At 43.3% G+C, this 144,179-nt stretch overlaps 2 protein-coding genes across 2 annotated transcripts; both read right to left on the minus strand.

Moving 5' to 3' along the window:
• Positions 1–23,423: 23,423 nt before the first annotated feature.
• On the minus strand, positions 23,424–68,694 carry NOD1 (nucleotide binding oligomerization domain containing 1). Its single transcript, XM_063100433.1, has 12 exons — positions 68,674–68,694; positions 46,268–46,589; positions 45,028–45,202; positions 40,783–42,607; positions 37,915–37,998; positions 36,600–36,683; positions 35,555–35,638; positions 33,037–33,120; positions 32,127–32,210; positions 29,647–29,730; positions 27,371–27,454; positions 23,424–24,510 (listed from the first exon to the last, which is right to left on the minus strand). Exons 2-12 carry the CDS (start codon positions 46,466–46,468, stop codon positions 24,438–24,440), a joined length of 2,862 nt encoding a protein of 953 aa, XP_062956503.1. The 5' UTR covers positions 46,469–46,589; positions 68,674–68,694; the 3' UTR covers positions 23,424–24,437.
• Positions 68,695–81,781: 13,087 nt separating this feature from the next.
• GGCT (gamma-glutamylcyclotransferase) lies at positions 81,782–88,531 on the minus strand. The gene is made up of 4 exons (XM_063100292.1): positions 88,284–88,531; positions 84,754–84,899; positions 83,597–83,732; positions 81,782–82,606 (listed from the first exon to the last, which is right to left on the minus strand). The coding sequence occupies exons 1-4, from the start codon at positions 88,422–88,424 to the stop codon at positions 82,463–82,465; spliced, it is 567 nt and encodes a 188-aa protein (XP_062956362.1). The 5' UTR covers positions 88,425–88,531; the 3' UTR covers positions 81,782–82,462.
• Between the last annotated feature and the right edge of the window lie 55,648 nt (positions 88,532–144,179).

Raw genomic sequence — 144,179 nt, forward strand, 5'->3', positions numbered from 1 at the left:
TATCTATTTCATCTTGGGTGAGTTTTGATAGTTTGTAGCTTTTGAGGAGTTGGTCCATTTCATCCAAACTGTTGAATTTATTTGCATAGAGTTGTTTGTAGTATTCCCCTATCCTATTAATGACTGCTGGGTCTGTAGTAATATCTCTTCTTTCATTCCTTATATTGATATTTTGTGTCTTTCCTTTTCTTCCTCTTCCCCCTTCTCCCCTCTCTTCCCCTCTGCTCCCCTTCTTCTCCTCTCTCCTTCCTTTGTCAGCCTTGCTGTAAAGGTTTATCAATTTTATTCATCTTTTCAAAGAACAAGCTTTTGTTTCGATTGGTTTTCTCTATTGTTTTTCTGCTTTCAATTTCAGTTTCTGTTTCAATTTCTACTCTTTATTATTTCCTTCTTCCTGCTTGCTTTGGGTTTATTTTGACCTTCTTTTCCCAGTTCCTTCAGGTGGAAGCTTTGTTATAGATTTGAGACCTTCTTTCTCATATAAGCATTTTTTAAAAATATAAGCATTTTCTTTTGTTAGCATATTCTAATTATAAGCATTTAGTGCTATAAATTTCCCTGTAAGCATTGCTTTAGTTGCATCCCAAAGATTTTTGTATGTTGTATTTTCATTTTCATTTACTTCAGTATATTTTTAAGTTTTCTTTGAGACTTTCTATTTTACTCATGGATTATTTAGAAGTGTATTACATAATTTCCAGTTGTTTTGAGATTTTCCTAGCATTTTTCTGTTATTTATGGATTTCTAGTTGGATTCCACTAGATAGATAATGTATTTTTTATGATTTCAATTCTTTTTAAATTTGTGAAGTTTTGTTTTATGACCCATGAAAGGATGTGGTCTGTCTTAGTACCTATCTATTATTAATTGCCAAGGCTGTTTTTCCATTGCTAAGAGCCCTGACCTGGAGGTAACATATATCACTTCTGCCTACATTCCATTGGTTAGAACTACATCATATGGACACACCTGACTGCACAGGAGGCTAAGAAATAGATTTTAGCTGTTTGCCCAGAAAGAAATGTGAATCAAGTGTAGTAATTACATAACACTAATTGTTTTTGTCTTTCTGTTCTTTTAAATTATTTTCTCCCTTTATTTCTATTCCCAGTCCCATAGGCACATACCCTATTGTATTTGATATATGTCCTTCTGATCTGCCTTCTGTATATTTACACTTTTATGAATCTTTGAAAAAAATACATAGGATTTCATGAAAGTTTTTAAAATGTGTACAAGTATTTATTTTCTTTTATCATTCTCTCATTGTTTTTTTCACTATATATTACGTTTTTAACAATATCTGTTTATGTTGCTGCATGTAAATCTAGTTCCCTTCTGACTGCTCCAAAATATTACTTTATTCGTATTCATTCAACATTTTACTTATCTATTCCCCCACATACAAAAAGTCAAAAGGTCTGCTTATCTAATAATGTCATTTATTTTTTCAATTATTTTTGCTGCATAACAAAGCACCCCTAACTTTTTGTAGCTTAAGAATGACAACAGTCTTTTACTTTACTCACAGGTCTGCACTTTGGGTGGGACAGTTCATCTTTGCTCCATGCAGTATCAGCTGGAGCTGGCAGTGACTCAGTGGGTTGGAGCTGGAGTCAGCTGAAGGCTCACTCATGGCTGGTGGTTGGTGTTGGCTGTCAGTTAGGACCTCTGGTGGGGCTATTTACCAGAACACCTACTCATGGAATGTCCATGTAGCTGCTTGACTTTCTCACAAGAATAGTTGTCCCAAGAGAGCAAGGAGAAGTGCATGACTTTTACAGTCTCATCTCACAAGTCATAGAATCACTTCCACTGTACTCTGTTGGTCGAGGAGGGCATGAAGGCCTTCCCAGGTTCACAGGGATAAGACAGACCCCTCCACCTGATGGAAGGAATGTTAATGTTACATGGTAAGAAAAGCATACAGAGTGGGATATATTGTGGTGCCCATCTTTAGAAAAGACAATTTAGCACATCTGTGAAAATTAAAAATCTGATTTAAATATAACAACATGACCTAAATTACAAAGATGTGTAATTGTAAAAGTTAAATTCTGAATACACTTTTTTTTTTTTTAAACCAAAGTACTAGGTTGTGGCCAAGAAACTCTTGCTCCCTACATCCCTAGACTTTTTTCTAAAGCTGTGTTGGGAAAATAGAATAGTTTGGTCAGGGCCCTCGCCTCAGGTCCAATTGGGTGTGGTTTTAGCACATCTTTGTAAGCAAATTGTGTGTGTGTGTGTGTGTGGAGTTTGCACATGTGTGTGCCAATGTATCTTTTTCGTTTTCTTGCTATCCTTGTGTTTTTGAGAGAGAGAGAGAAAGGAGTTTTAGTGAAGCAGGCAGGCAGGCAGGCAGGCAGCCTCAGGCATCTGCACGGCACAGCCATGCTTTCCAGCCTATGGCTCCAAGGACCTTTTGGCCAGTTACCTAGCTCATAGACCTGTGCGAAGGGGTCTGGTGACCAAGCCTGGTGTGTGTGGGGTCTGGTGACCCCGCCTGGCGTATGAAGGGTTTGTGACCCAGTCTGTGAATGGGCTTGAGGGGTCTGTGAGCTCCAGACCCAGCCCTAGCTCGGCAATTGGCCCAGTTGGTACAGGATTACTGGCAGGTAAAAAAGCCTGACAGCTAGTGTGGTCGTGCAGCTAGACAATTGGCATCATAAACAGGATTAACAGTGCTACAACTGGTGATGTCGACAGGATTCCAGACATTACCAGTGGCTCCACAATTGGCATAGTCAGGGCAGGATTAAGAGCGCTACATTGGCATAGTCTGCGACAGGATTCTGAGCAAGTACAGGAGCTGAAACTCCTTGGAAGGAGGAGGAAATGTGGCTATCCTTGAGCATGTGGTGCCCGGTGGAAACTTTTCTGCTGACCAGAGCCTGGCTGCCGCTCACTATGCTGCAAACTGAGATTTTCGGTAGAAAGCAGAGTCATTGGAATTAAGGATGATTATTCTGGAGGATAACATGCAGAAATTGGCCATCCCTGCTTCTCACACCAGGGAAGACAGTCAACCCAGTGGTCAGTTGGGGGAAACCATGCATCTCCAGGCATGACCTGTTGTGCATGAGAAATTGAGACAGTAAAGCAGCAGAAACAGGGAGAGCCCCTGGCGGCTCCAGCTGTGAGACCTAGGGGTGGATGGTGTAACATGTTGTAGAGACTATGTAGTAAACGCATGTTGCATTTCTCTGAAGGCAAGGCTCGGAGAGTGCCACTTAAACCTGATGGCCGGCCGGGTGCTGTAAAACCCGAGAAAAGAGTGCCACATGCAGATGGGCAGATGACCCAAGGAAGGCTGCCCCTGCAGAATTTCAAGTATGTTTTCACCTGGTGAAAAGGTAGAAAAGTTAGTCTCCATTACTGCACACCTGTCTCTGTGGCAGCGGTTACAGGATAGCTGCAGATATGCACAGGGGCAGGGTAGCCACTCCTTGATGGACTGGGAAAATGCAGCTGTTTGAACTGTGTGTGCAAATGCTGTAAAATTGCTTAAGATTGAGTGAGTAGCCGGTGTAAGCCAAGCTGATTGAAGTAATTCAAAAGCCAACATGTAAAGGGAAGCCGAGCATAAAGATTTGGAAAATTTGCAGCCTGGCCATGCAGTAGAGTAGCAGACAGCAGTAGAAAAATGCAAGGGTGAAGCAGATAAACTGTTTGCTAAAGACATTATCTTGGCAGTGAGGCAACCGGATGCTAAAAACCAGGACAATGGGGAAAATGCCCTAAAGGCATTTGAGAAGTCTGGATGGGACTTGTGGTCGTGTAGCTAGACAATTGGCGTCACGAACAGGATTAAGAGCTAAAAAACTGGCGCTGTCGACAGGATTCCAGACATTAGCCATGGCTCCACAAGCTGTCAACACCTTTCCCCTTGGTACTTATTTTTTATGTCATCAATGTAACACACAAGATCAACCAGTTCATATAATGCGACTAAAAAACCTATGCACACCTTGCGTGTAATAAAGAAAAATAGAGGATTTTTTCCTGTTTGGATAATACATCTAATGAGAAAGAAGTAGTAACTAGTTCTCAACCTCTATCTCCTTGTAGTTTGTGCTGCTGGCCAGACCTCTTATGTAGCAGACATGATGATTAGGTACCCTCAATATACATGTGACTATTCGGAAAGCTTATTGTTTACATTACTAGAAAGTAGTTCTATAATTTTTGTAGTCCTCATATTTTTTTCACTGATCTGTTTTTGCTTGAGGAAAACTGCCATATAGCTCCTCATTTCTTAGGTGAATGATGTGAGAAGAGTGGAGCAATCAACAGGTCAAGAAAAGGTTGTGGAGAGTTCAGCCAACCCTGTCAATTCCTAGCTTCTGTATATCATTTTTGCCATTTCTCCCAAAATCTAGAAAGACTGTCCAAATGGATGATAATGCTGATCACTATACCTTCAGTTACATAATGTTTTCACCAAGGCAGAAAATCACAGCTAAAATATTGACATAGGATGGGCCAATCAAATCCATTTCTCTTCTTGAATTATGAAGGCAAGATGAGACCAGTCTTGGGCTTTTGTTTTCCTTTTGTTTGTTTTTATATTTTAGTGAAGATTTTCAAGTGTACACAAAAGTAGAACAATATAGTGAAATCGCATGTAGCTGTTCCCTAGCTTGAGCAATTATCAACTCATGGCCAGTCTTGTCATCTATACTCTCCACTTTCCTTCCCCAAATGTCTTTAAAATGTATCACTTTAAAGCAAAACTCTGGATATCATTCCATCTATAAATACAAGGGTACTTCAAAAACCTCATGGAAAAAGAATTAAAAGATAATATGAATCTTTATGAACTTTTTATTATCTTTTAATTCTCTTTTTCCATGAACTTTTTGAAGTACCCTCATGCTTAAATATGTATCTCTAAAAGAAAGGGACTCTTTGGGGCTGGCCATTTAGCTCAGTTGTCAGAGCTCCAGCTTGTAACACCAAGGTCAAGGGTACTGGCCAGCCACCAAAAAATAAAAAAGAGACTCTTTAAAAACATAGCCACAATACCATTATCACACTTTAAAAATAGCAATTTTGGAAGCTGTCAGAACATGCAGAAAGTGTGTCTGTAACTGGAGGGATTGTTGTAAAGATATATAGTGAGCATGTAACATAAAAAAGAGTTTTAATATTTAGAATCCTGGAAGAGGTTCCGGTTTGCAGGTCTCCTTCGATGTTGAGCACTACCCCATATCTGTGTATCCTTCTAAGAAGTCCCTCTTTTTTTTATTACACTGCTTTGAGTTGGATTTTGGTGATTTAAAATTGGAAGTGTCATGACTAATACTACTACTATCTGGATAGCTTAGTGTTACTGTTGGTATTTCTTTCCATATTCGATATGTTTCTCATACCCTTCAATTTAGTAATAGCTGCTAATAGCTGCCATTTTTTGAACACCTATCATGTATGAAACACTCTTAGTGTAGAGATTAAATTGCACTTAATGCTCACAGCAACCCAGTGAAAATGGTAATTTCCCTATCTTCTAGATGAAGAAATGAAGATCTATCTGGATTAGGTAATTTTCCCAGGTTATACAGCTAATAAGTATGGAACCAAAAATCCCACCCAGATCTTTCTAGCCCTCAGTCTCTGTTCCCACTGTGCCATGCTGCATCTGACAGACATGATTATTTCCTAAAAAAGCTGACATGATTTTGTAGCATCGATCTGTAATTCATCAAACTTTCCTCATCTTCCTAGGCACACAACTACTTCATTGCAGTTAGGGTTGGTCATGTGATTGGGTTCTATCTTGTGGAATGTGAGTGGAAGAGATATGTCCTATTTCTTGACTAGGCCCAATAAAACTTTCCATTTGCTGTCCTTTATGCTCTTTCTGCTTCTGCTCTCTGGTTAACGATGCCTAAGGTGACTGTGGAAACCACACATTGAAGATGGCAAAGACTGACATCCTGAGTCCCTGAGTGACAGTATGGAACAGAGACCTCCTACCACCAATCTGAAACCTCTTTGGACTATTTATATGAGCCAGGAGATTAACTTCTATTGTGTTTAAGCCATTATATATTTAGGGGTCTATTTATAGTAGCAGTTAGCCTTCCACACTTTTATGTACTGTTTGAATTATCCTTTGCAGGGTAACAAACTGCAAAGCCCAAAATTTGGTGGCTTAACACCAAGTCTTAATTATGATTCAGTGGGTTGTAAATTTGGGCTCTTGCCTGTGCTTGTTCATGCAGCTACAACCAGCAGGTGAGTTAGTTGGAGGCTGGTTGGTCTAGTATGGCCTAATTTACACGTACGGAGATAGGTGCTGGCTGCCAGCTTGACAACGTGTCTCCAGCAGGCTTGCCTGAGATTATTCATATGGTGGTAGAAGAGTTCCCAGCAGCAAGAGGGCAAGCCCCGATCTGCAAGTACTTTTCAAGCTGCTGCTTGCATCATGTTTGCCAATGTACCCTTATCCAGTGCAAGTCACCTTAGAAGCTGGAAACGTGATTTATTGGGACTGGACCATTTACTATAAGTCTACCATACATGTTACAATACTAATGCACAAATTAGGTGAATCATTCACATATGTACAACATCTTAGTCATATTTTGATAATAGAGTTCAGCTATGAGGCTATTTTCTTAACCCCTGCGTCAGGTTCTAATGTCAATATTGGGTATAATAAAAATTAGAGTGACTTTATGTTTTAATTACTTCTCAGGTCTATATATGAGAATAAAATATTCACGAATATACCATAAATTTAGGTTAGTAGAATTGGCATTTAAGGAAATGAACCTTATTCATATTTTTAAACCACTGAATCTGTTGTTTGAGTTATCTGATATGTAGTGATGATGTTTCAGCTTATGGTCCAAACTGAGATGCTCACTCTGCCTGAGGCTTAATGGAACCGATTTCTCAAGGCCTTGTGGATTTGTAACCAAATCCATACTATAACTAAAGCAACTCTTTAAAGGGTTAAACTTATATTCTCCCTTAAATAGAGTAACTTGTAAATAAATAAGTGATGAAGGTATAAATTGAGTGCTTTCTTTTCTTTAGCTTTTGCTTTATCATGCCATACCACCATTGTACTGCTTTTCCTTCAACCTTTCTGGCCTCTTCTTGGTTTCCTTTGAAGGCTCATCCTCCTTTACTTTGTCTTTAAATGACAAAGTTCCTCAAGACTCAGTCCTCAGCCTTTGCTCACTCGACTCTCTCCCTCGGTTGCCTTATCCATGATGGCTTCAGTACCATCTATATCCTGTTGAATCCCAAATTTATATCTCCATCCCAAGCCCCTCTTTCAAGCTTCAGCCATATATATCTCCACTTGGAGAGCTCAGAACACCTCAGACTCAGTATGTCCAAAACTGAGTCTGTGTTTCTTTGCCACCAGGCAAAATCCAGTTCTTTTCTATGCTCTCAGAGAATGGCACCATGATCCCAAAGCCAGTGAGTTTTCCTTGACCCCCTGGGCCGCTTACGCACCTTGCCATTCCTTCACCCATTCCTGTTGATTTTGTTCTTCAGATTATCTCTCCAGTTTATTTATGTCTCTCAAACTCTAACAACACCCTGATACAAGTAAAAGGAGGTATGGCTTTGTTCCATCACACTGGATGCAAGGAATAGCACATCTATCTTTTTAAAGCAAATCAGTGCCCTCTTGCCTGCGTGTTGAGAAGCTCGTTCCCAGTCTTGTTTTAGAAAGCTCTTTGTGCTCCCTGAGATTAGGAGGAGCTGAAGTAGTGCTGAGAAGATAGGGAATGGGACTGGTCCTCAGTTCTTGCCCTTTCCATCTCTCTTTCTGCTTCAAAATGCTGCTCTTAAGTCAAGTCTTCCATTTTCTATCAAGAATTATACTTGGCAAGTGTTATACTGTGATGGTTCAGAATCCAGTGCCCTTTTCTATCTGGGAAAATCTCCCATTGTGAGTGGTCTTGGAAAGTGACAGTGCCCTGATTCCCAGTACAGAAGACAACAGGGCTACTTCCTCCCTTCTCTGTCTCTTGGGAGCTGAGGCATTGCCTGTGACCTGAACTCAGTGCATTGGATGTATCCACTCAGAACTTTGAATATCGATAGACTGAAACCAAGGGGGTACTATTAGAAGTCATTCATGACTCCATCAGAGGAGTCCTGGCTGTGTTGATCCGGCTTCCTGTTTCTTAGCCCATCCAGAACTGTCTTGGTTCCTGCCCATTTTCCATACTGGTCTTCCAGCCTCCAGCAGATTCGTTCTATAAATTCTTCCTTTTGTTTAAGAGACTCAGATGAGGATTCTGTTATTTGCAGCTGGAAAAGTTGTAACCAGTACAGGCACTGGATTCAGATGCCATCACAAAATTCTCTCCAGTGATTGAAGGCCCAGCCACAGAAGGCACAAAACAGCTCTCAAGACCTCTGCATTCACTGTCAGTGTCCATGGGCCCCCTGAGGCCATTTGCCAGTCCTGACCATGAGCCACCATCATCTCTGCCACCTGCATGAGCACCCCACCTGGTTGCCACAGGGCCTCCTCAACCACTCACGCTGCAGCCAAAGCAGTCTCCAAATGTAGAAATGACGGTGCCACACTCCTCTGCTGAAATCTCAGTGGCTACACAATACTCTCAAAGACCGAAACCTGAACTTTTTTGACCTTTACTCCATGTAAGAAATAGTTCATATTGATACTCAGTACTTTACAAATATTGTATATAAAAAGGTGTCACAAAACAATACTTATCCTTTATTTTATTAACAGATACTTTTATGGCAGTTACTGTTTGCTAGACACTATTCTTAGTGTGCTACAAATAGTAACTCATCTACTCCTGGCAAAAATCCAGGAGGTTTATGTTCTTATGACCATTTTAAAGCTGAGGAAACTGGACCATAAAGAGGTTAAGTAACTCACCTGAGGTCATGCAGTTAGTAAGTGGCAGTCTGGGTCTAGACCCATACTCTTAACTGCTTCTCAGTGCTACTCTCTGGTGGACTCTGATATTCTAGCCTGTTTCACTTTTTAAAAACACATTGGAAATGCACCAGATCATTTTCACAACCTCCTAGCAGGTCGCAACATACAGTTTAAGAAACACTGGCCTGTCTTGGAGTGGGCCCCTGCCTTGCGCTTCCCAGCCCCACCTATATGCTACACTCCTTGTGTTCTATGCTCCAGTTTACAGTGGCCAGGCTCCTTGCAGCCACAGGGCTTTTGTCCATGCTGTTTCATCTACTGAACCTCTCACCTTCCTCCCCTCAGATCATGTCCCTGATTCCAAGGGCGATCAGTGTGCCTCATGATAGGCCCTCAGACCCTCCTACCTCTTTGACATTTTTTCCACCTGATGATTTGAATGAACATATCCATCTTCCCCACTAGACTGTAAGTGCTGCCAGTGGAGGGTCCCTGTGTGTTTTTAGCTCACTGTTGGCACAGACAATCTGCCATGAGTCCTGAGTGTCCCTGCACATTCTTGCTGGGTATGGGCGTATTGCTAGGCCTTGACTACTCTTTACCCAGGCTATTTCTCAGCAGGCATTAATGTTTGCAGCAGACTACCTTAAGGTGTGAAGTACTGTCTCCCTCCTATACAGACATGCTTACTGCTTGCTATAAAATGGCAGTCTCCCCAAGCTCAGGGTTCTTCAGCTGCGATGCAAAGCTATTGCATGTGTTGTGTGCACCCAGGCCGCACCAAACTGTCTCTGTGAGGCTAAGGGGCGTGGGAACTACTATAGACATGCTGGTGCTCATGCTGTCTGCTGTTCTGTGAATATGAAAGTCTGTGCCTCTGACCCAGGAGGCTCGTGTCTTGTGCTAGCATACATGAAACTAACAGTCGAACTTACTAACTGCTAAGCAGGGTAGAAAGTCCGAGACATGACACTAACCATTGTATTTCTAGCAGCAGCACAGTGCCTGGCATAAAGTAGCTATTTAATATATTGTGAATGGATGGATGGATGGACTTTCTCAGCTCTGCTTAAGACATTGCAGGGAACATACCTTTTCAGAAATGCCAACTATGTTCTAGAATTGTTCTAGGATTGTGGGGAAGAGGAATGATTGAGGGGACATGAAGATGAATTTGACCTGAAGTTTCTCTGCATTTCTGTGTCTAATTAGAATTTTTTGACCAACCAGCTCCTCTTCTGATATGTAAACCATCTGACAGAGTTAACCCTGTTAGACAGGTGCATTTTATTCTGAATTACTTGAATCAGTGAAATGTTCTAATATTTTGCTGAACTCAGCAGTGACGCGTGGCGAGATTTGATGGGGGAGGTAGGCAGCCTGGGTGGGCAGAGGCCTGGATTCTATTCAAAAAGGAAATTCTGGACACCCTTGGGTCTCTTGAAGGGGGTGTGAGGGTGGGGGAACCAGGAAGTGAGAAAGGGAAGTGGGACAACCGAGAAGGCAAACTTACCCTCAAGTTCTGCCCAAATGCCTGGCAGCAGTAGTTGGGGACATCATGGAAATTCATCTCTGAAGCTGCTGGGGCCAGAGCGCTTCCAACAGCAGCTGTCCTTCTTAGAAGGGATTGTTCCCCTTTCACAAATAGCATTTTTTAAAAAAAACATAACATTTTTGCAGATAGATTGAAACTGTCCTCAGGACAGATGAAAGAGTGAAAATAAAGAAGAGAATGTGAAATTTATAACTGTTTTAAGATTTATTGAATTAAAAGTTGAATAAAATATAGAAAGACAGATGGCTCAGGGTGACAGAGGGGTTCTTGGAAATGGCAAAGGTGGGAATTATCATTGAGGGTTTGACTTGATCAAGCATTCTCAACAGGGGCGACATCACCCCTGTGGAGGCAAAAATTAGTTTTTGGAAGACAAAAAAGAACTTAGACATTTCACTGTTTTGTGGCCTTCTAGAGGGCCATAGTACATAAACAGAAATACAGTATACCTGTGGTATTAAAGTTTCATGATGAGAAGGGATTAGGAAAAAATGTCTAGAAATTCTCTTTGAGGGGGGGAGAAAATGAAAAAATTGAGAAACACGACTAGATACAAGTGGAAGAGTTTTGTTAGCCACCAATGGGTTCCTCCTGCCACAATGAGTTGGAAACAAGTGCATTGTTTCAGCAGAAGGAAAAAGATCCCACTCATTGCCTAGTGAACGTCTAACTGGAAGTCCAAGAGCAGCAGTGGGCAGCTGGAACATGCCCCACAGTGGCTCAGCAGGCGATGAGCTTGCTGGCTCCACAAACCTTCAGTGTACCCAGGATGCCAGGCCTGTGGCCTCAGACATACTGGGCCAGTCCCTGGATACGGCAATAGGCGGGTACAATGTAGGGGGGAAGCCGGGATTCCCAGGGTTAACCCACCCACTTCTTGTCCTCGTGTTTTGTTCTGTTCTGTTCTCATTTACCTCCCTTCCTACTTTCCTCTCTGGCTCTCTCATTCATTTTTGCTACTGGCAGGGGAATCAGTAACAAAGTTAATGAGTGAATGAAAAGAATGCTGGAAACAGAGAACCACATACGGATATAAAAGAACCTTCAGCCATGTAATTTTAGTATAGAAAGCCAGATAATATATTCTAACATCTATGAAATGAAATCAAAATGCAAATAGGCCTTTGGCTCTCCTAATTCATGCCTCTGGATATAACATGTTCACCTGGACATGCAGTTCCTTAAAAGTGAAGGCAATTTCAAGTATAGGCAATGGTTAGTTCTAATCCCACAGGTATTCAGCCTTGGAAATGGCTTCTGGTCTCTGAGCGTCAGTTTGAAAATGGCATTGAAGAAAGACAAAAAGACCACAATAACATGTTGAAGTTTCAGAAGGAGAGAACAGACCTATGTTACTAGAGGTGAGAAAGGGGATGGGGAGGGGGATTAGGGAGTAATAGGATACCCTTACAAAGAATAACAACAATTTGTAATGATGAACAGGCTAATAATATTGATTTGCTCATTACATACTGGACACAAATACTGATAATCAACTCTGTACCCCATAAATATGTATAATCAAAAATAAATAGATCAAATTTTTAGGGGGAAAAATGCCATTGTTGTTTTGGAGGGGCTCTTAAGGTTAAGAAGGATGGCTCAGCAGGGTCTCCCCTTTTCTCTTGTCTTATCCCTGATGCTCATTAATGAACACAGAGCTGGAGGAAAAAGGCCTGATTAGGTAACGAGTTGCTTCTTCTGGAGCCCTTATTCCATACCAGGTATTATTTTAAGTGCTTTATATATGTTAATTTATTTATTCATAACCAAACAACCCTGCAAAGGGAGCACTATTTTATCAACCCTGTATTACAATGGGAAACTCAGGTACAGAAAAGCCAAGTCACTTGTCCACGGTCACAAAGCTACTGGTAGTGCTGGGATTTGAACTCAGACCCTCAGTCCCCAGAGAACCTGCCACAATACTGTTCTTCTAGTGTGCCCTTGACCAACTCTGCACTTATGGATGTCTTTGAACTCATGGATGAATGGGCTTAAGATAAAATTGCTTTGAACACAATGTACTTTGGTTTGAGTCTTATTTAAGTAGAACAATGTGCCAGTCACCAGGCCCCATGCACTGTGAATCTTTCCAGGCCACTTACATAATGGATTAATTACTGGACACATGCTGCCCTCTTGTGATGAAAATCACTCAAATGCCACCTTCTCCAGCAATCTAGAATGCACCTACTTACTTCCTTTGGTCCAGTCCCAAGGTTGGGAGATGGAAGATGTGTGGCCAGTGAAAAAGCTGTTGGCTCCATAGCATCGAGACTCTTATGTTAGCTGCCGTTCTCCATGGAGCTCCAGGTCTGTTGTTCTCAGTCAATGAGGCTCATAAACGTGACTCCAGAGGCCTGTACCATTTCGCACCATGGGTATAGGAGAAAAAATCAGGCTTCCCAAAGAAATCCCAGGAACACTAAAGAGTCCCTATCTGTGTCCTTGGGGGAAGAGTTCCATTTGGCTTAACTTGTCCTTGTGGATTGGAACCAGGTTTAATGGGCTTGGCAGAAAAAGGGTCAGTTGCAGAGTGAACTGAAGGAGGCAAACTCTATCAGAACAGAGGGAAGCTAAATCCAGCCAGAAAGCCCGTGTTCCAGTTCTTGCTCTGCCAATAATACAGTGAGTGACATCGTGCAAGCCACTTGTGCTGACACCAGTTTCCTCACTGAAGAGTGAGGGGACTGAACCAATGAGCTTGAAATCATAGATACTGACAAGTGCAACGTTTTACATTTTCCAAGATCCTTTCCCTGAAGGGCTTTTCTTTTTTCTTTTTTCTTTTTTAAATTGTATACATATCCTGAATAGTAAGGCAAAATACCTATTCATATTACTAGTCCTCAGTTTCCTCATTCATGAAATAATTCCTACTTCACAGTGTTGCTGGGAGGAGGAAGTGGTTTCCATTTGAGCCGGTATTAGTGGGTACAGTCGGGCTGGGTTTGTTTAAGCAAAGCAAAGACATACATATATGAAGTTTTTAAATCAACGAAAAACTGACTTTGAAGATCTTGACACTTGCACACTAATAAGTGATTATCTTGTACAGTACTACTTTAAAACAGGTGCCGAATTATGGATTTATTAATTCTTCCCTCAGCCATGGTTACTACCAGCGCCAGTCTTTGGACATAACACGTGTGTGTGTGGGCAGTGCCTGTGCACTGTCCAGGGTGAGGGGTGGGGGCCGGGAGCTTTATCCTATCTAAAGGAGAGGCTGCTGGCTCCACATTACATTGTTCTCTAACTTCTACTTGCTTCTAAACCAGTTATTACACCACTATCATAGGCTAAAGTAGAAATAAAATTTCATGGTAAGAATCTTTGCCTTGATAATCCCACTCAAAAGAAATAACCATAAATTTTTTGATTCCATAGAAACATTGTCTATAGTAATCACCACCACCAAAGCTAATCTGGAAACCTGAATGTCGAACAGTTGGAACATATTTAAGCAAATTCTCAAGCTACATAGAATACAAATGAAAATTATAAAAACTAAGGGGTTTTCAAGATGGCGGTGGCTGCGGCGGTTGGCGCGGAGTAGCTGAGGTGGAAAAGGCGGCCACTGGGCCTCAGGCAGCCGGGAAAATTGTGGACCTTCCTCCTGCCATCTCTTAAGGGAGGACTGCTGCTGGTGGCCGGTCGTGGGGGCTGACCACCACTTTGCCCTCGGCAGGAGAGGCTGCCTCATTTACAGGCAACAGCTTTGAACTATGGAGCAGGAAAAGAACTGTTTCTTAGCTGCAAAAGCAAGTCTCTAAACAGGGAACACGGAGCCAGGGCTGCTGTGGATGCAGACAGGATCCCGGAGGCCTGGGCCGCGCTGAAGGCGGCCAGCTGCCCTATTCAGGATTCGAGGTTTCAGGCCGGCATAAAAGAAGATTCCTGGGAGCACCTGAGCCACGCCACAGGACCGACTGAACAGCCCGAGGCGGCAGCGGCCGAGAACGGGGAAGGCGACAAACCAGAGGCAGAGAGTGAGCTCCCGACCTGGCACAGCCCTGTGAGTGACCCCTGGCCCAGCCCTGCTCAGGGGGCTAACGCCCACCCGGCTTCTGCCTGCATCACTGGGTCACTCACCGCCCTGGGGCTGCCTCCATTTTCCCAGGTGCTGGCAGCTCTGGCCCGGCTCAACTCGGCTCCTCACTGAGCCTTTCCACTTGCTTGCCCCGGCGCGGGGCTTCCCGGGGCCTGTGGGCCGGCCTCTCCTCCTACTCCCTCCATGGTTCTCTGGTGGGGCTGGTGGCGTGGGGCGCCCCCGGCCAGTGTTGGGAGGGTAAGGAAGTACGGGCGGGGCCGACTGTCAGTCCACCACACCCTGGACTCTGGCCCCTGGTAAACTTCCTGTTACTGGGAGGCAGATACCATCTCTGCGGCCACCAGTTCGGATAAACGCCTAACCAATTTCTGGTTGGGAATAGTGTGGTAGGAGAGTTCCCAGTCCGCTTGCACCTGCTGGACAGCTGTCTTCAGGCAGGCGCTAGACTCGGTCCATGCCGGGGGGATACAAAGGTGAACAAGTCCCGAGAAAGATCTACACAGTGCTACAAAGGCACCCAGAGCGACCGGTCATCTGTGCCTACCAGAAACCTGGTAGACTTCCTGGGCAAGGCGGTGCCGAGCAGGGTCTTGAAGGCCCAGCTGATAGACCAGGGTTGCAGAAGACACGTCCCAGCCCAGCACAGTGCGCACAGAGTGGGGAGATGTGCGGTCAGGGAGGCGGAGACTCGACAGAAACCACACACCCTGTGGGGACGCCACTGCACGATCCAACAGCCTGGGCCAGAGCACACAGAACAGGGAGAAGTCCTGCACGGGAAGTGAAAGCTCAACAGAGATCACACACCCTGTGGTATGTGATCCACCAGCCCAGCAGAGTCCAAGCTGACCAGAAAGGTGGCTCCCTGGAGAGGCCCAAGACCCGAGGCAACCATACACACAAGGCACTAGAGGCCAACTGAGAAGTCACGGAGGTAGCCATACGAAATTGGCAACCACAGCAACATCTTACTTAGTCAATAGTCTCAAACCGGTGGACTGTGAAAACCCCTGCCACAATGAATAAACATCAAAAAAAAGATACCAGAAATACAAAAAATCAAGAAAGTACACCACCAAAAGTTAATAAATCTCAAACTCTAGATCCTATAGAACAAGAAGCCCTTGAAATGACTGACAAGGAATTTCGAGTGATAATTCTAAGGAAACTGAATGAGATACAAGAAAACTCAGCTAGACATCATGATGAAATGAGGAAAAGTATACAGGATCTGAAAGAGGAAATGTACAAGGAAATCAATGTCCTGAAAAAAAATGTAGCAGAACTTGCTGAACTGAAGAAGTTATTCAGCGAAATAAAAAACACAACGGAGAGTTTAATAAGCAGGCTTGTCGAAGTTGAAGAGAGAACCTCTGAACTTGAAGATGGGCTGTTTGAAATAACACAAGCAGACAAAAAGAAAGAAAAACGAATCAAAGGCATTGAAGAAAATCTGAGAGAGATATCAGACAACCTTAAGCGCTCAAATATCCGAGTCATGGGTATTCCAGAAGGGGAGGAAAATGGAGATTCCATTGAAAACATATTCAACAAAATAGTGGCAGAAAAGTTGCCACGTATAGGAAAATCACAGATCTTCAGATCCAGGAAGCTCAACGATCTCCAAACGTATTCAACCCAAAAAGGCCTTCTCCAAGACATGTCATAGTCAAATTGGCAAAACTCAGAGACAAAGAGAGAATCTTAAAAGCTGCAAGAGAGAAGCGTCAAATCACCTATAAGGGAGTCCCAATCAGGCTAACATCAGACTTTTCATCACAAACCCTAAAAGCTAGAAAGGAATGGGATGATATTTTCAAAATACTAAAAGACAAAGATTGCCAGCCGAGAATACTCTACCCTGCAAGGCTATCCTTCCGAAATGAAGGGCAAATAGTATATTTCTCTGACAAACAAAAACTGCGGGAGTTCACTACCACACGACCACCCTTACAAGAAATTCTCAAGGGAGTACTGGGTTTGGTTCCTGAAAAATAACTACCACTGCCATAAAAACCCAGGAAAAATCAAAACCCACTAGTATAATAAAAATGGCATTCATGAAGAGAAAACAAGCAAACAAAAACGCTATCTACAACCTAAGGAACGAACAAACACAGAAACCAAACAGTAAATCAGAAAGCAAGGAACAAAAGACACCTAAGACAACCAAACAACCAATAAAATGCTAGGAATAAATCAACACCTTTCAATAACAACTCTTAATGTAAAAGGCTTAAATTCCCCAATCAAAAGACACAGACTGGCTGACTGGATCAAAAAGGAGGACCCAACTGTATGCTGCCTACAAGAGACCCACCTCACCCATAAAGATTCACACAGACTAAGAGTGAAAGGATGGAAAAAGATTTACCATGCAAACAGAAAAGAAAAACGAGCTGGAATAGCTATTCTTATATCTGACAAAATAGACTTTAAACTAAAAACCATAAAAAGAGACAATGACGGACACTACTTAATGATAAAAGGACTGATCCATCAAGAAGACATACCAATCATAAATACGTATGCACCCAATGTTGGAGCAGCCAGATTTATAAAACAAACTCTATTAGACCTAAAGAAGGAAATAGACACTAATACCATAATAGCAGGGGACCTGAACACCCCACTGTCAATATTAGACAGGTCATCTAGGCAAAGATTCAGTAGAGAAACACAAGATCTAAACAAGACTCTAGACCAATTGGACTTGGCAGATATCTACAGAACATTCCATCCAACAACCTCAGAATATTCATTCTTCTGATCAGCACATGGATAATTCTCCAGGATAGATCACACATTAGGTCGCAAATCAAGTCTCAATAAATTCAAAAAAATTGGAATTATCCCATGTATTTTCTCAGACCACAATGGATTAAAACTAGAAATTAATAACAAACGAAACTCTGGAAATTAAACAAACACATGTAAATTAAACAGCATTCTACTTAATGACATATGGGTCCAAGAAGAAATCAAGCAGGAAATCAAAAAATTTATTGAAACTAATGAAAACAATGATACATCATACCAAAACCTGTGGGATACTGCAAAAGCAGTATTAAGGGGGAAATTTATTGCATTAAATGCTCACTTCAGAAGAATGGAAAGATGGCAAGTGAACAACCTAACACTTCACCTTAAAGAACTAGAAAAACAAGAACAATCTAAACCTAAAGTTAGCAGACGGAAAGAAATCATTAAAATCAGAGCAGAACTGAATGAAATTGAAACCCAAAAAACAATTCAAAAGATCAATGAATCAAAAAGTTGGTTTTTTGAAAAGATAAATAAAATTGACAAACCATTAGCATGGCTAACAAAAAAAAGAAGAGAGAAGACTCAAATAACAAAAATTAGAAATGAAAAAGGCGATATTACAACTGATTCATCTGAAATACAAGGAATCATTCGAGACTACTATAAACAACTATACGCCAACAAATTTGAAAATCTGGAGGAAATGGATAAATTTCTGGACACACACAAGCTCCCAAAACTGAACCGTGAAGATATAGAAAATTTGAACAGACCAATAACAATAAAGGAGATTGAAGCTGTTATCAGAAGGCTCCCAACAAAGAAAAGCCCAGGACCAGATGGATTCACAGCAGAATTTTATCAAACATTCAAACAGGAATTGACACTGATTCTTTACAAACTATTCCAAAAGATCGAAACGGACGCAAATCTCCCAAACTCATTCTATGAAGCAAACATCATCCTGATACCAAAACCAGGTAAAGATATAACCAAAAAAGAAAACTACAGGCCGATATCCTTGATGAATATAGATGCAAAAATCCTCACTAAAATACTAGCAAACAGAATACAGCAACACATACGTAAAATTATTCACCACGATCAAGTGGGATTCATCCCAGGGATGCAAGGTTGGTTCAACATACACAAATCAATAAATGTGATACACCATATCAATAAACTCAAACACAAGGACCATATGATCATCTCTATAGATGCTGAAAAAGCATTTGATAAAGGTCAGCACTCATAAATGACAAAGACCCTCTATAAGTTAGGTATAGAGGGAAAGTATCTCACCATAATTAAAGCCATATATGATAAACCCACTGCCAATATCATCCTGAATGGGGAAAAGCTGAAAGCTTTTCCTTTATGAACAGGAACTAGACAAGGATGCCCACTCTCACCACTTCTATTCAACATAGTGTTGGAAGTACTAGCCAGAGCAATCAGAGAAGAGAAGGAAATAAAGGGCATCCAGATTGGAAAAGATGAAGTCAAACTGTCCCTGTTTGCAGATGACATGATCCTATATATCGAACAACCTAAAACCTCTACAAAAAAACTGTTGGAATTGATAAATGATTTCAGCACAATATCAGGATACAAAATCAACACACAAAAATTAGTAGCATTTCTTTTCTCCAATAGTGAACATGCAGAACGAGAAATCAAGAAAGCCTGCCCATTTACAATAGCCACCAAAAAAATAAAATACTTAGGAATTGAGTTAACCAAGGAGGTGAAAAATCTCTATAATGAGAACTACAAACCATTGCTGAGAGAAATTAGAGAGGATACAAGAAGATGGAAAGATATCCCATGCTCTTGGATTGGAAGAATCAACATAGTGAAAATATCCATACTACCCAAAGTGATATACAAATTCAATGCAATCCCCATCAAAATTCCAAAGACATTTTTCTCAGAAATGGAAAAAACTCTCCAGACATTTATATGGAACAATAAAAGACCACGCATAGCCAAAGCAATGCTGAGCACAAAAAAATAAAGCTGGAGGCATAACACTACCTGACTTTAAGCTATACTACAAAGCTATAATAACCAAAACAGTATGGTACTGGCATAAAAACAGACACACTGACCAATGGAATAGAATAGAGAATCCAGAAATCAACCCACACACTTACTGCCATCTGATCTTTGACAAAGGCACCAAGCCTATTCACTGGGGAAGGGACTGCCTCTTCAGCAAATGGTGCTGGGATAACTGGATATCCATATGCAGGAGAATGAAACTAGATCCATACCTCTCACCGTATACTAAAATCAACTCAAAATGGATTAAGGATTTAAATATACACCCTGAAACAATAAAACTTCTTAAAGAAAACATAGGAGAAACACTTCAGGAAATAGGTCTGGACACAGACTTCATGAATACCACCCCCAAAGCATGGGCAACCAAAGGAAAAATAAACAATTGGGATTATATCAAACTAAAAAGCTTCTGCATAGCAAAAGAAACAATTAACAGAGTTAAAAGACAACCAACAGAATGGGAGAAAATATTTGCAAAATATACATCTGACAAAGGATTAATATCCAGAATATATAAGGAACTCAAACAACTTTACAAGAAGAAAACAAGCAACCCAATTAAAAAATGGGCAAAAGAGCTAAGTAGGCATTTCTCTAAGGAAGATATACAAATGGCCAACAGACATATGAAAAAATGCTCAACATCACTCAGCATCCGGGAAATGCAAATCAAAACCACACTGAGATACCATCTAACCCTAGTTAGGATGGCTAAAATCCAAAGGACCCTGAACGATAAATGCTGGCGAGGTTGCGGAGAAAAAGGAACTCTCATACATTGTTGGTGGGACTGCAAAATGGTGCAGCCTCTATGGAAAATGGTATGGAGTTTCCTCAAACAATTGCAGATAGATCTACCATACGACCCAGCTATCCCACTGTTGGGAATATACCCAGAGGAATGGAAATCATCAAGTCGAAGGTATACCTGTTCCCCAATGTTCATCGCAGCACTCTTTACAATAGCCAAGAGTTGGAACCAGCCCAAATGTCCATCATCAGATGAGTGGATACGGAAAATGTGGTACATCTACACAATGGAATACTACTCAGCTATAAAAACGAATGAAATACTGCCATTTGCAACAACATGGATGGACCTTGAGAGAATTATATTAAGTGAAACAAGTCAGGCACACAAAGAGAAATACCACATGTTCTCACTTATTGGTGGGAGCTAAAAATTAATATATAAATTCACACACACACACACACACACACACACAAAAAAAAAAAAAAAAAAAAAAAAAAAACCGGGGTGTGGGAAGAAGATATAACAACCACAATTACTTGAAGTTGATACGACAAGCAAACAGAAAGGACATTGTTGGGGGGGAGGGGGGGAGGGAGAACGGAGGGAGGTTTTGGTGATGGGGAGCAATAATCAGCCACAATGTATATTGACAAAATAAAATTAAAAAAAAAAAAAGAAAAAAAAATTATAAAAACTATGTGGCAACATAGGAAAATAATTAAAAGAACCGCCACTGTACACTGTGACTATAACTGTGTAAAAAGATGTTTCAAAGAAGGCAAAGCATGAAAGATGATATGCAAAAATTAAAATAGCTGTGTTAGAATTGTTACAAACATTATTTTAAAATTTCTGTTTAACATTGTTGATACTGCTTTCACAACAAAAATAAATTCACTAGGTGACAAAGAGAAAAAAATCAAGGAAAAAAATTTGAGATACTTTGAAATTTGTCATTCGCCCCAAAAAGAACCCAAGTAATCATGAGAAAAATCAGAAACTTGTCTGGCATCTGTCCAGATTTTTTTATATTATTGTTTTAAATGATTTTGATTATGGATCATGGGTGTCCCATAACCTTTTCAGTGTTTAACGCCTCTAAAAGTTTTAGACTGGCCCTGGGTGCAGCTCACTGCATCTTAAGGCTGAGAGGACAGCACTAGGACGGCCCCGGGGCCTGCGGCTCTGCACAAGCCCACGCTTTCACCAATCTGTGCGGTAACATGAGTCTTGGCTCCTCACAAGCCAGCTCCACTTACATTAAAATTCCTTTTCAGAGACCTGGGATAATGGTCATGGTTTTGTCTTTTAGCCCCAGAGCGAGCAAGGCTTTTCTGTAAGTGAGCAAATTAGTCACTGCGAACAGACGTGTGCCACACCTGGAAGTGGGCCAAAATATCGACGGGCCAAAGGTGCCTTCCTGGTCAGGAGCCGAAGGGAAGTCAGGAGCCTGGCAGAGGCCCGTGGGCCTGGCCCCACATGGGGCATTGGCCCTGCTCTGTCCCTCACTGTGCGGTGGGGACGTGAGGGCCCCACCTGTGTGCAGCAAATTGATACTTACATGGTCATGCTCTTTGGAAATGATGATGAAAACTAACAGTTGTGTTTTTCACTCACCAAGCTAGGACACTGCAGGAAGCTTGATGCTGAATATTTTGGGGCTCTATTCTGAGAATTTCCAGTCCCATATTTGACTTTTTTGGAAAGTTCTCTAAGCATAAGAGTGAGAAGGGAACAAACTGGGAGTTCCATTGTGAGCAAAAATGAGAAACATTGGTTTTATAACTAGCGTGTATTGAGCAGGGACCCCGTGCCAGGCACTGTGCTAACTACTTTCCATGACATCTCACTTAATCCTCTAACAACCTTGTGAGTCAGTCCTCTTGAATTCCCATTTTTCAAGGAGGAAATCAAGATTCCGACAGTCTTAGGACTGGCCCAAAGCCACACAGCCAGGAAATGGCAGAGCAGGAGCTCCATGGAGCTAATACACTTGACCACACAGTGACTTCACATGGTCTTATATATATATATATATATATATAAGTTCCAAATCAGCATGGACATCACATAAATGCAGGTATGAAATATGGGAGCTGTGGTTCCTTTCCCCTAATCAACTGACATCTTGTGGAAAGAGTCATATCCAAGTCTATAGAATTCATTTTCTTTTTCAATTTTTCACTTTCTTGATTAGAAAAAGTCTTCACATCTCTGCTCAGAATGGAGAACATTTCCAGCAAATTAGGAGCCTGGTTTAGTTTTATAAGAGAGACAGAAATCCTACCATTCTCCATCTAAGTCAGTACCACACAAATTCTAATTCCCTTAGAGGCAGCAGTTTTAAACTTAGAGCAATAATGTTTGGTAGGTTCTGAGTAAATTTTAGTCTCAAGAGTTTAGTTTTAGCTGTTTAATAAAATATGACTGCATCCACTGACATAGTCCTTGGCAAGACTAGGAAAGCCTTGCCTGTTCTAAGCACCCTTGGCCTTGGCAGACCACGCTCATTCCTGGGTGCTTTGGGGGCGGATCCACTGCCCAGGTTCTGTGGTAAGAGAGAGCTGCTGCCTGGGGGGGTGGGGGGCTGGGGGGGTGATATCAGGTGAATGCCCAGGTCTGGCATTGGGGAGGGGGTTGGTAGGAGCCACTGAAGCAATGCCTTTAAGGGAACTGCCACCTTGTGGCTGTCTGCACAGGATTTCCCCCATGACTTCCAGGGCCAACTTCCTGAATTACACTCTCCCCAACAGGCTGCTAGGCACAGCTAGGCTTGAACTCTGAGAGCTCAAAGTCACTGTGGGAGTGCCCCTCACCCCTTCCCCTGTCACATGCTGCCCCTATCAGCTCAGTGCCTCTTGCCAGGGGCCCACCCAGCTCCTCCACTCGGCGGCAAATAGCACAGGAAGGTAGTGGGTGTGGAGCCCGGCCTGCAGACCCACCGTGGCAGTCTGAGAGTGTGAAACCTGCCCACTCAGCGTCTCCTGGCTTCAGCCACCCGTGGCCCCTAGTTGTTTCCTCTGAGAAGCCACCTGCATGAATTCTGAGGCCAGATGGAGAGGCCTCAGGTGCTGCCTCTGGCCTTCCTTCCTCAGGCCTCTCCTCACAGCACAGCACCTAGAACCCCCCCATGCAGTGAGTCAGGATGGGGCTTGGGGGTCACAGCTGCTTACCAGGCTGAGTCCCTTCAAAAAATACCAGTCTCAGGCCATTAGAAATAGCAAGTGTTTTCAGTATTTTATTAACAAATGAGTTGGCAAAAGAACAAATTATCTGGAAATATCACCTCCCTAGCCCACCCCATCGATCATCCCCCACGTGCCTGCCGTGGTGGTGGGTATCAGACGAACCTGCTCTGCTGGCCGAGCTCTCAGCTAACAACATGAGTTGTGGCTCCAACTCAGTCGCCTGCACTGCTCAGGGACAGGAGGAGACTTCCACTGCCTCTTAAGGAAGGACAGAAAAGCTTCCATTTGGATGCCAAGGTGCAAAGGCAAGCCATGCTTCGTTCTTTCTGGAGGGCAGACATTTATTCCTCTTGCTGAGGTGGGGCACTGGGGCCCACGCTGTGGAGCCCTCCATGGCAGGTCGGCCCAGCCATGTAAAAGCCCTGAGTGGAAACTCAATGTCATGAAGGCATCGTCCTTTCTCTTAGACCAGCTATGAGGGTTTCCTCTGATCTTTGTCAGCAGACACTGAGACTCTAGGACTAAAGAAAAAGCCAGTGACAAGTCCTTTTCTTGACACCAACTCCCCACAAAACCTTGGATGAGTCAAATACCCACAACACTGAATACTGCACTGTCTATGGCTGTGAAGAGGGGGTGACAGCAATACGGGGAAGTTCTGAGGAGGAAGAAGGTATTTAGGTATTAGGCCTCTTGTTCATTAATTAGCACCGTCTCTCCAAGAAGCGTGGCACCAACTCTGCACCAAGTCCTGAGCTCTTCAATGATGACAGAAGTGACCAACTCGTGACTGTCAGTCCTCAGGGCAGGTGTTTGTATGAGCTGAGCCTGGCCTCTGTTCTCCTCAGTCTCATTCCTCTAGCTTCAGATAAAAATACAGATATGCAATAAAGTCTCTTCGTAGCATATTTACCGTAACTACAACAGCTCACAAGGCACACTGCTTTCTGCAAAATTGTAACAGCTGCTTAGAGAGTTTGCCAATCAAAGCATTTGTATGGGACGTTGATTTGCATCACTGAGGCAGTGGACTCCTGATAGTCCCATTTCACAGACCCCATTGAGACATCCAGCGTCAGGTGACATTTGCTGCTAAGAGTACAGAGTGGCATTTGCTGCTAAGGAGCCTCCCAGGGCAAAGACCCAAGCACAGGAAAAAATCCTCTCAGAAACAGACAATCCGTTTATCATCTTCAAAGACTTTGGCCTCCTCTGGCTTTATCAAATTTCCATTTAGGCTGTTGAAAAGGAGAAAAACAAAGAACATAAGTAAAATGTCAGGGCCCGTTGTACAACCCCTTCCTTAACATACTCTTGAGGATCAGAGCACACCCTATTCAAATACTTCTTTATTATTAACATTAATCCTCTTTGGCTACCATCACTCTGTTAACTGGGTCTCACTAAAGCCACCAGTAGCATTGTAAGCATGAATGTAATGACATCTTTCAGGTCTTGTCTTTCTTGACTTTCACAGGCATTTGGCTGTCCTGACTTCTCTCTCCTTAAAGCACCGCCTTCCCTTAGCTTAATTACACACTCTGCTTTTTCTCCTGTATCTGGGCACTCCATCTCAGTCTCTTTCCCGTATTCTCCTCCGTGGTTCTAAAAATTGGAGCCTCCTGCTCAGAGCCTTTGCATATGCTGTTCCCCCTACCTCAGCCAACTCCCGTTCATCCTTCAAGGCTTAGTTTAAATGCCACTTCCTTAGGGAGACCTTCCCTGAAACCTCATCTGTAGCTGTTCCCTCTTGGCCTTCAGCTTTAGAGCATCCATCGCCACTGTAATTAAATAATTACTTGAATAATTTGTTTTCTTTACTGTGTGTTTTGCTCACTAGACACTGGACCTTTGAGGCCAGGTCCCTTTTATATACCACAGGGTTTTTGGTGCTAGCACAGTGACTGGCACTCAATCACCTTGTCACTCAGCAAATGAATGAAGACACAGCGTTAGTCCCTGGGGACACAACCTTGACCATGACGCATGCCCCACCCTCAAGGAGCTCACAGCCTGGAGGAGACCACCTAACAGAAAGCTATTATAATGAGTGGGATAAATGCTGTAATTGACAACATTCAGGTCATTGAAACTTCTACTTTCTGTCTTTGAAGGCAGAACTCACCAAAGGACTTCAGACTTCAAGTTCTTTTTGGACAGGAATGAGGTAGAAATAAATGACGGGAGAGATAGTGAGTCCAAGGAGATGGGTTCGTGTCAGTGCTGATTCCAGGCAGAGCTGCTCCCTGAACCCTGGCTCCCCAGCCGGCTCGACCACAGCCCTACAGCCTGGTGTGGTGGTGCCTGGACAGGACCAACAAGGTCAGGCCCTCCCGAGCCCAGTCCCATGAAGCACACGCAGAAGAACACGCTCTGGCTGCTCCCGGAACCAGCCAGGAACTGAAGACACTCCCCAGGTCAGCACCTGAGCCGCCCCTCCTGCCCTCTCTCAGTCAGTGGCTGAATCCCCTCTCTGCCCTGACACAAGTGCCTATTGCAAGCTCTAGACAGCAGGCCTGGAAGCTAAAGACACCTGGCCCTACTCACACAGTTCCCAGGGAGAAAATGCATATTTTCAAGCTTGCCAGAATTGAAGCGGCTGAGGATCCTTACAGCTGTCCTAACCAGCTGGAGGCCAACTGGGGTCTGCAGACTGTTCGAAGCCTGGCCTGCCTCCTTCCTCTCCCCCCTGCCTGCTGTGCTCACACGCAAGAATGCGCAGGAAACAGCTGACCCGAGGGCAGGGATCAGGGTGTGAGGGTGGCTGGAGATGAAAGCAAACTCAACTCCCTTACCCACTATGCCTCCTCTGAGGAGCGGGCTGGGACACGTGCCACAGCGTAGTCTTGTTGGGCCTGAGCTCTATTCTCTAGGACAGTGGTTTTCAAAAAATTTTTTTTGACTGTGACCCCAAATAGGAATTTCATTTTACGTTGTGAACCAGCATCTATGCAAACACACACCCACCACGCGTGATCATATGCACATATGAAATACAACCAATGAAATAACACATCTCCATACTATGCGCACTGCATTCCAGTATTCTGTTGTTCTCAATTCCCTTTTAAAGGACTGTGGCTGCAACCCACCAAACTGATTTTATGATCCACTAATGAGTTCCAAAGAAAAGTTTTAAAAACACTATTTGAGAAGCTGAGGCCAAGGAGCTACATCCTTCATTTTTTTTCGGCTGTGAAATTCTCCCTAGTCATAAAGGGAGAAAGTAGTTAATGAGAAACAACCCCCAGGGTTGAGGTCTCGGGTTCATGGTGAGGCTGCTCCATGGATCTCAGAGGAGCTACAGTGGGCGCATGAACTCCTGTGGTCTGTGTCCTCAGCAGAAACCCCAGCACTGCCCCTGCCAGCTTCTCCATGTGATCTCAGCCTCACACTGGGAAGGGCTGTCTCGGGCCCCTGAGGTGAGAACAAATTTCCAGAGCACTCACCAGTACTCATTCGCCAGGCCCCTCTCCCAGTATCCCCCAGTCCCACCTCACCCAGGCAATTAGATTATCAAGGCGCTGCTGCATGGAGAACATGTGTCTCGTGTGAGACAAGAAAGAAGTGGAGTGGGGCTCACTGTCACAGTAAAGCAAGAATGCGGTTTTCTTCCATTCACACAAGCAAGTTCTCAAAGCAGAAACAGGAAGTAGACAAAGACCCTAAGTGAGCTCAAATCCAGCCTGGAAGTGCCTCCTGAATCCCAGGGAGCACAGAAAAATGGAAGAACGAGCTGTGGCCAGCACACGTGTCTCAGTCTCGTGAGTCTCTGGGTGATTCCCTTTCTGTAGGAATCCTTGTCATAGGCTGTTTCCCCCACGCAAGCCCAGGAAGGTGGACAGGACAGGGGCCCCGAGCAGGAGAACACAGACTATGGAGTCAGGCAGTCTGGGCTGAATTCTAGCTTCTCCTGTGTATGTGACTTTGGGCAACTCATCTGGGCCTCAGTTTCTACATCTGTAAAATGGAGATAATACCACTACTTTACAGGGTTGTTGGATGAATAATGGAAGTTACACTGCATTGTGCTGGCACATAATCAGTGGTGTTGAGCAAATAATCATTGTTACTCCAGCAAACGGTGGCTGGTCTTACCAAATCTCCATGATGCCAGTGTTCTTCTGTAACGCATCTGCCAGCTGGGCAATCCCCTGGGCTGTGATCTGATTCTGAATAAGCCTGAAAGAAGAACGTACCTGTGTCAAATACATAATACTGTATTAAATCTGCTGTAAGGGGATGGTGGTCAGGGGAAGAACTGAGTCCCTGTGACTTTTCATCTGGCTAATAGTGTCTAGATCAGGTGCACTGGAATAAAGGGCAGCTTTTAACATTTTTAATTTTTTGTATATTTTTACAATGAGCATAATACATGTGTATATTCATATGAGATAGGGTAATACATAAACAGGTATGTGTGTGTGTTTGACATTTTGATTAGAGGTGCCTAATCAAAAATGTTTGAGACCACCAGTCTGGACAAAAAATTCTAAGAAACACATCATCAGAGGAACCGGCAGCAGGCAGTCTGACGTCTGCTTCCAGGTAGCTAGAGAAAAGCAAGGCAGTTTTTAAAGTTAAGTAGCTATCTACTGGTCATTCTCTTCTTTGGGGGACCCAAAAGCTTTTTTTTTTGGCAGCTGGCTGGTATGGGAATCCAAATTTGCAGAAATCGACAAGGCATTCCTAAATTCAGATGAGATGCAAGGGACCCAGAAGGACCAAAACAATCTTAAGAAAGAAGAACAAAGTTGTAGAACTCACACTTCCTGATTTCAAAGTTGACTACAAAACTACAGTAATTAAGACAGTCTGATCCTTGCATAAGGACAGACATATAGATCAATGGACTAGAATAGAAAGCCCAGAAATAAATCCTTATATTTATGGCCAACTGATTGTTGACAAGGATGTCAAGGCCATCTAATAGGGACAGTCTTTTCAATAGATGGTGCTAGGACAGCTGGATGTCCACGTGCAAAAGAATGATGCTGGACTTCCACCTTACACTACACGCAACAACTAGCTCAAAGTGGGTTGGAGACCTAGTATGAGAGCAAAACTACACAACTTAACAGAAAACACAGGTATAAATCTTTGTGAACTTGGATTAGGCAATGGTCTCTTAGATAAGACACCTAAAGCACAAGCAACCAAAGGAAAAATAAATTGGTCTTCATCAAAATTAAAAACTTTCGTGCTTCAAAGTTCGCTATCAAAGAGAAAAACCCCACAGAAAGAGAGATAATATTTGCAAATCCTATAACTTGTAAAGGTCTAGCAGCCAGGAAATACAAAGAACTCTTACAACTCAGCAATAAAAAGACAACCCAATTAAAATATAGGCAAGGGATGCAGAAACATTTCTCCAAAGAAGATACACAGATGGCCAACAGGCACATGAAAAGACAACACTGTGGGTCATCACAGAAATGCAAATCAAAACCACCATATGGTATCACTTCACACCCCCTAGTATGGCTAGATTCAAAAAGATGGACGACAGATAGCAAGTGTCATGACGATGTGGAGAAACAGGAACCCTCACACGTCCCTGGGGAGAATGTAAAACAGTGCAGCCACTTTGGAAAACAGTTTGGTGGTTAGTCATAAAGATAAAGAGTTGCTATATGTCCAGGCAATTCTATTCCTAAGCATATACCCAAGAGAAATGAAAACATATGTTCACACAAAAGCATGTACATGAGTGTTCATAGCATTATTCATAATAGTCAAACAACAGAAACTACCCAAATGTCCAATAGATAAATACATTGTGAAATATCCATACAGTGGGATATATTGCTTAGCCATAAAAAAGTAGCCAACGAAGTACTGATACATGCTACAATGTACACAAACCTTGAAAACTTATGCTAGTGAAAGAGCACAGAGACCAAAGGTCACATATGGCATGATTCCATTTACCTGAAATACCCGGAGTAGGCAAATCCATAGAGACGGAAAGTGGATTAGTGGTCGTCAGTGCTGGGGGGAGGAAGAGGATGGGGAGTGACTGCTTAATGCACACAGGGCTTTTATGCAGTGGGGAGGGAGCAGTGGAAATGTTCCAGAATTAGGTGGTGATGGTTGCACAACCTTGTGAATATAGTAAACATTTCTGAATTGTACACTTCAAAAGCGTGAATTTGATGGTATGTAAATTTTATCTCGGAAAATTTTTTTTTTTTTTTTTTTTTTTTTTTAAATTTTTTTTTTTTAAGCCAGTCAAATTTAGCAGTGGGGGGTTGTATACCAACTTTAGTGACACTAATGTTAATAAGTTCTGATAACCCACTACCATCGGACCAGCCTCGGAAAATATTTTTGAAAAGTAGCACAGTCTGAAATTCTAAGGCTCTCTGAGTTACCATAAATGCTTCAGTGTCTGGTTGACCTTTAACATTTCTGCCAAGCTCTCTGCCACTTCATCGTTGAGTTCATTTTTGGTCAGCCTAGAAAAAAAATGGAAGTGTTTACTCAGGGGAGCCGACCTGGCAGACTTTGTTTAATGAGTTCACGGAAGCGGGATCCCAGCCCAGGTCTCTCCAGTTATGCAGCTGATCACTTGCCAAGAGCCCGGCTACCAGCCCGGCTACAAGCCCAGCCTCTCGACCCACAGCCAATAAATGGTGACTTCTAGTGCAAATCCTGTAGCCGAGCTCCTATTTCTTAGCCCTGCTGCCTGCAGAGGAGCCCACACTCCCTGCCCACCCTGCTGAACCCTCAGACTTCACAGAAGATGGGGGCCCATAAAAACGAGGGGCCAATGCCTGCTTCTCACGTCTCCTCCTGCCTCAGGATCCCTTGCACCCCACTAATAGTGTGTTAGCCAAGTCAGGATAAAGACCTGGGAAAGCCTGACAACTGCATGTTAAAATGTGTTCAGCGCTGTGCTCTGAAGCCAGTTGTGAAGGACCCGGGTTCAGTGATGGAAAGTTCAGGAAGTCCCTCAATTGTTCTTAAAATCAGAAGTGGTCTGAGAAAGCACAGAAGCTCCTGGGTGTAAATAAGGCTAGACCCTGTTGTTCCAGTGGATGAAAGAATAATAAGTAAGAGTGGAAAAGAAGAGAACATCATTAAAAAAATCATTTATTGAAGGGCAATTTGGTAGTGTCTATCCAAATTTTAAATGTGTTCCACTTTAAGACAACAATTAGACTTCTAGCAATCTACCCAAGATTTGTGTGCAAAGATGTACACATGGGATTTATTATACCTTGCAGCATATGCTGAAGTATTATCTGTTATAAAGTAAAATTTGAACTAATTTAAATATCTACCAATAGAAAGCACTGATAAATTATGAACAGCTACTCAATGGGATGTCACGCAGCCCTTAGACAGAACAAGGTAGAATAGAGAAAGAGGCAGAAGGGAACAGTGCTGAGAGTGCTCTAGAGTCAGACTTGCTGGGTTTGTATCACTTACTAGCAGGGTGACCTCGGGCAAGTGGTTTAACTTCTCTGGGTCTGAGTTTTCTCATCGGTACATGTGAATAGTAACAGTACGGGCCTCATGCAGTGGTCGTGAGATTGAGGGAGCTAATACATGAAAAGACTTTGAACAATACATGGCGTACGGTCAGCACTCAAGAAATTATGGTACTGACATGACTAGTGTCCAAGCAGAGCAGTGGTTCTCAGCAGGGGAGACTTCGCCGTCCACAGGACATCTGGCAACGTATGCAGACAGTTTTGATCGTGACGATTGAGGGTACTACTGGTGCCTAACGGTACAGGCCAGGGCTGCTACTGAATATCCCTGGTGCACAGGACAGCCCCTCCTAACATAGAATTATTTGGACCAAAATGTCAACAGTGTCAAGATTGAGAAACCCTGACAAAGGGACATGTAAAATATGTACAGTATATGGTTAAGATATTTTTTAAAGCCACTTGCTAAGTGCTATTCTAGTTTGTATATACTATATTTGAATATACATTTAAAAAAGGAGCTAGAAGGGAAAGCATAAATGAGGGAGGTACTTTTACTTCCCACTTTCAGACTTCAGTGTCTTACATTTTTTTTCGGAAAAGAATACATTACTTTTCAAAATGTTAAGGATTTTTTTTGAGGGGAAAGAATGAAAGATGCATTAGTGGCCAGCATGTCTCATATCAGAACTCTCATAAAGATGACATCTTCATTATTTTCAGTAATGAACTTAACCAAATGTAACGAGCACTGAGCTGTGGGCGGATGACATGGACGGCTGTAACGCAACTTCCTCACTCGTGAGGAATTTATGACACGACACAGGCGAGTAAATAAGATACAAAGAAAAATAAAAGGTTAAATGACCAAAAAAAAAAAAAAGGAATAACAACAAAAAGCACCAACAGGAGGCAGCATCCGCTCAGTAAGTGCCCTGGAGTGCAGAGGGGTGGGGACGTGGGCCGCTGGTGACAGGTGACGGTGAGAGCAAAGGCCAGCTCCCGATATGGAAATCCAAGAAGAGGATGCTGCCGTGGGGAGCAGGTGAAGAGCAGGAAGGGAGGACGCTGGGCCAAGGGCGTGAAGGTGGACCCTGCCACGCCTCTCCAAGGTGGCTCTAGGGATGCTCCTGACTGTTCAAGGGGCATCCTTCTGGTTGTCCCAAGGCCCAGAGTGGCAAAGCAGCTAAGCCACAAACCCATGCTCCCAGTGCCCATGTCACCCTTCTGTACCCGTTTGTGCTTCTGGAAATAACTATCTTTTTCTCTAAGAGGAAATTAAGTTATCAGCCTAACTTTGAAAGGTTTAGAGCCTTTCCAATTGAGAGGCAATTTTTCAGTTAAGATTTGAGGCTGTGTGCAGCCCCTGGAATAATTCCTGAGACCCAACCCTTCAAAATGACCCTAGCTATTACCAGAATATTCTCAGAGAGGCGTTCTGCTGCAGGGCCCGTGCAAGACTCTTTCCTCCTTCTGTGGAGATGCCATTGAATGCGAGGCTAGGAAAATGGGGTCAATTATTAGAGACACATCCCGAGAGAGGGAAAAACACACACTGTTCTTTCTATTGTCTTATTCACTGATGAAGGAAAATGGTGTCCATCTGTCAGGAATCTAAAACGGAGTCAGGAGGCCATCCTAGCTTGAGCTTCAGGCATGTCTCATCCGAGGGCACCCTGAACTTGTGAACTCTAGCTATCAATCACATCCAAAGACACTCTGAACTTTTAAACTTTGCTAATCAATATCAAGGGTCACAATGTCCTGGAAGAATAATGACCAACATCTACCAACCATCTGTTGACTGTTATCCATATACCTCCTGTCAAAATGGAGAATGTCTAGCTGAGGATCGTCTCAAAGACTGTTACAACCAATCCCTTACTGCCAAGACTACGTAAAGATGCTAGTGCCAATTGTATTGTCAGACAAACAATTTTGCAACCACCTCCTCTTCTGATCTGTCCTTTTCCTTTACAAGCCCAACTTCTTTGTTTCTCCAGAGCACTTCCCAAGGTGACTTGGAAGTGCCTCCTGGGCTGCAGTCACTCAATTTGGCTCAAATAAATTCGTCAAATTGAATTGGAGAGCACCCAGCTGGTGTCCACTGCAGAACTGACTGCAATCCCCACACATTTGGTTACAGAAGTCTATCTTCTGTATTGATGGTTGATGATGTGAACCTGAAAATCACACCCACAAATTCCCTCCCCTATTAGGAAAGCCAATCGCCCCCTCCCGGAGCCCCTTCCCTGGCAAACCCAGAGGAGTGCAGAGTGACTGGGTCAGCCCTGGGGACCACAGGTCTCAGAAGGCAGCAGTTACCTCAGGTTGGTCAAGCTGGGGTGGTTCCTCAGAGCTTCAGCAAAGGCTTTTGCTCCTTCATCCCCAATTTGATTGCCCCACATTCTGAGGGCAGAGGCAAGACAGTGAAAGTTAGCTCCCCCCAAACAGCCATGCTCACCCCTGATTTTCTGCCAGTGGCACAGCTTGATGCACGCTCAACAGGCAGAGGTTTCTGCTCAGTCCCTGGAGCTGTGGCCAAGGCTAGTTCCTCATGCTGGCCCCTTAGGGGGCTGCTCTGGATTCCAGACTCCCAAGGGAATGTGTGAAGAAAGAGCAGTGGAGCCTCATGCACACAGGCTGGCTGGCGAGCTGCACAATTAGAGACCGGGTCTCATCCCAGCTTTTGGAGAACTGTCCGTCCGAGAGCCTAAGCTCAGACCGTCCCAGAAACAAACAGCCTGCATGTCCCCTGCAGAGTATAAAGGTCTGCGGCAGCCTGACAGGCAGGCCTGTGCAGGTGCTGGACTCCCAGCGTGTGCTCAACTCTGCACAGGGGTCACAGACGTTCCTGAAGACACAGGCAGTCTTCCGTGAGGCAGAGACGGGGAAGTACATTCAGAAACCTGTCAGTAATGTTCCTCTTACATGAGGAGCACGTCACCAAACATGCTCTGCAGACTGTTGCAATCTTGGTGGACAGTCGCAAAGATGAAGCTGTGTTCTCTCTGCCAGAGGAGATAATCTGAGTAGATCTGGCTAAAACAGTCTGCCATCCTGGTTCTGCCACCTACTACCTGTGCAACCTTGAGCAAATTGTGTAACCTCTCGGACCTCAGTCTCCTCATCTGCAAAATGGGGATGATAAGAGTGTTCCCTCATAGAGTTGTTGTCAGGATTCAATGAGTTAATGGATGCAAAGCACACGGAACAGTGCCTGGCCTATCAAAAGTGTCAGCTATCCCTGCAGGATGAGGGGCACTGCCTACACAGAGAAAAGCAAGTCTGCCCGGCCCACCCACAACAGAACCAAAGCCACCTCAGCAACACACTCCCACCAAGCAACTCCCTGCCAAAGTCCAGCCAGCTATGGCTTGCTGAAATCCCAGAATTAGAGTTTTCAGTGTTACACAATTCGGTGGTATCAAATTTTTAATCAAGTGGAAAACTCCTCATGAGATTAAATTAAAATGAAGGATAAAATTCTGAACAAAGAGTTTGATCTCTACTCTATTTTAAGAAATAGTACAAAGAGAGAAAGAGAAAGTGGGAAAGCTTAATTGACCTCAAATGTTAAAAATAACTATTTTTGAGAAGATAATTTTTATTATTTTTCCTATTTTCCATAATTTCCAAGTAAAATTACCTATGTTCCTTTTATAATCCAATAAAAATTATAATGACATAGAAAGCTTTAAAAAGCCTCTAGAATCAAAACCATGATGAGATATCATCACACACCTATTAGGACGGCTACTATCAAAAAAACCCAAAAAACAAAAACCAGAAAATAACAAGTGTTGGTGAAGATGTGGAGAAACTGGAACCCTTGTGCACTGCTGGTGGGGATGTAAAATGGTGCAGCTGCTGTGGAGAACAGTGTGGAGTTTCCTCAAAAAATTAAAAAATAGAATTACAATATGACCCAGAAATTCTACTTCTCAGCATACACCCAAAAGAATTGAAAGCAGGGCCTGGATGAAATATCTGCATATCCATGTTCATAGCAGCACTATTCACGATAGCTAAAACATGAAAGTAATGCAAGTGCCTATCAGTGGATGAATGGATAAACCAAGTGTGGTATATACATATGATGGACATTATTCAGCCTTAAAAAGGAGGGAAATTCTGACACGTGCTACAGCATGGATGAACCTTGAGGACATTATGCTAAGTCAGATAAGCCAGTTTCAGAAAGACAAATACTGGATGATTCTACCTATATGAGGTAGTTAGAGGTGTTGAATTCACAGAGACAGAAAGTAGAATGGTGGTTGCCGGGGGCTGTGGGAAGGGGAAATGGAGAGTTTAATGGGTACAGTTTCAGTTTTGCAAGATGAAAAGAGTTTTGGAGATGGGTGATGGTGATGGTAATATAATGATATGAACATACATAATACCACTCAACTATACAATTAAAAATGGCTAAGACAGTAAACTACATGTTATGTGTATTTTACCACAATAAAAAAAATTGATAGAAAAACAAAGCCTGCAGAGTATCTATCATATTCTTACAATGAAGACCACCTGCCTGTAGAAACTCCCACATAGGGCTGGTACAGCTCCCTTCATTTGCAGGTGATGACAACACTGATTTTTGCATGACTTAAATAAAAGTCTGTGCGATGCAAGTTGTAGTCAACCCTGGGCCTTCCCACATGTTTCCCACGCAGAAGCCACAGAACATCAGTGGAGAAAGCTCTCTGACTGCTGCCTCTTCCCACAGCTAGACAAGCAGCCCCTCTGGTGTACTGACGTGCAAAAGGGCCAGCAGGAGACCGCATGCACAGAGCAGGCCACAGCATGCCCACACCTGGTCATTGCTTCTACTCACCCAATCTCAAAGATTGACTTGCTGTTCTTCACGGCCAGGGCCAGACACTTCCCTCCTTCACTCGTTATTTGGTTTTTTCCCAGTCTGCAGAGAGAGTCATGAACAGTTGGCCTCCAGCTGTGCGGAGACCCCAACGTGGACCACCCTCTTCCCCAGCACAGAGCTCCTCCTGGACCCTGCTAGAGAAGTGGGGTCTTTTTCCTGGGGCCCACAGCAGCCATGCCCTGGGCCTCCTCTCAGGAGGGACCAAAGGCCCCGATGACAGCCAGTCAGGGTTTCACTCCAGGAGAGGCTCAAGATCTCTGCAGAAACTTAGCAACCCTAGCCTGCCCTGGGGTCTCTAAGTGGCCCCGGGAGCATTGCTCACTTCCATTGGCAGGCCTGGGAGTTCCTGCTTTGACTGCCAATTGTCAAGGTGCGTACCCATTGCTAGGGAAGAAACAGGCACATCACCCTTGGCAGGGCACTGTGGGACAGAGCAAAGGATCAAGCTCTTGCTTGCAACTAAATGGGGACTCCCTTCTCTCTAGTACTCCAGAAAGGGTGATAGCTGCGTCCTTTCTTCCTGTCAGTAGCTAATAAAATCAAGATTCCAAGCCTTCCCCCCACTGATGACAAGTGGCCCTTCCAAAATCTGAGCCTCAGGCCAGCCCGTGGCTCACTCGGGAGAGTGCGGTGCTGGTAACACCAAGGCCATGGGTTCGGATCCTATATAGGGATGGCCGGTTGGCTCACTGGCTGAGCATGGTGCTGACAACACCAAGCCAAGGGTTGCGTTCCCCTTACCGGTCACAAAAAGAGAAAAAAAAAAGAAAAAAAAAAAATCTGAGCCTCATCCATAGGTCACAATGCTTCCTCGAGGTCAGCTCACCTTCCACAAACAGGCCTATGTGTTAATTTGAGCAGCATGGCCCTGGGGCAAGCAGAAGGCTTTAGGGTGAAAGCTCTTACAGTGACATTTATTCTTTGAATAACGAAAGGGGTGACCAAGAGAAGCAAAGGAGAAGAGGAACTACTAGGAAGCTCCACACCCAACCCCACTTACTTAAGGTGTGTGAGGCCTTTGCACTCATTCAGGATTTGGGCAATGAACCTGGCTCCGACGTCTGTGATCTGGTTGTTGTATAACCTTCGAGACAAAGCACAGCCATGAGACTTTATGACTTCCAATGTCATTTCAACGACCCCCATTTTTTTCCTAAGTATTTTTTCCCAAAGTCTGGGTTGAAAGGAGAACATGTAGAGACCAGAGTTGGGGGCTCTGGGATCTCATAGCCTGGGTTCAAAACCAGCCTCACCACTTTCTCTGGCCTTCTGACCTGGAACAAGTTACTTAACCTCTCTGCGTGTCAGTTTCTCTAGCTGTAATATTGGGGTAATAATTAGAGTTCCCTTTTTATGAGGATTATATGACATGAGGCAAAGCCCTGGCACATAAGTGCTTGATAAATGGTAGATGATGGGTATCTGTTCAATTAAGATTAAAGCCAGCACCTTGAGGAGAAAAGGTTTCTTTCTGAATACTGAACCTTCCCGGTGTCTACCTTTCAGTCATCTTACCGCTCGACACCAGTTCAACAATAAGGCAGAAGGAAGCTGAAAGACGTCACTAAACTGAGGTTTCGAGGTCTCCGCAGTTGCACAGAGCTCCAGGCTGAGGCGAGCCTAAGGTCATTCACCTCACATCCTCATTTTACAGCAGAAGCCGCTGAGGCCCAAAGCAGCTGGCAACCATTCCTGCTCACAGGGCCAAGAGTGGCTGTGGGGCTGGCTGGACTGGCCCACAATCCCTGATTCCAAACTCCAAAATCCCAACGGCTCTGAAAACCCAGTTTTTCATAACTCTTTTGGCAACGGATGTGGAGCTCTTTATGGTCTTTACTTACCCTACTTGGTCTGAATATTCATACATTTTGCTGCGGAAAGATTAAGTATTTGAGAATGGGCTATTGCCCTAGACTCCACTGGCTGTGTCCCTACTGTATAGCATATACATGGAATCCCACTCATGTCCTGCCCCATGGGTTCTGGATGAGGGATTATGGGCCCATAGTAGTAAAGTCCAATCCATAAACAACATTTTAACATTTACAGAACATATCCCCATATACTCTTTCTTTGCATTCCCCAATAACCTGTTGTAAAACTACTTGCCTATGTTAGGATCCCAATTTTACAAGTGAGGAGGCTGTGGCTCAGAGAGATTTTGTGACTTGCTCAGTGGGCTCCTGGCTGAGCCAAGAACAGAACCCAGGGCTCCTACGTGCTGGACCAGTTCTCTTCCTGGCCCTGGGCCATTGGTTCCTGCTGCTCTGTATCATTACCAGGGCACTGGCCCAGTGTTCTTGAGAAAGACGTACCCCAAATACGTGAGAATTTTGTATTTGGTCAGCTCTTCATACAGCACCTTTACCCCACTGTCGGTAATCTGGTTGACGCTGAGTCTGAAACCAATGCAAAGAAAAGTACAAATCAGGGCAGCTGCTCATTACGAAGGACCATTAATCCCACAAGGATCCGGAGCCTATAGGCCCTGGAGTTCTCCCAGTTACAAATGCCCCCTGCGAGAATGGCCATAGCAGCCACACAGCCCCTAAAAAGCCTGGCACCTAGCACAGCCCATGAGGGACGCATGAAACCAGCATCCCACCACACCCTCTCCGAGGTTCCTGCTGCACAGTGGGGGGCATGGGGTTTGGAAATGGAGGGACTGCTTTTAGTAGCTGCTGTGACTGGGGGAGGAAATGCCCCATCATCTTGTGGGTGGGACTGGTGATGTTAGGTGTCCTGCAAAACCTGGACAGTTCCCACAAGAATTGTCCCACCCAGAATGCCAACAGCCTACCCATCCAGAAATGCATGGGCGAAGCCTGACTTGCTGCCACAAAAGGTCTGGGGCCCTCCTGCCAAGAGAGACTGTTCACGTGGCACGGCTCTGTGGGGAAAAGTGCAGGTGGTGATTGAGAAACCACTAGAAGCAGGACCAGAAGGGACAGGACTCTCTGGCTCCTCTATAAGGCAGTGGCCACCTGTGCAGCCAGGCTCAGAGGCAGGGCAGGAAAAGAGGGACTCCAGGACTGTGGATATCTTCCAGACAAGGGCCAGCCACACATGGAATTTCTCTGGGAAGTCCCTACACTAGCAGGATAGTTTGATGTGGCTAAAATGTGAAACAACTTTTTTTCACTACCAAGAAATCTCTGTATCAAGCTAAACTGATCTTCTCAATCCTCTACCCCATCATTTAGGTGAAGCTTGAAAAATAGAATAAGATTCAGGGATGAGGTGAGAGTCAGAAACTGGATAAGGTAATACACCAGGAGTCAGCAAACTTTTTCTCTAAAGGGTCAGATGGCCAATATTTTAGGCTCTGTGGGCCATATGGTCTCTGTCATGACTACTCAAGTCAGTAATGCAAAGCAGCCAGTAAGTAAACAAATGGCTGTGGCTGTGCTCCAATAAAACTTTATTTACAAACATAAGCCAACGTCTGAATTTGGTCCACAGCTGACCTCTGTAATAAGTAAAAGACCAAGTAGGTGAAAGGTTGATTTTTATGCCACACCAAAATGATCAGGTCGGATACTCTGGACTCTTCCCCCCATAGTACCCAGCTTGGTGCTGGGGCATTGTGTGTACATACAATGCATGGCTATCCCAGGATGGCAGAGGCTCCTAATGTCTATGCTTTCTTAGTAATAGAATCCCCCATTTTTTAGCTAGGCACATACGATTATGTTCTGCCCAGTGAAATCTAAGCAGCAGTATCATAGGTAATAGCTGAGAAGTCTTCTTAAAAGAATAGGGTGGGTCCTTCTTTGCCCTTCCTTCTTCCTAGAATGGCTAGAATATCAACTAGATGGCTGGAGCTTGAGCAGCTGTCTTGGGTCAAGAGGTAGAAGCCTGGTAGTGAGGATGGCAGAGTAGCAAGGCAGAAGAGAGCCTGGGATTTGCATGGTCATAGAGACAACACACCAGCCCTGAACTGCCTACCTCTAGACTTTGCACAAGAGAGATGTAAGCTTGCAATTTATTTAAGCCACCAAGATTCTGGGGTTTTCCTAATTAAGCCAAAATTAATGCTAACTGATGCCCTCAGAGAGTTCAAAATGCTTCCCTATGAGCTGCTTTTTCTCTCATTGGTGTGGAGGAAAACGTCACCTGGGGACAGCAGGATGGGGCAGGACCACTCGCTGGTACAGAGTTTCCCTTTTATAAGATGGGTACAGGCTGGCGCTGGATGTGAGATTGCCTAAGGCTGCAGAGGGACAGTTGCTGTCTGAGAGTGTAGAGAACACACTCCAGACTTTCCAATTCCCAGACCAGGGCAGCCCTCAGCTCCCTACACCCCAAGTCCACACACAATTTACACTCTGGCACTGGTACAACAGGCATAGGAATCAGCTCCAAATCCTCACTGCTCTTTAGAAATGCATGAGCCAAGTAATGGAGAATTTAACCCCTGCAGAGATGTACTAGGTTTACTTTATACAGGAAATGCTAACAGAAGAAAGCAGACTGGCCTCTCTTCCCTGTAAACCACTGAACAGGAAAATAACCACAAGTTAGCATTCTGACTGAGGTCTCTAGCAGCGCATAGGGCTGCTGGCTTTCATCACAGAAAGTAACTAACGCCAGTTAGCACAAGGTCTGCTTTCTCTGCAATAAGAGCTCTCGCGTGCCAGAAACTTTTCAAGCGCCATCTCCAAGCCTTATGTTAATCTTAAAAGATATGTTCACGCGTTCTGCCTCCACCTCATCCTAGCTGTGTGACCTGGAGCAAGTTATTAACGCCTCTATGCCTCTGCTTCCTCGTTTGCCAAATGGAGACAATAACAGTACCTGCCTCATAGGGTTAAGAGCATTAAATGAGATAATATTTGTAATGCACTTCACCCATTCTCAATAAACGCTGGTTGTATTACTGTAATCGCTAGGATTATAAGCATCTCCTTTTTCCAGATGAGGATGCTGGGGCTCAGAGAAGTTAAGGTATTTGTTCAAGGGCACCCAGCTGGGGCTGATCCTGGCCCAGCTGCAGAAGCTCTGTTTCTTGCCCTCTGCCACCCTGAGATAAAGAAGGTCCAGATGTTCCAAGACCAGTGGTCAGGAGTCCCAGGGTAACAGCAGATCCAGGGGATCTTGATCCACAATGCCAGTCCTGGTGCCCCCGGAGCTGGCCCCCCCACCCCAGCCCACCTGCTGTTCCCCGTGCCTGGTGGCCTCACCTGACCACAGTGAGGCGGCTGAAGCAGGGCTGCAGCTCCCGCACGCCGTAATCATTGACATTGTTGTTGTCCAGATCAAGGGCGAGCTGCTTGCGGAAGTGGTGCAGGACGAAGGAGAGGGCGCTGCAGTCAGCCGAGCAGGCATTGCAGTAGCTCAGCTTGAGGTAGTTGGCACAGATGCCCCTGGCCGCCAGCTGCCCCACCTTCTGGCTCTGTGTCTCATAGATACAGCGCATCATCCAGATGAAGGTGGGCATGGCCTGCACCTGACTGAAGTTCCCGGACTGAACACGGGGTAGGTTCTTCAGGTGGGACCGCAGGCTGGCAAACAGGTGTGCCCACAGGGCCTTGCGCTTCCTCCTCAGGGCTGCCGTTGGCACCAGGCGCTGCAGGAGCTTCTGTTTGGCTTTGGACAGTAGCCCGCACAGGAAGAGGCTGGTGAACTGAAAGTGATCGTTGTTCTTGAAGGGGTCTTCCCCAGGCAGGCCACTGCCCCGCAGGCATTGCAAAGGGCCGAAGAGGGGATAGCAGGACACCGCGGCTGCCTCCCCAGGAGGCATCCACTCCTGGAAGAACCTGAGCAGCTCCCGGGTGCCCACCTTGTCGTCTGCCACGAGAAAGAAGGCTGTAAAGAAGGCCTGGAGGGTGACATGGAAGAACTCGTGGGACTGCTGGTCCCCTCCAGGGCCCAGCTCGGGCACGGCCCGTAGGAAGCCCAGCTGCAGGGCTTCCTCCGGCAGCTCGGAGGCCTGCAGCTCCTCCCGGCTGAAGACAAAGAGGCTCTTCTCCATGCCCCAGTGGGCCACCTGCCCCAGCGAGCGCAGGGTGCCCCAGCCGGCGCGGAGGGTCTCTGCCTGGCTGCGGGTGTTGTGCTGCACCAGGCTGCGGGGCTGTGTCCTGTTCAGGTGGACCTCGAGGACCAACAGGAAGACATCGGTCAGGGTCACCGTGCAGTCGGGCAGATGCAGGGAGCCGTCAAAGGTGGTGTGGAAGTGCTGGAAGCACCGGAAGATGATCCAGCAGAAGAGGGGCACGGTGCACAGGCTGCAGAGGTTGGGGTTGGCCTCCAGCTTGTCCAGCAGGCGCTGCTGCACGGCCCGCTCGGGGAACATCCTCCGGGCGAAGCTGCGCAGGTGGCTGGGGGAGAAGCCCCGGAGAAGCACCTTCTTCCGCAGGAGCGGGCGCGGCACCTCGACGCCGGTGCGGGCGGTCAGCAGCTTGCTGGCCCCCTTGAGCAGCTTCCCACCGAGCAGGCTGGCCAGCAGGGCCAGGGGGTGGGCAGGTTCCCAGGGACAGCAGCTGTCGGGAACGCGACTCAGGTCAAAGTCCGAGTACAGCTCATCCAGGCCATCAAAGGTGAAGAGGGTCGCTTGGGGAAAGCGCAGCAGGAAGGCGAACACCTGGTCGGGGTCCTGCTCCGGGTAGCAGTAGTGCTTGAAGAGCAGGTCTTGCAGACACAGCGAGTCACTCTCCTTGAAGCAGCTGAACATGCGGCAGCGGAAGTGGAAGAAGAACTTGACCCCCACGTGCAGCTGGCCAGTGGCCCAGAGGTGCTGCAGCCGCTGAAGCAGCATGGACTTGCCCACCCCCGCGTCACCGAAGACAAAGATGGTCTCACCCTGCTCGTTGAGGACGTCCATGGTGGGGTCCAGGAGGCAGGCCAGGCTGCCCAGGCTGCCCAGACTCTCGTTGCTGAAGCCGACTAGCTCCATGACGGTGTCCGTGTACATCTCCTCCAGCAGCAGCTCCTCCTTCTGGGCGTAGCACAGCATGAACTTGGACTCGCGGCCCAGGTGGTGGCGCAGCTGCTGTGTGTACCTGCTCACTGGAGGGGCGGGTAATGGGGCACAGCGGTCCCCAGGAGAGAGGTGGAGGCAGAGAGAGAAACAGAGGTGGAGGTCACATCAAACAGGGAGGTCTCAAGGAAGAGAGGCAAGACACAAGCAAACAAAACCCATACCCTGGACCCTGAGGCAAGTGTACCCACTCCACAGATGCAGGCCCCATGCAGCCCCAGGGCCAGCATTCCAGAATCCAAGGGTCCCCAGGCTTCGATCTCTCTGCTTGACTTCAGATTTAGCCAGCCAGAGGGCGACAGACTTCAGCTAGGATCAGTATCTGAATCAGGCCTCCCTTATTCCTCTGTACAATGTTGTCATTGAACTCCAGCTGCAAATTAAAGCCCCCTTACACTCGAGGGCCAGGCCACATGGCCCTTCTGACCCACTCCACCCCCAGAGTCCTGTTCAAATAGCATGAGCCAGTCCCCATTGAAAGTCTTTTTTTTTTTTTTTTTTTGGTGGCTGGCCAGTACAGGCATCCAAACCCTTGCTTTTATAACACTGCACTCTAACCAATTGAGTTTACCTGCCAGCCGAAAATCTTGTTAAGGAAGATATTACTCTAACATTTCTTTTGCTTATAACACTGCTCAAAGGAGCTGTGCCTCACCTAAAACACCACAACTGAGGACACTAAAATGAAAACGAGCCGTATCCTACACAGAGCACACCAGCCCCGGCTCCCAGGCTGAGGGCCTCGGGATCACTTGATGCTTGGCATATGCCACAGGATGAGCCCAGGGCTGCCCCCGAGGGGAGGAGACGTGGCCACACGCTCACACGGGCACCATGCTCCCAGCAGACCCAGGCGAGGAGAGTGGAGCTTACACCAAGAGGGAGGCAGTTCTTCCCCAACAAAAGGGTGTTCCAGAGATTCCTTTCAAATAGTTTTTGCCCCAAAATGAAATGAAATAAAATAAAATAGCTTTTGGATTCTAATTATAATTCACTTAACAAAAATTAGACACCCATGCACATTTCCAGATTCATCTATAAACCTTTCCCATCAACTTAGTCCGATTTGGTTGTCTACTTAAAATTTGTAAAGTGAATTATATATTTTTACAGCTTTTTTGAAGCATAATTTATATTTCACAAAGCTCATTCATTATAAGTAAGTGTTATATACTATTCAATGATTTTTAGTGAATTTCCAAAGTTGTGCATCACCACAATCCAGTTCTAGAACATCTCCGTGATCTTCCCAAAGTTCTCTGGAGCCTCTTTGCAGCCAATCCCTGCCCCAGCCTGGGCTGCAGGTCATTAGGTGTCTGTTTTCTTTCTCTGCACACTTTCCTTTTCTGGACATTTCACATAAATGGCATGATACAATATGTGGTCTTTTGCATGTGGCTTCTTGTAGAGTGAATTATACATTAAAAGCTACTGAAGCAGCTGGCTAGAAAACCAAAAGAGAAGTCTTTTGGAAGAACTATTCATTCTAGGAGTATTTTTCTTTTTTTCTTGGGGGAAGGCAGCAGGTGAGACAGGAGGAAGAGGGAGCAGAAGCAGCCACTGCAGTGGCCAGGTCCCCACTAGGTGCAGGAGCAAGAACTTGGCCCTTGCACTCTGCCGCTTGACCTTGTTTCCCCAAAACATACACCGACTCTCTCGGACATTGTCCTTTGCATCTGCTTCCAAGGTCTAACTGGATTCTTAAAAAATCAGAGTTTGGGACCTTGGTGCTAGTATGTTACCAATCACTGTCTCGAAGTGAAGGGAGCAAAAGCAGGGAGGGAAGGTGCCCTGCCCCAGGAGCCACCTGGCCTGATTATGTCACAGCCTGCACAGTGCTGGAACTGCCGCTGTCCTGATCTCCATTTGCAAGTCCACACTCGTGAGGTTATCTCACAGTGGTCTCTCGCACTAGACTCTGAGCTCCTGAGGGCAGGAACCATATCTGCGTGTGCTCACCACTGTGTCCCTGGCACCAGCACAACACCTTGGCACGTGGTGGGCACATCAAGAATACTTGCTGAACTGATCGATTAAGGATCAGCTTGGAAATAAAGACTGACCCCCAGGGGTGATAGAAGAATACTTTGCCTAGAATCGAACCTGGAAATATTTATTAAAGGAAAAAAAATACAGCCTTAACCGTGTGCAACCAATAAATGTCTACATATGTCAGGACAGGCAGTGAGCAGGAGATCAGAACAGAGGCCATTCCCGTCCTTCCAGGGGCCCCTATATAAACCAGACCAGCTCCATGTGGTCAGTTCAATTGCAGTCACATGGGCTGCACTTGGGTGACGGGGACCAGCTCTCCCTTTCTAAAATCGGAAGAGCACCAGGCCTGCTTCCTGAGGGAACCATGGGGCTGGCCATGGTGGAAAATGCTCTAATGCCCAGCCGGGCATTTCCAAACCCCAGGGCCTTGCTTGCCCCTGGGGCTGATGCATACCTGGATCGGTGTTGACAACAGCTTTGCTCTGAATGAGCTGGGAAGGGCAGAAGCCGATCTCTGACAGCCAAGGCGTGAGGTCCACGTAAGCGTCTGTGAGTTGCTGGAGCACGTAGAGGAAGAATTCGGACACTTCCTCGCCCTTGCTCTGTACCAGGTCCAGAATTTTGCGGACCTGGTGGAGGCACAAGCATGAGGCCATGAGCTGGATGAGGGGCGTCCTCCTACTGGAAAGACCCCCAGGCGGGCTCAGGACAGGGCTTCGAGCTCTTGCTAAGGCCAGTAGCATGGCCATCCACCCGGCTGTTGTGAGATTCACCATGTTGGAGGCCTAGAACCTGCGAAACGGACCTCCTTAGCAAGAAATAAAAACACACAGCTCGAAAAACCCAGGAGGCTTTTCAGGAATAAGCGTGGAGAGGGAGAAAGTCACCCCTTTGTCATAAAGAGGTGGGGTGGCTGGGCCATACAGCAAGAGGATGACAGACCCTTATGTGAATTATATGTTAAAAATAGCTTTTTTGTTATTAAAAATGCAGAGAAAAGATCAAGAAAGAAGACCAAAGCACATGAATGTGCTACTGGGCTTGCTGCAGAAGCCAAACAGGCTCTGTCATTCCTCCAACCAAGAGGCAGTTTTTGGTCTCGAGTTTATTTTTCAGAAGATGAAACAAATTTTAAGTGACACTAAGGGCTGTTAGAACCTCCTACAGTGGAGCGTGGAACATTCCTTACTGGGGCCAACCTCGGGATGTCACCATTCCTGAACCCACAGTGGTGCCCGTTCTGAGTGTGACCCAGCCATGAGCAGCCTCCAGAGCTTGACCACACTCAGTGAGCAGCAGGGCTGGTGTTCTATGCTTGTTTTATTTTTCCCTCCTACTAATTTAAAGTGGATGAAAAAAATGAGGGGAGGGCCGGCCAGTCAGCTCAGTTGGTTAGAGGACAGTGTATACCAGCCAGTCCCCGCCCCCCCCCCAAAAATGAGGTGTCTGGGAACCAATGCACATAGCAGTAAGAGCTGAGGTATAAGCGTTTGCTCCAGACACATGCACAGAAGTGAAACACTTGACTGTGCAAGAGCCAACAACATGGTCATTTACGTTCTACTAAGACCCTAGTGTGAAATTCCTCCCAGTGTACTGAACTCTCAGACCTCTCCACTCAGGTCAGTAGGGAGAAGCCCCCATGGCTACCGAGGTTTGCATGCTGCCCATGCCACTCCCTGTCACCAGGGCACCTTGTCGGGCTGGGTGGGGCAGGCGCACACAATCTCGGCATCTTCGGCTGAGAAATAGTCATTCTTCAGCAGATTGTCCAGCAGACATTGAGTGTTACGGATGTGAGTGACCAGTAGCTCCCGGTTGACTTTCAACAATTTAATGTAGGAGAAAGGATCTGAAGGGGTCGTTTCCATCTCACTGTGGCCCTGCTTTTCCATAGCTAAGGTAGCAAGTGGCTACTTTTCCCAAATTCATCTTCAGCCTCATGTGTCTCCCTGGCAGAAGGGCAATCAGGATCCAGGGCCAGCCCTCCAAGGCCCCTGCCAATCAGTGCAGCCCCTGAAGAGATAAATGAAATCATCAGTGAAGCAAAAGCCATGGAAGGATCCCCCACCTGCCACTGGTCCTGGGCTTTCTCTCCTCAGAGAAGGAGGGAGCCATGCTTAAGACTTTTGGGAGATGGATTAAAGAAAAAAATCATAATTTTACTGCTTCTACCTGTGGGCTACATTGCTAGAGTAGGGGATCAGAAATAGCCAACTCTTTTGTTGGGCCAAACTTCTTAATTATTATTTTAAAAAAGAAAGCAAAAGTTCGCTTCAACCCTATACTGGGACAGAGTTAGAAAGATGCAGTATTTTACATAAGGTTAACTAGGATTGGAGGTGTCTGTATCCCTCAAGCAGACCCAGAATTGGTAACAGAGGAGCAGTAGGGGTGGGTGGGAGAGAGGGTCTGAGCACAACATGGCCTAAGGAGAGAGCCAGCCAGCCAGCACGAAGTTTCTTGGCAGAGCCAGAGCACGGGACCCGGGGGCAGTGACGTCTCAGTCATCACTGCCTGTTCTGGGTTGTACTGTTACCCCCCATCCTTATCCGTACTGCAAAGTCTGTTACATACAAACACCTTGGGGAATTCAGGAGAAGCAATGGCCGTGTGTGGAATGAAGGGGGACAGAGGGAGGGAAAGGGCAGGAGGCAAGAGGAAGAGCTGGCTGGAGTTCCCAGGGAAGGACGACCAGGAGAGGCACCTCCCTGGAAACCTGGAAAACCTTGTGCAGGTGCTGAAACTCTTGCTGAGTAGGAACAGGGACTCAGGCTATTTTATTTGGGTATTAATATATAACTTGGGTTCATCCCAGAAGTGCACTGGCTTGCTTTCTTGTAACAACAAAGAAAACTCATGTAAGTTCCTTTGGCCACTTCTCTGGTCACTCTTGTGTGTATAAAATAAATCATAATCCTAGAAGTGGAAAGGCCTTGAGCAGGCACTTTGTTCTTTGTCTGGGTAAAAAAAAACCCATTTCAGAAAAACAGTTAAAAAAATTTTGTTGTTAAGTTAAAAAAAAAAAATTCATCCATCTTTAAACATTGCCAGTGTCATGGATGTATATTTCATAAGGCATGTCTATTAACATCCAAGTCCTGTGGTCTCACACTGTTTCCCACCAGCTCAGATGTGAGTCTCCTGCTCTTTTATACACTTGCCTTTTCTTTTTTTTTACCTATCAAATTACTAAACATACAATCCTTACAGAAATTCCCAGCTGAACTCCACATAACAACTTCCCTTCTACAACCAGAATGATGGAGCAAGCTACTGTACAATTTCACATGCTAAGCCACAGAGGGCAAGAGATCTTCACCAAAGAGAGTGTACAGGGATGACAATGACTAGTTAATCACCATTCCACTAAAAGTATGCTCATCTATTAGATGCTAACTCAGCCTTTTCTATTGTGGTCAAGACTACGAGCCACTTTAGGCCCATAGCTCTAAAAACTATGTTGCCTTAAGGCGTACTAGTTGATAATACTAAATTTAAATAAGTAGCTAATATACCTTTTTAAGTTTCTGGTATCATTCTTTGAAGTCAGAACATTTTAAAACGACATTTTTCCTTAAATCTTCAATTTCCAATTTATTTCTGGAATCTACAACATCAAGGAAAAGAAAGGTTTTTTGAAAATACTATTGTACTGAATAGTGAATGAATGAATGAAATTGGTAAAGGATGATTTTTTAAATCCAGGTCTCCTTAATCTGGGAGTACTCCCTGCACCTTCTTCTGGGACAGCATTTTCCAAACGTCAATCACTTGGGCACCATCGTCATGTTTTTTGTTGTTCTTGCCGTGATTGAGTCCCAGCTATACTTTATTTGCTTAACTTTTTGGTTTGAATTGAGTTCTTTTTTAAACTCTTAATTCTAAAGGAAATTTTATGCCACCCTTGTAAACAGAAAACATATCACAATAAATAGAAAGTAACACAAAAATGAATTCCCAGAAATGAAACAATGTTGTTGCATTCTAGCTAGTAGTGCCGCTTGGAAAGGCGCTAGGTTTCAGGCCTGTTTGCTCTAAGAAGCATTTGAAAGATGTTAAAGACAGAACTGAGACTTTCTCTTTAAGATGATTACAAGTCTGAGGGAAAACTGGAAAGGAATCGCTGTTTCACTCTGTGAGTCAACGTTCTTAATGCCATGCCTCATTCTTCAAGGCTGGGACTGGCTCTCCCAACCCCCTTCACACTCCTTTCCTAATAATCCTTGTCCATCTGCAGAGAGGGTCCCACTTACTCACTGCTTCTGCCTCCTCCAAGCCTGTGACTCCCACAAAAACAGTGACTTGCCTTCCCAGACTTTTCCTGTAATAACAACCACAGACACCTCCACCCCTTGCCATCAAAGGCAGAAACTTAAGGAGAGTCCCCTGATTTATGGCCGCCTAAATAGAGCTATATATTTATCACATGCAGCCAGCTGGCAAGGAGGCTGGTGTTTTACATCTTCCAAGCCCTGGTTTGAGATTTAATCAGGTGTGCAGAATTAGCTTGATTCAGCAGGAACTTAACGAGGTAGGGATGTCAGATGAGGAAATAAAGGAAGTGGAATACTGCCCTGGTAAACAGAACCCCAGGTAGACCAAATCCATGCCATGGGATACTGCAGAGAAATTCAAAGTTCATGGACAGCTGTTACAGAAACACCAGAGAGCTGGGGATCTGCTGGCCCCGAGGGGAGCTCTTTTACTTTCTACCCCGGCAAAGGGAAGGCCGAGGTTGGGCCAAGGCCAGGTTCCTGGGATTTGGGTCTGCTCTGGAGGGTGGGGCTCTCCCAGGCCAGTCGTGTACTTCAGTGAGCACTGAAGTTGGAGATCCTGGTGAGGCAGCTCCAGGAAACAACGAAAGAAAAAATCAAGTTAGTGGAGGTGGCCAGAAGACAAGACCTCCTGCAGAATAGAAGGTGGACCACCAAGTGGACAAAGGAAGCAGGAAAGATCAGTGAAGCACGAGCCCATAGCCTAAAGCCATCTCTTGAGGCAAAAGGGGGTGAGGGTAGAGCCTGTTGGCAGGGAGGGAGCTGGGGGGTTAGACGGGCATCTCCTACCCACTCCTCTTCCTCCCGGCCTCTGATCTGCCCTGAGAAAGGATGATGTCCCAGGGTAAGAGAATCCCAGGGGCAATTCACCGCTCCTGGCTCCTTATGGAAATCTGTGCCCACATCCCATCTTGGAATTTGATCTTCTGAACTAAACATAAAGTCTACAGAGCCTTAGAGAAAACTCAGGAAATCTGCTCTGTGGAGATTGGGGGAGAGCAGACATTCAAAGGAAAAAAGTAGAGAAGAGAGTAATTCTGTACGAGTATTGAGCAGTGCTGCTGAATCGGAATAAAATACAAGCCTCATGACAATTTTAAATTTTGTAGTAGCCACATTGATAACAGTAGAAACAAATAAGTAAAATTAATTTTAATTATATATTTCATTTAACTCAGTTATGTTCAAAATATTGTTTCAGTGTGTCATCAATATAAAATTTATGAATGAAACACTTTACATTCTTTTCTTCATACAAAGGCTTTGGAATTTGGTGTGTGTTTTACGTTTATAGCACATCTCACATTGGACCAACTACATTTCAAGTGCTCAATAGCCACAAGTGGCCATGGCTACCTAATTGGCCAACATAGCTCTAGAGCAATCACTGGAAGCTGGTGGGTAGTTAGCGAGACATCTGAGCTCCGGCCCGCCCCGCTATCACCTGATGCCAGGAATGATCTGAATTGATTTTCAGATCAGTTTCATCAGAAAGTCAGTGAGACAGAGATTTAAAAAGTGAGGTCACTGATAATTCTCCAAACTCAGAAAGAAAATAAGCATAGGACCTGCTAGTTTCTGCTCAAGGCAAATTTCCTTTCAACTATGAGACACAATTTTGCAGTTATGCATATTTACAAAGATTAGGTACAAAAAATGCTGTTGCCAGTATGGTAAGATGGGGTCACATACCACTGGAAGGAATGTAAATCTGTGGAAACCTCTGGAAAGCCACTTGACAGAATGTGTCAATAGCCTGTGAAAAGTTTCTGTTTTGTAACTTTCACTTCCAGAAATCTGCCTTTTGAAAAGAGTCAAAGATTCTGACAGTTTCTTTGTTTTGTTTTTCTAAACTAGGGACTTCTGCTCCTAGCTATGATAGTGAGTAGCTTGTGGCTCCCACAGAGGACAACTGTGGGTGAATGGATCAACAAAGTGTGGTGTATTCATACAATAGGGTACTTTCAACAATAAATATGAATGAAGTAAGAATACAACATGAATGAGCGTCACAGATATTATGCTTAGTGAGAGAAACCTGGCTGAGAAGAGTATGGAGTGTATGATTCCATGCATTTTGAAAATCTGATCTAGAGATCAGATCAGTGGTTTCCTGGGGCAGAGTAGATTGGAGTGGGGGAGAATGTGACTGCAAAGAGGAATAAGGGAAATTTCTGGGGAGACAGCAATGTTCTATAGGTTGATTGGAGTATTATATGAGAATACTTCAAAAAGTCCATGGAAAGACTCACATTATCTTTCAGTTCTGTTTTTCCACGAGTTTTTTGAAGCACCCTCATAGATCTCACATATGTGTGTGTATGGACATATGCATATAGATATACATGTATGATTGGTCAAAAGTCAACCCATACACTTAATATCTGTCAATGTTATTGTATCAAATTATACATCAATAAAGTTGATTTTTTTTTAAGTAAATGCAAAATAAAGACATTTTCCAGATAAAAACTGAGACACTTTGGTGCCGGCACATCTACACTAAAATAAATACTAACTAGAGTTTTTCAGGTAGAAGAAAAATGATCCCAAGACAAAAAATGACACAGAAAGTGTTAACGTCGGTGAATATAAGTACTGATGGAACAAAACAATATTATTATCTTATGGGGACTGAAATATATGTAGAATCACCATGCATGACAACAGTAGGACAAAAGGTAGGAGGGAGTAAACGGAGTTAAAGTCTTCTAATGTCAAAGCATTTTCTGGTAATAGGCAAAAGTATTACTTTATAACACTGAGCTCTAACCAGCTGAGCTAACCAGCCAGCCCAAAAGTATTACTTTATATTAGACTAACAATTTAAGGATTTAGGTTTTAATCTCTAAGATTAAAACTAAAATAATAGTAAAAGAATACAAGACAGTAGAAGGAGGAAACAATAATAAATATACTTATTTTCAAAAAAGGGCAGAGAGAGGGAAAAAACACAAAACAGGTGAGACAAAAACTAAACACAATAGACATAAACTCAAATATATTTGTAATTAAATGTAAATGGATGAAATACACCAATTAATTATAAGACATATGAAGGTACTTGAAAAAGTTCATGGAAAGATTTGTTTTATCTTTCAATTCTATTTTTCCACGAACTTTTATAAGTACCTTCTAGATTGGCAGATTTTATCGAAAAAAAAATGCTGCTTAAAGAGGCACACCTAAATAAAATGGCAGAGTTTAATTCATTCATTCATTCATTACCCAAAAGGAGAAAAGATATACTAGATATACACTAAAAGAAAGATGGCATAGCTGTATTGAAATTAAAGTAAAATTTAAGGGAAGAAATATTCCTAGAGGTAGAGAAACATTCCAGGATGATACAAAAATGTTCACTTGTATGCACCTTGTAACATATTTTCAAAATATAAAAAGAAAAATTGACAAAAATAAAAGGAGAAATAGACAAACCTACAGTCATAGTGAGGGACTTTAGTACACTTCTCCAAATAACTGAAAGAACACATAGATCAAATAAAAAAAAATGTAAGAAAAAAACCAAGTTTGTCTTAATTGATATATATAGGGCACTGTACCCAACAGCAACAGAATGCACAGCATTTAAGTGTACTTGGGGTGTCTGTTAAAATTGACCATATTCTGGACCATAAAGCAAGTTCTTAACAAATTTCAAAAGACTAAAATCATTTAGGCTATGTTCTCTAACCACAGTGAAATTAAGCTTGAAATCAATAATAAAAAGACACCTAGAAAATCCCCAAATCCATAGGTGAAACAAGAAATAAAAATGGAAATTAGAAAATATTTTAAACTGCATGATAATAAGAATACTTCAGAATTTGTGGGATACAATTAAAGAAGTTATAGAAATGTTTAGCCTTACACACATATATTAGGAAAAACATTAAATCATGTCATTTTCTATCATGTTTTTAATTTGTTATTGTACCATGGATATTTTCTCTTGTTCATAAGTATTTTTTGAAAGGGTTTTTAAAGGATATGTGAAATTTTATTATATGGATGGTATTCATATACATTAAATATAGTCATATAACTACACATACTAAGAAAAAAGATCAAAAGGAAATCCACATTCATTGTGATTATTTCTGGATGATGGGGTTACAGATGACCTTATTACTTTGATTTTGGGGGCATAATCCAAATTATCTGAAACAAAGCAAAGACTTCATGAAAGAGGTGAACTTAGAACCCTAAAATGAGGGAGGTTTGTGTCAAAAGTGTCAAAAGTATGGGGCTTAGAGGGGCTTTGAGCTGACCACTGTCAGAAGGCGTGTCACCCCACATGATGAGTCACTGGGGACCCATCGGAGGAATGATTAACCTAGAATGGAGTCTCGCCTCCCAGACAGGAACCAGGACGCATGGGCAGAGAGTGACTTCCATTCCTGTTTCTGTCCCAGAATTACGGGGAGGCCCTACGGGGAGAAACTGTAGACACCCACACACGCAGTGTCACTTTCTAAAGAGGGATTCATCCCAGGCCTCTTTCTTTCCTCTTCATTATCCCAGGGGACCCCGAGAGGAGATGTGGTTCCTTGTAACTGAGATGCTAAGAGAAAAACATTTTATAAAGATGTTCTCCAGATGTTCCTTTCTATGCTTTCATAACTTTTCCCCTAAATGTACAAACAAGGCCTGGTCACTGTAGACAATCTGGGAAATGCAAAAAAAAAAAAAAAAAAGTTTAGAGAATAAAAATAGTTATCTATTACCTACATGCAATAACCACAATTAACACTGTAGAGTATTTCCTTTCTGCTTTTATCTGTGTACATATACGCGTACCCTGATTTGTGCATGTTTGTGCATGTTTGGTGTCAGGTTTTTTGTTGTACCCTGCCATTATCTCCTGTTCCTGTGTAACTGCCAAGCTGCAGAAGCTGGTGTCCCACTGACATTGGTTTCTAGAAAGCAGAATCTTTGCTTTACCTAGCTTTTCTTTTATAAAGAAGAGTAAGAATTCACCTGCCACTATGCCGTTTTAAAGCTCTGCACCTGAGAAATTCCTCAAAGATGATGACGAGTGGTAGCACCTTCTTGGGTCAGTCTCACCTGCCTGAATCCCAGCAGCAAATCTGAACGCCTCACCTAGCAGCCTCCACCAGCTGCCAAGTCGCATAACAACATTCTACCATCAACATGACCCTGGAATGGCTGCCGGGAGGTGGGCAGGTGTGGGGAGTGACGGAAAGACTCCATGATGTTGCAGCCTCATTCATTCCTTCTACAGAGATCCACTGAGCACTTGCTCATGTCCAGCCCTGAGTGGGGGCACCAGCAGGGCACAGTACCATAATAGCTAATACCAAGTAAGTGCTTTATTGGGGGACCAGCAGTGATCTAATGCTTTACACATACCACGGGAGGCAGGACAACACATGGGTTAAACACATGGTTTCTAGAGCCAGCCCAGCAGAGTTCAAATCCTGACTCATTAGCAGTTTAGAACAAAGCTCCTGCTGGGGCGGGCCCATGGCTCACTCGGCAGAGTGCGGTGCTGATAACACCAAGGCCATGGGTTCGGATCCCATACAGGGATGGCCGATTCACTCACTTCAGAGAGTGTGGTGCTGACAACACCAAGGGTTAAGATCCCCTTACTGGTCATACTTTGAAAAAAAAAAGAACAAAGCTCCTGCTGAATGAAGCTATTCCCCCAAAATATGGTGCTTTGACATGCTGGAACAAAGGAGCAGCCCCAAGGGCCAAGGTCTCTCTGACCATACCCGCATCTCTCTCGAAGCAGCATGAGTGAAGCTGTTTTCTTCCTCTTTTTTTTTTTTTGACTGGTAAGGGGATTGCAACCCTCGGCACGGTGTTGCCTGCACCACGCTCAGCCAGTGAGCGCACGGGCCATCCCTATATAGGATCCGAACCTGCGGCCTCAGCGCTACCAGCGCTGCACTCTCCCGAGTGAGCCACGGGGCTGGCCCGAAGCTGTTTTCTTATCTACCTAGGTTTGGACCTACCAAAGAAGAAAACAATTCCTTTCTCTAATTCATTGATTTAATTCATATCACAGGAAGAAAGTTTGAAGTCTGTCAACACAGATTTTTGCCACAGACCATTGTCTTCTATTTCAGTCCCATTAAGCATTTTGAAGAGAATCATTTATCAGTCATTATCTGCTCTGCAGGCCCAACAGACTTTGTCCCAGGTCATTGTATGTTCTCCAAGAGCACTGAATCCCCCTAAAAATGATTTACTCCTACACACCCATCTCTCTTCCCCTGTGAAGAAGGGTACACAAGATTTGTGCCCCCGAGTTACTGGAACAATCATTCTGTGATCCCCCCATGCCACGCATGTTACAATAAAATGTGTTATGCCTTTTCTCCCTAACCTGCATTTTGTCAGCTGATTTTCAGTAAATCTTCAAGGGGTAAGGGGAAGTTTTCCTTTGGCCCCTTCAATGCCCAGGCCTGCACTGCATGGGGGCCCCAGTGGGCCACAGTACCATAATAGCTAATACCAAGTAAGTACTTTACTGGGGGACCAGTGTTGATCTAAAGCTCTAGATACACCGTGAGAGGCAGGGTAACATATGGGTTAAATGCCTGGTCTCTGGAGCCAGCCTGGCTGAGTTCGAATTCTGACTTGTTAGCAAGTTAGAACAAAACTTCTGCTGAATGGACTGTGTTTTCTAGTGTTTTTCAGGCTGCAGGGGACAGGGGCACACTGGGTTTATCTCTGTTCACGGGGGTTTATTATAAGATCACTCATTATAAGGATCATTACTAATAAGCAAGTTAGCCAAGTGCCAAGTGTAGTAGATGCCAACTTAGAGTTACAACACAAAGTTTTTTTGTTTGTTTGTTTTTTGTTTTTAAACAGCCAGCTCTATGCAGTCAGGACATTCTACAAGTATTTCTGCTGCCGATACTTTCTGCACAGAAGGTTGGAAACAAATACAAACATAAACAAAACTGAGGCCAGCCTTGCCAGCAACCAGGTAACATGGAATCTGGCCCAGTGCCACCGGCCTCTGCTGCTATCCCAGCCCTCCCTCCTCAGGCTCTTTTTATCTTTTGAAATGTGAGTTCCCAAACAGCCTGCTGTTCTCTGCACCCTTGACAGCCACAGGAAAAGGCCAATGATTTTAAAAATACAGAAAGGATTGGCTTATGGGATATGACTTTATTGACCACAGGACGGCTTTTGCAGTCTTTCCTACCCTTTCCTTGAAAACCAACACAGTGGTAGATGTGTGCTTTTCATTAAATAGCTCAGGTTTTTCACTTAGGCACCTGGTAGGATCATGCTTCCCTACCACCTTGAAGTTACTTGCTTTAACTCATGCAATGTGAGCAGAGAAGATTGTGTTACTGTGGGCAGGAAGCTCTGGGCGTCAGTGAATAATTTATCAGTGTGCGACTTTTTCCTCGTGCACTGTGACTGCACCATTCAAGGCGGCTGCTCTGTCGGCCCACAAATAACTACAGTAAGTAGGGCCTCCTGCTAACTTGCAGTGGACACAGAGCACGAACAAGAAATAAACCCTGGTTATTGGAGCTACTGAGAATTTGGAATCATCTGTTACTGCAGCACAACCTAGCCCAATAATTTGACTGAAACAATAATGTTGGACAAGTAAAGCATTCAGCACATGGGGCAACTGAGGCCCAGAGGAGGGAGTGAGTGTCTGAGGCTAGATAGCTGCTGGGGGCAGAGCAGGAACAATGAGGATGTCTGTCCCCGGAAGCTTACCCCCACCCTCTCCCTTCCTCCACAGGACAGCAGCTGCTACAGGACAGAAATCCACACATTAAAGGATCCATCTCAGCAAAGATATACCACTTTTTCTTTTCACATGCAGTACAACTATTTATTTAATTAAGATCAAAGATGAGTTAAAATACAGCATCATTTCCTGCCTACTTCAGACCTGGAAGTAATCTACATAAGAAAATGCTAATTTACTAAAAAGAAAAAAGCAAGATACAGATGGATAAGCCTTGCGCCCTTTGGTACTGAGGTCACAGCCCCTGCTTGTTCTCCTCGTGTTGGCATCCCAGGTCCTGCCGTCTCACCCCCAACAGAACACAGTCATCTCAGCCCAGTCTCCACACTCACATCTGTCAGAATAGCTGGGCAGGTGCCCTTAAAAGCTAAGCAGACATGGTCAGTGATGAAATGAACATGATGGAACTATATGTACTGACACAGAAAGACCGCCAGGACATACTGTCGCTTGAAAAGTGCAAGTTGCAGAAAGAAATACAGACTATAATATAGCATTTATATAAGTTGCCCACCTCGCCTGCCCTCCAAACACACAAAACACTCAATATTTTCTATAGGCACACATCTATGAACATAAATGCGAAGAAAAATATCTGGAAGAAGACACACTATGTGAGAATAGAGATTGCTTCTGGAAAGAGAGGAAAGGCACCAGGATTAGAGTACTGCTTTTATTCAAAATGTTTTAATATTTTTATAAGAAGACTATATACAGATCCTCCTTGACTTCTTTTTTTTTTTTTTCCCAAAAAGGATCCAAACCCATGGCCTTGGTGTTATCAGCACTGAACTCTCCCGACTGAGCCACGGGCTGGCCCCCTCCTCAACTTCTGATAGGGTTATGTGCTGATAAACCCATCAGAACTTGAAAATTTCGTAAGTCAAAAATGCATTTAATACACCTGACCCACCAAACATCATAGCTTAGCTTAGCTTGCCTACAGTTGGGCAAAAGCATCTAACACAAAGCCTATTTTATAACAAAGTGTTGAATAGCTCATGTAATTTGTCAAATGCTGTACTGAAAAAAAAAATGCTGTACTGAAAGTGGAAAACAGAATGGTCGTGTGGAAACTGGAAGTTCGGTTTCTACTGAATGCACATTGCCTTCACACCATCATAAGGTTAAAAAAATCAGTCAAAACATTTTAAGTTGGGCTGAGCCCGTGGCGCACTCGGGAGAGTGCAGCGCTGGGAGCGCGGCGACGCTCCCGCCGCGGGTTCGGATCCTATATAGGAATGGCGGGTGCACTCAGTGGCTGAGTGCTGGTCACGAAAAAGACAAAAAAAAAAAAAAACATTTTAAGTTGGGGCCACCTATACTTGCATAATTAAAGATTATTTTAGAACCTTTTTAATCAGGGCATCTCAGACCATTTTGAGGTACAACATTCTCAGCAATCACCTTATTCTAAGGAACTCTAACTTTCAGCTCAGAGAGCCCATTCCCCTAGAAAGAAATTGCTCAGTCCTCATTAAACTACATGACTGTTCATTAAAACCAAACAAACTCAGATGGAATGGGTAAGACTCTTTCTGCATTCCTGTACGTAAATGAAAAGCTCTTTTTGGTTTGGTGAAATATCAGTAAATCTGGTGGGTTTGTGGGTGGAAGTAGTTTTATTTTGTCTTCCGTTTAGTAGGAGGCTGTCAACTTATGGTATTACCATTTAGCCTAGTTTGAAATAAGGCATCTAAAGTGAAAAATCGATCCCCAGAAAAATAGTACAGAGCAAGAGTCAACAATACCAACTTTCAACTAGACTTTAACTCGCAGGACCTCAAGCAGTGCCATGCTGAAGCAAAGCTCAGTGGTTATCAAACATTCCCTCATTTCCCTTGTCTTGTGTTTGCCCTTCTGCTCATGCAGCACACACCTCTGAACACTTAAAACATTATCAGCTCAACTGCCTTCTGAAACATTCTGACCCCGCGTAACGTTTTAATTTTGATTTCTCAGCAGCAAATGGATAATGCCAAAGAGGCCTCAGGCTTCCCCCATGTCTGCTCCCCACCCGAATGGTTATCATTACCAAGAAATCCATTTCAGATTCTTTTTTCCTTTCTATTAAAAGCACAACCTGCCACTAATGTCTAACCAGCAAATACCATCTCTGGCAAAGCCACAATCTGCCATACACAGTATGGGCTTCTAAACATTCTGTCCACCACTGTCCTGGACAATACGAATAGATCATAGATATTTATTTATTGAACTAAAGTAAGTTAAAATAAAGTCATCATTCCCTGCCTACCTCAGAGATGACAAAATGACAATTAGAACAGCCTCCACCAACCTGACCGTAACCCCTAGCATAACCTGAATGCATATATCCGTGAACACTGAAGATTGTATCTGTTTTTATTTTTTATTTTTGGGGTGGCTGACCAGTATTGGGATCTGAACCCGTGACCTGAGAATCATATCTAGATTCTCTGTTAGGAAACTTCTCTACTGAGTAAGATTCATTTTAGTGAATTTAATCCACGGCCTTCTCAGACTAGTTTTACAAATGAAGAAGGTAATTATACTGTATCTGTTGATATGAACCACTTGGATATTCGGGGACAAGGTGATGATGTGACCAGCATGGCTGTGCTGTCCCTCAGGCTGCCCAACAGTGAGGTGGGTGGACTCACCATCCCAGCAGCACTCGGGCAGGAAGCTAATACCAAGCACATTTCTATACAATATTGCTGGATGCCCAGAGAACACCCACAATCCGTCAACTCAAAGTGGCTCCTACTTTCCCTGATGCATAATCCACAAAAATCTGTTTTTGTTTTCGTCTATATGTTTCTCTTGTTTTGTTTTCAATATCTTAAGGACCTTAACCTGGAAAACAAGCGCAGTCCTGTATGCCTCTGCCACACCAGAAAACTACTGACAGCCTCTCTAGAGAAAATTCAGCAGATGGATGAAGCTACAATGATCATTTGAAGCTCTTAAACTCCATTGACACTCATTTACTTTGAGCATCTGAAAGCACTTAACCCTCAGAATTTCAAAGCAGATAGGACCCTCCTCTCCTCCCCGCTTCCTTCTCCTCCCCACGCCCTCCCTCTGTCCTCCCCTCCCTTCCTCCCTCTAACTCTCTCTCATTCTCATGCTTTTGAAAGCACCATATAGGGTGAGCCATGATGCCAACACCCTGCCTACAAAGGAAGGATTGCAGACACCCTTCCGCAGCCGCCGGGCCTTTTGGGAAGGCCGGTGTCTGCCCCACGTCCCTCAGAGCCAAGCACCTCCTTCGTCTGGTCAAGGAACCCTGTACAGGGCGCATGGACGACAAGCCCCTCACCTCTCTGCTGCAACCCAGGACTTCTGGAGTGGAAAGGAATGTTTTCCAACACACCCATTTTGGAGGTGAGGAAACTGAGGCCCTGGGCAGGGCAGAGATTTGTTGGGATCAACCAAAACTAGAGCCCGGGTCTTCTGGCACTGAGGCAACTGCTTCTTTCATTTACTCCTGGCTTGAGTACCAACTTTAGCTCCCCACCCCCCTCTGCAGACACTGACACCTGTCAGAACTGTCAGAATGGGAAAAAGGCAGGGTCCATGTCACTCTGTTCCTCCCCTAAGCCCATCTCTCCCCACTGGGAATTCCCATGGCACTTTATCCCTACCTCTCTCAGAGGACATTGTACTTTCTTTCCTAAATAATTATCCTCCTTTCACATGGATTGATAGCGGCAGTAAAGAGCAAAGACTTGAAAGCCAGGCCTCCTGGTTCCCATCGCCAGCTGTGTGACTGGACAGATAACGCTCCCCTTCTGTGCTTCTGTGCTGCCAATAACAGCACCTGACTCACAGGATCGCTTGAGCATATGATGAGCTATTCCACATACTGTGTTTAGAACAGCACCAGGCACACAGAAAGCACTTGGCATGACCTACAAGAGGGCAGCCTAGGCCAGAACTTCAGTCTGGTCACCTCCGAGGCCCAGCATCTGTGTGAGTCTGTATCTCCAGCACATGGAGGATGCTAGATAAAAACTGTTCCATCAATGAATCTGGCCCAGGGCACTGCTGTTAACAGGTGCTTCATCAGTGCTCACTGAATGAATATGTGGATTTCCATAACTCACAGACTCACTTAGGGAATGTCACTTGCTAAGCTTATTAGTGAATAAATTTGGATTTGAGGGCCAGCCCATTGCTCACTTGGTAGAGTGTGGTGCTGACAACACCAAGTCAAGGGTTAAGATCCCTTTACCGGTCATCTTTTAAAAAAAAAAAATTGGATTTGCATCAGTAGTGTTTTCTATTGTTCTAAGGCATTTATAGTAGCTGCCACCTTAAAAAGGTTAACCAGAGTCCAGCTCACAACTTCCAAAGCATTATCTGTACAACTGGTACTTACCTACTGCTTTGGGAAGATCTCCCCACAGTGAGTGCCTTATAGGGCTGATTCAGTTACTTATTGGCACTTCCTTGGTTTTATCCAGGCTTTGAAAAACAAAGTTCCAAACACGCTCCACTTGTTATTCATCTCTGAGGGTCCAGTGAATAAGAATATCTTAATAAGGAAAACCAACAGAAAACAACAGAGCCTTGAATGAGAAGCCCAGCTCCAGGAAGCCTGCGAGGGGCTGAAGCGCTCACGCAGAGACAAGCGCTGCAGAACCAGCAGATCCGGTAGCTGGAGGACAGCTGGAGACGGCATTCAGGACTGATACAGAAGCTGTCTGAGGCTTCTCGAGTGAAAAGCACTCCACGAGAACAAAATATGTTAGTCACTGCAGAAGCTTGAGCTGAAACTTGGCCTTGAGCAAATAAACACTCTGCTGATTACTGGCCAAAGCGCTTAGCTGAAGCCTTTTATTAACTCCACTGAACATGTATCCACAGTCAGCAAGCATCTGGGACACAAATCTGCCCCGGAGCTCAGCTGGAGAGTACCTGGCGGTTTACGTGCAGTGACCCTGAGGGGCATTAAGAGGTTGAGACGATGACAGAACCATGATCCCTTAACTGTCCTCCCCAGAGGCTGTGCACCCTGGGCCAGGATTGCTTTGGATCCCTCGCCAAGTGAGGTTCTGTCTCATGGAGAAGGCTGCCCAACCAGTCAACACACACCTGACTAGCCACCGTCTCTCACACTGCTACCTCATGACAGCTTCATGGAGGAGGAGAAGAGGATCCGTGCAGATGCCTGAAGCAAGCCAGCATGCCATGGTGAGGACTCTCGACACTGGACAGTGGAGGCTTTTCCTGTGACATGAAAGCTCCAAATCATTTCTTTTTTCCAAACCCCATGCCCCCCAAGTGTGTGCAGATTCCCCAGCAGATGAATTCAGATTTTCAAAGGTGAACAGGTGGGGAAAGCAGCCCTTTCAGGACTTCAGGGCTACAGCCAGAGGGAGCAGAACATTCTAGCATGGAAAACTGCCCAACATCCACCCCCTAGCAGGGGGGCTTCCCAGCACTTGTGCCTGCAGACCCTGGCCCCTGACACCCCCCCCCCCACCAAACTCCCTCCACTCTTTGGGGTCTTTTGTTCCAAGGACCCAGAAGGACCGAGGGGCCGAGGAGGACCACCCGCATTTACACCCCTCTGTCCCAGAAAACCGCAGAGCAGGTGCCACAGGCAAGGGGGACCTGGCTCTGAATTCTGCTTCTGCCTTCTTTCGCTTTGTTCTGAGCCTCAGTTCCTTCATCTGGAAATTGAGAACCGTAATGTCTATCTCTAGAATTGTTTCACACTTTAAGACAAGATTTATAAGACTTATTAAGTAGGGGTTATTAATTATCTTTTTCTTGTAGGTTACTAATGACAGAGAAAAGGTGGGGTGGGGGTGGGACATTCCCTAATGACTTCCCACTGCACTTTAGAATAAAATAGCAAATCCTTACCCAGCCCAGGAGGCTCTGCTTGGCGTGAGCTGGGTTCATTCTCCAGCTCCTCCCTGTACCCTCCTGGGCTCAGGCCCCACCTTGCAGGCCTCTCCACTACTCAACGCACCCAGTTCCTTCCCACCTCTGGGTCGTCAAACACTGCTCCCTGTGTCTGGCATGATTTCACTCCTTTCTTCCATCCTCAAGCCCTAGTTGAAAAGGCTCATTCCTGGAGAGGCACGCCCAGGCTCCCCATCCTAGCATGGCTCTGATCTTCTGTCTCATGACGTGCTGTTGCTTTCACTTAAAGCACTTACCACAATTTAGAGTTATGCATTTACCTGTGTGTTAAGCACCCACATCCCCACTATGAACTGAATGTCTGTGTCCCCCCAAACTTCCTGTGTTGAATCCCTAATCCCCGATGTGATGGTGTTTGGAGATGGGGCCTTTGGGAGTTGGTTAGGTTTAGACGAGGCCATGGGGGTGAAGCTCCCATGATGGGATTAATGCCCTTATAAGAAAGGACATGAGAGAGGTCTATCACACTCTCTTGCTGCCATGTGAAGACTCAGCAAGAGGGTGGCATCTGCAGGCCAGGAAAAGGGCCCCCATCAGAACCCAACCATGCTGGCACCCTGATCTTAGACGTCCCCACCACTCAAACTGTAAGAAATAAATGTTTGTTGTTTAAGCCACCAAGTCTATGGTAGTTTATTACAGCAGCCTGAGCTGACTGAGACATCCCCCAATAGCTTGTAAACTCCATTTGGCCAGGGACCGGGTCTGTTTCAGCCATTGCTGTATCCCAATTACTTAGCAGACACCTGGCACCAGCAAGATCTTCTGATAATATTTGTTGAATTAATGTTGAAGAATTAAAATTGAAGAATTGGAACCGCAAAGAGCCAGAAGGAACCAGAAGCTACAAATAACTTTCTAACAGCCTTCAACACCAGGCTGGGGAGCCAGCTAAGTACTTCACACTCAGGAAAAGCTAGAAAAACAATTGTCACATCGTTACCAGGAACGCTAAAGCATTCACAACTCACTCAATTGAGAATTTGTTTTTCTGGGCCCTTAGTTCCACTGACCCAGGCCTCTGGGAAGATTGCCAGAACTGAAGAAGAGGCAAAAACTACCAGGGTATAAAGGAGAGGGGAGATGAGTGTATTAGTCTGTTTCTGTTGCTTAGAATACCTGAAACTGGGTAATTTACAAGAAAAGAAAACTTATTTCTTACAGTTTCAGAGGCTGGGAAGTCCACAGTCCAGGGAACACATCTGGTGAGGGTCTTTTTGCTGTTGGTGACTCTTAACAGCAATGCAGGGTGTCATATGGTGAGAATGGGCTGAGCAAGTGAGAGCGAAGCTCTCTCCCTCTCCTTATAAAGCCATCAGAACCACCCCCATGACCACCCATTAAACCAACAATGGATTAATAGTTCAGGAGGGTACAGTCTTCACAATCTAATCACCTTTCAATTACCGTGATAGAATTTCCCACCCTCTTAACACTGTTACAATGGAGATTAAGTTTCCAATACATGAATTTTGGAGGACAAATTTAACCCATAGCAATGAGTAAGGAATTTCCAAAAAGGTGGTGTACTTAAAGCAACAGGCCACTGCACTTTTGATGGGATATTGTTTTAAATTCTGCCCACCAGAGTCCCACCCTCGGAACTTCTAGGCCTGGTTTCTGTCTTCCCAAACACTTCACACACCTGTCTGGGTGAAGGCATGTTTTATTATCCTCAGGCTAACAATCTCAGTGCACTGAAATGACATTTATCTTAAAACAAACATTGTAATCCACCCTAGTAACATTAGTCAATACCAGTATCAGGGGGGTTTGTTTTTTCGGTTTTTTTTTTTTTTTCTTTCTATCAATCTCAGTTGATATTAGATCCATCAGTATAGGCAATGGTTGAGATTTAAAAGTTATCTGGAGAGGGGAGGGGCTGTTGCTCCCATTTTCAGTTCATAAGCAGGCAGTTCTTTGGAAGCTGAGGCCCTGTTTCTAGAAATATAGCTCTATGCAGAGCATGTCTGTTAATCACAGGAGGTAGGTGTGGCATGAACCGAGAGGGAAGGGCCTCACTGAGCAGATGAGCCAGTGGTTAAGAACAGGGACCCTGCTTCAAGTCCTGGGCACAGCACTTGCTATCTGTTGACTTTGGGCTAGTTATTTAATCTCATCTAGCCTCAGTTGTCTCACCTGTAAAATGGGGAAAATAATAACTTCTGCATAGGGCTGTTGCAAGATTAAATGAGCCAAAAATGACAAGCAAACAAAGAAAAATCCCTAAAGCCCTTACACCAGTGTGGCACATAATGAGTCTGTGTAAGAGTTTTCTATTATTATTTAGGACCTACCAGATCAGACACATCATCATTTCACTTAATCAAATCAAGCCTCAAATCAATCCTTCCAGATAGGAAGAGTTATCCCCATTTTACAGACATAAAAACTGAGGCTCATAAGGATTAAGTACCTTATCCAAAGTCACACAACTAGGAAATGGCAGTACCAGCCTTGGAAACAAGGTAATCATCATAATCACTAACATCATAATAATCACCATTTACTGAAAGCTAGAGGGTATGCTAAGCACTTAACATAGATTAGCTCATCAAATACTCAAAAACACCTTGTAAGGAAAGAATTATTATAACTATTTTACAAAGGAGGACACAGAGTTGGAGAGGTCAAACATCTTGGGTGAGGTCACACAGTTAAGGAACAAAGTAAGGGCTTACTCCCAGCTCTGACTCCAAAACCCATGGTTTCCTCAGGACTTATAAGTCCTGCCTGTCTGGTGTTTGTTACAGCTCTCGTGTCTCCACCTGAAATCATCAACATGCCCAATTTCATATTAACTACAAAACAATGGCCTTATTAAATGGATATCAGGGATGGCCCTCTCAATGAAGGGGTCTGCTGTCCTGAATTGTAAGGAGTTAGTATATCCCCAAAGAAAAGCCTTAGCTTTCCACCCAATTCCTTCCAGGTTTGGTTTGAGGTCATAGACAGCAACTTGAGAATGTGTTAAAATGAAACTTGGGAAGTTCTTAGTCATTAGGCCTTTAATCTTTTGGGCATTAGAATGACACAAATATTCTCCTAAGTAAATGGTCCTCTGCTCACAGCTTTTCTACCATGTAAAGAGCTTCCTTAGCAATGTGTAACTGCCCCACCCAATACCAGCTGCACGTGGTTCTCACCTTCCCAGTTCCTCTGACCCTAACCTACATGGTGGTGATGATACATCAGAAGGGCAAGGGACATCAATATTCTGAGACAAATACACAATGGTGGTGAATTTTCATGTTTTATTAAAATATTAATTCACCAAAACCTGGTGTTAATCTGGTGCTCACTTTGCAATTACATGGGCCCTTATGATGACCTATTTACTAGTCCTTTAAACCATATTTTTTATCATTTACAGTAAAATGACTCATCAGCAAAGCAAATTCCTAAGCAGTAGTTTACTGGAGAGTAACCTATAGATTTTAATGAGTGTAACACAAAATTGCCTTGTTGGCCCTAGGGAAGTGCATCCTTTGTCAGGAACTCTGCCCCTATCCAAGGGCCAAGGTAAGATCCCCACAGAGTGGCACTGTCTCCGGCTGACCCGATGGCTCCTGAGGCTGGGAGGACAGCAGAGAGGAGGGGTGGTGGCAAGCTTGCCTTCGCCAGCTCCTCATAATCTCTGCCCACAGTCTGGTCTGTGGCAGTTCCAGACAAAACTCAAGTTTAAATAAGAATTCAAGCCAGGAAGTCTTGCTTTGACAAACTTTCTGGTACTGGGTAAAAACCGTCAATTAATTAAAATGGCAATGACTACTCACCTCTGACCGCAAGAGTCAAGTTTGGAAGAAACACCTGCCCACAATGAACATTTGATGGAGCAAGGAGGAGTTTTCCTAGAAACAAGTTCAGGAACTTGTGGATGGATGAAAGGAGGCCCTTTGTGTGACATGCAACAGACTGTCCCCAGAAGAGAAAGAAAACAGGACATCTGAAAACTTGCACAATACCTATAGCTTCTGCATGACAAAAATTCAGACCAAGTACAAATTTTAGCTTTTCTAATTTCATCTTGCCTAAAATCCCCCAAAAAGAGAATTATAGAAGAAACTAGTAACTTAAAATTCAAATCCTACATTTATGTTAGATTTTGAGCAAATATTGAACCCTTTTAGTTGTATAAGAGACAGACTTTGATACTGTTGTTTAAGCAAATATCAGGTATCACACATGCACTATTAAACACTTGGCCTTTATACGTGCATTACTTCACTGTTTATATTTCTAATGTCTAATCTAAACAGTGCTACTGTTACTATCAAAGTGACTGTCAATGACACATGGAGTGGGTACCAGGGTAAAAGTTTCAGGTGGCTCCCAGGCACCAGCAATGTTAGGATTTGGGTTCTTTCAACCACAGATTCCTGACTGTCCTTGGTCACTGGAAAAACGATTCACCGTCCCTAGGCCAAGAGCAAGACAGGATCAGCAGTGGCATGGCCTGGGAAGCTGCCAGCCGAGGTCTCAATTCTGAGACCCTGTCGACAGCCCGGCCTTCTTAGGAGGCCATTTTTTGATATATGTGGCGATGGGGTGGAGGAAGTCTCAAGATTAAGTAGAGTTTTCTTTTGTCAAGAAATTTGTTCCTAACACATGGAGTAAAACTGTATTCCAGAGCCATTCCTCTGGGGGGAGAAGCTACTGAGATCCCAGACCTCAGAGCACCCATGGAGCCGTCCTCTGAGCAGGGCACAGCACGGGAGAAGAGCATGAGAATGGGCTTTGAGGGGGACATTTTCCCGACAAATACTGTCCCTCATAGTGACTGGACTAAATAAATCATCGTCAGACACAGATTGCCATGCCTGTGGCTAATAACTATGACTGACAGAGAACCCGCCATGTGCCATTGCCCTGCTGGCTGTTTGATACGCATTATCTCATTCAACTGTGTTAGCCCCAGGAAAGAGTTACCATTTTATCCCTGTTTTACAGGCAAGAAAACAGGGGCTCAGTAAGGTCAAGGGACTTGCCCAAGGTCACATATCACAGAAGTGACAGAATCCAAATTTGGACAGACTCCAAAGCTTGAACTAATTTCTCCACTCCACAAAAACAAACCTACTCTTCTTACAACCTTGGAAAGACCCCTCTTCCACCTCTCAGCTGTTTGTTTTAAATCCACCCTCCTTATCTGCCTGGCATATTTGGGAGAAGTCTGTCAATGGCCCTGCTTGCCTGGATTACAGCTAGATACCTGCCCCTGGCATCTACCTCCAGGTGAGAACAGGGAATCCACTCCTCTCAAATACCCATGGTAGTTATTGTTCCCTGAAGGTGATAGGTGAATCTCAGACAGGGGACTTTTAGGGAGGACAGGCCTGATCCTCTGGCAAGCACACTGCACACCTTCTGGCTTCACCCTAAAAGCAGAAGGCCCAGAAATCATCAAGGCCATGGGTTTACTGAAACCCATGAAAGCAAAAGGCCCAGAAATCATCAAGATCATGGGTTTCCCCAGACTTACTTTCCAATACCACCCATCAAGCATTTCGCAGAATGCAGAACACACAGGACACCATAATGTCATTCCTTATGTTTTTCACAATGTGCCAAAAGACTGTGTGCGTATCTCAGGCTTTTCCGAATGTGACATGCAGGCGACCCTACCAAGCATTGCCTCATTTCCGTGTTTTGTGGCCCATGCAACCCAAGGGAAGTCCTTGCCTTGTCCGCAGGACCAAGCAGGACACTGGGAGCAGCTGGTCCGTCTGCTGGCTGGACTTCAGGAAGGCCCGGTCTGCCCTTCCACCCTCTGGTTCCTAGCCCTGACTGCACACTGGAACCATCCGGGGAGCTTTTAGATGACACAGAGGCCTGGATCCACCCCTACAGACTCTGATGGAACTGATCTAGGGTGCAGCCTGGGCCTCTGGATTTTAAAAGCGCCCCCGGTGATTTTCAAGGGCAGGCAGGACTGAGAAACCGTGCCCTCGACCACAGTGGTAAACGATTCTGCTGACACTGAAGTTCATCCTTGTGAACTCTCGCTGCAGTTTCACAGCTCCTGCCGAGCAGCCTCGCACTCCGCCCGCGCGCAGATCCCGCCTCCCCGCGCCTCTTCCCTCGCGGCGCCCAGGACCCCAGAAAGCGTCTGCCCCGCGCGCACCCCCCGGGCGCTGAGACTTACGGATCAGCCAACTTTGCAGACTTCGCAGCAGCTGGAAGCGAGAGCAAGAGCCGGGTGCGCCGGGGACGGAGCACCGTGGCCCAGAGCACGGTGACCCGGGAGCGCGAGGACGGGGAGGGCGCCGGGCCCGCAGCTGCGCGGGGGGCAGGGCCGGAGCGGCCGCCTCGCAGGCCGCGAACGGGAAGTGGTCGGGCGGCAGCCGCAGCCGCGCCCCTGTGGCTGCGCCCCGGAGCCTGCCGCCTGCTGGAAGAGGCCGAGGCCGGGCGGGGCCGGTCGAGCTGGGGCTCCGCGGCGCGCAGAGTCGCCGCCAGCAGCCCTAAGGGAGGACGAGCGGCCAGCGCCAACGCGCAGGGGCGACTGGGCAGGCCCCAGAGCTCGCGACGGATGACACACTTGGAACTCCTTGTGCCAATTCAGTCGCCGCCGCCGCGAGCCAGGCCCAGCCCCCCAAAGTGCCAACCCAGCATCTGTCACCAGAGCCGACGCCTGGACGGGACCGAGAAACTCTTGTTCAAACTTGACAGGTGGTCCCGATGAAAACTAGCTAAAAGTAATAAAACTTTTTACAACAGGGCATATATTTTAACTTTTAAAAATCTAAGCTTTTCTTTCTGTCCATAAATCTGTTGGCAATGTACTCTGTATATTCTATACGTATGCTGTAATAACTTGTAAAGGAGTTTTTAACATGCTAATAAAGTTCCCCAATAAAATCTTTTAAAAAGGTTTTAGATGGGGTAGGTCTACATAAGGCATACTGATACTATAAAAAGTTGTCACTGATTCACACTAAAGAAGTACATTCAATCATATGACCACTAATACTCCTGAATATTGAAATCCCCATCTGCCTTCTGAGTAAAGGAAAGTATGTTCCTAACTCAAAACTGAAACTTTGCAAACATAAAAGTGACAGTATGTTCCTAAATTAAAACCGAAAGAATGTGAAAACTTAGAAGCAACAAAGGGATTCTAATTCCTTCAGTTTACCCTTATACGAACCTCTGTTAGAAAAATTAGACAATTTTTTTTCTTCTAAGATTCTGAATTTTATCTTTCATGTCTTTTAACCTTGTGTTTGTATTTCCCCTCTCCTATTTTTCTGGCTGCATTCTGAGTAACTTCAGTTCCGTCGTTCAGTAATTATTTTGAAGATGTTTGACCTGTCTGTGATAGGCAGAATAGTGTCCCTACCCCCTCATGATGTCCATGTCCTAAACCTGAAATCTGTAAATATGGCAAGGAGGACTAGGGTTGCAGATGGAATTAAGGTTGCTAATCAGCTGAGCTTGAGGTGGGGAGATTGTCCTAGATTGTAAAGGCGGGCCCTGTGTAATTACAAGGGTCCTTATAAGTGGAAGAAGGTGGAAGAGGGAGAACCAGAGAGATGGCATCCTGAGGAGCACTCAGCCAACTTGCTGGCTTTGAAGATGAAGGAAAGGGCCACGAGCCAAGGAATGCAGGTGGCCTCTAGAAGATAGAAAAGGCAAGGAAATGGATTCTTCCATAGAACCTCCAGAAGAAACACAGTCCTGCTGACATTTCATTTCAGTCCAGTGAGACCCATTTTGGAATCCTAACCTCCAGAACCATAAGAAAATAAATTTGGGTTGTTTTAAAACAGCCAAATAAATTTGTGGTAACTTGTTATAGCAGCAATAAGAAACTGATACACCATTTATTTAAGTTCTTAATTTTAACAGTAATATATTTATTTTCTACGATTTTTTTGATTCTATTTCTAGTTTTTTGGTCATTCTTAATTGTCTCCTGTTCTTTGCTGATTCCATTATTTAAAAATATTTCATAGCTATTTTTGGTTTACTTTGAAACTTTTTATTTTGAAATAATTGTAGATTCACATGCAGTTGTAAGAAATAATGCAGAGATCCATGTACCCTAAACTCAATTTTCCCCAGTGGTAATATCTTGTAAAGCTTATATGCTATGGCTTGAATGTATCCCCCAAAGTTGATGTATTGGAAACTTGATCCCCAATGCAACAATGTTGAGAGGTGGGGCCTTTAAGAGGTAATTAGGTGGATGCATTAATGCTATTATCACTGGAGTGGGTTAGTTATGGTAGGAGTGGGTTACTCATAAAAGGATAAGTTTGGCTTTCTGCTTGTTCTCTTACTCTTGTGCTCTCTTGCCCTTCTGCCTTCCTCCATGGGATGACACAGCAAAAAGGCCCTTGCCAGATGATGGTGTCATGCTCTTAGACTTCCCAGCCTCCAGAACTGTGAGTCAAATAAACCTCTATTGTTTATAAATTACCCAGGCTCAGATATTCTGTTATAGCAACACAAAAAGAATTGACACTATTACAATATGACAACTGGGACATGGACATAATCAGTCAAGATATAGACCGTTTCCATCACCACAAAGATCCCCTATGCTGCCCTTCATACCGCATCACCCCCTCCTTAATTCCTGGCAACCACTAATCTGTTATCCATTTCTATAATTTTGTCAGTTCAAGAGTGTTATGTAAATGGAATCAAACAGTACATAACATTTTGGGACAGACCTTTTTTTTTTTTTTTTCACTCAACATAATTCTCTGAAGTTATTCAGGTTGTTGCACGTATTAATAGTTCTTTCCTTTTTATTACTAAGTAGTATTCCATGGTATGGATCACCATAGTTTGTTTAACCATTTACTTGTTAATGGGCATCTGAGTTGTTTCCAGTTTTCAGCTATTATGACTAAAGCTGCCATAGACATCAATGTACAAGTTTATGTGTGAATATAAGTTTTCATTTCCCTGAGATAAATATCCAGAGTGCAATTGCTGTGTCAGTTTGAGAAACTGCCCAACCATTCTCCAGAGTGGCTGTACCATTTTATATTCCCACCAGCAATATATAAAGGATCCAGTTTTATAGCATCCTCCCCAGCATTTGGTGCTGTCAAAATGTTTTATTTTGGCCATTCTGATAAATGTGTAGTGCTAGTGATACATCATTGTGGTTTTAATTTGCTAATGATGTTGAACATATTTCATGTGCTTATTTGCCATGTGTATCTCTTCTTGGGTGAAAAGTATCTTCATGTTCCTTGTTCATTTTCTAGTTGAATTGTTAGCTTTTTTTTGCTGTTGAGTTTTGAGAGTTCCTTTTTGGTTCACAAATATTTTTTCCCGCTCTTAGCTTGTCATTTTATTCTCTTATTATGGTCTTTGACCGAGCAAAGGTTTTAAATTTTGATGAAGTCCAATTTATCAATTTTTCCTTTTATGAATCAGGCTTTGGGTGTCAAGTCTAAGAACTCTTTGCTGCATCCTAGATCACAAAGATTTTTGACTGTGTTTTTTAAACTAAAAGTTTTATAGTTTTACACCTCATATTTAGGCCCATGATCCATTTTGAGTTAATTTTTGTATAAGGTGTGAGACTTAGTTCAGGTTAATCTTTTTCTTTTCTTTTTCTTTTGCCTGTGAATATCCAATTGCTGCACCAACACCATTTGTTGAAAATGCTATCTTTCCTTCATTAAATTACTTTTGCATCTTTGCCAAAAATCAGTTGAGTATATTTGCATTGGTCTATTTCTGGGTTCTCTTTTCTGTTCCATTGATCTATGTGTTATCTCTTTGCCAATAACATGCAGTCTTGAAATTGGGTAGATATGTTCTGCTCATTTTATTCTTTTTCAAAGTTGCTTTACCTATTGTAGTTCCCTTGACTTTCCATATAAATTTTAGAAAAATAATCATGCTAGGGTTTTGATATGAATTTTGTTAAACCTATATATCAATTTTGGAGAGAGTTGACATCTTTACTATGTCCAGTCTTCCAGTCCATGAACATGTTCTATCTTTACATTTATTTAGATCTTCTTGATTTCTTTCATCAGTGTTTTGTAGTTTTCAGGACACAAGTGTTTTGTAAAATTTACACTTAAGTATTTCCTTTTTTGAGAAAGCAATTATATACATTGATGATAAGAATATAAAGTGGTTTAGCCAATGTGAAAAACAGTTTCATAGCTCCTCAAAAAGTTAAATGTAGAATTACCGTATGACTCGGCAATTCCACTCCTAGATATAAACCCATAAGAATTGAGAAGAGGTACTCAAATATGTGTACACAAATGTTCATAGCAGCACTGTTCACAACGGCCAAAGGGTAAAAACAGTCTAAACGTCCATCAATAAATGAATAGATAAACAAATTGTGGTGTACCTCCATACGACAGAATATTACTCAACTATAGAAAGAAACAAAGTACTGGCACATGCTGTAATGTGATGAACCTTGAAGACATTATGCTCAGTGAAAGAATCCATACTAGAGGTTACATATTTTATGGTTCCATTAAAATTAAATATCCAGAATACCTAAATCCATATAGACAGAAAGCAGATTGGTGGTGGCCAGGGGCTGAGGGAAGGAGAAACAAGCAGTAACTGCTTAATGGGTATGTTGTTTCCTTTGGGGATAATGAAAATGTTTTGAAGTAGATAGAGGTGGTGGTGCATAACATTGTGAATGTATTAAATGTGACTGTACTGTTCACTTTAAAATGGTTTATTTTGATAGAAACTTTGTTAAACCTGTATATCAGTTTGGGGGAGAGTTGACATCTTTGCCATGAACCTTGAAGACATTATGCTCAGTGAAAGCAGCATCTCAATAAAAAAATTTACAATGAATTAAAAGCCACTATAAATGGTATTGTGTTTCTAATTTTAGTGTTCATGTGTTAAGTTCTAGTACATAGGAATAAAATTTATTTTTGTATGTTTATATTGTATGCTGTGACCCTGCTGAACTTACTTATTGATTCTATGAGATTTTTTTTTTTTTTTTTTGGTAGATTCCTTAGGATTTTCTGCATAGATGATGTATTAGTCCATTTCCATTGTTTATAACAGAATACTTGGAACTGGGTAATGACTAATACAGAAAATTGGTACCAGAGAAGTGGGGTGTTGCTTATAACAAATACTCAAAAATGTGGAAGTGGCTTTGGAACTGGGTCATGGGCAAAGGTTGGAGGAGTTTGGGGGACTTAGAAGAAGACAAAAAGATGAAGGAAAGTTTGGAACATTCTAGACATTGGATAAATGGTTGTGACAAGAATCCTGAGAAATGTGGACAGTAAAGGCCAGGCTGGTGATGAGGTCTCAGATAGAAATGAGGAACTTATTGGAAATTGGACAAAAGATCACCCTTGCTACACCATAACAAGGAACTTGGCTGCATTGTGTCCATACCCAAGGACTTTGTGGAAGGTAGGATGTAAGAGTTGTGAACCAGAATGTTTGGCAGAAGAAATTTCCAAGCAACAAAACATTAAGGAAGCTGCATGGCTACTTTTAACAGCCTACTCTGAGTTATGGTGGCAAAGGCATGATAAAGCCAGAACTTAAAAGGGAAGCAGAGCATAAAGATTTGGAAAATTTGCAGCCTGGTCATATGGTAGAGAAGCAGAGAGCAAGAGAAAAGTGCAAGGGTGAAGCAGATAGACTGGCTGCTAAAGACATTATCCTGGCTATGAGGCATCCAGATGCTAATAGCTAAGACAATGGGAGAAAGGCCATGAAGGCATTTCAGAAGTCTGGAAGGGTGCCCCTCCCATCACAGACCAAGAGGCCTAGGAGGTTAGGTTGTTTTAGAGGACAGACCTGGGGTGCCACTGCCCTTGGGAACCTGCCCCCAGCATCCCAGCCCTGCCTCAAGTGGTCCCAAGCATGGTTTGTACAGAATTTTGGGAGAGCACAAGCCAGAAACCTTGGTGGTATCTACATCATGTTAAGTCTGCAGGCATGCAGAACATGAGAACTGTGGAGGCATGGCAGCCTCCACCCAGATTTCAAAGGATGTATGGAAAAGTCTAGGGGCCCAGGAATACATCTGTCACAGGAGAGGAGTCACTGCAGACAGCTTTCACTAGAGCAATGCTGAGAGGAAATGTAGGGTCAGAGTTGCAACAGAGAAACCCCACTCTTGGTACCAAAATCTGTATTAGTCAGTGTTCTACAGAGAGACAGAATCAATAGGGTATGTTATAAATATATGAGAGGGGCTTATTAGGGGAATTAGCTCACCCAGTTGTGAAGAAAAGCCCCATGATAGGCCGTCTGTAAACTAGATGCTGGTAGTGTGGCTCAGTCCAAGTCCAAAGGCCTCAAAACCAGGGAAGATGATGGTGTCCTTGGTGTAAGTCCTGAAACCCAAAAGCTGAAGAGTCTCGAGCTCTGATGTACAGGGACAGGAGAGCAGAATATATCCCAGCTCCAGTGGATAGAGAAAGAGCTTCACCTTTTTTCTCTGTCTTTGATTCTCTCTGGGCCTCCAGAAGATTGGATGGTTCCCACCCACATTGAGGAAGGGTGGGTCTTTCCAACCCAGTCCACTCAGACTCTCATACTAATCTCTGCTGGAAACACCCTCACAGATACACCTAGACAGATAGCTTTACCAGGTTTCTCAGCATTCCTTCATCTGACCAAGTTGACACCTAGAATTTACCTTCACAGATGATCATGTTATAGGGACAGTTTCATTTATTTCTTATTCCTTTCTAATTTGTATGCCTTTTATTTCTTTGTCTTGCCTTATTGCACTGGTTAGAACTTCCAGCACTACGTCGAATAAGATTGGTGAGGGCAGACATCCTTGACTTTTTCCCAATTTTGGTGGGGGGGAAGAATTCAGTCTTTTATTATTAAGTATAATGTTAGCTGTAGGTATTTTATAGATGCTTTTAATCAAGTTGTTGAGGTTCTCCTCTACTCCTATTTTTCTGAGAATTTTTATCATGAATGGGTGTTGAATTATACCAAATGCTTTTTCTGCATCAACTGATATAAGTTTCTTCTTTAGCCTGTTAATACATTGGTTTACTTTGATTTTTTCAAGAATTAAGCCAACATTGCATCTCTGGAATAAACCTCACTTGGCCATGGTGTGTAATTCTACTTGTGTATTATTGAATTCTACTGCTAATGTCCTGTTAAGGATTTTTGCATCTATATTAATGAGGGATAATGGTCTGTAGGTTTATTTTTGTTTGATTTTTTTTTTTTTTTGTATTATCTTTGGTTTTGATATCAGGGTAATACTAGCTTTATAAAATGAATTGGTAAGAGTTACCATATGCCTGTCTCTGGTAATTTTCTTTGCTCTGAAATCTACTTTATCTAATATTAATATAACCACTCATTTTTCCTTTGATTAATGTTTGCATCATATATCTTTTCCATCATTTTACTTTCAAACTGCTTATACTGTTATAGTTGAAGTAAGTTTCTTGTAGACGGCATAAGGTTGAGTCATGTTTTTAATCCACTCTGCCAATTTGTCTTTTAATTAATATATTTAGACCATTTATATTTAATGTAATTAATGTTAGGGCTTAAGTCTGTCATTTTGGTTTTTGTTTTCTGTTTGTGCTGTCCATTTTTCATTTCTTTTCTTTTTCCTGACTTTTTGTGGGTTACTTAAACATTTTTTGGAATTCCATTTTGATTTACCTGTAGTGTTTTTGAGTGTATCTCCTTGTATACCTTTTTTAGTAGTTGCTCTGGGTATTATATATACAAATTTTTTTTTGTCTCCTAGTGCCATCATTTTAGCAGTTCGAATAAAGAGTAGAAAACTTACCTCCCTTTTTAACATAATTATTTAAATTACTACCTCTACCTATATTCAGAACCACATAGACAGTGTTGTAATTTCTGCTTGAACAAACAAATATAATTTAAGAAACTCAAGAGAAGGAAAGTCTATTGTATTTACCCATATTTTGTTTCCCATGATCTTTTTTCCTTTCCAAAGTTCCTATTTTTATCATTTTCTTTCTGTTAAGAGAACTTCCTTCAGCCATTCTATTAAGTTATGGTTGCTGGTGACAATTTTTTTTTTCCTGGTTTTCCTTCATCTGAGAATGTCTTTATTTCCCCTTCATTCTCAAAGTCTATTTTCACTGGATTCTGGGTTGACCATTCTTTTCTTTCAGCACTTGAAAAATGTGCCACTTCCTTCTGGCCTCCATGGATTTGATATGAAATCTGGTGTCATTCAAATTGTTTTTCTCCTGTAAGGAAGGTGTCATTTCTTGCTGCTACCCTCAATAATTTTTCTTCATCTTTAGTTTTCATGTGTCAAGACTTTCATGTATCTTGGTGTGGATTTCTCTGGGTTTATGTTTGGGGTTTACTCAGTTTCTTGAATCTGTATGTTTATGTCTTTTGCCAAATTTGGGACATGTTAGCCATTATTTGGGTACATTTTAAGACTGCCCATTCTTGTCTCCTTCTAAGACTCCCATGACACAAGCATTAGATCTTCTATTATAGTCCCACAGGTCCCTGAGGCTCTGGGGTTTTTTTTGTTTTGTTTTTTAGTCCATTTTCTCTCAATTATTCAGATTGGGTAATTTCTATTGTTCTGTTTTCAAGTTCACTGATTCTTTCCTCTATCCCCTCTGTTCTGCTGTTGAGCCCATCCATTGCATCTCTAATTTCAGTTATTGTCTCAGTTCTAAGATTTCCATTTGGCTCTTCTTTATATCTTCTAGTTCTTTCATGAGACTCTTTATATTTTCATTTGTTTCAAGCATGTTCCTCATTGCTCACTGAAGTGTTTTTATAATGGCTGCTTAAAATCTTTGTCAGATAACTCTAATATATGTCTTCTCCCTTGTGATATCTACTGATCGTCTTTTTTAGATTGTTTGAGAACATCCTGATTCTTGGAATGAGTGATTTTCAATTATAACCTGGAAATTTTGGAGGTTGTGATGAGACTCTAGTCTTACTTAACTCTTATATTTTAGCTGGCATACTCTGGAGCCACTCCAAGAGAGAAGAATGAGGGGTGCTGTCTCAATACTGCCAGGTGGGGGTAGAAGTTCAGGTTCCCATTCAGTTTCTATTGTCAGTCGAAGGGGAGTGGGAGTTTCAATTCCCAACTAGGACTCCACTGACACCTCCTTCTTGGCTGGGAGGAGCAGGAGTGCCTTGTTATTGCTCCCTATCTAGCCTCCACTGAAACAACAGGGAGGGGTGGCTTTGTTACCACTGGGAGGTAGTGAAAGTCCTGACTCCCCACTTGGCCTCCTTTGATACCACCCCAGCAGGGAGGGCAAGGGGCATTGTTACTGCCAGATGGGGGCTTAACTCCAGACTCCCCACATGATTTCCACTGACATCTTGAGGGAGGGAGGCTTAATACTGCCAGGAGGCTCCATACTGCCAGGAGGCTCCCTACTTGGCCTTTTCCCTGATGGTGGTGGGGTTAGGGTGCCTTGTCACAGCTTTATATTAGTCTGTTTCTGTTGTTTATAACAGAATACCTGAAACTGGGTAATTTATAAGAAAACAAAATTTATTTCTTACAGTTTCAGAGGCTAGGAACTCCAAAGTCCAGGGACTCTTCACAACAATACAGGGTGTCACATGGCCAATTTGACAGGAGCAGGAGAGATCTAAGCTTCTCACTCACTCTCCTTATAAATCCATTATAACTATACCCATTACTCCATGAATGGGTCAATCCATTCACAAGGGCATAGTTCTCACAATCTAATGCCTCTTCTAGGCTCTGCCCTTCGATTACCATAATAGGATTACCCACCCTCAATAGTTACAGTGGGGATTAAGCTTCTAATACATAAAACTTTGGAGGACACATATGTAAATATGTTCATTTCATCCAGCTAGCCCCAATGTTGTAACTTGTCCCAGCTCAAAAGTCCAAAGTCTGTGAAATTAAAACAAGTTATCTACTTCCAAGATACAATGGTGGGACAAACACAGGGTGTGTATTCCCATTCAAAAAGGGATAAATAGGAGAAAAGAAAGGGGTAGCAGGTCCTAAACATGTCCAAAGCCCAGTATGGCAGGCATTAAATCTTAAAGCTGGTGAATCATATACCTTGACTCTATGTTCAGCATTCTCCACACACTGGTGTGGGGGTTGGGTCTCCAAATCTTCAGACAGCCCCACTCCTAAGGGTTTCCTGGTCTCAGGCCATGCTTCAGCTCTTTCAGGCTGGCATTAAAAACTGGCAGTTGCACAGTTCTGGAGTCTCCACGGTGGTCCTATTCTCACAGCCCCACTAGGTGTGGCCTTGGTGGGGTTTCTCTGCTGCAACTCTGACCCTGCATTTCCCTTCCACGTTACTCTAGCAAAAGCTCTCTGCAGTGACTCTAACCCTATCACAAATCTCCCCCTGGTCCCCAGGCCTTTCCATACACCCTTTAAAATCTGGGTGGCACAGTTCTGGCATTCTGTGAGCCTGTAGACTTAATACCATGTGGACGCTGCCAATGCTTCTAGCTTATGTCTTCCAAAGCTGTGGGTCTAGCCATGGCCAGGGCCAATTTAGCCACAGCTGGAGCAACTGGAGCAGCCAGAGTGTGGGGAACAGCATCCCGAGGTGATCCTGGGCAGTGAGCCTGTGGAGGGCTGTTCCCTGAAACCATTGTTTTCCTAGCCTCTGGGCCTGTGATGGGATGGGCAGACTTGAAGATCTCTGAAATTTTTTCAGGGTCTTTTTCCATTCTCTTGATCCCTTTCTTCTGTGCTAACCTCCCCAGCAAAAGGTTGCTAGAATACCCCCTTGCTTTCCTCTCAGATTTTCTCACTCTTTATACAGAAAGTCTGAGAGTTTTCTAATTTTTTACCCTCTGCTTCTTTGTTAATTACGAATTTCAGCTTTACCTCCTGCTTTTGCCACCATAACTCCATATAGGCTGCTACAAGTATCATTAAGCTTCCTGAATGCTTTGCTGCTTAGAAATTTCTTCTGCCAAATACCTTGGAGTTCAAAGCTCTTAAGTTCCACATTCCATAAAGCTTTTGGGTATGAACAAAGTGCAGCCAAGTTCCTTGCAAGTTCACAGAAATAGTGATCTTTGCCCCAGTTTCCAATAAGCTCCTCATTTACATCAGAGATCTCCTCAAAATGGCCTTTGTCCATATTTCTATCAGCATTCTGCTCACCAACATTTAGCCTGTCTCTAAGATGTTCCAAACTTCCCTGGTCTTTTTGTCTTCAAAGCTCTCACCAGCATCTAGGCTTTTTCTAGCCCGCTCCTCCAAATTCTTCCAGCCTCTGCCCAATACACATCCCCTTAATAATTACAGTGGGATTTAAGCTTCTAATACATGAAACTTTGCGGGGCACATTCAACCTGTATCAAGTCTGACAAGTATGTGAATCTAGGCTCCCCTCTTGGCCTTTGCTGACATGGATGCAGGCAGGGTCCAAAATATTTTTCTGTGATGTAACTGAAGTAGAGCATTTACGCTTTGTAAGTTTTCTTTCCTGATCCTCTGACAAGAGAGAGCTGGCTTTTCTTGCTGTGTGTGTGTCAGCTACAGGAATGAGGCAAAAGAAAACCCATGGAATTCAGCACCATGTTGTGCCTTGGGTCTCAAAGTCCCTGGCTAGTCTGCCTTCTTTCCAACTTTCAGAGTCTTCTTCTGTCTGTTTTATAATGGTCAGAGATTTTAGTTGTACTTAACTAGAGAAATAGGGAAAGGTACATCTACTGTATCTTTCCAAATGTCAAAGTCTCCACACATATTTGTTTTATATTGTTTTGGATAATTTCAGTATCTTAGAACCTTGGAGATCTAAATTTGCTTTTTCAACAAATTTGTTTTTTCAATAAATCTAAATTTATTTTTTCTGCTCTCACTTATGGTATATCTTTTTCCTTATTATTATCTTTTAAATTTTTAAGGGAAATCCTGAGGACCTAAATTAGGATTGCTTTCTCCAGAGAGGATTTGCTTCTGCTTTAAGCCACTGGGGCTACCAACTGGGAACCATGTTAGTCCGCTTCAAGAGTGCTGGCTTCATACAGCATTCAGCAGGAGTGCTCCAGGGCTAGTACTGTTCCAATTCCAGGGCTGTTACTGGAGTTTGTAGCCGAGGACATCAGAATCATCTGTTTACCAGTACTATCTTTCAGCTCACAGTTCCCCTTCTTCCTTTTTGTGAAGGAGAGATATACCTTGAAGATTTTCCTTATTTTCTTGCAAGTCTGAAAATGCTTTTCAAGAACTATATTTGTTGTAGTTTATCCAGGATGTGGATGTATTGTGGTTAGAGGGCCAAAATCATTGGCAGAAAGGGAAACCCATTACATATGACATGTGGTAGTATTACCTTGAAAACAACTGGAAAAACAGTATTCCTTGTTATTATAGATTTTTGTTAAAAGGCCATACACAAAATTCTATATTGTTAACATTTTGAATTCCTTAGTGAAAGCTGTCATTTTAGAACAGTATGCAATTCTTGATATCCACAAGCCAAACAGAGCCTTGCTCACTACCTTACTATAAGTAAATTCTAGGTCACTGACAAACCTGGTCTTCTTGGGAAGAGTTAAGAACTAAGAGAAAACTGGAATAGTGGAGGGAATAAGAGAAAATAGTGAGGTGTGACAGCTATAAAACAGGTCAAACCTGTAGTCTATGACTTGGCCTCACTACAGAATTGCAGCTACAGCCTAAAAACTATTGTCATTTTTCCTGAGAGAACAAATTTTTATTTTATGCTCCCACAGCTAGTTCGCTGTCATTCCAGTTTGCAAGGTACAGCTCACTGCATTCCATGGAGACAGAGATTTCTGATAACCAGTGAGTATTGCTTTATTCATGACTCCTTTCCTCCATTTATTCAGTAAATAAATTTGAGGTCACCATTTATTGATAAGCCAAGAATCAAACTAGCTCTCCACCTCTCCCCCCAATTTTTCCCTTCATAATTTTGACTTTTCTACTTTAAAATCCTGTTCCAAGGATGGCCCTGTACAAACTTAATTCTTCAATAAAAACAATAATGGTTGCTAATACGTACTATGTTCCAGGTTCTGTCCTAAGCTCATTACATTTATTTATTCATTTCCTCCTCAAAACAATCCTAAGATATAGGTGTTTTGATTATCCTCACTCTACAGGTGAGGAAACTGAGGCACAGAGAATCAAATAACCTAAAGTGTCAGAGTTAGAAAGTGATGGACATGACAATTGGTCCCAGGCTGTTTGGCTCCAGTCTGTGCAATACTTTCAGTATACAGTATGTGTGATGATTTGAGTCTCACAACATAATGAAATGGAGTACTTTAGTAGGGAAAACAGGCTAAACCACAAATACATTTATTCCTCTAACAATAGTATACCATCTTTCCAGTTTTCAAAATTTTATTATTAACTGTCTTTGCAGTTTGATTATTCTTATTAAGCTGATTTTAAAAACTCCCAGACTGGGCCGGCCCGTGGCTCACTTGGGAGAGTGTGGTGCTGATAACACCAAGGCCACGGGTTCGGATCCCATATAGGGATAGCTGGTTGCTCACTGGGTGAGTGTGGTGCTGACAACACCAAGTCAAGGGTTAAGATCCCCTTACCGGTTATCTTTTAGAAAAAAAAATAATAATAAAAAAATAAAAACCCCCAGACAGGGCAAAGCAATTCACCAGCACCATCATCAAGTGGGCTACAAATCTGTCCTTAGCTACAGAGCAAGAAGACACTTAAGATCAACTCAAGAAAATAGCTTTAAATGTTCACAGGAGCACCCACATCCATTTGTCGTGCATTCCAGGGCTTCATAGCCCTTTTTATAATGTCTTAACTCCTACCCCAGCTTCTATTTATAGTCTGAAAATAAGGAATCACTCAAGTGAGATATCCCTTCAGAGCACTGTTGAAAATAGATTTAAAATGTATATATGTCAGATCCCTGTTCCCAAATGTTAAAAATATTTTATATTAGCACATAAAAAGAATATCCTTAGATATATTCTGTTATGTTCTAAAGAGTTTTTGTTTCCCCCTTTTTGATAATGTCTTCAATTTCCTCTGGGACCTTTCCTTTGTAGTCATTTGGTTCTATTGCTCTTAACTTCTTTTGATACTCCAGTGGCAAACCATTTTCTTCTGCACCCATGCAAATAACCTAGAAAAGGTTAAAGCAAACAATTTAGTTAAGAACATAATTTAGTATACCACAGCTTTACTTGCATTAGCAAAGTACAGAATATTAGCTTTCAGGTAACTCTAGAATAAACAATTATGGACAAAACAGAGATACAGTCATTCCTCTCACACTGAGCATTAATGTGCTGGGAGTTTTCAAAGCCACATAAAGCACTGTCATGGAATATCAATTTTACTCAATGATTTAAAATACTTTTATATTAAGAGAAAAATATATCTTATTGTATAGAATTTGTAGGACTTTTTAAGAAAAAAATGCCATTCTTCAAAAATAATTTAAAATTTATGGGGAGTAGTTTTGGTTTCAATCCCGGAACCTGCTCTTACTCTGAATTAGACACGGAAAAATAAATGGCACTGTGTTCAGTGGCACTTTCAAGGCACTTTCACATACCAGGCTAATTCCTCTAGGCTCCATACCAAAACACTACAGATTTAGGCCCAGGAACTGGGTTACCCACTACAAGTGCCATGCCCTTTTTGGGCCTGTCAACAGGAATCTAACTTTGGGTTTCTGAAAAGGAATGTTGGGGTCTCTATCCCACATTTTTGTCTTGTGCTTGTAGAGGTGGTTTCCCTGATTCTGAGAGGCAGTGTGGCTTTTTTTTTTTTTTTTTTTTCTATCTAGGAATGGAAAACATTTCAGCAACAGAAAATATTATTTTCTCTATAGAAATGAATCTTGGTGTTCATGAAATATTGCTTTGTGGATTTTTTTTCCTAATAAAATTTTAGAAACAGTTCTATCATCACACATAAGTCTGAGCAATGTTTTTGAATTTATACTTTAGGTAAATAACTAACTTTTTGTATTTAAAAACATTTTGATTAAAATGAATTGTTCATGTGGAATTTAAAACACACAAAGCCCTTCGAAGACAAGACATTCTTTAGTTGATCTCAGTGAAAATTAGAACGGAATCACCAAATGTCTGTGTAAGGAGCTTACCTTTTTATACTGTGGTGACGGAGGAGCACTCTCATAATTTGTCATCAGATAACTTCGACATGTTATTTCTCTTCCTTCCTGAGTTGAAACTTTAACTTCTATTATGACATAAGTTCCACTTTTAACCCCTTCTTGCCTAAAACCAGAACATCCAAATTTTAGCCATACTTAACCAATTCAGCTTTAGGTATGGTAAGGTCTTTTAATCAAGTTGGGATATAGGATTAAAAATTTAACTATATTCATATATGGACATACTTGTTCCCTATGTATTTTGGGATACAGAACATATAGATACCATACAGAACATATAAATACCCCATCAAAAGTAAGCTTAGCATTTCAATTAGAAAGGCTGAGACTTAATATTACTTGGTATACCTCTAACAGAACTCTCTATATTTATCCTATCTAAAAACATGCCTCAATGTAGTTATTTCCATCTTTATATCCCTGAAACATTGTTCTCTAGGTTACAAAAAATGGATTATGTGTTCTGACAGCAAGAGAATATCCACCCAGGGAAAAGTAGAAAGGATGGCTTATTCTCATTCATAAGTGAGGTAAAGTATCAAGAATGTCAGATAGTTTTCTTCGCAAGGCCTATTCTTTTCTGCCAATTTTCTTCTTTTAAATGCTCTGCCATACAATACAGAGAGTTCTAGTTAAAAAAAAAAAAAAAAGCATTTCTAACATGTTGTTAAATTCTTTTACAAATTATTGTTACTTATTTGCTGATTCAATTGCCTCTTAAAGAATTTTTTAAAAACAGAATCAAATTGCTTTTGAAATCAACGAAAATATGAAACAATTGCAAAAATCTTTATGCCTTTTTACAATATGACACTGCAAAGAGAAATTTTAATGAAAGAAAAACAGAACAAAAAATAAGGGCTTCCATCTTTTACATAAGAGATTACAAATGTCCCTCCAAATCTCTATCAGAAAGTGTGATTTTAGCAAACTCACATTATTATACTATATAAATAATACATATTATACATTATATATATATTATTATTATATGACTCGAAAGAGTAAAGAATATTTCTGTAGTATATGGTTTTGAAAAACACACACATACACATCCTTGCATATAATCCATTTTCTGAATTAGCTATTTTTTAACTTATTTAACTTAATTAGAAGCCACCTACTCATCCAGAGAATTTAAATTGCTTTTGTTCATTTTCCACACTACTCCCCACACTTCATCGCCAGGACTTTGAAAAATGGTGGCTATACCTCCATGCCAAGTTTGACTTGTTTTGCCTTGGGAGTTGCCAAAGTCAAGCTTAAAATCCTACGAAGGAAACCAAAATGATATGATCAATATCCACTTGAACCCAAATTTCCCTCCCCAAAATAAAAAGGATTTACCTTGAACTCCATGCAATTAAAACATTCAATAAACTTTGAGTTCCTTCTATGTTAAGAAGCTGTGGAAAATACAAAGATAAACAGACAAGGACCCAGATCTCAAGGAGTATATGTTTCTCCATATTTTGATAAAAATAAAACATATACTGAATATATACAGGCATGTTAACATAAAAGGTTGAAGGGAAAAAAATCCCATAACTTCACTGCCTTAACACAATTGCTTCATTTTTGCAAATTACTTCCCAGTCTACTTACATACACATATATTTTTACTTAAAGACAAGCTGGGTGGTGGCTACATGGGAGTTTTAATACTCTCTTTACTTTTATGTCTGTAGAGTATCCTACCAACATATTACACCATATTTGCCCTAAGGGCACTGGCATTTGAGAGTGATTTGTATACTTACACACATTAATCTAATACTCATGAATTATACTAATTTATCTACAATAATGATAAGAGCAAGTAATACTGAAAAATTACTGGGTGCTATGCATTGTGCTATTAGCTTTATATGAAATATCTCCTTTTATCATTCCAACAACTTATTATACCCATTTTACATCAAGAAAAACGGTGGTTTAGAAAGATTAAGCAACTTGCCTAATCTAATAAGTAATGGAGCCAGGTTTCTAGTTTAGCTTCTTTCCTCACAAAGATGGGCAATCGGGGGATCGAGTCCTGGGAAAGATTTAAAATTCTGACTTGGCTTGTTTGGCCTAGGAAGATTTCTTTCCATCTTTCTGGAGTTTAGTTTCCTTAACAGTAAAATTTAAAAGGTTGGACTAGATGATAACTTTAGGGTTCTTTTCAGGTTTATATTTTATCCCAGTCGCCTATATGTTTTCAAAAACCTTGTCAGACACTTCAGGAAAAAGGTTGGTTTGAGTGATCAGTACCTTCAATCAGCACACTGGATGTTCTTCTAGGACCAATCCTTGGCAGGACACCAGTAGATCTGATAGAAGTTACAACCTCCACTAGGGACTGGTTGTCTGTTGCTAAATCCAATAGACAATTTTCATTCCTCATCTTGCTCTACTTCTCAGCTGCTTGTGACACAGGTAACCACCCTCTCCTGATATGCCTCTTTTCTGACTTTCAGGCTATTCCTTGACATCCTCAATTCCCTTTGCCAACTCCTCCTCCACCACTTGGTCTTTAAATGTTCAAGTTTCTCAGGGCTCACTCAGTCTAGGCCCTTTTCTCTATTCATTCATCAATTTGCCCAAGACGATCTCATCTGCTCCAAAGCCTTCAAATACCATCTAATACCCAATTATCTTTAAACCCAGCCCAGACCTCTCTTTTGAGCTTCAAAAGTGCTTAGAACAAGTCCTAGCACACAGTAAGTACTTAATAAATGTTCACTAATATTGTTCTGTCCTCTTGGCTGTCTTGCAATCATTTCACACTCAGTACGTTCACACTGAACTTATGATTTTCCCTCCCAAACTGGATTCTCCTCTTCTCTCTGTAAATGTCACCATCATCTACCTTGTGCAAAAAACTTGAGTCATCCTTGATATCTCCTTCCTTCACCCTCAATCACCAAGCTTTAACAATATCTCCTAAATATCTCTCAAATCTATCTACCTCCACTGCCACCATCCTACTTCAAGGAGCCCTTCATTATCTTTGGCATGAACTGTTGCAAAAACTTCCCAACTGGACTCCCCACATCCACTCTTGCTTCCCTTCAAATCCATTCTCCATTGCAGCCAACAAAAACTTTCAAAGATGTAAATCTCATCTTTCATTTGCTTTAATTCTGCACTGGGTCTTCTCATTGCTCTTGAGATAAAGTTCAGTCTTATTTGGCCTACATGGTCCTGTCAGATGTGGCCCTTCCCTATCTTGCAAGTCTTCATGTCTCAGCTTAAAAGTCAGCGGAAAGATCCAGCTTCCTCTTTCCTCAGGTCCTTTGCACATGATGGTCCCTCTGTTTTGTTTTCTCCCCACCTCCCCAGTCATTCAGGGCTTGGCTTAAAAGTCACATTTTTCAGGATGTGCTTTCCTGAGCATACTGGTTAGGTCAGGTCCCCCCAGTCACAGGTCCCACCATTGCACATTAACATCTCCTTTTTAAGACTGACCATACCTGTAACCGAATAATCATTTGTTTGATATCTTTTCCCCTTTCTCCAACTATCAATATTTGAACTCCCTTCCTAGGTAATTCCCTATCTTATGAGTTTGGGAATAGGGAGTACTAGAGCCCAACTCCCAGTTTTGCAACTTCAAATGCCAGAGTTTTGCTTGCAGTCAGGACACCCACTCGGGGCTTTGGATTTGAAGCTAGTGCCCCAAGACAGCAAGTATTCCACCCTGGTGGTGGCTAAAACATCTGGGTTTCGGGAACTGTAGGGATGTAGGACAGTGGCTGGCAGGGTCCAGTGCAGGTGGTGCTGGTGGGGCACGACACAGTATCCATGTTACCGAGTTCAGCAGTGGGGCACCAGTGGCTTGGTGGGCTGGTTCTCTCCTGCGATGCTGGCTGTATTACAGTTGCTGCACCTCCTTTTATGCTCATCTCTTTTGTCATCTTTGTACTCCTGCCTTCCTGGTCATTCTGTGAGCTCTCCAATAGCCTTTCAACGCATTCTTTTTTTTCGCTTAAATCAGCCAGTTTCTGTTGCTTGCAACCAAGAACTCTGACGAGGTTAGCAGAGATCACGTTTGTCTAGTTCAACGCTGTCAAAAGGCTTTGTCCACAATCTGTTTGCATTTCTCTCCTATAGACTGGGAGGTCCTCAAAACAGCAGCTTTCCTCAATCACCTTTGTGTCCCCAGGGTTAAATGCTGGAAGAATATGAGCTAAATGAATGAATGTACTGGACTAAACAGCAATGATTTACCAAGGCTGGTTATGGTTCATCAGCCACTTGACCTAACCGAGCACAGCAGTGTCACTGTGAATAAGACATGGATTCCAGTTTTGGGACGTCTCGACCCGGAACGAAAGACAGATAAACAGGTTTTTTACAATACCAGGCGACAAGTCCTGTAAAAACGGTACGCAAAGAACAGAAAGCAACTAGTCCCCCCACTCGGGTCGGAGAAGGCTTCTCAGAAGAACCAACCGAATGCCTCCCGTGCGGAAGCCCGGCTGAGGACGGGGGCGTCCGGAGGGGCGGCCCGGGAGCGCAGCCGAGCAGGGGCAAGTCCAGGGCCGGAGAGCGGGGGAGATGGGCTTCCCAGGAGGCAGAAGCCAAGCCCCCGGAGAAGCCCAGCGTCCTCTGCCCAGGGAGAACCGCGCCCGGGGACCCGGCGGCTGGTGTGCGCACGGCGGACACTCACCCGCAGGCGGGCCACGCAGCAGAACGCGGCCGAGGGGTTCCGGAGGCGGATCCTCTCCGTCAGCAGGTTGCTACCGTAGGCGAAGTACAGAAAACTCTCCTCCTCCTGGCCAGGGCCGTCCTCGCAGCCCGAGTTTGCCATGTGCGGAGCAGCGGTGTGTGGGGCTCACAGCGAGAGCAGCGCGGCAGCCAACGACCCCCGGCCAGTGACCGCAGCGCTACATCCTCCCAGCTAGGAGGCCCGCAGGACTGGTGGGCCGGGCGAGTCCGGAGCGAGCGCTCTTCTGATTGGCTGTCGGCCCCCACCCACGTGAGTCACCTCCTTTGATTGGCCATCCTCCACCGCCTCCTCTCCGCCCTTCTCTGGAGGAGGGCTCTGAAATGATCTGTCGTGAAGCAACCTGGGGACTGATTTCTGATTGGATACACTCCTCTGATGTCCCGCCCCACTTGCTCAAGACTCCCTCTGATTGGCTGTGGGTGGGTGCTACTCGGGGGCGGATCAGGTCCAGTGGGCTCCCGCTGAGGTTCGCAGTACGCCAAAGATATCCCACCTTTGGGTTCCGCGCATGTGCCTTTTTTTTTTTTTTTTTTTTTTTTGGGCAGTTTCTGCGCTTTAGGGAGCTCTGGTCACATGTGAGGCGACACAGCGGCCCCGGCCACGCTTCGGATGGTTCCCTCAGCCTCTGGTTCCGGCGTCCCCACCCCTGATCATCAACCTAACTCTTTATCTAAGGACCCTTCCCTCTTGGAGAAGCCCCTCGGAGTGCCCGGGGCGCCTTCCCTAAGGAAGTTAACGTTTCCCAAAGCTAACGTTTACTAGCCACGTAACCTTGGATACCTCTAGTTACTTGTTTCTTCCTTTTAAAATAGAGATTATAATATACGTTAGGATCACAAGTTGAAAAAAAAAAACCCTATATTGCTAGTTTTGAAATGAAAATATGAATATGAACTCTGGGCCTAGAAGCAACGACTATCTTCATCTGTATGGAGGCTCCTCAAAAAACTAAACATTGAACTACCGTATGGTCCAGCAATCCCACTGCTGGGTATTTATCCAAAGGAAAGTAAATTAGCACACTGAAGAGATATCTGCAACCCCATCATTATTGTAGCACTATTCACAGTAGCCAAGGTATGGAATCAACCTAGGTGTCCATCAACAGAAGAATGGATAAGAAAAATGTGGTGTATATAAACACAATGAAATACTACTTAGCCATAAAAAAGAATGAAATTCTGTCATTTTGAGCCTGGAAAACGTCGTGTGAAGGGAAATAAGTCAGACACAGAAGGATTACATTGCATGTTCTCATATGTGGGGACTAGAAAAAATTAAGTTGAACTTTTAGGAGTAGAAAGTAGAATTTGGGGTACTAGGGACAGGGAGCGAGAGAGTGGGGAGGATAGGCAGAGGTTGGTTAAGGGATACAAAATTACAGCTAGATAGAAAAACAAGTTCTGGTGTACAGTAGTGCTAGGCATCTATAACTAACAATGATTTAATATATGTTCTCAGATAGATGGCTATCAGAGAGGAGCTCAAATACTCTCATCACAAATGATAGATTTTTACGATGATGAATTTGCTAAGTACCATGATTTGATCATTACACATTGTATAGATGTATTAAAATATAACTCTTTACCCCATAAATAGGTACAATCAGTATGTTTCAATTAAAAAATAAATTCAAAAAACAAAAAGAAAGAAAATGGTATTGTTCTTATGTAGAAAATGTACTTTTATACATTCATCTGGCATATTTAAGGGTGAAATGTTTGCTATCTATATATTAAAATAACTCAGAAAAACAAAAATACAGAAAGTGTTCATTGTTGAACAGAGTAGTGTGTATATGGATGTTCATTATATTATTCTGTCCTATATGTTTGAACATCTTCATGTTAAATACTAAAAAAAGAAAAAAGGTGATATACAGAAAGCACTTGACATAGTGAGCACTCAATAAGCAATAGCATAAGTATTATATAATAGGAAGATTCATACCTCCTCCCATGCCCCAACATCAAGGCAGAACTTGAAATACACACTTGGTCATTTCAGAAAGCAAACTGCTTTTCCTGACAAATTATGCTCTATTGCACCATCATTCTCAAGATCTGTGCTTCAGAACACTACCACTTAAAATGTCCTGCTTTTAAAATTGCTTTTAAACATCTAAAATGTATTATTATTTAATTAATTTTAAAAGGTATTTAATTTCTCTTCTATTCCCCTACTTCTTGGTAATTGCCTAATTTTATGGCAATTGATTTTTCACAACACTATTTTGCAAAAATTTTCTGAAGTTAAGCATTTATGTTTCCTTAAACACTGAAAATCTTTCCTGACTCCAAGCATTTTTTTAGCTTTCTTAGGTAGATTGCAGTGTACTGACCCATGTTGGCCAGCAAGTGGCAGTAGGTAGCAAGGTTAGTTTTGTTTTGTTTGTTTTTTATTTTTTTGGCGGCTGGCTAGAAAGGGGATCTGAACCCTTGACCTTAGTGTTATAACACCACGCTCTAACCAACTGAGCAACCGGCCAGTCCCTGATTTTTTAAATTTAACCAAAGTCAGGTTAATATTAGTTAACAATTACTGAGCACTTAGTAATGCCAGGCACTGGTCTAAATACTTACATGTATCAGCTCATTTAGTCCTGAAAATAGCCTGTGCAGAAAGTATTAATATTATCCTCATTTTACAGTTAAGGAAACTCAGGCTCGGTAGGTTATTTAACTTGCCCCAGAATGTAGTTAGCAATGACTGAAGCAGAGAGTCAGCCATGCAATCTGACTCTAGAGTCATTACTGGGTGCTGCTTCCCAAATTTCTCACAGTTATGAAATCCTGGTGCTCTAGATATAAGTAGTTATTAATAAGTCACTTGAAGTACAATGGTTATCGTATCTATAAGGATATTATAAAATAATGATTCTAGCTTTCAATCACTTGATAATAATGAGGTCAGATTTCTTCCAAATGTCATCTTTTAATCAAATGGTCTTTAAAGATTTTTGATTGTGTCATTAAGAATTTTTGAGCATACACACAATTATATATGTATATTAACATGATATATTAGCATTAATATATAAATATAATAGTGTATTATAAGACAAATTAATTTTAATATATATTAGTATATTGATACATAAAATACATTATATAATATCCACAAAATAGAAATTTAAAAATAAAAAAGTAAACTATTTTAACTAGGATGTTAATTGTGATAGTTTCATTCAATCATTGGCCAGTCTCAAGGCAAATATACATGTAGGTCAAAGTTAATTATAAATAATAGTGACTGGAAATACATACTGCAAATAGTCCTGCAAATTTCCATTTTTTGGCTGACCTAGTCAGATCTTACTAGATCATCATTATTTTTATACCATAATTTATGTGACGAGGAGCTTGTACCAGCAATCAGAAATGTCATCTCTGTCCCTTTTTTTTTCTTGTGCTTCCAATTTTAGTTTGAGCTTCAGTCAAGTTCTTTGCAGAAATCTTTTTAATCATGTTTCTATTTTATGAGAATTAGTTAATTCTCTGTAAATCCATTTAACCAAGCACAGGTAAATGACAGTAAATCCCCAAGCCCTGGAACATGCATGAATGAGGGCCAGCGCCACCATCCACTCTCCCCTGGGGGAGGCACTCCCATCCCCCACCACCCATGACACCTTATGTGATAGCTGGTGACTGAGGTCCTACTGTTATGGTACAGCAGAATTCTTACATAGCATACAAGTATATTTCCTAAAAATAGTAAAGGTAAAGTATAGGAAAACAAAATTCTTCCTCGTATTTCAGATTAAAAATAAGTAAAAATAGGGCCGAGCCCGTGGCGCACTCGGGAGAGTGCGGCGCTGGGAGCGCGGCGACGCTCCCGCCGCGGGTTCCGATCCTATATAGGAATGGCCGGTGCACTCACTGGCTGAGTGCCGGTCACGAAAAAGACAAAAAATAAAAATAAAATAAAATAAGTAAAAATAGGAGTTTGTTTTCACACCTCAGCAGATCAGCTTGCTCATCCAGTTTGAATACCACTGTTGTAATTAATTTTAGCATTTACTGTTTTCAAAACACACTTCAAGAGAAAACATGATAGTAAGTTTGAAGAGTTGTATGGTAAAAAGGCAGTGTGTCTGCTGAGGAAGTCCAGCTGGCTGCTTAGGTAAGACCATTTAGGCGCAATTGTACTTTAGTAGTTCTTTAGAAGAATAGGCAGGGACTGGGTCTCATGCATCTATCTCTTAGCTCTGTGGACTGAGAAATACATTCTTGTCAATACAACCAGAGGAAGTAGATTCACACTAACCAGACACATAAGAGATGGACATACATATCAGAATGCCAATGTGTTGATGTACAATGAGAACTGTAACAGATAAACCAGATACTTGTGTTCACTGATCAATGCATTTTCTTCCACTAGGAAAAAAAATCCAAACTAGGCATGAGCTTAGCATGTCTAAGGTACAGCAGGAGGTCAGGTAGCTAGAGTGGATTGGACATGAGGAGGAGTGGTAGGACATGAGGTAGAGAGATAGGCAGAGGCCAGGTCCCGTGGGCCCTGGAAGGCCATGTTAAGAAGTTTGGATTTTATTCTAAGAGATCAAAAGCTATTGGGGTGTTTTAGGTTGGGATATGATTTGAGTTACATTTCAACAGGATAATTCTGGATACTGAGTGCAGAATCAATTCTAAGGGGATAAAAATGATTGTTAAGAGACAAAGAAGCTACCTCAGAAGTTTTGACAAGTTTGGATGGTGGCTTTGGACTAGAGTAGTGAGAGTGAAGCTAGAAAGAAAAGGACCGACTTGGGATCCTTTTCAATGGTAGAACAGATTTGCTGATGGGTTACATATGTGATTCCATGCTTACTGCACAATCTCCCAGTTGTAATTTGTCTTAGTAGGTTTTTCTTCCATAGAATAAAGCAATGATCAGGAAACACAAGTATTTGATTTTCCTGTTAATTCTAGTTTTCTTCTCTGAGAATTTGTACCTGAGTCTAAGAGGGTTGGGTCTCTCTTTCTCTCTCTCTCAGTGCCTGGACTATAGCCTATAATACTCTAGGCTGGTCTCTGCCACATTTAGGCATGTCGACTCAGAAGTGGGGGAAGATGATCCCAACAACAGAAGAGAAGAAAGCAGACCATGGCCAAGAGAAGTGACGTAGAAAAAATTCCTAGGGAGGCCAGTTATCTCAGTTGGTTAGAGCATGGCCTTGTAACACCAAGGTCAAGGGTTCGGATTCCCATACTGGCCAGCTGCCAAAAAAAGAAAAGAAAAAAGTCCTGAGCATATTCAAGTGCCCACTCCAGCTGTTACCAAGACCCATATGAATTTTTCACTCCAGGTTTCACAGATACTTTATACTCCAAAACACACTGGTATTGAAATAAAAGATTCTTATTAAATGTATATAGTTTATGCGGAAAGCAGTGTATTTAATCTCACAATGACATTTTATAATAGTGTGTATTAAAGACTTCTAGCTCCTAAAGTATTTTGTTATGCTTGCATTATTTAAAATAAAGAAATATTAGTGATCTAGAGCATAGAGAAATCATCATTAATTATATATGGTCCCAGGTTATACAGGCAGTATGAAGTAAATATTAACCTCCAACAACTACAGGGATGTGGGATAAGCAGGTACTGGGAAAGAATTCTATTTGCTGCCTAAAACGAGTTACCTTTGACTCACCTCTCTCTGTCACACCCTGTGTACACTGAGTCAACAAGCTCTGCTGCTGCTCATTCGTCTCCGCCCTCCCCTCCATCCCACACTCCCGCCCTCTCCCTGCCATCTCACCCCACAGCTGGATGGCAACAGCTTCCAGCTGGTTTCGCTGAATCTGCTTTTCTGTGGAGATGGGGGAAAGGCTGCAGGGAGGACAACAAGAGGGTGGGAATCATGTGAGGACTGCACAGTCTGGGTTTGGGGAATGGTGAGTAGTTCAATGTCAGTAGAGCAAAGGGTGCACATTAGGAACTGGGAGACAAGTCTGGAAGGAGATTAGCATAGTTCATGGGAGGGCTTAGAATTTCACACTGAAGAGTTCAGACTATTTGGTGGTCAAAGGAGAGCCATTTTTGACTTTTGAGCAGTGAGGGTTTCTCCTGCACCTTTGGAAGATCAGTCTTATGGCTGTGTTCAGGTTGGCTTGGGAGAGGGGAGGATGAGAGATGGCAGGGTGCTGGACACAAGTTCATTGTAATGGACAAGGTCATAAAAGCCTGAGCTAGGGCTGTGCCTATGAATGGAAACACAGGACCCAAAGGGAGTGAAGACATATTGCTTACATTTGATTTAATCATCCCACTCCTTTCTGTAAAAACCTGTAGAGGCGGTCATTTGTTCATTACTCTATCAAATTCAGGCTCTTGTGCAAGCCCTTCGTTATCTGATCCATTCTGTCTGGCCCATCTGATTTCTCAGTAGATGGAAAACCCTTTGGAGGCAGGGACCACACCTTATAATTCTGTATAACTGTATGCTTACCACAGCATAGATAATAAATATTTCCTGATTAATTGAACCAGAGTCGAAATCTCCTCTACTTCACACAAGCTCACAAACTTTTTTTTCTATGATTTTTTCCTGCTTTCCTTGATTTACTAAGAGGCACTTGTCATTTAGCTCTGATTTAAGATTTAGAAATTTATACTAGCGCTTTAGCATACTCGGAGCAAATATTGTTAGCCGTAGTGGTATTTATATTTACATCTCCTTCCAGCTTGTGGTCTGGCACATGTCAGGGAAGCATGCCAGACATATTCTGAGGGGAAAATGAGTTATTGTGGCATAAAATCAAACATATTCTGGGGGGAGAATGTAAAATTCCAGAAGGCAGTAATTTCTCAGGATGTTTGGCAGATAATCTGTATTCTTGTTTTGAGAGTAACCCTGAAAAGTAGTTCCAGAGTAGTTTATTGTTTAGCTTAGTAAATGGTCTCCTTTGATATCTCTATACCTACACCTGTATTTATATCTATAACTATATGCTTTGGAAAGGTATATACGAAACTGTTAGCTGTGCTTACCTGAGGGAAGGGAAATGAAATCGGAGAGGTGGAGAGTAGGGGAGCAAATTGAACAAAAAGCTTTCATTTTTTAAATTCTGTATTCTTTTGTATTTTTTGCACATTTAAGCATGTATTCTTGAATTACTTTTATTATTTAAAATACATTTATTATTAAAATACATATACTAGATATATTATTAAAATCGGCAACAAAAATTCCTATCTTATGGAGTTTTGGGTCAATATCTAGAGATCTAATGTCAGGAGGATAAAAAGAGGATGATGACTAAATAAAGCACCCAAAGAGAAAATAGCAAATACATTCCCAAGTAGTTCTGCCTCTCAACACATCAATTAGTTAATGAAGCCAGATCATGCCAACCTTGTTCTCTGGAAGAAAACAATCTCATCCCAAGAGGCCTGCAGATGCAGAATCTCACGGTGCTGATCTGGTTGTCCCTGCTTTGCCCTTTGAGATGTCAGTGGAGACAAGAACCAGAATTTTCCATCTGGTCTGGGAAAAAGGCTGCAAATATGTTCAACAACAGTGACCTGCTAGATCCTACTGCCAACCTTAATAGTTATTTCCAGAAGGTCCTGGAAATACAATAATTCATTAATCTCCATGTCCTTTACCATAGCTACATTATATCGAGAAGTATCAATCTCAACACTTACTCCTGTTAATGTTCAAGTCTGACAGATTGCTAATAGTTTGCAATAGATTGTAATAGATTGCATCATAGTTAATATATGCTTCTCCTCAGCTTATGTATCCGTGATATTGCAACACCTTAAATTCAGCGGAAATTAAAATGCAAAAGAAAAATTTTCTTCATGTATCTACTGCCAACAATAGCAGTATTAACACTTTAAACTAGAAAGAAGATTTACTTAAATGAAAATCCCAATGTCTCCCTTGGGTATAGACCTCATTCTTTTCTTCCTTGAAGGCAATTTAACTCAGTAAATTCTTCATATCATGTATAATAATTAGACAAGTGCCAAGCGTTTTCTTAATGCCCCTATAAGAAGAATGGCTTTGGAATGATGCCTAGTTTAAGCATTAGGAAACATTTATGGAAAGGGAGAACTATGCTTGAATTCTCTGCTTAATTAATGTGTTTGGATTTCATGTTTTCAGTCTATTCAACAATATTTAATCAATTATTAACTCTTCTCAGAGATATACACTCAAATGAAGCACTTCAACTGACTATTTGAAAAAACACTGGATGTCTCAAAATCTTTCCAGAATTGCTGATCTAGTTCTGGTATTACCTTTTTTCCTTCATTGTTTTCTGCCTTCACTTAAATGTGATACCTCCTGACAATAGGGTTATTACAAGGTGTCTCGACTGACTGTCTTTGTTCAACATTGTTGGATGAGAAAACAACAGAAATTCTGTATATCTGAGTAACAGAAATTCAAATGGCCTACTAAAAACAGTCACTCATGGGAGAAATAGGTATGTTTTGTGTGTAGAGAAGAAACTTGCTTTAATAAGTCCCTCTCTAAACTTCCTGAGGATAATGCATTTTTTCAAATGTGTAAGAACTATGCCTCAAGCTGGTTAAATCATATGAACTATTTGATTTGCCTTAAGATGCCACAGAATTGTAATGGCAAAACTTTATTTTTATGATCCAGCAATTCCACTCCTACCTTTATAACCAAACAAAATATATAACAACAACAAAAAAAAAAAAAACAAGAAAAGAAAAACCGTGTACACAAATTTTCATAGCCAAAAGATTTACAATAGCCAAAAGGTGAAAACAATCCAATGCCCATCAGTGGATGAATGGATAGAGAATTGTGGTATGTATATACTATATTACTCAGACATTAAAAGGAATAAAGAACTGATATGTGCTGCAATGTGGTTGCACCTAAAAACATTCTGCTATTTGAAAGAAGCCAGACAAGAAAGGTACAGGGGGGCCGACCCCATGGCTCACTCAGGAGAGTGCGGCGCTGGGAGTGCAGCGGCACTCCTGCTGTGGGTTCGGATCCTATATAGGGATGGCCGGTGAGCTCACTGGCTTTCTCGTGACATTATGGCTGCTTCTAAGTAAAATGGTCTTATGGTAATGTTTTCCAGGGCAGGTGGATGTGACTGTGGCTTATCCCAGATTTCTCCGGGCACTGTAATTGAGTTGCCCTGGTCAGAGCAGGTACTTTGGTTGTCATAGTTTGCCACTGAGTGGCTTGATGGGTAGTAACTTTTCATTGTGGAATCGACTGGTAGAAATGCTGCATGGCTTTGATGGTTGAATAGCTGCTAATCCATTCGAAACTGCAGAGCTATGTGTAAAAATACCCATCAACCTCCATCAAATGCAATAAGGGTTGCCACCTGGTGAAAATATGAATATGATTGCAAGGCCAAGAGCAAATGTGACAGAGCCCAAAAGTCTTGATTAAACTGGAAAAAGATTTGGCTCCTTGGTGTTCTATTTCCCATCCTTATTACTTTGTTCCTTTTTGATTCCTTTATGATTGTCAAAGTAGTTTCCAGGCTTAATAGAACAGGTTAGACAACTTTGTGGAAACGTACCTAATTAGCATTGGTAACAGTGGCAGGCCTTGTTAGGCCAGTAGTTTTTTGAAACAAAATGCTTGAGCTTACTCATGAAAGCATTTTAATACATGTCTATATTGACTCATGTTTCTTGCTGCAAATAAGAGTTCATTCTATATTACAATTTAGAGGAATATGTTGACTTAGCAAACTCTACTCCCTGGTATAATGTGATTTTCTGTGCTGTCAAGCAATTAAGAATTTTCTCAATATTTAAATCACTGATTAATTGATAATGACAAATTAGATTACTGCATTTGGCTGTTCCAAGTCCTTCTGCCATTTTAGTTCAGTGTGTACAATATCTGATAGGTTCCCTGAGCTGTTCCAGAATAAGCCAATAACAGTAAACACCAGTCTGGAATGGGACAGTTGTCAAAGAGGGTATAGAGGTAATAGGATATCTGTATCTATTAAGAATATCTTAGGGCCGGCCCGTGTTTCACGCAGGAGAGTGTGGCGCTGGTAGCGCCCATGCCGCGGGTTCGGATCCTATATAGGGATGGCCCGTGCGCTCACTGGCTGAGTGTGGTACGGACCACACTGTGCGGAGGGTTGCGATCCCCTTCCCGGTCAAAAAAAAAAAAAAAGGATATCTTCCACCTGACTTAGAAATTACAAGAAATTGAAAGATTTTCTTGGGAAGAAACTTAGAATACTCCTTTTCTTTTCTTGAATTAATTTTACCCATGCTGTCAAAAATAATCTCTTTTGTAGAGTTGTTTTGTATCTTACTTTGCCAACCTATCATGGTCTTGAAAAAAAAGCCAAGATAAAAGATTGAAACCCAACAAACTATTGATAAATATTTATATTAGCAGGGTAGGAGGAGACTGGAGTGACAAACAGAATTCGGTTAAAAATAAGACCTGCAGGTAGTTTTGGTTTGCCTGCAAACACCTTTTTTACTTTTCTTTCCTGGAAAACTGTTATTTGTTCTTCGAGATCAAACAGATATTACCACCTCTATCAAACCATTCCAAACTTCTCATATTTATAATACCTGATTGATTTTTTTACTATGGCACTAAAACAATTTAAATTGTTTACATGCCTCTTTCCCCTACTAAATTATGATGCCCACAGAGGGCAGGAATTATCATTCATTCGACACGTATTTATTGAATGTTTACTACGTGCCATGCCATTTTGCTATCCTTAAGCCCACAAATATTCACCTTTTTATTCCCAACATTAATGCATGCCTGTCCCATTATTGAGGAGGCACTCAATAAGTTGCTGAATAATTGAATAGCTGAGTGAGTGAAAGGGTGAATGAATGAATGGATTCTATTTTGTAAGGTATGAAAGGAGTCAGGCAGTTTTGCAGTAAAGTTTCAGTTTCCCAATTTGCAGACAGAATCAGTGCAGAGAGAAGTTCAGCTACTAAGGAGAGCAGGATGTGTCATTCTACAGGTAGACGCAGTGACTCAATTCCTGATAGGCCTGTGGGGTTTAAGGAAACCAGAGTTCTATAGTTTCTTTTTCTTTTAAATTTTCCTTCTTTCTATTTTTTTAGAGAAACCAGAGCTATATAGTTTCTTTTTTAAAAATTAATTAATTTATTTATTGGTTTTTAAAAATATTCTAAGATGTTGTGGAGAAGTTGGGTGGGAGGGGGAGAGAGAAAGGGGGAGGGGCGGAGGAGGAAGGGGGTGTGGTCAAGGCCTGTGGCACCTCCCTCATTCTGGCAGGGTTGCCCAGGGGGCTTCTGGCAGCAGCTGGGTAGTCATCACTGGGCTGGGTGTGGATGTCAGGGGTTTGTGGCTGAAGCCCTTGGTCCCCCACTGCCCCAGCTCAGGAGCCCAGGGTGCTTCCAGCGGTGGCTCAGTGGTCATCGCTGGGCTGGATATGGTAGTTGGGGGGGACATGGCTGGGGCCCACAGCCCTCCCCCCCACTGCCAGCCTGGGAGACCGGAGGGCTTCTAGCTTTTATAGGTGTTCTTTGGTGGTGTTAGACCTTTACTGGTTAATATCAGAACTTTGTCTCTGATCTGTGGGTATTTTATCTTTCAGTTCTGTGTTGGCTTATTCGCTGTTCCTGCCACTTAAACTCTGCACTGGAACTAGTTTGTTGTCCTTTGGTTACTTCTAAAATGGGGGAACTTCCTGTGGGGACCAGTAATTGAGCTGTGTGGTTTACCTAAATTGCTGCTTTGCTGCTGATTCTCTGGGGAGGGCATTTTGTGCATCTCAGGTTTTAATTGTTGATATTGTTAAGTACTTCCCAGTCTTGTGAGGTCTAACACACCTGGGTTATGTGAAAACTCTGGTCTAAGCCTGAGTCTTTTCAGCAAACTGCACCCCCTGCAGTTCTGTATTCCTGACTAATCTCCAGTGAGTGGTCCTGCGCTGATTGGAGGGCAGATCAGCTGTCCATGCTGTGCCCCAGTGTTCCCCTGGTAGCCCATCTCCCCCAAGGCCACACTCCAAACACTTCCCATGGGATGGGCTGTATGCCGGTCCCTTGAGATGACTCATTGGCCTCTGAGTGGCTCTTTTTTCAATTGTCTGTGGCCCCTCTCTCCTATGTGGGTCCACAGGAACCCCGTTAGTGGTCTTGATGGCCTGGGGGTCACCAAAGCCCTCTTCTCCCCTGCAGCCTCCAATCAACATCATATGAAGAGCACAGCTGTGGCTTTTGCCAGCTCCTGCTCCATGCATTCACCAGGGCCAGGGTTGAAGTGGCCGGAGCTCGAAATTGTGGGAGCATTCCTTTCTTTCTCTCATCGTGGCTTCTGCCTTCATGCACCCCGTATGTCTCTCCTTCTCTTCTCCTGAACTCTAACGGCCCCAGCTCGGCTGTTGTTGCTTTTTAATAGTTGTAAATTGGTTGATTGTGGGAGAGAGTGACACTGGGGACCGTCTATTCCACCACCTTAACCAGGAGTCATATAGTTTCTTTAAAGTAACTTTAGCAGAGGCCAACCTGGCCTGGTCCCTTTTATGTGCTGAAGCTCCATGTTGTTCTGAGATAAAGACTGATGGCTGGCCAAACCAGGAGAAATCCCAGGGCTCTCCTGCTAACAACCAGAGTGGAGAGAGATGGAGAGAGGAAGAGAGGGAGGAAGGGAGGGAGGAAGAGAGGGAGGAAGAGAGGGAAGGAGAGGGGGAGGAAGAGAGAGGGGGAGAGAGAGAGAGACAGGGAGAGAGAGGGAGTGGGATGAGGTGGGTAGATAGGAGAGGCGGGTAGGGAGGCCTTGGACCAAGGAGGAAAGAATAATGCGAACTTGAGACATTGGAAAGATTGTGGGTTTACCTCTTTTTGCAGTATGCTTGCTGCAGAATACATAAGACTTGATTTTTCTCTGCTACTTCCCTCTGATCATGTATCCCTCTTCATAAATAAGGTACTAGACTCTAGATAGCTGTTGCAAATCATTCTGACAGCAGGGAGCACTTTTCCAAGGTGAGGCTGTGCCATCCTCGGCCCTGAGCTCACTTGGCAGCAGCTTGCCCACACGGGCGGGCAGCCTCGGGCTGACTCAGACAGGCTGTCTGCCTCTGAATCTCACGCTTGAGTTGAATGCTCATTGCCTGGAGTCTGATTTAGTTCCATTAGTAACTGTGATTTCTGTGGCTGGGTTTGGCAGAAAGGAAGGTAGGCCCAAAAGAAAACTATTGATCGTGTCTGTGCTCCCGGTCAATGCCCTTGCCTGTGTTCTGCGTGCTGTCCCAACCCCTGGGCACTCTCATCAGTCACCTCATCATCAGCAGATAACATAGCTCTTATTTTAATTTGAGAGAGAAAACAGAGCCCATTAGGCATTCTCTCCTTTCCATACCATGCATGTTTTCACCTGTCATTCTCTGGTTTCCTTCTTCTGCAGAGAAAGAGAGTGTAGTAGTATCTACTGCTGTGTAACAAATTACCCCAAAATTTAGCAGCTTAAAGGAATAAACATTTATTAGCTCACAGTTTCTGTGAGTCAGGAATTTGAAGCAGTTTAGCTGGATGGTCTGGCTCAGAGTCTTTCATGGGGCTGTAGTCAAGATATCAGCTGGGACTGCAATCATTGGAAAGCTTGACTGGGGTGGGGAGATCTGCCATGGTCTCACTCCTCCCATGGCTCTTGGCAGGAAACCTCAGTTCCTTACCCCACGGGCCTCTCCAAAGGGTTACCTGACTGTTCTTGTGAGATGTCAGGTGGCTTCCCCCAGCCTGAGTGATTTCAGAGAATGGGCATGGAAATCATTGCAATGCCTTTTATAAACTTGCTCTCAAAAGTTGCACATCATCACTTTGACCGCATTCTACTAGTTAGAGGTGAGTCACTGAGTACCAGCTGCACTCCGAAGGAGGGGAATTAGGCTCCATCTTTGGAAGGAAAGAATATCAAAGACTTTGCGGACATCTTTTAGAACAACCACAGAGGAATCCCTCTTCCTTTTCAGGGCTCATCTCATCCTTTCTTGCCTGCACTTGGATAATCAATTATGCCCTCTCTCAATCTCTTAATGATCCCAGTCATTGAGCATTTAACATATCCTGGCCACTGTGCCAAGCACTTTATGGGGATAATCTCACTTAGAACATACAACAATTCCATAAGGTAGGGGAATGATTATCCCACTTTTACAAATGAGATGACCACGGCTCACTGGTTAGCTCAGCTAGTTAGAGCACAGTGTTGTAGCACCAAGGTCAAGGGTTCAGATCCCCATAGTGGCCAGTTGCAACAAACAAAATTGTACAAATGAAAAGACCAAGGTTCAGAAGTATTAGGTGAGATGTCTAACATTACGTAATTATTACATAGAAAAGTTTCTATTTAAACCCAACCCTGACTGACTCCATGCTGTGCACTAATCTATTCTACAGTGCCTTGTGTGTACCTTTAATTTCTATCTGTCCATCGGGTGCTTCTCTTTAGCCTTCAAACAGGTTCAAGTGGTCCTCATACAAAAATGACCTTTCCTAAATCCTGCCTTATCTCAAGCTTCATAGCAATTCCCATCCTTACAAATGTCTCGTGACGTTGGTCTGCACACTGTCCCTGCTGCATGCACACCATCCCTGCTGCATGCACACCATTCCACGTGGCTCATCTGCTGCACCCACAGCCATCTGGGTCCACACTTAGCATTCTAGTGAAATTGATTTCTCTAAGTAAGTCACCAGTGACGTCCTGCTTACCAAGTCTAGTGCTTTCTCTCCAGCCCACATTCTGCCACATTTCATCAATACAAAAACACAATTTTTAGCATTTCTGAAATCAGGATGTCTTCAAATCAATGGCACCTTGGATTTGATAAAATAAAGTTTTGTACTCCTCTTTACATTTCACAATTTGGTTCTTTCTTCTGTAGACTCTCCACTCTTGTGCCATAGGCATAGGATGGGATTTCCTCCTTACTCACTGAGAGCTCAACGGACTTCTTTATTGGCTCCTCTTCCTCAGAAAACCCTCAGATGGTGGTGTAGACAGCTTGGTGGTGGCTCACCTTTTAACCTTATGCTCTCCTGAGTAACATTACAAAACTGTCCACACTCTTTGTTTCTGCTCCAATCTCCCTCTTTCCGTTTAATCAGGTGCTTATCTTCCATGCATCCTACAAGTGCTGCAAATTCTGCATGTTCCAAACATTATCCCCCTTCCAGACTAACCTCCCTGCCTCTATTCCCTATCATTGATGTTGGTATCACCATTGTCAAAGAATCTCCCAGAGGCATTTAGTACAGTTTAAAGGGACAACAGTCATAATGAGTATAGATTGCCACCAAACAGTCCAGGCAGAGTTTATACAAGGAAAATCTTCAGTCAGTGGAATAAGGAGACGTTTTGGGTTTTTTCTGTCCTTGGGCATGCTGATTGGCTGAAAACTATCAAAGGAACAGTTTGGACCCAAGCAAACTGCATTGTTAAAAGGTAGGCAATTTCAGTTACTCATGATTTTTTCAAGAAATCTTGCTATTTTAGCTTGGAGTAGGTAGGTGATATGTTCATCTTTTGCATTATCTACTGATGTCCTTCCTTTGGTGTTTATACCATAGTTATACTATTTATTATTTCTCTTATTATAATTTCTCACTCTCTTCTTGTGGTCAAACTCAGGTCCAAGAGGACTCAGGTCGACCATGGAAACGTTAGTGTCTTCTTGGTGCAATGTCATCCACTGGATACCGGCTTGAGATAATGGCTCACAGTAACATTTAAGCAACTGGATATCAGACAATGGAAGAGCTCAAGGAGTATGAGGACATCAGAAATATAATAAAAACCACTTGGAACTCATCTTGCATCCAATTTCCTGGTTGACCTTGACCTAACCAGGAGAATGGTCTAATGTCTCTCTCTATCCTTCATATTCCTTGAATTGCTTTGAGGTGTATATAGATTTCAGGAACAGCAGACAGTGGTTGGGGGCCTAGGTTCAGTTAAGACATATAGACATATTGTGAAATCTTATTAGAGGGGTCTAAAGCCAGATGGCAAACCCACCAGTTGTAAAAACTGGCAGCCATTGAAGTTGTTTGAAACAGGTGAATTATGGAGTTCAAGAGTTTGTGAGAAAGAAGACAGCTGAGAGAAGGCAAAAAGGACTATGGCAGCTGTTTTATAATCTAATACCTTGACCTACAAAAGGAAAGAGTAGAAATAAAAAAGGAGACAAATAGTAAAATATGAGTTCTGATCACTTCTTAATCTGAAAGTCTTGTGTAGAAACTGTTTACAGCTCATATCACCTTCCTGATCCTACATTCTTGGAGTAGCTGTCTATTTCTAGAGCTGTGTGCATCTAAGATTCTTTTTTTTTTTTTTCTTTTTTTTTTTTTTTACAAAGCCCCAGGTTTCTGTATCTCCAGTGGGACTGGATGTCCAGGTTGTAGAATCTTTAGTACATTTTTACGAGGAGTCATGGAGTATATACCTTAGAGTTTAAGACCATTATTTATGGTTAAAAGTACTTGAGATGAGCTTTCCAACGCTGAGGCCATGGTGTCATTTTCAGTATACCCTGTCTCCTGGCTTTATACCTTGTAGGAACATGTCAGGTGCTGTCTCTTCTGAAGTGCAGCTTGCACCTGTTGGGCACGTGATTGTGTACAGGTTAGCTTTGACGATTGCTGACGACTTTGGAATATAATAAGGTGAAGTCTGTTGGGAAGGAGTTTATCTGAGCCTCACAGCCTTTCTATATGAATTTCATATGGGGAGATTCTGAGGTTTTGTGGCATGTATTGTTTATCATTATAGCAAACGGTAGAACTTTAGGCAAAGAAAGGTTAAGCTGTTCTAAAAATTTGGACAGTTTTGATTTTGATGATATTTTGATTAAAATATCATTAGTTTGTTTTACATTTATAGAACTTTAGGGATAATATGGACAATGAAGTTTTTGTTTTATTTGAAGATTCTGCATAGCTCTTTCAGTAAGGCACCTGTAAAGTGAGGTCCTCCATCCAGGTGGAAAAAACAAAGTCCAAGTTTTTTGTTGTTGTTGTTATCAGTTAAAGCATTATCCTTTTAGCAGAAGAAAGGTTTTGTCTTAACCAGAAAAATTGCAGGCTATTACTGAAATGTATTTAAAGCTTTGTCATTTGGGCAACAGAATGAATCCATTCATAAATGCACAAGTGGTTCTTGAGTGGAATTCTGAGCCTGGCTCTACCTTTATAGTGTTTCTGGATCTTGATACGTATAGATGAGGGAAGTTTCAGTCACCTGAGCCTTGGGCAAAATTTCCCCACCCATATTTTTGTATTTTGGACCAATTCATTCTTGGCATCTAGATGCTTCCATGTAATGAATGTAATAAGTTTGGAGTTGTACTTGGGCACCACCAAGTGGCCATCTTGGGAAGCCCAACACTTAAAGCTCTGCTGGAGAGTTTTGGTTAAGTCACTATCTTTGCCCTTCTGTATGGGCAGTTTACTGTATTCGAATAAGTTCTTCCGGATTGATGAAATCATATTAAGTAGCTTTCCTCATAATAAAAATCATGAGAATATCAGTAAGGGCTGTTTGTTTTGCAGAGTAGATGGTTAGGGCATTCTCTTTAGCTTCAAAGCAGGATTTTTAGTATGTGCTCCAATTTTTAAAATATTTCTTTCAGATATTGATTTGTCTCTCATAAGCCATTAGTTCACTTTACATTTTTGATTCAGGTGCCCAAGAAAGTTAGATAACCTATTTGCTTTCATAACATGCCAAAATCTTGAACAACCCAAAGGCATATCTACTATCAGTGAGTGGTCGTGAATTCTTAAATCTTTCATAGGTGCATGCTCTTGTTAACAGGCAGAGAGTTCAGAAGTTCTAGCTTATACAGCACAGAAAATATGAGCACTTGGATCATTTTTAAGATAAGAACGATGATAAACTATATCAGCATTGGTCAAGGGAATACTGGTCAGGAGAGGGAACGGCTAGACTCATGTAGGCTGGAGTGGTGCTTAACCATTACGTGGGGAGCAAACACTGGACCAATGCTACAGGGGAAAGGCAGATTATCATTAGGTATTGTTTGGAAGCAGTAAGGTTGGGTTAGGATGAAGGCTGCAAGTGAGAAGTGGAGCTAGAAGAATGCCTGCTGAACAACAACACGTTCAATTGCTTAATTGTTACCTGTTACAGCGATAAACAGGCCAGTAGACCTATCTGAGGTGGGCAATAGGCTTATGATAAGGCTTTAGCTTTTGCTTCAGAACAGCACAGCTTGCCTTTTCTGTACAAACCCTTGTGCATGGTCGGGTTGCCCAAAGTCAGGAGCTACTATAATGTCTGCTTAGGAAAGGAAAAGGCCCATTGCACGTCTGGATCCCAAGAGAGGGGCCCTGGAACATGTGTTTTAGGAAACTCTTGTAGTGATTGAACTAGAGGAATAAGGAATAAACAGACGTGTCTACTTATCTCTAGCATCCCTTCTTGAAAAGGCCAGGAGGCAAACGGTGCTGCCCAGTAGCCATGTGAGGAGTGTCAAGATTGTAAAGATATCCTAAGGGTTTTGTTATTTTGGATGTAGGGCTTGAATATGGGAAATGCAAAATAAGAAAGAGTTATCAGATGAGATATGAAAATACATAAAGATAAAAGCATAAGTAATATGTACCTAAAGATAAGAAATTATTATAATCTTTTTCAGATGGACACTATTTAAAATAAAAACAGAAACAAGCAACAATAATTATTAGAAATTCTAAATTATAATAAGTGAAGAGTTTTTGTTTAAAAATGATTCAGGGGGGCCGACCCCGTGGCTCACTCGGGAGAGTGCGGCACTGGGAGCGCAGCAACGCTCCTGCCGCGGGTTCGGATCCTATATAGGAATGGCCGGTGCACTCACTGGCTGAGTGCCGGTCACGAAAAAGACAAAAAAAAAAAAAAAATGATTCAGGGATAGCTAGTTAGCTCAGTTGTTTAGAACATAGCCCTTGTGACACCAAGGTCAAGGGTTTGGATACCAAGGTCAAGGGTTTGGATCCCCGTACTGGCCAGCTGCCAAAAATTAAAAAAAAAAAAAAAAAAAAGATTCAAAAGCATGGCAAAGGCAAAAAAAGATATTCAAAGATCAATTTTTTCTGAACTATCTTTATCATTCATGAACTTTGTCTACTTGTTCATATGACTTTACATGTATGTGGTTAGACATACACATAAAGCCTAATGGTGAATTAATAGCTTTCAACCTAGCTTTAAAAACTCTCCTTATCAGTGTATCATTAAAAAAAAAACATATACCATATTAAACTTACAGCAATTTCCTTGAAAACCCAAAACATAGCCATCATCTTACATATTTTATCTCCTTGCAACTACTATTTTAGTACCCATTTTATTACAATTTTTAATCAAGAACTAACTTCTGTTTGCTCTCAGGCACAGAGAAAACTAGGAGGTAAGTAACTCAGCACTGTGTGACACACACAAATGTAACCTAGCAGGACAGAGCTCTACAATGACACCTGCTTATATACCATAAGCACACATTACTCATTCATGCTGCATGTCTTTACAGTGGCAAATGGTAACATGTGCACTAATATGACCAAAGCCATTTGCACATCACTTACTATTCTAGTAACTGATAGTCACTCTCTATAAAGGACTAGTAGAGGCCAAAGGTAGTGAAATGATATATTCAAAGTGATTAAAGAAAAAAATGTCAACCAAGAAACTTCTATCAAGCAAAAGTATATTTGTAAAGTGAAGCTAAATTAATACATTCCCAGATAAGCAAAAAATAACAGTATCTGTTTTTAGCAGAATTGCCTTATAAGAAATCATAATTTCTTCAGGCTCAAAGGAAATCATCCAAGACCATAACTCAAATCCACACGAAAAACTAAGAGCACAGGTAAAAATAATCATGCAGTTATAAAAGACAGTATGAATGTATGTGAAATCAGAACCCTCATATACGCTGGTGGGAATGTAAGATGGTGTGGCCACTTTGGAAAACAGTCTGGCAGTTCTTCAAAATGTTAAAGAGAGAGCTATCATATGATCCAGGTATTAGACTCCTAGGTATAAATGCATATCTGTTCTCCTTTCTTCTCTTAATTGATTTTTTAAAAAATTATATAAAACAATATGTATCAGTATAATTGTAATGTGGAGCCTATAACAGATAGCAACGTAACATATTTGACAGTAAGAGTGAAAGGAGGTGCGTGGGAGCACAGCTAAATTGGACTAAGGAAATGGCACCAGATTAGAACTTGAATCCACAGGAACAAATGAAGAGAACCAGAAATGGTAAATGAGAAGGTTAACAAACACACTCTACAAATTTCTACTTGCTATCCTTTCTTCTTTCAGCTTCTTTAAAATATAATTATAACAATATATTGTTAAGTTTGTAACATATGGATGTAATATGTATAACAATAGTAGCACGAAAAGGAGGAAGAGGGAAGAGAACGATATAGAAGATACTATAGAGAAACGTATGACATTTCTGTATCTTAATGGAATTAGGTTTGCATAAATCTGCAGTAGATTTTGATAAGCTAAAATGTATATAAGCCCTAGAAACACTGTTAAGAAAATAACCTAAAAAATACAGTGAAAAAATTATTAAAGAAATTGAAATGTTACACTAGAAAATATCCACTTAATACAAGAGAAACCATTTAAAGGGGAAAGAGAGAAACAAAAAAGACATGAGATATATAGAAAACAAAAAGTAAGATGGCAGGCTTGAGTCCAGCTGTATTAGTACTAACACTGAATGTGAATGAGTTAACCACACCAATCAAAAGGCAAGGAATATAAGACCAATAAAAAAAGAGACCCATGTATAAGCTGTCTACAGTAAACTCACTTTAGATTTAAAGATACAGACAGGTTAAAGGTAAAAGGATGGAAAAAGATGCATCATGCAAACAGCAACCATCAGAAAGCTGGACTGGCTATACTAATGAACCAACACACTTTAAAGCAAAATAGTGTTACTAGAGATAAAGAGGGCCATAAAAATATAAATCAAAATACAAAATCAGTTGTGTTTTATATACACTAGCAGTGAACAATCTGAAAATGAAATTAAAAAATAATTCCATACATAATAACATCAATAAAATAAAACAGTTAGGAATAATTTAACAAAAGCGCAAAATGTATACTCTGAAAACCACAAAACACTGTTGAAAGAAATTAAAGAAGACCTAAGTAAGTGGAGAAAAACTCTGTTAATGGATCAGAAGACTTAGTATTGTGAAGACAGCAATATGCCCCAAATTGACCTACAGATTCAACATAACCCCTATAAAAATTCCAGCTGCCTTTTTATTTTTCTTTGCAGAAATTGACCAGCTGGTCCTAAAATTCAGGAAGAAATTCAAAGGACTCAGAATAGCCAAAAAAATCTTGAAAAAGAGAAAAAAATTAGAAGATTCACTTCTGGATTTCAAATTTTACTATGAAGCAACAGTAATCAAGGCCCCCAAGGCATCTGAGCAGGGCTGTGACGCTCTTCCTTGTGGGCTTTCACAATGCAGCTGAGCCTCTGTTATTTGGGGGCTGCCCAGCATTCAACCCCCTTGTGACTGGCACCGCAGTCTCTGCTTGAGGAGTCCCCCACTGCGGGCCAGGCTGGTGGGAGGTTGTGGCCTCTCCAAAGGAAACTTCTCCTCCTGCCTTGGAGCTGTCAGTCTCCAGGGCCTATGTGCCAGGAAGGGGTCAGGTGGGACAAGAAGGTGGGGCCTGCCGACGACATTCCCCAGCTGGAGCAGCAAGACACAGAGACGATCCATCTGGTAAAGTAAGGAAACGGCCCCTCTGAACTTCGATGGTATGCACGATTTATTGAGCACCTACTGTGTGCTGGCCTCCCTTAGGGACCCTTTATATTTCCTCACTGCCTGCGACACTCTTCCCCCAAATAGCTGGAGGGTCACCTTCACTTCAGTCAAGCAGAGTATCACCTTCCACATCGCCACCTCCAGGGAGGTGGTCCTGAGCACCGTTGCCTTCACAGCACTCTCTAGACCACCTCTTACCTGGCTTCATTTATCTTCCTAGACTGCATCACCACCCCCGACTTCGGGTTGTACACTTATTTGATGACTTGGTTTTGTGTGTCTTCCCCACTGCATCACGGCCCCACAAAGTGGGGCTATTTGTCACTCCTCGCTGTGTTTCCTGGCACGATGCCTGGCACGTAGGCAGCCCGCAATGGGTAATTGCTGGATGAATGAATAATCGACTGAATCTCTTTTACTTCTCATAACAACCTTGTTTTCCAGAGGGGAAAACTTAGATGCTGAGGGGTTAAGCCGTGTGCAGGGCATCTAGCTGAGTGTGGGGTGCACAGTGGGTGCCTAATGTAAGTTAACTGTTACCATTCCCTTCTCATCTTCCCCACATTTCCTGCCCCTGCAAGAAGGGGGCCTCTGCACCCATTCCACCTGCACGGGTTCCGTCTCCATCACAGCCCCCACTCTGTGCACGAGGTGGGCCTCACTCAGGCTGTTGATTCGGTGCCAACCACGGGGGCTGGACCGGGTAGGGCAGAAGCATCCTGCCTGGGAGGAGTTGGACACGGCGCCAGGGCTGCAAAAGCAGCACCTCACTCTGCCTGCTGCCAAAGTCCTATCGACTGCCCTCCTGCCCAGCAGCCCTGTCTGTGGATTTGGGGGCAGAGACTGTGGAGCAGGGGCAGAGAGTCCACTCCCTATTCCGTGCACAGGGAGACTGAATCTCAAAGCTGGACTTCTGGCAGAGGTGGGCATCGCTTGTCTACTTGTAACCAGCCCCCAGGTAAGGTGGATGAGCACAGGCCTTTGGACTCTGCTGTGGCCCGATCTCCCCCCAGGGCCCCCACCTCTTTGCCGTCCCCAGGGAGTTGTGGCCACCCTGCTCAAACCGCTCAGGGACAGCAGCTCCCTTCACTCCAGGGGAGCCCCTTGCATTTGAGGACAACTGTGGCTGGGACGCTCTTCTTCATGCCAGTGGGAAGTCAGCGGATGCAGGGCAGAGGGACCAGAGCAGGGAACAGCAGGTCCCCGCTATTCTCTGGGCCTCGATATCTCCAGCTCAGAAACGGCGCCAGGCATGCCGGCTCTAAGTCTGTCTCTCTCGGAGGGATCTGTGGACCCCTAGGCCCACAGAAAGTTGTGCTCAAGGCTCCCAAAGAGAGGATTTTTAAATCATCTTGTTTCCATTTTAACATGACTCCAACATCCACATATTTTGATCTATCAGGATGACAACTTTAGAACTGAGAACTCTCCTCTAGCTGATTGCGCTGCTTTAGCTTGCATTGGTGCTGACGGCCGTGGCTTTGTCAGCTAAGACCACGTTCACGATTTGGAGCTGGTGAGAGGCAAGCAGAGATTGACGACATGTGAAGAAAGCATCGGAGCCCTTTGGGCGCCGTGGGGAGGAAGGCGAGGAGGAGCTGGACTAGAGAAAAGGGGTGGGAGGCTGACTCCTCTCTCCACACAGGGTGACACATGGGGCCAACCTTGAAGGGCCCATGTGGTAGCGGCACTGCCCTGGTCAGGCTGCACCTGCCACTTGGCTTCGGCCAGTCAACATTCTCTGACACATGTCAATATCATTCATGGAAAGTTAGGTTTTGTAGTGTGGATGGTAGTTACTTTCATTTAACCTGGCACTTGCTGATTTTAGAATAATATAAGAACCACTTAGTTTTATGATAGTAAGTATTTAAGCAACAGTATAATAAAAATCAGTTAAAGCACCTTTTGTGTGTGGAGAATAGCATACATGCAGCTTTCCACTGTAAAGGAGCCTGCACATTCCTCAAGTTTGTGACTTCCAAGGACCTGTGCACTGTCATAGTTTGTGAGTCCATGGATGGGACATCAGGTGAATGGGATTTCCTATTGCAGTCAAGGTTAAGACTGTTTGACACCAAAAACCTACTGTGTGTGCGTGTCGGTGTATGGGCTTTGGGGTTTGCTGGTGTCAGAGTCCCCTGGTGGATGGCTGGTTAACACTCAGAGAGCTGCCCACCCCCCAGCTTCAGATTCAGGCCATGTGGGGTGGGGCCCAAGAATGTACATTTCTAGCAAATTTCCAGGTGATGCTAGTGGCCACACTTATAGACCCAGAAGGTGCTCACCTGCAGGCTGGGCAGTGGGAGGCAGATCAAGGTGGATTCTGCCCGACTTGCTCTGGAATCCTGGGTCAGCCCTTTGTCCCTCTGGACTCCATACTTCCTATTCGTGCACTGAGGAGTTCGGACAAGTCTAGTGCCTCACCCAAAAGCAAGGGCTAGACCCGAGGCCTGACTGGCCACTGGGGGTCTGTCTAGACCCAGCCGCTTCTTCTGCAGACCTTCATGTCCACCCAGGAAGCACCTGGAATGGAGGCAGTAGCAGTCTTAGACTTGATGCTGTCTACATGAGCGTGACACTCCTGATCCCTCATGCAGATGTGGCAAGAGAACTTAGAGAAAAGTTTTGAGCAGAGCTTTCCCCTGATTGTTATTACCCAGGAGAGAATAAAGTGAAATTAAGAGGCAGATACAATGTTCCACTGGGGACTCTACGGTTCTGTTCTCCCCAGCAGGAGCCTTTCACCTTTCTATAGACACCAAAATTCTAGGCCTGCAGAGAGACGAGCTAACACCATCCTCTCCTTAAAACTGTGTGTGTTCTCCTCAGGTGCACTGAGTGCCCTGCACGTCTCTCTAAGAAAGTGCCCTGCATGTCCCTCTGAGTAAGTGACTCTTTATCCCACAGACGTAGAACAGGGCATGGGTTGGGTCCTAGTCAGGTTGTGGATGGGGCTGAACTGGGCCTAATAGTGAGGCTTTGGGAGGCTCAGAATAGACATCGGCTCTCACAGTCCTGCATGGATCACAGGAGAAAATGCAATGGAGATACCTTCTTCTCATATTTAGTCCTTTATTTGGTGACTCGTAAGAACTAATCTATTACGTGAAATAATTAAGTCATTTTAGGTTGCCTTTCATTTCTCTGATAAAATGACTTTCATGTACTTGATGTATCAGTTCTCAAGGTCATCTAGTCATTAGACTAAAACTTTACTAACTCATATTCATTAGGGAAGGGATAAGTTTTAAGTTTAGGTTTTCATTAAATACACATAGTTTACCTTGTATCATTTTCATTCATTATTTATAGCTATTATTTAATGAGAGCCTTCTAATATTTTTGATAATTTAAGAAATAATTTTACTTTTAAGAAGGAAATGAGTTCTTTGCTCAAAACTTCATATCATAGCATTCAACCTCTCATTCCTACAAAGCGTCTACCAGTGTTTTCTATAAAGACCTTTCTTGTTAGTTTTTATTTCACATATTTCAAATTAATGGTGTCAGCACCTAAGCCTGAGCTGCAGCAATTAGGAAATTTCAAACTAGAGGACAGTGACAAGGAGGCTGCAATGACATTAAAGTAATGTAAACAAAGTGATGTTGATAGTGGTTTCCCTGCCTGGCTACAGAAGACCTAATAATGGAATCTTCTGGAACTTGAAGAGGAGAGAGTATTTATGTTCATTGTCTTTTCTCCATGTGTTATTCATTAGGAAACACCACTTCCTCTCACACTGATAATGGACAAACCCAAACCCATCTAGTTTAGAAGAAAGTTGAGGACAAGATGAACCCCTTCTGGCCCTGATTTCTGTGCTTAGGTTTTAGTTGTTTGGTTTTTTTCCCCCCAAACTGTATCTTTTCATGCACTTATTGTGAACAGATAATGTGAACAAATCTCCTGTTCTTGTTACTAAGAAACAAGAATATGATGATAAAAGAAAGCAAAGCTGTTTAGTAAGAAAGCTGGGCGTGATGCTTATTTTATTTTTGGATTTATGGAGGAAACTCATTCTACTGCAGGAACGTCTGGGTTGCCCAGTAGTCACACTTAATGTTTGTGGTAAAGCACCTCTGGGGCTTCTGATTCTTTACCTTGGAATAAAACTTTCTTTCCTCCTGATTTTTCTCAAGAGAGATTTAAAAATACAATAAGTAGCGAAGCTGCAAGTGTGCCCTTATCTGTACTTTACAATTCCTTCAATCTGAAAACACAGAACAGTGAATAAGTCTCACCTATTTTTTTGGACCTAATTGCCATTCATTTACCCAAATGTTCCTCACGGTTGCTTCTTGGTTGTCCTGGTGTTCACACTTGTCACAATGTTCTCAGCACTGTGTGCCAAGCCCCGACATCGAGTTCGTGATGATTTCGCCTTCCCTGACTGAGCCGCGTGTTTCCCATAGTGCTCTTCATAGTTTTCCAGCTACAGTCATGCCAGGAGGCACCGAGTGCGTGGTCAGTCCCCCTGCCCAGATCCCTTTTATTTATTTACTTATTTATTGTAATTTGTAGAAGATGATGCTAGTGATGACAGTAACAGTGAAGTTGCTCTGCATGGTGATGACAAACCAAAGTATGCCCTTTCACATTCCTCAGGCACACGGCTGAGTGCTGGACACCAGCCATACTATTTACACATCATCTCAACACCATGTGCATGATTAGGCTCATATGGAATAGTGAACACATGTGCCCTCCTTTCCTTCCTTCACCCTGGCATCTGTCTACCACAAGAACATAGGCACCCAAACTTGCACTGGGGACTAATACATACACCTTTTTCTATTTGTGTGTTATATGTGCACAACAGGAAAATGGCTATAAAGAAATTTGAAAATGTGAACAGCGATTGTGTGATGGGGACTGTGGGGGCAACATAGTGGTGAAGAACATGGGCTCTGAAACCAGATCATGTGGTGCAAGCCTCAGCTCTGCTGTGTACCAGCTGTGTTACCCTAGGCAAATGACTTAACCTCTCTGTGCCTTGGTTTCCATCTCTGTAGAGTGGAAATAGCAATAGTGCCTAGCTGCTGGGATTGTTCTGAGAATCGATACATGGAGAAGTCCCAGGAAGTAGGGGCTCTCAGTAAGTAGGGGCTCTCATTACTTACTGTCTCTCTTCAAGCTTTCATGATACATGTGCATCATGTTTATAATTGGAAAATCTATACATGAGTATATATATGTTAAGAGGCAACCAAGAAAAATCTGAGAAGAGGCTTAGATCTCTGCATGGGTGGTAGGAGTCCTAGTAATAGCTAGTATTTACTGAAAAAACACTAGGTGCCAGGCACTGTTATATCCATTACTACCATCATTTTGCAGGTTTGGAAAAGCATGGAGCACAGAGAGGTGAAGGGACTGCCCTGAGGACACACAGCCAGTGACTGGTAGAGCCAGAGCTCCCAGGGGAACAAGGGGGGCTAGAGAAGCCTATGGTGTCCCCAAGGGCAGAGAGGGCCCTGGGAGTGGGGACACACCCATCTAGCACCCTGCTCTGACCACACTGCCTCTGCACACTGGTTAATTACTACTCAAGAATATGGAAAAGCAGCTTGATTTTGGTGATCTTGGGAATATCTCAGGATCTGAGAGGAAACTTGACAGTTGGACTGGAGGTCTCATGTCTCTGACACGCTTGGTCCCACCCTAAATGCCTCCAGAGAGGAGGTTCCACGTGGATTTTGTATACACAAGGCCCCAAAGCCAAATCGTCCAAAAAATTAACAAAGCTGATTGCAAATATTTACTGTCTGTGGAACTGAGCTTGAACTAGTGAGGGAGATAAGAGGCAGCAACACTTCCAGTGGCAGAGGCCTGAATAAGTGAAAGAGAAAGTCTCACTAGCAGACTGTTCAGTCATGGGAGCTGAGCTGTGAGCGTTGAAGTTTGGACCCAGAGCAAAAGGCACCACTGGGGCTTGTCCTGGAAACAAGGGGGCTGGTGCACCCCTCACTCCCCACCTCTGTCTTGTGTGCTCCTGTGACTCTGGCCTCCTTCTGCTCAGAATGCCTCCTCTCCATCTCCTGTGGTCACAACCATGCACAGGCACCACTACAGCCACCTCCTTCAGAAACTGCCTGACTTGTGCTGTGCCTGTCCTTTTGTCCCTGTGAGCTGGGGACACTGTTCTGTAGATAGCCAGGTCCCTGCTTCGTCTTCCCAGCTGCACTGCGAGGTCTACATGGTGGGATCTGGTCTGATCCCACTCGGGGAGCCCAGTAGAGCTTGTCCAGGTGCCTGGCACATGGGATTTCCAGAGAAAGAACATCATGAGCACAGAAACGGAAGTGGGACTGCATCTGTGGAAAACTGGATGGATCAGTGTGTGTAGTGGAGAGTGCAAGGGGAGGTGAAAATATCTGCAGGGGACAGGTCACGGAGGGTCCTAAAAGTTGACCAAGGAACTGGGACTTGCCCTGAAGTGCATCAGAGTCAGGGATGCGTTTTAAGGAGAGCAACACTGGGTGACCACAGTACAGGCTGTTGAGCATAAAGCAAATCAACACTGGGGAAGAGAGGGGGGCTAACAAGCTTCCCACCCTGTCCCTAGTCCTCTTCTTGATTCCCCTGGCTCTGCTGTCTTGGGGAGAAGGACAATTTTATCTGACCAGTCAGAGTCCTGGCCCATCCCTGGACACTACTACCAGAGGACAGGGTCACTGCAGGTTAAAGACTGAGCACACAGTGCAGCTGGTCCACACACAAGGGCCAGGGGACTTGCTGGGCGTTCCTTACAGTCCTTACGAACCCATGAGGAAGCTCCCTGGTGGGTTTGTAAAACACAAATTCACTGCCTGACATGGAAATGCCAGGTACCTGGAACCTGGGAATTGCTCCATGAAAGCCACTTTCCTGCCACCCTTCCATCCCTCCAGGCTGCTGTCTCTTGCCATAAATCCTCCCCAGCCCCCAGGACATCTGGCTCACCCAGAAGCACCCCTTGGAGATTTGGGCTGGCTGAGAAACATATACTTCAGTCAAACCTCCCAGAGGGACTGCTCCATGCCACTGTTATAAACAGGAGAAAATGTCACAGCAGAAAGACCACACTCCTGCACTGTACAGTCAGGAAACTCAGCAGTGCAGTCAAGTGTCCCCCAAACCTCTTTGGGGACATCACCTGTTCCGCTTCTCTGACTCCCAACACAGGCTGGTTCACAGGACTTCATTATTCTATTGGGGACCTCTGGGCCACAATTAACACAGGCCAACAGGACCTAAAGTTCCCGTTGCTCCTTCTGAACATGTTAGCCAGGGAATGTTAGCGGGGAGACGGCAGATGCGGCATCTGTGTTTCTGCCCAGCATACACTGCAGAACCTTCGCTCTTAGGAAGCTTTTTTTTCTGGTTGCTGGCTGGTACAGGGATCCAAACCCTTGACTTTGGTGTTAACAACACTGCACTCTAAATGAGCTAACCAGCCCGCATCCCCTTAGTAACCACTTTTAATTTCTTGCTGTTTGGGGTTACCTTGTTATTCTCTGAAGTCACCTTTCCATTTAGTTTTTCTGATTAACTCCAAGTGCTACATTGCCACATGCTGCTCAAACTATGCAGAGTCCCAATTCCATGGGGGGAGAATGTACAACAGCAAAATATCTCTGATCCATCTTTAGGGAGCATCAGTTTTATTATGAAATTTGGAAGAGTTACCAAGAACCATCTCCCCTCCCTCCCAAAGATGGAAGAAAAGGCAGACAAAAGCAGGGGAGGGGAGAAGTGCCCAGGAAAATAGTCCAGCCTCTGACGACTCCCCATGCAGGGGCAGAGAGGCCCTCCTGTCTCCAGGCAGCTGCAGGCTGTCCTTTCACCTCGCCTCTAACTCTGCATAGGACACTTTTGAAGGCCACATTGGTGCCGGATCCCCTCTTGACCTGAATCCCATGCAGAGGACCTGTGGCAGCAGTTTGCACACCTCCCTGACACGGAACGAAGGCCTCGGGGCCAGGTGTGCCGGGCACCCCACAGCATGGACGTCTTGCCCGGCTCTCACTGCAGCTGGTGGAGTCCACACCTGGCCGTTTTCCCTCATCACAGTGTCAGGATCCATGGAGCTCAGCGTCTTCTTGTTCTCCATTTAAGAGCGTGACTTGACCTCCTCACATACCTGGTTTATGTCTCTGCCTCAAGTGTTCACAGGTCTAACTGGAGCCCGTTTATTTCAACCTTCAAGGTGGGTCATCTGGGCCTGCAGGAAGCAGAAGTTTCTGAGGAGAGGGTTCATAAACCTTGTCATGGCCACTTGCCGGCCCTGGCTCCTGCCATGGGGAGAGTCTGAGGTCACACCGTGGCTGCCCAGTGTGGAGGGAGTTTCCTTTGGAGGATGTTCCCTGGGAGCAGGGGTCTCCGTCTGGGTCTCCACCCCTGCTGCCGGTGCTGGGAGTGCTGGGGGATGCCACAGGGCCATGCTGGGGGGCTGTGCAGGAGTGGAGGCCCTGGTCTGCAGGCCGGGCAAGGGGCTGGCAGCTGCGGTGACCGTTCTGCTGGTTTTCTGCTGGGACTCCTGGCCCTCCTCAGGCTGCTGACTTGCAGAGGTAAAGGTAAAGGTGGGAAGAGCAGGTGCGCTAAGACTTTTCTTCCTGAGGTAGACAGAGAGGTGATTGAAGTTTGGGGGAAGAGGAGGACAGCAGGTGTTGGTGGGATCTGCTGAAGGCAGGGGCTTCCCAGTGGTGTACAATCCCTTTACCCAGGATTTTCATTGGCCTTACATGTTTGGCCCTACACGGATTTGGGGATCGGCCTGTGTCATTTCCCATAAACTCTGTCTTTTGGGGTCCTGGGGATCTGGAAGCAGCTCCATGTGCAGTCTTACTGTCTTCTCCTGGTTCAAGGTAATTCATGGTTGGCCCATGATGTGCTCTAATGTGGGCCTCTCCCTGGTGTCGATGGTCAGAAACTGCTTCAGGAAGCTTTCTAAGTGTAAAGAAATGAAGAATGGGATTTTAAATGTTCCTAGAAGTACCTGCTCCAACAGCTCCTCAAATGTGTTCCCATCAAATGGCAGGGCCTCAGCCACCACAGTGTAGAGAACGACTCCCAGGCCCCACACATCCACTGTGGGGCCATTGTACTTTTGGCCCTGGAAGAGTTCTGAGGCAGCATAAGAGGCCTTGCCACAGAAGGTGCCCAGCTCCTGTCCAACAGCGAACCAGCTGCCAAAGCAAAGTTGGCTATTTTTACGTTGAGAGCAGCATTAGGAGGAATTTCAGTGGTCTCAGGTCCCTGTGGACCATGCCTTTCTGGTGACAGTAATGCATGACTGACAGTATTTGCTGGAACTTGGCCTGGGCCTCTTCCTCCTTGGTGCAGCCGTGCTGTTGCAGGTAGTCACAGAGGTGTCCTCCGCTGGCGTGCTCCACCACTAGATAGGTCTTTCTAGGGTGTTGATGACTTCATACAGCTGGGAGATGTTCAAGTGATGTAGATCCTTCATGGTATCGACTTCACAGAACAGTCTCTGGGGGCTGGAGGAGCTTGGGGACCTTCCCCCTACAGAACAGTGTGTGGACGGGGAGACTCTGGCAGATCCCAAGGCGGGCTCCTGTGTCAGAGCCCTATTCCAGATGAGGTCTTGGGCCTCCTGCTGTGGATTCTGTGGGTGCTCAGAGGAGGCGGCCTCTCCTGCCAGGACAGCTGTTGTCTAGGACTGACGATGACGCATCTGTTGAGTGCTGAGCCCTGGCCCGTGAGGCAGCCCAAACACAGTGCCCAAGTCACAGCTGTGGTGCTGCCTGGGGTCTGCACAAAGCAAAATGAATAAATATGACAGAGAGAACCACGGAGCGTGAGGAGGACTGATGCAGATGCGTCTGGCTCTGGGAGGTTTGGGCTCCAGTTTTAGAGGAATCTGTGCAAACAGACCAGCCGGGGTGTAGGCAGAGCCGGGCTGTGGACTGCACTCAGGGGAACCATGCACAAACTGTCAGGCTTCTGTTCTCCAAGGTAACTCGAAGCCCGACCCCCTAGGTGGCAAATCTAGGGAGGCTCTAGGTCTGAGTTTCGGGGGAACTTCAGCATTTTTGTCTGGCCTGGAGAGAGAGCAGGGTTAGCCCAGGCAGGGGCTGCTAACAGGACAGCCAGTCTCCTTCACGTGGGGCTGGGCAGTGGTGCAGGAGGGGCCTTGTGGTGCAGCCCTTTGCGAGAAGCACCAAAGCCCAGCATCCAGTCCTCCTTGAGTGTCACTGTTGTAGCTGTCCTAAGAATGGATGATGTCTGGCCATCTCGGATCACCTGCTCCAGCTTTCCTGACACTTAGGCTGTCAGCACTGGCAGCAACACAGAGTTACTGGATGCTTCCAACAGGAAGAACTTGATGTCTACTTGGGGTCCCTGAAGGAGAGACTGGCCTTTGCCTCCCTGGGCTGTTTTGCCCACCCCTGCCCACCCAGGGCATCCCTGGGCTTCAGAATTAACCCTGGCACAGAGAGTCAGGACCGTCCCCTTCCTGACTGTTTGGTGCTCCAGAAATAACCATCATTAAATATTTTGAGCATTCCTCTCCCTGCCTCTATCACGTGCTGCCTAAGCTGTATTCCTTCCATGACATTCTCAGAGCCTCCACCCCGAGGCAGTCCTCGGGGCACAATCAGACCCAGGTCCCTGTCCTTGAGGCATCTGATGCTGAGAGAGTGACAAAGTCACAGAAGCGGTGGCTGGGGAACACCCTAGCCCAGACAGTGTCTGTGGGGTCTAGCAGGGGCAGAACAAACAGCCCACCCCAAGTCAGAACCACACACCATTCCCATAAAACGGGGTTGCACAGGCAAAAGCCCACAGGGTCAGGTGGCTCATGAAGCAGGATCGGGCAGGTTGGGCCTCAGAAGGGAATGGTGGGGACTGAGGCAGTCAATGAGCTGCCTAGGCTCCATCTAAAGGAAGCTGTGTTCTCAGCTCCAGCCCGTTTCAACCATGTGGGCACATGTGTAAGCTATTGGTAGATTTTTAGGTGAAACAGCTAATTTTTAAATCTAATTTTTAAATTTATAATTTCCACATAGTTACTTGTAGCAGTGTGTATATTCAACATGAGTGAAACTTGATTTCCTTTCTAGAAACAATAAAAAAGATGACCTATGTCACAAACACAATATTGAGCAAAAAAGCAAGTGGCTTTGAGTCAATGGTAGGATTCAGTTGAGGTGAAATTCAAAAGCATGCAGGAGAAACTCGTATTGTTAGGAACTGTCTCTGGTGACACCGTGAAGGCAGCAAGGGAGCGAAGACTTCAAAGTTCCAGGCAGCATCTGCTTCCAGTGGAGTGGGGCTGCACAGATGGTCATGACAGCCCTCTGCTTGCATGCGTTATGTATGAGCTCCTGTGTGCACACATTTCATTATAAAAACCTTTCAGAAGTAGTTGTAAATGCAAGATCTGGTATTTTCTTCCTGCCTGCCAATGTAGTTCCTGCACCCACTCCAGACATGACTGGCTGGAGGATGCTTATGATGGCCTTCCTCAACTCCTTCCCTGTACAGATACATATGGGACAACTGTCATGTGCCAGGCACTATGCTGGGAGACAGCTGTGCCCCCCACAGCCAAGGCCCCACCCTTGAGGAGCTATGGAGGGAGATAATGCACATGTCACAAATGAAAAAGAGAGGCCATTTTAGACCATGATGTGCACTCTGAAAGAAGTAAAGGAAGATGCTGTGATGGCAACCAAGAGCAGGAGGGTGGGGGTGGGAGAGGAGAAGGAGGGGCCACATTAGCTGGGGTGATCAGGGAGGACTTTCCTGAAGAGGTGGCATTGGAGTGGAGACCTGAAATGGCCAAGAGCCAACCCTGGGAAGATCTGGGGTAGAGTCTTCTGGACAGAGGGAACAGAACACAAAGACCTGGGAGGGGAATAAGCTTGGGGTCTCCAAGGAACAGAAAGAACCCCTGGAAGCTGATGCAAAACCAGGGCTCAACAAGGGGGGTAGGGGAGTCTGGGGGAGGCGATGACTCAGGGCTGGAATTTCTCAGTGCATCAGGAAGTTCAGGAAGCACTGAAGGGTTGTAAGCAGGATACTGATGGGATCTGATGCCCCCTTCTCCATTTAGGGAAGTGCAGAGTATGCATAAAGTAAATGTACTTCACAGGGCCTGGTTTTCCAAAGCCTTGCAGTTTCAAATATTGACCTTGCAAAGGACAGGAAATTTTCCCTAGGCTATAGTCTCTGTTGTAAGATACAGAATTGTAACACAGGAAGGTTGCTGGCTCAAAGACAGACAGATTACTGATTGATATGTAAAGATACTGGGAAATTGCTGTAAGAAGAGAATGTTTGCTAAAATCAAGCTTTTGTTGCAAATTACATTATGGAATGTGACCTTGCCTGTCTTACTGAATGTTACCAGCTTCTATTGTTAAACTTGTTAAACTGTACTTAGCAAAAACCCCACCCATGTTCTCTTCCTGTAACTTCCTGTTTGGAGAATAAATGCGGGAAGAGAACCCCAATTTGTGGTTAATTTTCCAAATGGAAGGAATGCCTCTCTCTTGAGGGTTCCTGGAGATTAACCCCTTTTGGGGGCTTCTCATTGCTCAGAAGAGATGGGCTTTGAGTAATCTTTGGTGGCTCTGTCACCCAGGGGAAAAGGGGTGACAAATCCATGGGAGGCAAAGCAACAAATGGTGACCCTGATGTGATGAATTCTGGGTCCATGGATTGGAGACTGACCTGCCAAGCCTTGGAAAGGAAAAGAAAGAAGACGTCTGCCACTCATCTTGACAAAAGGGAGGACCCGACAAAAGGGAAGCCCTGACAAAAGAGGGGAAAGAAAGAGGACGTCTGCCACTCATCCCGACTAAAGGGAGGCCCTGACAAAAGGGGGGAAAAGAAAAAAGATGCCCAGAAAAAGGAAGAGGATGTCTACTCATCCCATCAAGAGGGAAATACTGGTAAGGGGGACTCACCGTGGTAAAGGGGATCACAGAGGTTGCTTTTGATTAAGCGATTGCACGCCTGCTGCAGTGTCTAGCTAGGGCTTTTCCCGGAAGTTTTGCTTTCTTACTCTCAATTTTCTAACTATTCTTGCGATTATGGGTAGTTTACTATCTAAGAAGGAAGTTCAACATAGTTCAGTCCTTCTATGTCTCCTTAAGGCAGTAGGTTATAAAGCAACTAACTGTCATCTAACTAAATTATTACTGATTATAGTGGTTTGGAAATTTTGTCAAATTGCTTTAAAAATTATTCAGAACCTTAACAAAAGGAAAAAATGTGTTTATGCCATTAAAGAGGATGAAAAACAATCCTCACCTCCTCCTCTCCCCTCACCTCCACCTTTGGAGGCAAATGAATCATTTATTCCCTTGATGGAGTCCTGTCTTAAAGAAGGACATAACATGGGAGTTGATGCTCATCATGTCTTTCCTGTTGTAAGAACTAGGACTCAGTCGAGACATGAAAACCTCCCATTCTCCTTGTTTGAAAGCTTTAAAAAGAGCATAAGAGAAAATGGCTTACATAGTAGGTTTACTAAGTAATACTTAGAATCAATTGCTAATGGGTATAATATGACTCCTTGGGATTGGAAAGCACTTGGAAAAACTGTTTTAACTCTTGCTCAATATACTATATGGCTACAAGAATATCAGGAAGGCTTACATGCAATTTCACTCGAAAATTTACAAAATGAGGTTCAAATTAGCATGGACATGTTACTTGACCAAACAACCAAAGCAGCCATAAAGGCTTGGGACAAAATTCCTGAAACAAAATCTAAACTTCAACCTCTTGCTTCCCCCGATGTGTTTTGGATACAAAAAGTAGATAAGACTCAGCCTCTCTTGACATTGTCTGTTGAACAAAAGTTAATTTCAGATTTGGGGGCTGTTACCATAATTGCTAAAAATGATTGGACTCCATTATGGAAAGTAACTTCTTCACCACTTATACTTACTGGATTAGGCAGGTTCAAAATCCCTAATCAAAGTAAAAATCCTTTGTCGTGTACTGGCCCCGAGGGACAAACTGACTCCATTATGCCTTATGTTCCAGATCTCCCTCGAACTCTAAGGGGCTAAGACCTCCCTGCTCAATGGGATATTTATATTGGGGCATCCCCTTCAAAATCTATCATGACGGCCATGGCCACAGTCCCACCATTCAAACTACAAGGGACCCCTGGTCCTCCAGTTTGGGTGGAACAGTGGCCCCTTAAAGGGGAGAAGTTAAAACAAGCTACTTCACTTGTTAAACAACAGTTACAAATGGGGCATTTAGAGCCATCACATAGTCCCTGGAATACTCCCGCTAAATCTTTTGCTACCGTTAGACAGGGACCCACTGAGCCTTATATACATTTTATTGATCGTCTTCAAGATGCTGTAACTAGACAAATTGACAATGCTCATGACAATCCAGAACTGCTATCAAAAGTTTATTTACATTTAATCAAACAAGTTAATAATGCTGGTTTACAAGTAGCTCCAGATAAAATTTTTTTAAAAAGGAGCCTTGGAAATGCCTTGGTTTTTTAATCACTCAGAGAAATATATGGCCACAAAGTATATCTTTCCATATTCAGGAGCCTGTTACTCTAAATGACTTACAAAAATTACTTGGCCACATTAACTGGCTCCACCCTTCTATGGGTGTTCCAATTTATCAATTACAACATTTGCTTAATACCTTGAAGGGAGACCCTGATCTGTCTTCCCCTCATTACTTATCTGAAGAAGCAGAATTAGAATTAAAACAGAATGAATCCTTTTTACATTCCAGACAATTAACACGTATTGTTAAATCTCAATTCATTCATTTCATTATTTTAAACACCCCATATAGTCGCACAGGTTTGCTTTGCCAATTTCTTCCTCAAATAGGAGTCATTGAGTGGATTTTCTTACCCCATTAACAAACAAGGAAATTATATACTAAATTAGAACAATGTATTCATTTACTCACTAGGGGAAGACACTGATGTCAAGTACTTACTGGGTATGCTCATGATATTATTAATCCTGGTCTTTCTAAAACTGATTTATACAATGCCCTTCAATAATCAGAGTCTTTACAGATAACTATGGCTGATTTTGCTGGTAAGATACAATTCTCATTACCCCATGCTAAAATTTTACAAGGACTCCAAATACTGCCCATACAATTAAAATCCTGATTATCCCCTATTCCCCTCCCTCAAACACTACCTGTGTTTATTGATGGTTCTGGCAGATCAGGAAAGGGATCTATAACATGGCAGGAACAGGGAATCTGGAAACATTTTGTTACTATCCATCATAAGTCCACTCAAAGGGCTGAATTGGCAGCTGCCATTGCAGGTTTACAACATTTTTACAATCAGCCATTTAAGTTAGTAGCTGACTCTGCCTACATAGTTGGAGTCTTACAGGTAATTCAGGATGCATCTATCCATGAGGGAAATGATTTTCTTTTATTTGAAATGTTTCAACATTTACAAAAACTTATTCAAAAAAGACATCATCATTTCTATGTAACTCACATGCATTCTCATCCTGGTCTTCTTGGCCCTTTATCAATTGGAAATGATGGCAGTCACTTTGTTATGTATAATAAAGTTTTACAGAAAGCTATTGATTCTCATCAGTTTTTTCATCAGGGTGCACGAGCTTTGGCTAACATGGATCAGATCTCTTACAGGTAAGCTCAGGATATTGTTCGTATTTGTCCTGATTGTCAGAGGTTTTCTAGATCTAATTTCCCTGGAGGAATTAATCCTTGAGGAATAAAAGGTAATGAAATTTGGCAAATGAAGGTCACTCATTATTCCTCTTTTGGATGTCTTAAATATTTACATGTTACTGTTGATACTTACTCTGGTCTTATTCATGCCACTGCTCAAACAGGAGAAACTGCTAAACATGTTAAAAAACATTGTCTTTCTGCCTTTGCTGCCATGGGCATTCCAAATCAAATTAAAACATATAATAGACCAGCATACACCTCCAAAGTCTTTCAAGTATTCTGTGACAACTGGAACATTAAATATATCACAGGAATCCCATTTAACCACACTGGCTAGGCAATTGTTGAAAGAGCTAATGGCCTTCTTAAATCTCAAATAATTAAACAAAGGAGGGGTAATACAGATATAGGACTGACCTCTCACGAATAGGTCTTTAAAGCTGTGTTTGCTCTAAATTTTTAAAATTGTAACTCTCAAAAATTAATGGACACAGAATGACACTTTCTACCTCCTAAAAAGAGATCTAGACCCTTGTTTTTTTATTCTGCCACCTGCCGATGGGACCACAATTGTTGGGACCTGTTGAATTGTTAACATGGGGGTGAGGGTATGCATCTGTTCTCTCACCCACAGGCCTGCTATGGATTCCTGCTAAGCCTGTTAAACCTTATGTGGAACCCCAAACCAGACGAGGAATTGAATCTGATCCCAAAATCTCAGCGTCTTGCCATCACACCTCAATCCATCTCACTGGGAATGGTACACATCAGACCACCAGTAATGAAAATAATGACGGCAAGCTCCAAATTGACCTGGGGTAAATTAAAAAACTTCAACAGTCAAGTAGCTTTCAATAGCTCAGCACTTAAGTTCAGTAACTCATTTCAGAAACAAAACTACACTAAAATCTACCTGTTTGGATGGTATTGAATTTTCTGGCATCCAGCTGGTTATCTTAAACAGACTTCTAAATTCTCTTCTAAGCTCATCTACCTATTTCTTCACAAAATCCTCTGGTAAAGTTCTATGCCATTTTTTAAAAAAGGAAAACTTTCTCTGCATCTTCTTGAAAAGGCTTGCATACTTTGCTTTACAATGTAAATTTGTTATCCTGCTTTCTTTAAGGCGGGGTGAGGCCTCACCAATAAGTCTTTTAAAAAAACACAATCTAAACCTGACTGTCCTTTTTACTAGTGAGCTCTTTTTACATCTTGAACAAAACCTATAAGATCCTTGTTTGTTCTTGTTGTTTATGTCTGCATATATGCGTGTGTAAGCTGTATGTTATGTCTATATGTTTATGTCCATATGTGTAATTGTGTTGTCTGCAAGGTACCAAATTGGCTTACAATTAATGTGTGCTCACTAAACAAATAAGTATAATTTTAAGTTCATGTGACTTAAATTTTCTAAAGCTTTGATAAATATATTTTCAAAATTTTACCTAAATATTTTTTACCTTTTACCTAAATTTGTCTCTAGGTCAATATGTCTCCTTGTTATCTCAGCTCTGCCTCCTGGCCATGCTGGGAGAAATAATGTCTTTTAGACATTATCTTTGTAAATACTGCCCTCTGGGATCCAAAATGGCTAGTGAAAGGAGACCTATGCCCAATATCGCATAGGCCCTAGTTAACATTAACTGATAAGGGTATAGATCTAATACACCAAGTTTTGGCTGGGAAACCATAAATATGTATTTGGTAAAAACAGCTAAAACTCAAAGTGGGCTTTGTATAATTTGCTCTGATAAATGGATGCCTATTTACTAACCTGAATGTATAAAAATGTTCTTATCAGCACACATCATTGCCTGGGTTTACTAATCAAACAGGATTACTAGAGTTCTTTTTACTTGACTGCTCTTAATACAAAATTGTAAAAGGTTTTCTTTGTCCCTTAGATAACTGGTTTAAGAAACTTATTTCAGATAATTTCTTGTGCTCTCTGCCTTTGAAACCCTTTGTCACTTTGGTTTTACTCTTGTAATAATTTGTGATTTTATTCAACTAAGTGTTTTAAGCCTTTTGTTATTTGACAAAGCTTGCCAAATCTAAATTCTGAAAGCTCAACCTTTTGGCTTAAACTAACTTTGAGGAGTTCCAAGGGCCCTGGGGCTTCTCAAAGGATATATAAAAAGATGTATTAAAACTAATTGGCTTATTTAATAAATTAGACTATATGGGAAAGCACTGTCAGTACTGAAGGTGTTATGGATATGTGTTCCACAATCTTGTAAGGTTCTTAAATATCTGTGTTTTAAAATAAATGCTACCGGTCGTAATTTTGGTTTAATTATAATTTTAAAATGTTATGTTTTCAAATATTTCATGAAAAAACTCTGATAGATACCGTTTCCTGACAAACTTTGATTTCATACCTTTAAACTGAATTTCCAAAATTCTAATGAAAAAACTGATGGGTTTGTGAAATTGTTCACAAAGGTCAACACAACAAAAGTTAATTAGTGAACTAATTTAAAAGAATTATGTGTTTTTACAATTTCCTTATTTTGAAACACTGCTGGTTCTCTTAATGTTTTATTTTCCAAATTAAAAAAAAAACCTCTCTCTCTCTTAAGCTATCTATAACTAACAACAGTTTGATAAAATATCATTTAAAACAGAGATAGAAGTATTTGTTTTATCCCTATTTGATCCCCCCAAATATAATAACTTTAAGTATCCTTATGATTATTATGGCAATGTGGCTATTTTTATAAATTAAATGAAAATTAACTCTCTCTCTTTATAATGGGATATAATTTAAAGCTTTAGATGTAAGATAGCATGTCTCACTTCTAAGTTGCTGACTCCTCTTTCATGTTGCCTTAATTTGGCCTAACTCCTGCTTCATCCTGCTGTTCATCTTTCCCCCGCAATGTGGGACAGATCACCACCTGGGGATTAGCCTTCCCAGCAGCCTGGGATTTATACAAAGAAAAGTAAGACCTTTTCAATCAAGATATTGATCATCAATGCTTTTATGAGAAATGCCTTGATCATAAAGGGGGAAATAACATCTTCTGTACAAAAACAGTTCTCTAAATTTTCCTGGCCCTGAAGAGTGTATTTGTAACTTGGATGAGACATTCTGTTCCTAAGCAAAAGACTTATAATTGATCAAAAATTTTACAAAGGACTAGATGCTTTAAAAACAGTAATGTCCTGGACAGATGAACATTAACAAACTCTCTGGACTCAGAATCAACTATTATATGGAGCAGAATCCCATTCTGGAGTTTCAACAATTGGCAATGACACCTAATTCACAGCACCTGGAATGATGCCTACGCACCTGCCCTGACAGAAGATGACATCATCAGTCCTCACCTGAAGTAAATTAAAAGGACTTGCCATGCTAAATGATACCAACTTTGCCTTAAATGCTTTTGTCTTAACTGTGAAAACCTGATCTATAGCTTTTGCTTTTTCTTTTAAATAAATAAATCGGGGGGAGATGTGGAGTATGCATAAAGCAAATGTACTTCACAGGGCCTGGTTTTCCAAAGCCTTGCAGTTTCAAATATTGACCTTGCAAAGGACAGGAAAATTTCCCCAGGCTATATAGTCTCTGTTAAGATAAAGAATTGTAACACAGCAAGGTTGCTGGCTCAAAGACAGACAGGTTACTGATTGATAGGTAAAGATACTGGGAAATTGCTGTAAGAAGAGAATGTTTGCTAAAATCAAGCTTTTGTTAGTGGATCAACTTCTTGAAAATTGCATTATGGAATGTCTATTGTTAAACTTGTTAAACTATACTTAGCAAAAATCCCACCTATGTTCTCTTCCTGTAACTTCCTGTTCTGGAGAATAAATGCGGGAAGAGAACCCAATTTGTGGTTAACTTTCCAAATGGAAGGAATGCCTCTCTCTTGAGGGTTCCTGGAGATTAACCCCTTTTGGGGGCTTCTCACTGCTCAGAAGAGATGGGCTTTGAGTAATCTTTGGCAGCTCCATCACCCAGGGAAAAAGGGGTGACAAATCCATGGGAGGCAAAGAAACACTCCTTGAAGCCCATACCTGAACTCTAGACTAAGTGCTTGTGTTCTAATCCCACAGACATCTTAGAATTTTTCATCTATCTTTGACAGAAGTTGCAGATAGCAAAAACTTTAGGGTTAGAGTTTCCATCTGTCTGACACACACCTTTTTATCGTAAATGTATTTATCTCATTCGCACAGATGTGAAAAATGAGAAAAGTGAGTAATAGGAGAATTGATGCAAGTAGTCAGTATACATGGTTTTCTGTCACTGGTACTGAGATGATTGAGGGTCTCTCCTCCCAGGCAAGGGGTGAAGTGCACACACCTAACAGGTAGCAGTTTCTGAAGGTTTATTCTCTGCCCTATTCCTGATTTTAGATGCTGGTCAACTAACTCTTGAAAATGATCAAGCTTATTATTTATTTATTATCTACTTAGTATTTAAGGTATGCAAAGATAAGAGGTAATTTCATCATAATAAGACATAAAAGAACATACTTTTTGAGTACAAGAAAATATACATAATCTGAGTTTCTCCAGGCCTTGCCAGGATGTGGGGTTAGGGGGCCACAGCAGCAGTTATAACTCCTGTTCCCACCTGCTAATGCAAGACTTCCAACTTTTTGCAAATTTCTGTCCAAACATTTCTTCTCCATTCCAGGGACGGTCTCTCATGGCTGGCCTTGCTGGACACAGTGTCCTACACCATCATTTCCACCAGGTGACAGTACTACATTAAGCAGGCACAGCCTTCAATTCATCATGCAGTACCCTCCTTGCAGACTGACAAAGAATGTCTTTCTCCCCTTTGTGTTACTGTTACAGAGTTCCCAAAGACACCAAACTTTCTTCTTCTTCCTTTTTTTTTTTTTTTTCCCTTTGAGGATAGAGTTTGTCAGCCTTCGTCTCTCCATAGGAATCAGAAGTTAGTCCCTGAAAGCCAAATCTGAGTCATGGACACTGAGCTGTATTCAGAATTACCTTGCCCCTCTAATGACAATGGCTTTTGCTGGGTCCTTCTCATCCCTGGGCTTGTTGAGAGCTTGGGAATGAGACAGATCTCGGCTGAGTCCAACCTCTGCCACTCACTAGCTTTGAGATTTTGCACAGCTTAAATCTCTCGAAGCCTTTGTTTTCTCATCTGTAAAACAGGCTGTTATTAACTTTATAGGGCTGATGTGCAGATTAAATGAGAGTCTAGCATAGTCCCTGGCACATGAAATACATTTATCAATGTTAGTACTTACTATTATAACCACATAGATCTACAAAAAAGATCAAAGTAACTGGTTGTTTTTGTTGACAAAATCAGAGATGATTTTTAGTTTCTTGTTTTCCAAATCCTTTTCAATAAGCAAGTATTTTAAAAAAATTTTTAAGTTTATTTATTTATTAATATATATATTTTTTTACATTCTAAAATGTTGCAGAGCAGTGGGGGGGGAGGGGGGATGAGAAGGGGAAAGGAAACGGGAGGAGGACATGGTTGAGGCCTGTGGCACCCACCCTCATTCCTGCAGGGGAGACAAGGGGGCTTCCAGTGGTGGCTCAGAAGCAAGCATTGTTTCTATAATAATAAAAAAGGCAACTGAAATATAATAGATTGTTAGCCCCAGGTCTTGTGATGCCCCTGAAACATTCAAATACTTTCTTCATTGCTCAATGAGCTCCTGAGGGCTGGGCCTTTGTCTTATCCATTCTGGAATCTTTAACATTAAACACAACATTTGACACACAGGAGGTAGTTAATACTCATTTCCTGGACAAAATATCAAGGGTAATTGCTTTAGATTTTAGTTTCCCAGTGTAACTAATCATCTTTCCCCCCCCTCTTCAAGAATTCTCTTTTCTCACTTTGGTCCAATTTCTAATCCTTTTACCAAATTAACTGAATTCTCTCCAGATTTTCTCCAGTAGAATTCCTCTTAGACTGTTGAGTTTTAGGCAGGTTTCCAGAATGCATTTCACCTGAGCTCCCGGAACTCCTGCCAGGAGGGGATAGGGATGGGATCATTGAGTTGAGAACAGATCTTTTCAGTAGCTAAAAGAAAACCCAAGGTCCAGGATAACCTAGATTACATAAAGAGATTATAAAAGGAAATAGATATTTCTAGAGATATATCATGTTTTAAATGAAAACCCATTGTGAGGAGGGTGATTGCTTTTACCCATGGTTAGAGTGTAGGGTTACTGATGATTATACTTGGCTGTTGCTATCATTTGGTTCCTCTGAACTTTGCGTCAGTGGAATTGTTCAGGCATTCTCTATGGAGGACAGGCATGGAATGACACTGCCTCAGTATTTCTCCTACAAAAGCTAAACCAAAATAGGTGACATTAGCCCTTAGTGGCTGAAATATTTTAGTTGTTTCTTTATATTATTAATAAACTTGATACTTTCTCTCTCCAGGGAATTTGGATCTGAACAGGAGTCCAAAGTTGAGTACATCTGGGCCACCCTGAAGTAAAACCCCTGAGAGACATGGAAATCTAGAAAGTGGCCCCATCTATACAGAACCTAGGCATTCAGTTCTTCCTTTGACCCCAAGATATATGCACACTAGATTCTTCTTTGCTTATGATGTGAAAGAAAGTGAGCCGAGATGCCGGGTACCATTCAAGCTTTATTAAAGAAAGAAATCTGCCAGGCTGTGCTCAAAGTGGGGAACAGCCCGGGGCTGCCCTGAAAATGGGGGACAGCAGCTAACATAGGGCAGTGGGAGCTTATATTGGTATGTTGGTGCCAAGAACTGGCTGATGTAATTCCAGGGTGGGGATTGAGTTAGGTCACAGGGATGGAGTTCTGCGCATGCAGAAAAGCCAAAAGTTTCATTTTCTCAAAACCATGAGGCTTCTTGTAAAAGAGAACGGGGGAGGGGAAGGAAGGAGGTGGATGGTGCCATTTTGTACTTGGGCTTGTCTAAAGTGGTGCTGGTTATGTTGCAGATCTATTATGATGTTCAGTCATTTAGACTCCTCACTGGGTCTTTAATGCGGGGAGGTGGGTGGCAAGGGGTGGCAGAAGTGGCTCTGTGATGGTTGGTTGCATCAGGAACACGTGGAGAGTGGAAGGAGAAAGGAAAGTTGGCGCTTGCACATGTTGGTCAGGGCTGGTTTCTGTCTCCATAATGTAAGATTCATCGACACAGTGCCAAAGCAGGGTGGAGTTCCCTTCAGCCCCTGCTCCTGAGCCCCCGATCTCTGGCAGGAGTATGGAGAAGGTCCTGTCCTCTCTGCCATGCTGCACATCTCACCTGGGCCCTTGGCCCCCACAGTGGAGCTCTGCCTACTGCTGCCTGCGGCTCCTCTCTCCAGACTGCTCAGACACGGTCCTTGTGAGGCAGAAGTGCACACTCTGCCTGCCCGCCCCAGGCACTGGGACTAAACTCTCTCCCTCATCATTCAGGCAACAAACAAATTAATTAATTAAAACAAAATTATGCAAATCTCCATCACAGAGGCCAGTATCTCTGGGTTGTCAAACATGCCCAGACGTGCTTAAGCTGAGAAGTAAAGGAGGCTGATCAAGCTCACATCTAAAACCCTGGGTCATAAGGAAAATTCCAGGTAATGGGAACATTGCTCTGATTCACAACGCTCCAGCAAAGAGCTGGTCCAGGAAGAACTCCACTCTTTCAGAGGTGAGTCCTCAAAAAGGAAGCTGTGAAGGATCTCTGCAAACACAGGAGAGGTAGGAACAGCAAGTGGCAGATGCAGAACATGCACCAGGAAACACAACCGTAGGGCAGACGGAAGTGTAGCCAAGCTCCTGCCAGGCACCTAACAAACGTGATGAAATGATTGCTTCTAAGAAAGCATACAGTGAGCTCAGGAAAAAAGTGCAAAAAGAACAGAGAAGAAAGGCGAAGTGAAAATTAGCCCCCAAGAGAAGCAACCCTGCTGAAGACACTCCAAGGACACAGAGGGCAGGGATGATGAAAACCCAGCATAGCGAAATGGAAACAAAACAGTGGAAAAGAATTAGAAAAAAAATTACATGTAGAGGGTAGGCAAAGAAGCCCTGTGTTTATTAATTTATTAAGCACCCCTGATGTGCCAGGCACTGTCCTGGGCACTGGTAATCCATTTGCTCTATAATGGACTCTGGCCATACCCTTATGTTCCATGAGAGAAAACCAGATCTTATTGTCTGCTTTGCAGATCATCTACAGTCGATGATGTGACTTTTGGTGCAAAGGCCACTCAACAAAGGGCCCATGGTCAAGGTATGTGATGGACCTTGTGCTTTCTCTCCTACCTACAGGCATCTGGTGTTATTCAGCATTAGAACAGCCTCCTAAGAAAGTCACTTATAAAGATTTCTAATTTTACCCCCATTCCCTCCTCCTGGTCCACACACCTTGGTCACTGTTATAGACTGAATTGTGTCCTTCCAAAATTCACATGTTGAAGCTCTAATCCCCAATGGGACCGTGTTTGGAGACAAAGCCTTTAGGAAGGTAAGAAAGGTGAAGTGAGGTCGTGAGGGTGGGGTCCTGCTCTGATAGGACTGGTGTCCTTATAAGAAGAGTGTATTAGTCCGTTTTGTGTTGCTATGACAGAAATACCTGAGACTGGGTAATTTATAAAGGAAAGAGGTTTATTTGGCTTATGATTCTGGGACAGCTGCGTCTGGCATGGGCCTCGGGCTGCTTCTACTCATGGCGGAAAGTGGCAGGCAGCCGCCGGGTACAAGCAGATCACATGGCGAGAGGAAGCAAGAGAGAGGAAGTGAGAGAGAGAGGAAGCGAGAGAGGGCGAGAGAGGGCGAGAGAGTGAGAGAGGAGGTGCCACGGTCCTTTAAACAATCAGGTCTCACGGGAACTAATAGAGCAAGAACTCACTCACTACCCCTCCTCCCCCAGGGAGAGCATTAATCCATTCATGAGGGATCTGCCCCCATGACTCAACCAGTTTCCAACACTGCCACACTGGAGATCAAATTTCCACATGAGTTGTAGAGGGGACAACACATCCAAACTCCATCAAAGGGGAAGAGACACCCTTCTTACAGAAGGCTCTCTCTCTCAGAGTGCTAGCACAGAGGAAGGGCGATGTGAGTACATGGTGAGAAGACGGTCATCTACGGGCCAGTAAGAGCCCTCACCAGAAACCATGTTTGCCCGCAATTTGATAATGGACTTCTAGCCTCCAGAACTGTGAGAAAATAAATGTCTGTTCTCTAAGCCGCCTAGTCCGGTACTTCGTTATAGCAGCCTGAGCAGACTGATACAGTCACCGAACGTGGCCATCTCCAGAAAGGGACAATCTCCTGTTGGGTCACTTCCTGAATAATGATGGATGCTACTGATCAGGAGTTGGGAGCAATATAAGCCTATTTTGAAAATGTGGAATTCTACCCTGCTGTTACAGGGTGTGAAGCTTCTTTCTTTCCCCTAAAAGTGATACCAGGCCAGGCTAGTAGGTAAACCCTTTGAGTGGCAGCCCAGTCACAAAGGGACCTAGGGGATCCAAACTTAATTCTGATTTGGCCACCTGGATTTCCCTGTTGGACTGAGGCATTCTAGATCATACATGCAATGACCACTTGGCTGAATGCACTGCGTGCTGAGTCCTCCTGCTGTGGCCCAGGTGGCCACTGCCACGGGTCCCTGTAAACTTTGTGCAAGTGCCCTTGGTACTCTCACACTTGACCCTTCTGGAAAAAAGGTCTGGTCATATTGTGGGATGACTGAAGAGGAGATGAAGTTATAGGTACTGGAATGGGACATGCCAGTTTTGTGGCGGTGGAGGGAGAACGACCGTCCCAGGGGAGGGCCACCTTAGACCCTGGGAAGTGCAGCGTGTGGGGTAGGGTGCCCCCCTTGTCCACCAGGCCTGGCGCGGTCACATGGTCTTCCTGAGTCACGCAGCAGCTATTGCTACAATCTGACCTTGTGAGGGGTTCGGCATCCCTGTCCATGAGCTATGAAAAGAGGAAAATTCACATGGATATGGCTGATTCTGAACTCTTCTTCTGTGCTTGATGCCATCAATAGCTCCCAAGCATGCCTTGCATCCCCACCCCACAAACTGTTCAAACACCTGGATCAGAACAACTTTGTTTTAAACTGACTGATACAAATTCATGTGCTTCTCCTGATGCCCAAGTGGTCTGGTTGTACTGTATATGGCAATCAAGGCTGTGATGACTCAGTGACACTGTCCACATAACTTAGTGTACTAGTCAGCATTCTCCATAGAAATAACTCATAAGATGCATGTAAAAGAGATTTATTACAAGGAGTTGGCTCACATAATTAGGGAGCGTGGCATGTCCCAAATCTGCAGGATGGGCCGACAGGCTGGAGACCCAGGAGAGCTGCAGTTCAGGTCTGAAGGCCGTCTGTTGCAGAATTCCCTCTTGCTCGGGGGTGGGGGGTGGGTGTCAGTCTTCTGTTCTACTCAGGCCTTCAGTTGATTGGATGAAGCCCACCCACATTATGGAGGGCAATCTGCTTTACTCAATGTCCACCAATTTAAATGTAAATCTTATCTAAAAACACCCTCACAGAACCACCCAAAATAATATTTGACCACACACCTGGGTATGTGTCACAAACAAATTGACACATAAAATTAACTGTCATACTTAACCAAACCAATGTAATGGTGATCCAAATCAAATTTAACAACAAATCCCAAACCAGAGAGACCTATGTCCCTTTGAATTGTGAATCGTGTCTTTGTATATGATGGAGAATGGGCGATAGACTGTTTTTTCATTGGGGATGGAGGTTTCTGGTTCCCTGATTGCCTCCTGTGATTACTGGCAATGACACCAAATATCAGTCAGTACCCTACCTTGAGTGGATCATAATGGATACTAGACTGGCAGTAGATTATATCTGGGCTGTCTGGAATGAGAGCTGTTGGTTTCCCCTGGGACTTACTCACACTTGGCTGGGCCTGGGACTCTGGGGCACATGCATGAGACCAGTACTACAGATTGGCCTCACTGTGCTGCTTGAAGTTCTGTTGATAGTAGTCTTAATTTTAAGTGCTGTAGGAATCAAGCTGAATGGATTTTGTCCCAGCCTCTGTTGGTCAGATTAATCAGTAGCTGATGGAATGGCATACTCAATGGGAAAATTTGAACTTGGCCAAGAATCTGTCAGGCCTCATAGTGGATTTTTGTGAAAGGCAATCCACCATGGGTCCTGACTGTATCTGCATGCTCTAGCTGGGCGTGATGAGACTGCGGGGCCCTGACTGCTCCTTGACTGGGCCATTGCTCAGGGTTCTGTTTGCACTGGACAGTCTTGACATGGCAATATCACCCTGCCTCAGACTGAGAGAGGCTTGCTGATGGCTTCTTATTAAATTGTGTATTGTCAAGCTCATTGTTCCTTCTAGGCAACACAGACACTCTGCATGCACAGCACGCACCTGAGCCCCTCCACATCACCCTTGTGGGACCTGAGGGTATGGGGAACCAAAGCAAACCAACACGAACCTCATGCAGCCTGCTCTGCCAGGAATAATGAAGTCCTTTGTCTCCAATCCAACCTCATGTCTCAACTGGTAACATCCATGAGACCGTTAACAGGCTAATTTACTAACTTGTAAGGTGGCAAAACCCCAGACCTTTCACAGATTCCAACACACATGACCCAAGCACGCCCATCAGAGTTCTTCCCCAAGATACTTCCCCATGAGTTCTTCCCTAAAGTTCATTCCCACTGAGAAACAGATTATGGAAAAGTGCCAAATGTCTTCTCTCTCTCTCTCCTTCTTCCCTTTATTAGTTTATACAAGTTGGAGGTTAACTTTACAATTTAGTCTCTTGGTAACAGAATATTTAGTGGGACTGTGATTGAAAATGAGGAGTAATTAAAATAGCCAGAGATGAATACAGTGATTGTTGTTCTTATTTTGAGGAAAGGGTAAGAACACCGTAAACAGGATAGTTGTATCTTGCTAGGGGGAGACAGTTTTGCTGCTGTTGTACAGAAGTTCAGATGTGTAGGAGGATGCATGTGGAAGCTGAGCAGACAAAGCGGTAGACTGTGACAGTTATCAACTTATTGCCTCTGAATTCCAAATCCACTCTTCCTTGCCCTACTTGTGACACTGGAGCAGACCCCTGTAAACATTTGTCAGCTGGGACAATATAAAGTGCTGTCAGTGGAGGGCACTGGAGGGACACTGCAGGAAGAAGCTTCCCTGCTTGGTCTGCTGTGCTTTCCTCTCCGCCGGCTCCTGGAGCAATCGACTGGCATATGAGACACCCAGGGATGCTCATCCCCCAGTGAGTTTTAGTGGCACTCTTATGGGTTTCCAGTGAGTTCTGATGGCATCTCAGCCAGCTCTCCAACATATTTAGCAGTATCCCCACAGGTAGGTTTTCACAACTTCTGCTGAAGCTCTGATGGCTGCCTAGTTGAGTTTCGGCAGCACACCACATGTGAGTTCCTAGGAGTCCCACTGGCACTTCAGAGGGCAGGTTCATGGGCAGTGTTGCTGGCACCCCAGTGGGCGAGTTTCCTGAATGTTAGCCCTGGCCCGTGGGACCACAGCAGACTTCTCTGCCACCTTGTGGACTCCAGCACACCATCTCCAACAGGGTCTGAATCTCAACTGTGGGGAGGGCCTTTTCCAAGTTGGTTTCTCCCTTGGGTACCTGCTTCAGCCCTAGACCTAGTGCCTGCAATCTATATCCACATTTCTGTATTTTCTTTTTATTGTGATAAAATATACACAGCATAAAATTTATCATTATAACCATTTTAAGTGGATAATTCAGTGGTATTAAGAACATTCAACAAAGTTAGGTAAACATCACCACTACCTATTTCCAGAACCTTTTCTGTCATCCCAAACTGAAACTCTATATCCATTTAACAACTCCCTCAGACTCTGGTAACATCTATTCTACTCTCTGTCTCTGTGAATTTGACTCTTCTAGGTACTTCACAAAAGTGGCATTGTACAATATGTGGCCTTTTGTGTTTGGCTTATTTCACTTACCATAATGTTTTCAAGGTTCATCCATGTGGTAGCATGTATCAAAACTTCATTACTCTTTGTTGCAGAATAATATTCCATTATATGTATGTACCATATTTTGTTTATCCATTCATCTCTTCTTGTATTCTTTAGAGCTCTATTTACCCCTTTGTGGTTAACACTCTATTATCACAGTTAATAATTCCCTGTTGACATTGTGTAGTTCCTGTCTCCTGACTGAGACACCTGCCTTTGGGAACTACCTTTCTGCTCCTTGGGACTTTGATGGGGCCAGTGATGGAGCCTTATTTCCCTTATCATAAATCATATTGCTCCATCTTCTTGTACCGATGGGTCCCAGGGTGGGCACGTGATCAATGGCAATCCAAGTTCTTCCCCGGATTGATAGATGGATGTGGGGAAAATGTCTTTCCATAGGATTGCTGCACTGGGGTTCTTAAGGCACATTCCCAGATATGTGCAGGGGACTTATTTTGTGGTAGGGGAAATTGAGACCAATATGCAAAGAGCAATAGAGACAGGAATGGGTAGTGGAGAGGTTTCTAATGCACCTAGAGAGTGTAGCATGAGAAGGTGGTCAGAATTTAAGGAAGTGATAGTGTAAATAAGATGAGTGAGAAAGAGCAGCCAGAAATGCAGAAGGAGCACCAGGAGATGGTGGTATCATATCAGAGTCATCATGATATCAAGAGAGGACTTTTTAAAAGAAGGGAGGGGGTAAAAGCGGGCTGGAAAATGCCACTGGATTGGGCACTAGCTTGTGGTGGCCCCAGGAGAGCAGTGTCTGCAGAGGCTTGGCAGGCCTTGGCTTCCGTGTGCCTCCCCATGCCCATCTTCTGCACCTCTGAGACCCAACTATGGCTGTGGACATATTTGCTGTTCCCTGAAGGTGTCACAGTGCTTAAGATTCTCTGTTTTCTCTGACTCACCCCAGTTCATCCTCTTGACCAACTCTGATTCCCCAAAATTCAGCTCAAGCCCAGCTCTTCGGAGAGGCCCAGAGGCCAGTTCCTCGCTCCCAGCCTTCCTGTGTTCCTTCATTTGATCACTTATGCTGTTTGCTGTGCACGTCTCTTTCCTCCTCTAGCCCGTGCGCTCCTTAGAAACGGGGACTGGGGCTTCTGTGTCTTTGTATTCCAAGCACTCAGCACAGGGCCTGGCCCTGAAAGGAGCTCAGTGCACACTCATGGATCAATGCCCAGAGGAATGCACTCACTGATATAATCCTCCTCTTACAGGAAAACATGATGCGGTTGCCATGGTGCTGAGAGCGCTTTCTACACCTGCTGTTTTCAGGATGAACAAATCACATTCAGCTGCCCACACTTTGGCATCTGGCCAGCAGGATCTGTGGAATCCAGCAGGATGATGCTGGGCCAACCTGAGATGGCACAGACACCTTTCCAGCATCTTCTCCCAGGGAGGTAAACTGTTGAGTAATGTCAAAGAATTTCCTTTCTTTCTGTCCCTGGGAGACTTAAAGGGCTCCTCTTTTGTCAATTTCCCCTTAACTCCCATGCCAGTTTTCTCTCTCCTCCTGCGCTGTCCTTTCCATCTCCTGTTTGCTGTAACCCTAAGACAGGGTTTTGCAAACTGTAGGCTGCGGGCCACATCTGGTCCACCACTGTTTTTGTAATAAAGTTTTATTGGAACAGAGCCATACCCATTCATTTACATATTGTCTTTGACTGCGTGTAGAATTCTGACAGAGATGGTATGCCTGCAAAGCTGAAAATATTTACCATTTGGCCCTTTACAGAAAAACGTTTTGTGATCCCTGTGACAGAGGATGAATTTCATCCTACGAGAGATGACTAGGAAATAATGCAACTAAAAATGGGAGGAGAAGGGAAAGGGAAAGAAAAAAACGGACTAAGCTCTTTGTCGTAAGGGCAATAGGTGGGAGATAAAGATACTATTTACAAACCAGACAGCAAAAACTTAAACAAGAAAACAGGAGTATGAACATTAAAAAGCTATACATACAAAATTAATACTAGAATAAAACTATAAACCTTCCTAAATACAATTTTTTAAAAAGTAAAGGAACACATTGTGTGGAGAAAGAAACACAGCAGGCAAAATACACATGAGAATTATAGAATAATGTGAGAGTTGAGACCCAATATATCAGTTGTACCAATAAATATGAAAGGGCTCATAAAAAGACAAAGATTCCTAAGTGACTCACGCTAATTAGCCTTCTCGGCAGGAGCTTTCCCTTCTCCCTTGAAGCCACGCAGTTAGGCCCCAGTTCCCACCACTCTACGGATGCTACTCTTGTCAAGACCAGCAGTGACCTTCCAAGTTGCCATTGCTCTACTCCCTGTCCTCGTCTTTCCTGGTCTCATAGCAGCAGCTGGCTAAGGTGTCACTCTCTCCCTCTTCAAATGCTATCTTCTCTTGACTTCCAGATGGCACCTCTCCTGGAGACTTCTCAGCCTTTTTCCCTGAATTCTTCTCCTCTTCCTGATCTAATTGAATGTTGGATTGTCCCAGGTCTCATTCCTTGGACCTCTTCTGTTTTCTCTCTTTACTTTTTCTTGTAGTATCTTCAATCATTCCCTTTGCTTTAATGGATGGGCTGATGATTCCCAAACTTGTATCCCAGACCCTGAGGTCTTTCCTGAACTTTAGGCTCATGTACCCAGCTGTCTACTTGATACCTTCACATGGGTATATAACAGGCTTCTCAAAGCCAAGATATTCAAGGCCACACCACTGGTTTGTCTCTCCTGGTTTGTTTCCTCTGCAGTCTTCCTATCTCAGGGAGTGGCACCACCCTTTACCTCATTGCTTGGGCTGAACAACAGAAGACATTCTTGACTCTTTCCCACACAGTTTCTCAGTAATTCCTGTCGGCTCTAAATTGACAGCTATTCATCTGCCCTATCAATATCACCAAGGTCCAAGCCACCATCATCTCTGGTCTGGGCTACTCCAGTAACCTAACTTGTCTCCCTGCCGCCACTTCTGCCTGCTGTTTCTCTTCTCCATCAGCCAGTGTGATCATTCTAAAATGTAAATCAGACTACACCACCCCTGTGCAAAGCCCTCTAATTGCTTCCCATCCACATTTACAGGCAAACAGTATGACTTTCTTTTTGGAAAAATTTGGAAAAATGTGTCAACACTTTTTACATTTTTGTTACAGTTTGTTTCAGTGATGCCACTGAATGGAATGTATCCCAAGGACATGATTCTAAATGCACAAAAGGATTTAGGCTTATGGATGTTGATTTAGACCCTCACTTTCTGCACCCAGTATGGGCAGGGATGGCTCACTTTCAAGGCTAGGCACAGTGGGGCCAGTGTCCCAGAATGCTGGGGGCTTGACCCTATGATGCAGTGAGTGAGGGAATGGCTATTTGTTGCAGAGGCCGTGGGGCCTGATGAGGTTCTGTCTCTCCTTGGGCATTCCACCCTCCAATTGTCCCCAGTGGCTCTTCCAAACCTTCTCCTTTTCCTCACATCTTCTATTCTACCACCTCCAGTCTCAGCCCATTAGCTAATCTTGCTGTCTATTTTACTAAAATGACACGAAAACCAATAAACAGAAACTCTAAACACTGCCTTTCAGTCTGTGAACTAAAAGTCTGTTGCCATCACATTTCTTCCTCTTTCGAGCAACAGTGGAAAAATCATGTGTCCTGTTGAGGCTGACCCTTCCCCTGCAACCCTGGAGCTCATCCCCTTCCATTTCCTCAAACACACTTCCCCATCAGTCTTCTTTCTGTTTTTCCAACATTTTGACCCTATCCGTTGGCACTTTCCTATTAGCATTACAAATTTCTCAAATCTCATCCATTCTGAAATTTTAAAGAGATATTACACAAAAAACTTCCTCAACTCTACAATAGCCTCTGTAGATATCACCATCTGTTCTCTCCCCTTTTCAGCCTAAAATTTATCAAAAGTGTCTGTACAAGCTGCCCCTCATTCCCCTCCTCTCATTTATCTTTAACATTGATTCTCTCCTGACCACTCCAATTAAATTGCTCCTCATAAGATCAGCATGGACCTCTTTGATATTAACCCAATAATACCTTTTTAGTTTTTACTTCAACTTCTCAGCAATATCTGATGCTTTGATAACTCTCACTGTTATATCTGTTTCCTCTAGATTTGAATATGCACTCACTTCTTTCCTCCTACCTCATTCTTTTTTATTCTTGTGTGTGGACTCCCTGCTTCCCATCCCTCACATACTGGGTATTATTCAGGGTTTCAATCTCACCACCCCCTTTTCATCTTTCTTTACTCCTGCCCCTTGAATAATTTCACCCATTCTCATGACTTTAGTAATTACCTAGTTATTAAATGTTGCCAAATGTATTATTTTCATTTCTGACATCCCTGTCAGCATCAAATACATCCATATCCCTTTCCAGTGGACATCATTCTGTAGATATTCCATATGCATGTCAAGTTTAAAATGCCCTAAAAAATAATTCAACATTTCATTCCCCAAACTTGTTCCTGTTCTTTTTCCTGTATTGAAATAAATGATACCTTCATCCACCAGGTTGCCCAACGAGAAATCTGTGCGTCGTCCTTAATGATTTACCATGTCCACATTCAGTCACTGAACTGACCTTCTTATAATCTGCAGTACATACTCTCTCCTTTTTTACACTCACTGTAGCACCTCAGTTTAATCCACTTTTTCTTTCTCCTGATTAAACACAATAGATTGCTATTTAGTCTCTCTAGAAATCTTCTCAAATCACTCTTCACAGTGGTATAGGAGTGATAGCTGTAAAACACAATGTTAATAACATCAATCCCTGCTGTAATTCATTCAATATCCCTCAAAATATGGTTCAAACTCTTTAAAAGAGTTAACTAAAAAAGAGAGTTAATAACAGTATCTAACTTATAGGACTATTATGAGGTTTAATTAACATATGAAAAGTAGTTAGAAAAACACACAGTATATATAGCAAGCCCACACAAATGTTAGCTATCATCATCATCATCATCATTCTGCAGTCTCTTTGTCTTTTCTCATCATTCACCTAATAATTTGAGACCTGGCTCATGAGGCTTCTTCCAAAATTGTGTTATCCTGAGTGAGTTCAATGTCATGTGGATAATCACTCCTACAGCCTAACTCAATATCCTTTGACTTCCTCAGTCCCATAATGTGGTCTCTGTGTCCCTATCTTTATCTTTCCTCATTCTCCCCTTTATCCTGTATGTTCCAGCCAAAGTAAAACACCTACATCACTTGTATCACTCCTTACTTATATCTGAATCTTTTCAGATGCTGATCCTGGATACATAGAATGCTTTTGTTCCCCACTCTTTGCCAGAATAATTTATCTAACTCTTTAGTCTCAGTTTACATGTCCCTTATCTGGGAAATGTTTCTTGGATTT

This window comes from Cynocephalus volans, chromosome 6, assembly GCF_027409185.1.
Source record: "Cynocephalus volans isolate mCynVol1 chromosome 6, mCynVol1.pri, whole genome shotgun sequence".
Lineage (NCBI taxonomy): Eukaryota > Metazoa > Chordata > Mammalia > Dermoptera > Cynocephalidae > Cynocephalus > Cynocephalus volans.

What these genes read in the sequence shown, in the direction of transcription:
- NOD1 (XM_063100433.1), bottom strand. Translation starts at nt 46,468, where the DNA reads ATGGAAAAGCAGGGCCACAGTGAGATGGAAACGACCCCTTCAGATCCT. An exon ending in GCCCCACCCAGCCCGACAAG is followed by an intron (nt 45,203 to 46,267) that starts GTGCCCTGGTGA and finishes TGCCTCCACCAG; the next exon opens with GTCCGCAAAATTCTGGACCT. An exon ending in TGTTGTCAACACCGATCCAG is followed by an intron (nt 42,608 to 45,027) that starts GTATGCATCAGC and finishes CCGCCCCTCCAG; the next exon opens with TGAGCAGGTACACACAGCAG.
- GGCT (XM_063100292.1), bottom strand. Translation starts at nt 88,424, where the DNA reads ATGGCAAACTCGGGCTGCGAGGACGGCCCTGGCCAGGAGGAGGAGAGT. An exon ending in AATTTAAATTCTCTGGATGA is followed by an intron (nt 83,733 to 84,753) that starts GTAGGTGGCTTC and finishes TTCTGGTTTTAG; the next exon opens with GCAAGAAGGGGTTAAAAGTG. An exon ending in CGTCACCACAGTATAAAAAG is followed by an intron (nt 82,607 to 83,596) that starts GTAAGCTCCTTA and finishes AACCTTTTCTAG; the next exon opens with GTTATTTGCATGGGTGCAGA.